A 144179-nucleotide genomic window follows, 5' to 3' on the forward strand; every position below is an offset into this window, starting at 1 on the left:
CAGGCCTGGGATGGGGCCCCTAAGTTTTCATTTCTAGCAAGTTCCTAGGTGGAGCCGACGGTGTTGGTCTGGGGGCTGCCCCCACGAACACTGTGTTAGACATTCGTCAACAGGTCACTAGAAAGGATGTCACAGGCTGCTCGGGTGGGGACATGGGGGTCGAGCTGCAGGAGGAGCCAATGGGTCCTGCTCCTAAGAGTCTTGTCAAACCCCCCCCCCCAACACCTGTCCTGTCCAATGGAGCAGCCCTGGGTGTACGCCGCTGTCAGGACCTTAGAACACAGCTGTGCCGCGGACGAACTAAGCTTGTCTCATCTGGTGTTATGTTTGACACAGAAAATGAGGGACAGAGAAGATACACGGAACTACGAAGAGCGAGCCCAGACGGCTGATGTGGGTGGGCAAGGCTCCCTGTGGGAAGGTTCTCACCGCCCACCCGGCCTGTTGTTGACACAGGCCTCGGAGGTGCTCACCCCGACACCCCAGTTCTCATCCAGGAGACAGGGTGTGGCCGTGGAAGCCAGCTGGCTTCATGTCACATCTCCTGAAAACCTCCTCACTGTGTGGCCTTGGGCAGCTAGCTCCCTTTATACCCCTGCGCACTGTCCCCCCTCCCCCCAGCCGGCAACAAGGGGAAACGCACCCACTTTCCAGGTTGCTATGAGGACCGCAGACAAGGCGGGGAACCTGCCTGACGCACTCTTGCAGGCGCCTGGTTTAAATCAGGTAAAACGGTGCAGCGTGCCACAAATACGAACTGTCACCTGGACGCCAAGGCTTTTCTCCGGTCCGTTTTTAAAGACTGCCAACCCATAATGGTGAGGCTATTTTTTTTTTAATAAAAATATCTAAAAAAATGTTTTTAAACAAAGTGCCCATCAAGCTGGAGCCCTGAAGCTTTAGCCACGACAGCAACGCGGGAGTTTCCCTGATGAAACTCCCACGGTGCATGCTCATTTAACAGGAGTCTGCTCAGTACCACTCTGTCCTACTCGGTGTTCTGTCTCGTGGTTCCACAAACTTTTTCTGTCAAGGGCCGGGGTGGGGGGTGGGAGAGTCAATATTTTCGTCTTTGTGGGCTGTGTGGTCTCTGAGTCGTACTCAGTTCCACTCGAGCTAAACTCAGTAGCTGGGACAGAAGGGCACTTAGTAAGATAAACGGAGCCACTTTAAATTGGAGTCCGAGCTGTGGTACTAGAGGCGCTCTGCAACAGGACAAAGTAACCTTTGCAGGGGCCTAGGGCAACAGTGTGTCCCAAAGAGCTGTGCAAAGATGACTAGAAAGCAGATACTGTAACTATTGAGCCGGTGACACTGTTTCGAGTTAGTGGTACTGTGTTACCTGCTCGGCACCAGCAGCATCTTCCCTCTCCGGATGGAACCTTCCCCTCCCCTTTCTCATCAACACCTCTCACCTCCTTCTCCTCACTGGAACGCTGCCTGGGCTTCCGCCTGAATCAGTGCTTCCCGGATAGCTAGTCTTTTTTTTTTTTTTTTTTTTAAATAAAAGCTTATTGCCTCTCACTTTGGCCTTTAAGGCTAACATATTTAAATAGCAAGATTCAAATTTCTTAAAATTTTTGTGTCCTCAATGATAGTAAAGTCAAAGTGGATTCAAAATACTTAGAATATGTACGGATATACACAACTACACATACCCATGGGCACAGAACCAGCCCCGTGTTCCTGAGGAAACTCACGAACACGGCATCGATAAGGGACAAGTTTCATTGCCCTGTGCACAGGACTCCACTAAATATCTCTGTAGGAATGTCCCTGCCAATAAAGGACTTACTACCTAATTAAATATGAGAACACTTAGCCAATTTCCCTACCTTTAGCTAATTTTCCAAAGTGTTCCTATTCCTAAGACGCTCATTTGTCTTGGGTTACCCTTCCCCCTACCACCCATTTGATTTTTTTTTTTACATCAGCCAAATTGCCTTCATTTAAACTCAATTAACTTTTGAAAGGAAAGGTATCACCTTAATCCCATTTGCTGAACTGAATTCTCTTATAATGCTCCTGTTACAAATTCCTGCATTGGGTGTTTTAAAGATGAGGATACCGTGACATCTGGTTTAAAAGGGCTCTATCAGTCGGGGTTAAGGAAGCTCATTAAACAACTAACTGTCTTTGATGCAAACTGAGTTTCTCCCATCATTTTCTTCCTAATTTAAAACACCATAAAGAATTTTTTGAAGGACGTTTCCTTGTACAATTAGCTCCACTGCCCTAACAGGACTCCTCTCTAGAAAGACACTGGAACTCCACTGCCCTAACAGGACTCCTCCCTAGAAAGACACTGGAACTCCACTGCCCTAACAGGACTCCTCTCTAGAAAGACACTGGAACTCCACTGCCCTAACAGGACTCCTCTCTAGAAAGACACTGGAACTCCACTGCCCTAACAGGACTCCTCTCTAGAAAGACACTGGAACTCCACTGCCCTAACAGGACTCCTCCCTAGAAAGACACTGGAACTCCACTGCCCTAACAGGACTCCTCTCTAGAAAGACACTGGAACTCCACTGCCCTAACAGGACTCCTCTCTAGAAAGACACTGGAATTCCACTGCCCTAACAGGAGACTCCTCCCTAGAAAGACACTGGAACTCCACTGCCCTAACAGGACTCCTCTCTAGAAAGACACTGGAACTCCACTGCCCTAACAGGACTCCTCTCTAGAAAGACACTGGAATTCCACTGCCCTAACAGGACTCCTCTCTAGAAAGATACCAGACCTAGCGAGCTGTATCCTACGTCAGTGCCCCTAACACAGCCCAGAGCCACCCACCGCAGGTCAGCAGGGTCTCTAATCCATCCAAAGCCCTTCCTGCTTCTGCCCCCAAACCTGCTCCTCCTACGAGAGCTCTGTCTGCCCAACCCTGGGGTCCTCTTGGACTGTTCATTCTTTCAAACTCATAACAGACTCACTGGCCCATGCTGCCCCCATGCCTGGCCACCGCCCACCCCCGCTGCAGCAGGAAAAGCCACCACTCAGACCCGGCCATCACTGTAACTGCTCTGCCTTGCTCCCCCCACTGCTCCTGCCCCTTCCCGTCTCTTCTCTGCACAGAACCAGCCTCCTGAAATACGGCAGGCACACAATGACCTTCAGGCTGCTCAGAGTGAAGGTCAAAGTCAAGGTTGAGGTCCCTCCTGTACCTTTCTGGGCCCCTCAGTCCCCCTCATCCCTACCTCTCCACACCCTGAAAACCCAGTGGATTTCCGGACTTAGCACATCTGAGCCTTTAGAATTTAGGACTCTGAAGTCACACAGAGAAATGGCGACTATGCCAAGGAGTGAACGTGGGCAAACGGAAACCCAGGGAGGCGTTCACAACAAGGTTGCTCACGGCAGGGCCTCACAAGCATCACTCGCGTACCACCACAGGCGGGCCAGGGCCCGTAGTTTGGTGCTTGCTCCTGAAAGGCGATTAAAGGGTGTTGCAAATTATAATTAGTAATTTAAGGGCGTGCACTGGGAAGTGGCTGCCTGCCAGCAGAAAGGCCAGACCTGGGCTGTGTCTGAAGTCACCATGCAGATGTGGTAACTGGCCTGAGGGTGCCACAGGCTGGGAGGGGGAGGACGTAGAGTAAATGCAAGCAGTCTGCTTGGTCAGAATGGTGGGACGGAGGCTTTATTCTGTTTTCCCCTGATGCTTTCTTTTCTCTTTTTTTTTTTTTTTAAGTGAGAGGAGGGGAGATAGACTCCGCATGTGGCCGACTGGGATCCACCCAGCAACCCCACTCTGGGGCTGATATTCAAATCAGCTGAGCTATCCTTAGACGATGTTTGAACCAATTGAGCCACTGGCTGTGGGAAGGGGAGAGAGATGGGGGGAGGGGTAGTGGTGGAGAAGCAGATGGTCACTTCTGTGTGCCCTGACTGGGGATTGAACCCAGGACGTCTACACACCAAACTCTATCCACTGAGCCAACCAGCCAGGGTCCTCCCTTAGTGCTTTAAAAAAAAAATCCAAGAAATATTCTCAGCTCTGATGAGACTAATCCTTAATTCAAAACTCACAATCCTGGTTTTTCCTCTTCCTGGTGTCAGACCCAGTCTTTGAAGGTCGGCCTGTTGTGACAGGGGACTGTCTGTCCTTTACTCTCCCGTCCCCGTCCAACCTGGGCTGACTCCTGGACGAGCCTCCAAGCGGCGGGCCACACTAACCCTCTGGGCCTCCGCCGCCCTCCCGGGAGTCACCCGACTGCTTCATCTCTACCCCCTGCTGTGGGGATCTTACAGGACCATCAAAGACAGCCGCAAGGCTCTCTCTCACCGGGTCTTGTTCCCGTCCTACACCCCTGTCCCCTGCGGCCCTGACCTCACAAATCGCCAGCGTCAGTCCCGTGTCCTTGGTCTCGACCACTAGGGCTCAGCCCTGCACGCTGTTCCCCGGCCCGGCCGACACCTCTCGGAGACGGCAGACCCCACACCTGTGTCTGATTCACTGGGAGTCCCACACGGGCGCGCATGGGCGCTGTCTCCGTGCACGGTGTCGGCTCTGACCCCTGGCCAGCCTGGGAACGAGTGGCGTCCTTGGCGGATAAGAACAGTGTTCTATGTCTGACACGACTGAAATTTCAGTTTTCACCAGGCCGCCCCCATCACCGCCACCGTGCGGGGAAAGCAGAGTTCTGCTCCAAGAGACGGTGTCCACCGCTGGGCCGGGCTGGCTGGCTCTTTCCTGTTTTTCAATGTTTCAGAATAGGGATGGACCACCTGTGGGGACTGTGAAACCAGGAAAATCTAAAGTCTTCAAACGTCAAGAAGTTTCTGACTCTTTTTGCCTATTTAAGTTCAAGAAACATACAGATGCAACAGGGTGAGTTTTGTCCCAGTCGGGTCAACGCAGGGGACCGGAGGGGGAAACCTGGCCTGTGACCGGGAGAGACTCAGCACATCTCATCTGTCCACCACCGGAGAATAAACAGGAGCGTGAAGAGAACCGAGCCCCATGGGGAAAGGCCCTCACCGCGGGCCCCCCACAGGCATGGGAGCCGGCAGCAGTTCTGTGTGGGGGCTGGGGCCAGGACCCAGGGCCTAAGCCTCCCTGACGAGGGTCATCACCCCGGGCGCTCTGGGAATTTCACAACATCCGAACGACATCCCTGGTGCTGGCGAGGGAAGGTGATGGATGACCCACGAACCCAGCCAACCAGCCTGCTCACAGGCCGTCGGGGCCCATGACGCTCACCATCCATCTCCCAGTTACTGGCCCGGCCTGACGGCCGGTGTCCATATTGTCTCATTTTCTCATTGCCGGGGAACTGCTAATGGCGCTCTTCACTGGGAGCGCGGGAGCAACAGAGACATAAACACCGCAGCTTTGGAAGCTTTCGCCTCTAAAATTAGCTTAAAAATACCCAGCGAAAAGCAGCTAAGTGACAGCGTCTAAGAGCTGAGTTCCCATCTAAGTTAATAAAACAATATTAAAAGAGAGAAAATAAATAAATAAAGTTTTCCCTCCTGAGAAGCTACCCATGCAGCTGACGAAGCCGTGGACGCAGACAGACACCAGTGCGGTTCTCAGACACAGCGTAGGCTGCCTGTCCCCACTCTGCCTCCCTGCGGGCGCCGGGTCCTTGAGTCTCCGAGGCTGCGCGCCCCCGGGGCTCAGAGCTCAGCACCCCGACACACCGCAGGCGCTGAAGACTCTGTCCAGGCTCACTCCCTGCCTTTCAAAAGTTCTGCATGTGTTTAATCACCTGCGGAACTTTAATTCTATCTAAACCCGGGAAACAAATGTAGTGCTTTTTGACGTCTCTTTCTGGGGTTACACTACGTTATTCACGCAGTCAATGTTCTGTGTTTAAATGAAAACAGGAGAGACAAAGGGGAGGAAATCTGCATGCATCGCGTTGGAATGCTCACACCAACATGCTGTTTGAGAAATGCATGTGAACACAGCGTCTCTAATTACAACCAAGAGGATTTCCAAGCGCTCGGTCTACCTGCGGCCCCTCCCCTCCCCTCTCTGTCCCGGTAACGTGCCCTCTGCTGTGGCCCCTTCGCATTAGGTGCCTTTAAAAGTGTGCAGGGGCCAAGCTCGCACCCTCTCCCTCTCTCTCTGGATTTGATGACCGTCATCCCATCTCTGTTGATATTTCTCCATAGTGGTAATTCCTCAATTTACACAAACAGCCAGAAACAGATGGCCCAGAGTGGCTCAGGGCAGAGTCGGGTGGGCAGGCTGAGAGAAGACAAGACAACACCGCAGCGTGAACCCCCTGTGACGTCCCCGCGGCGCCTCCACTCACGGGGTCTCCCGGCCCCTGAACACACACTTCTCCTCTTCTGACATCTTCACTATGACATGAGCTCAAATTGGAGCCGTCGGTCAGAAGACAAGTGCGCTGTCTTCATCTGACGGCAGCATGCCCCCATCACGCACAAAGCGAGAACTAACGTATTGCGTTAGACAGAGGAGATGATTAACCGTTGGGGGGAAGAAGTCTGTTGGAGCCTCTGTGGCCCAAGTTCCCGGGACCTGGTTGTCCCCCAGCCATCAAAAGCCAGGTCTGGACCTCCTTTTATGCAGAGTGAGGGTCTGTCTCCGTTTCTGGATGAGACTGGGGACGAATGCGGAGGGGACAGCGGCCCCACCATGTGCACGGACAGAGCAGCCCCAGCCCAGGACGACGGCTCCCGCTGTGGTCATGAGACACTACACAGCCACCCCACACCCCGGCACCAAAGTGCGCTGCCCCGGGTCAGATTTCCACGGCGAAGGCGCCTGCACTGGCGACGAGCTAACTGCTTTGGGTGAAACCCCCACGCCACCACATACTTGCTTTTATTCTATTAAAAGATCTCTTTTTGGTCAACCTTGTTTCTTCCCTATGCAAGCAGCTCAGCCTCCCACTTCCCCAGCCCCAGTTAATTACACTGTATTCAAATCTGTGCTTTTCTCTAAAATCTACAGGAAAGACCGAACTTGTCAATCTGCCGTTCTCTTGGATTTTCATAAAAGGAATGATCTGAATACACTGGGACGATCATTAGAAACAGACTTTTTTAGGATTCTTTTTTTCCCTGTAGAGAATCCACCGGCCGACACGTTTCCCTGGAAATCACTTACAAGTCAATGTTTTATTTTTTAACTCTCACAGTGAAATGTTTCATTGCAAATGCCATCAGCCACGTCTGCACGTTTGCGGACTTCGAGGTGCAGGAATCCGTGTGAACCCTGTGTCCACTGCGCCGCCGTGAGAAAGGGCTGAGCGGCTCTGCTCCACGCTGTAGACTCAACAGACAAGGGCCGGGCACACCGCTGCCCAACGCATCCCACAGAACTTCTCCGTCACAACAAGGACACGCGAGTCAGCCCTGGGCCAGGCACCAGAAGACATTTCCTCTCTGTCCACAGAAGTGTCAAAGGGACACGACACAGCAGGTGACAGACAGCCGCGTTGAGTGTCCGCGCCCACGGGTTCCGTTCACTTGGTCTTGTGCCATCCCCTGGAGCTCACAGGATAGCGGAGAACCCCACAGGGAACAGCTCCCAGCAACGAGATCCAATCAGACTGCACAGTCACCTACAGCCCCCGTCCTCCTGTACCGGGTGCAAGTTCCATGAAGGTGCACATTGTTCTGGAGGTCAGTGAGTCGTCTGACGTTGAGGACAGTTTCTCTGCTGACCGCAGGGGGCAGGAGCAGGAGCCCCGTGCTGCCCGGGAAGCCCAAACTTGCTGCCCAACGGCTGACCTGCCCCTGTCCCCCACCCACAGGGGCTGGGGCACGCCTGAGGTGGGAAGGGCATCGCTTTAGGTTCAGCCCAACTACTCCCTGGATGACTCCGTTAAGTCAAGGGGAAAGCAAAGGCTGCAATCAGAATTTTTAAATTCCATCCACCTTTCCACCGTCACAGTTTCCCAAACGAGCACGTTTCCTGAGTCTGGCCGCATGTGGAAACGCCACTCCCACCTTCTTTCGCAGACATGGCTGGTGCCACTCCAGAGAACATCTGCTCAGCTCTGGTAGAACACACCAACCGCGCAGGCGTGCTCTTTGTGAACACCGCTTCCGTGTGAGTCTAACGTGACGAGCGTCCCTGCAATGATGCATCTAAAAGTCACTGACGCCGGAGGCATCCATGCAGCTCCCGCATTCTGAGCAGCAGGGGTGCAGATGCCGAGCCCGAGACCGCCAGGCATCCTGGAAACACACACGAGACCCAGGGGGTCGGTAGGTCCAAGAGGACGTGCCTCTAACCACTGAATTCCACAGTCAAGAGAGTCCCCCACAAACGGGCCTCGATGAGGGCTGGAGGTTTCTAACCCTGCACGAGAACTGATCACTCACTGTGGAGACAGTTTGAACATCGGGAACTATTTCCTCACGGGGCCCCAGGGGTGCATGTCGGAACGTCCTTCCCCACCTGTGGGTTTTACATCCTCACCTTTGTCCAGTCCCCATCCTTCCTCCTGAGATGGCCCAGCTCAGTGTCCCCAGCGCCTGGACTGTGGGGTCTGTGTTTACACACCAGCTCCCCTCCCCACTAAAGGCCGTTTCCTACATGGCCAGCAGCAAGCAACACCTTCAAACACGTAAAACGGGCCACCCCTCCCTGCTGGAGCCCTCCAGTGGCCTCCTCCCTCCCCCCATGGCTGGATGGCTCCCCCACAGGCACCATGATAACATGGGTTCTAGAGTCTCGTCTGCACCGCCGTGTTCACAGTGGAGTCGTTCCTCGTCATTTGGAGCCCTGGAGGCCACGTGGCAACCTGGGTTAGCTGTGGATCAGTGGTCGCGGCAGCGGTCTGCGTGTGTGCCAGGCCTGCGACATGGGAGCTGTTTGGTGACTGTGTCACAGAAACAGGGAAGCTCTCTCGGATGCCCGCTGTGGGCACAGCACAGGGTGCCACCCATCGCACGGGACAGAATTAGCACACACACACCCCAAACTCCCAAAGCAAAGCCACCGGGCTGTGTGCGCAGCCTTCCACACGAGTCTCTGCATCCCCCTCACTGACTCCGGGGCCACAACCGCTTTCTGGAGAGGGCTAGAGAGTTGGTATTCCAGGCTCCTCAGGCTGTGACCACTCAGCGCTGCTGCTGAGCATGAACGCTGCCGTGGACAGGACGTGACGGAGCGTGGCCATGCTCCTGTAAACACCTGCTTCTGTGAAAACCGTGCTTGGTAGGTGGACCCAACGGGGACGCCTACATTACGCTCTCCGTGCCCACCCCTGCTCACGTCCTGTCCAAGACCCCTGTCTTCCCAGGGGTGACCCTTGTCCCCCTCACAGCTGTCCATCTGTTCCCTGTGTCCATGCCTATTTCTATTTTGTTCATCCGTTTATTGTGTTCATCAGATTCTGCACAAGTGAGATCACATGGTATTTGTCGTCCTCCGACTGGCTTATGTCACTGAGCATAAGACTCTCTGGGTCCATCCACGCCATCACAAACGATAGGATTTCCTTCTTTTTTACAGCCGCTTAGTATACTCCATTGTGCAAATGATCACAGCTTTTTCACCCATTGCGTTCTATGTAAGTCACAACGAGAAAGGATTAGGATATTCTTCTCTCTTCCAACACCCCCTTGTCTATAATTGTAGGATTCATGACTTCTGTCTTCAAGACTTTCCTTCCATTTATTCATTCACTCATTCATGCCCAACTCAACAAGCAGGAGAGCTCTGTGGGGACCACACGGCCTCTCTGTTTTATCTCCGCGGGACAGTTCCTGGATAGTGGGAGGTTTCTAATAAACACTGAGCCACAGCGGCAGTCCACAACCACGACTCTCTTGCCCGCTTGTTTGTCCCCAACTGGCTCCGAGACTGGCAACAGGCCACCTTCATCTCAGAACATTTTGTTCGGCTCTCATACGGTATGAGACGTGGACCCGAGCGATGTTCTTCCAAACTCAGGTACTCACGGAGACCCTCCACTGTCTTTTCAGCATACACCACCGGTACTATCAGATACGTGACAGTGCCCCTGAAGTCAACTCACTGTTGTTAAAAACACATTGACTTTAAAAAGAAATCTTGTACCATGACTGTAATTTGGACCTCACAAGCCCTCTGGAAAGCCTTAGGTTGCTGGTGGCATGCCTGTACCACTTAATGTTGGCTGGAATCAGAAACTTTTAAGATCAGAGAAACGTTAAACATATTCTGACAACTGAGAAGGTCGCATGACCAAGGGGACTTACATATAACTTAGGACTTGGATCCTCACTGTGGGCTTAGCTATCAGTGAGGCTGTGTCTTACACTCTGAAATCATGTGACACCCCCGTGAAGGGCTGGCAGAAGCAGCCATTCATCAGCCCAGCCCGCAGCCTGCTGTGTACACAGTGGGATGGGAACACGCTCTCACACGCTGCTGTATGTGTTGTCTGCAGCTCCTCTGTCTACCTGACAGCAGAGCTGAGACATCACACAGAAACTCCATGGCCCCCACAGCCTAAAACAGCCCCACTGTGGCCCGTCACAGAACACGTCTGTCCAGCGCCACATTGCAGAGTGAGCACAGTTCTTAGAGAAATAACGTGTCCTCCTGGTGCTGCCCCCTGCCCCCCAAACCCCGCCCACACTCCACACCCTAATCTCTGCCAGCACTGTGGGTCCAGGTGTCCCATAGCTTTACTACACTGTCAGCCCCCTGAGGGCCCCATGACTCAGAGAGAGTGTGACCGTGGGACTCGGAGGCATGGACCAGTGTGAACACAGACAGGACATCAACCCCCTCAGGTGAGCTTTGATCCCGCCGTGCCACACGAGCTGCAGAATCTACCTGCAACCCCCCCAGCTCCTCACATCATTCTCGGAGAGTGCAAGTCCACCAGCCCATGCCTCATTAACTCTCACCGACTTCCCTCTTCGCTTCCCGCTGAAAGCCCCGAGCTCTACCGGTAATGACAACCTCTCGCTGTAGCGCAGTGCTCTGGGGCTACACGGTCCAAAAGGTGAACACAATCGGCGAGACACCTGGCTGTGCCTGGCCGAGACGTGCCGTGAGCCTGAAACACACATCAGATTCCAAAGAGCTCACAAGAGAGGGTGGATTGCAAGTATCTTCCTGTTCGTTATAGAATGCAGTGACAGTCATTTGGATTTATTGCACTAAATAAGCTCTTATTAAAATCACCACAGCCTGTTTGTTTGTGTTGCGCTCTCAGAAATTTAAAGTCTCCGTGGCTCACAGATGTGGCATACGCTCCATTTCCCCCAGAGTTCACAGAGGATGTTTCTCACCGTCTCGGTCGCACCTAAGCCGGAACCACGGGAAACACGTCGATAACATATCCGTGATGAGGGTAAGGTGATGTGTCCCCTGAGAACCAATCAGTGCCTGGGAGACCACTTCCTCCCCACCAACAGCATGATGTCTATCTAAACTGACACTTTCTGAGTGACATCAGAAGGGCGGAGCTAGGTCACCCCTTCCTGCTAAGGAGGATGACCGGATAAAACGCGCACTTCCTGTCTGATCAGAGTGGCCTTTTCCACGTGGCTCACAGAGGTCGGCGTCTGACATCTGAGAGATGCATGTGGCGACCCTGGGGTCAGACGGAGCCCCTGAGAAAACGGCACACCAGGAAACCAACCCTCCTGTTGGGACACTCCTGCTCACCCCACTCCCTGGTGTCCTGTGCCGCGGACCTTCCTGAGGGACCTCCGTGAGCTCCACGCATCCCGAGGACAACAACAGTGACCCTACGAATCCTGCGCTGTGTGCTCGCCACACTAGCTAGCGCTGCAGCCAAGCCCTTCACTCACCCTGGGACCGGCCAGGAGGCGGCCACCGCGCTGCTGGCTGCTGAGCCGGACACAGCATCATCCTAAAAAGCCGTATCTGGATGGGGCGGCATTTGGTTTCTCCCCGGATGATGCTACGACAGTAACGCAAACACAGCAGGAAACGGGGTGACTGTCCACCCTCAACCGTCTGCTCACAGGCAAAGCAGTCACCTCGACGTCCAATGGTAAGTGACAAACGTCTCTTCCCCATTTCTCCAGAGACTCTGGGCAGGCGGGCAGCACACACCAGCATCCAACTGGCTCAGGGAGCCTTCACCTGCCGTCCCCGTCCCCAGCGCTGCACAGGCTGAGCAACAACAGCCGAGCAGAGCTGAGCTCACTTCCCACCATGGACGGGGATAAACGAGGTCTCTCAGCAGCCCCTTAACAGACATCAAACATATTCCCGCAGTTAACTGCTGAAGGTCGTCATCTCCGCGGGCAGCCTGCCCTTGGAAGCGACAGTGCCTGGCAGTCTAGACCGCCGCACAGCTAAGCTAATGGCCAACGCAATGGGCCATTCCCCTTCCTCTCATTCTGAAAGCACTTGGCAACCGGTCAAGGATGGCGATGTTCTGCAGGAAAACAGCTGTGGTCAGAGGAAGGGAAACCACAAAGTCAGACGTGTGTGGTTAATACAGGCGGCCGATGGCACTCAGCTCCCGGCCCCCCCACCCCATGCGGCCTCTTTGACGGCACACGGTCCCCACGCCCTCCGCGTGGCCACCCTGACGGCACACGGCCCCCACGCCCTCCGCGTGGCCACCCTGACGGCACACGGCCCCCGCACCCCTGCACAAGCACGCTGGCTTTGGAAGAGGGGGCTCGGCACCTGGCCATCTCCTTGTGTACCCCACCACTAACCCAGACACTGCCTTCCCACATGGGGCATGGAGCGGGGCTCTCTACGTGGCAGACTGGCTGGTGAGCAAGCCAGCCAGTCCCACACGAAGTCTGGCCTCCCAGCAGCCTGGGGTAGATGACCATGGAAATCAAACACTACAGATAAATAATGCAAGGTCAGAGGTTGCAGCGTGCCAGAAACGACTGCTGGGAAGACCTTTCTGCCGGGGACATGAGCAGGGACACGGGGCATGAGTTCTGTTTCGGGGAGAACCACCCCGGAAGGACAGCAGGGAGTGGACGGGCGCTCGAGCGGGAAGGCACCAGTCACCCACCAACCCGCTCAGGACAAAAGCCACCTGTGTGCGGAATCTAGAGAAAGTTGCAAATACAGTAACTCAGGAGTGTGTTTGACTTTCTTCTCTCATTTCACCCACAAAACTTCAACAAGCCCCTTAGGCTACTGGGAGACTCACTCCCTGTCGTTACAAAACAACGCATGGATTACTCTACCCCCTATACCCATGCCTTGGTGCCCGCCCTCTGTATTCTAGAAGGACCAGCCCCACACACCAGCCTCTCAGGGAAACCCCATCAGCAAACACTTAACGGTAGGTTACAGCTGGCCGCAAATTCTTTGCTCCCCCTTCTACTGAAGGGTGAAGTCTGAAGTCCCCAACACCTGACTGCCCCTGGGTGGACTGCTCAGAGGACAGGGTGGACGTGCTAACTGCTGAAGCTCGGTCCCAAGGAGGGTTTCGGCTTCGGCTTGGCTGCTTGAAACAGTCATCTTTGGAAACCGGCCACTATATGTCACACGTGTGATAACGCTGAGCCCCCAAACTGTGAGCAGCTCGCCCATGATACCAGGGGACAAAGGACGTGAGGCCAGGAAGCACCGTGATCAAGACCTGGGAGTTCAGGAGCCATCAGCCTCACTCCCAGCCACCCCGCGGACGCCACCAGCGGCGAGATGAACCACCAAGCAGAGCCCCGCCCGAACTGCTGACAGAAAGAACCATCAAAGTATGAAACAGCTGTCTTAACCCGCTGGGTCTGGGGTGACAGACAGCCAGACTGCACCTTCTCATCAAGAACCCCAGGACTGCAAAACAGAAGGCTGTATCATGCTACTTCCCAAAAGGAAAACTTCCTAAAATGTTTGGCATGGGGGGGGGGTGTCATTTCCTTATATTCCAGCTCCTTATAAATTCTCCAAAAACAGATAAATATTTACTCCTGTCCCCTGCTCCTACTGAGCACGAAGGACTCGTCAGCTTAAACAGTTATTTTGTGAAATGAGAAAAGCTTGATTTTCTTGTACTAATGGGTAAAATAAAAGCAGGTCAAGACAAAAACACTGTTATTCTTCTCTGTTAAGTTGGGTGCAATTAGTCTGAAGAACACAGAACACCTTTGTTGAGTAGACGACAGTAAATGGTTTTTGCAATATTATGGTATATGGCACAGTGGAGTCGGTTTTGATTATAACCATTTTCTTATCAAATGCAATTCAGCCCTGCAAAAAAATAATAGAGCTATTTCAGAGAGTGATTTGAGCCGCACTCATTGCGCGGCGTTCTCTGAATCCTTAGAGGAGGCGCAGTTCTGAACAAGTGAGCAGGAGTGCTCCTAACCTTAGGTCAAAACCCAGGAGTTTTATCTAGGCGCACCTGTGAGTCAAGGACAAGGCGGACAGAAAGGGTCACTGGGGGGGGGGGGCGTCGGGCAGAGACGGGGTGCGGAAAGGTTGTCCGGCGCTGCTCAGAGGAATCACTCTGGGTCGCAGTTCCGTGCCAGCCCCTCCTTTCCCAGAAAAGTAGAGGAGGTTTGCTTTGCAGGGAGGAGTCGGGAGCCCCAGATGGAGGCGAGGCCAGGAGGCAAGGTGTGCACAGACTGCAGAAGACAGGATGTGCCCAAGTGACTGGCGGCGATGTAACAATGCTGCGTGGGCTGAATACAGGCGAGAGAGGGTTCCCCCTGCATCCCAGTGCGCAGGCCTGGGGAGGCAGGCTGTGGCACAGTGTCTGAGGTCACGTTGGCTCCAGCGAAGTTGCAGCGACGTAATTCTCTGAATCAGTCAACTCTTCCTCCCGTCCTTCACAACTCTTGTCTCTACAAGGACAGCTACCTGGTCATGACACCTTGGAGAAGGCCTTTTGCAGACACTGGTTCTTAATAAACCCACGAGTGTTTAGCGTTCAAGGCTGTTGAGACCTCAGCAAAGTACATGCAGTCCTTACTCATCAACAATTCACTCATTCATCCATCCATCCATCCAATTTAAGACTCTCTCCCCGGCTTGGTGAAAAGCCCCATTCCTGTGCTTTGTGCCACGGATGGGCCCCTTCCTCTGCCCCGCCCTAGGGGCCAGGGAGCCAGCTGGTGCTTTGCAAACACTGGGCCTCAGCCCCACACTCGGACCTGATGGCCTGAGAGCTTTGGAGCTGTGGGGAAAGGGACAGAAGAACCAACAGGTGAGGAGCGTGTAAAGACAGAGCCAGAGTCCCCGTCTTCCTCCAGGCGACCGAGACTGAGGTTTCCGAAAGGGGCGCTCTGCGGGCGGAGGAGGTCAGAGGGGACAGAGGCGAGAGCGCAGAGGACAGACGAGGAAGAGGAAGTGCCCAGGTGCAGTGGGTGATCGGTGGTTCCCTAGAGGGAAAATGCTTTCTGAAATCCAAAGGCAGCCCCCACATCGAAGGAAGAAAGCGTCTGCCTTTCTCCTCCCGGGGAGGTAGGTCTGCTCTGGAAGGCACAGCCCGCAGGACAGAGTTCAGAGGTGGCAGGCAGCCCCATCAGGGTTCCCTTCTTCTCAAAGGTTAACACATGCTCCATGCAAGTGTGCAAACACACACACATGCACAGCGGTTTTGTTAAACTGCCCTTACAGATAACGTTCACAACAGAACTCGGTCCCCAGAACGGAAGCCACCCCCTCCCTGTGTGTTAGCCGTGGTGTCCCCCTGTGGTCACAGGCTACAGAAATGACCTGGGAGGGGGTGGGAGGTGGTCACTCGCTATAGCATCAGTCCTCAGACTGAACAGCGGCCTCCCTCCTGCTGGTGGCACTCAGTCAGTCCCCTCTCTCCCCTGGGGCACCGGTTAATGGTGATGGATGCCGGGCTGGCACCCGGTCCATGAAACGGGAGCTCGACTCCGGGTGGTGCTAACACTGCCACGGCCGCGTTGCGAAGGCGCGAGTCCCAACTTCAGGAGGAAAGCACCCAAGGAGATGCGACGGGGCCTGACCCTTCAGGGTTATTCCAGCAGATGGCCAGAGAGAGCAGCCCCATGCTAATGCCCAACATTTGGAAGCTATGCTCAATTAGTGTCAAATTGACTTCATTAAAAAAGATATACAGTTTTATTATTTTCTAATTACGAGGATTCAGACTAAAGGCTAATCGCATTGCCGGGTCCAGGTTTACCTCCAGCTGTTTCCGTAAACAGATGAGACTTCCACGTCATTACAGACCTTGGAGTACACACGCTGCGAGCATGTTATGAATGCGAGCTCTTAAAGAGACAGAGTGCGCGCCACCTCCCCAAGGTAAACGCACACTCGAGAAACATTTACTACTGTCTTAACTGGAAACCCGTTTCTCTTTTTCACCAATTTCTCAACGGGCTGGAACAAATACGTTTTGCTACAAACATCCAAAATGTTCCAGTCATTGACATAAATGGAGCAATCACATCTAGAGGCGGCGGCTGTGTTGGCTGCTAAATTTGCACCCCTTATAGAGACCAAGGGGCCCCACAAACTAAATGTCTCTTGGCCTTGCCAGGGCTTGCCCGTGCCTGGGCCACCCTCAAAACTCTGACGGACATTCTCAGCATGCAGCAGACAGTCGTCGGGCACAAAACATTTTCTGAAGCTAACGCTGCACGCACAACTGCTTCCCAAAAAGCAGGTGTGGTATTTCCTGGAGAGCGAAAGCTTGGGGTGTGGAGTTTAACCCAGGGTCCGGGAAATCGACAGTTAGGAGCCCCCCAATGAAAGCATGTTGGAGAGCACGAGGTCACATCGAGAAAAAGCTCTCCTCGTTGAAGCCTTTGGTGTCTACATAAGCACCCACCTCCGCAAAGAACATCCTGTGAGACAGCTGAAGCTGGAAACGCAAAGCCCATAGTTTGCGCACGCCCTGCAGAGAGGTCCGCGGCCAGCAGATCTGGTCTGGCCTCTGCAGGACAGAGGGAGACAGCGAGGCCTCAGGCCACAGGGTGGACCTCACGCCCACACAGAAAGCGTGCAGGGCTCCACGGCACTCCCATTTCCAAGGGTGAGGGTGCAGGGTCTACCCCAGGGCACTCGGGGTCAGGCTGCTGAGTTAGGTTACTATGTTAGGCCGTGCTTAGCGACCCCCAACGCTACGCCAAATGGCTGCTACAATCAGATTCGAGTGGGTTTAAAACAAAAACAAAGTAACGAAAATCTAATTAAGCAGAGGTAAGGAGTGTCTCTCATGTCACATATCCCATGTTCTTTCTGTAAATCACACAGCACTCCTTCCAGATGCCTTGTCTTAGCATCTTACACAAGATGCTCAACATACCCTACTGTGGGTTCTCCACATGTTTTGTTCTCTTATGTCTTGAACTCCCAGCACTATGTCCAGAGAGAAACAAAACTGTCACCAAGGTTGCTGCCACCCCAGACTCAGAATGACAGATGGGCTCAGCTCACAGGCTGAGCAGAGACAACCCTACCTCAGGCCTGGCTCTGCAACCTCGTCTGTTGGTTGTTTCACCGAGCAGCCGTTGGTCTCTGCTGGTCAAAGGCCACGTGAGCCCTCCTGACCCTCGCCGAGGGCACCGCAAACTTTTCCACAGGCGCCCCGTTGGCATCCTCGGCTGTTCTGTGACAGCAGAGAACATGGACGAACCCAAATATGTCGGCCACTACATGCATAAAGTGGACAGGTGAGGCTGGCCTGCACCACGCTGTGGAAGTGAGGAGCCGGGTGCACACAGCCCATCAGAAGCGCATCTGACCCGCAGGGGTGGACACCCCGCGCGCACTCACCTCAAGGTGAACTGGTCCTCCGTGCAGTTCCTGGACACGGACACGGGGAAGGTGAGCACGTCGCCCTGGTGCGCCGTCTGCGGCAGGTAGTGCACGGCCACGTTGTCGTCCAGGCGCAGCTCCCGCAGCGCGGGCTGCCGGCGCGCCTGGTGCAGGAAGACGCTCCCGATCCGCTGCAGCGGGGGCTCCGCCTCATCTGGATCTCCACGGGCGCAGTCCCCGCGCGCGTCGCCCGGGTGCACAGTGTAGTAGAGCTGCGCGGCGCTGCCCGCTGCTGGATCCACGGGCCGCCTCCGCCCGGCCACCACCACGGGTGCGCTGAACCAGCCGGACGGCAGCCGCAGCTCGGCCACGCACAGCCCCAGCTCGCCACGCAGCCGGCAGCTGCTCCGGACCTCCCGCGTCTCCCGGAAGGCGAACACCCGCAGGCAGGGCAGCGGCTCCGGCTCGTCCCAGTCGCCGCGGCCCAGCACGTGGAACAGCACCTGCACGGTGGGCTGGCCAGGGTAGATGTCCTCCCGCAGGATGTGGGCCTGCAGCCTCCGGCCAGGGTACAGCGCACCGCCCGCGCCCGGGGGCCCGGCGGGTGGCAGCAGCAGGTCCGGCGGCACCGCCTGGCGCGCCGAGAACGGGCCGTAGCTGGCGCTCAGCGCGGGAGGCCGGCGTGCGCGGTGCACGAGGAAGGACTCCACGCGGGACTGCAGGCTGGAGTTGCGCATCACGTCCTGGTCGGCCTCCTTGAGGAAGAAGGCCGCGTCGGCGCCGTGTACGCGGTAAGTCACCGGCAGGTAGGTGGGCAGCAGGGAGAAGCGCTGAATGCTCTCCAGGGCGCCGCGGCCCTCGGTCACTGTCGGGAGGAAGGAGGGCAGCGTTAGAGCGGAAGGCAGCCGCCGCCACCGCAGTCCCGGGCTTGGGCACTTGGGCGTGTCGCGGGCAAACGCTCTTGTAACCTAGTAGCCGCGCCTGACAAGCAAGAGACAGGGCTCCCGACAGGCTATGCGGGAGCTGAAACGCGAACACCGTCCGGTGGCGGCTATACATCTTGTCGTCGTGTTGTCATTTTGTGATGTCCATCCGTAAGGTAGTCATGTCGTAAGTGCGTCGTTGTAATCTAGCCCTGTCCTGTCATGATGCTGTGATGTTGGTCAGGTAGCCATGTCGTAAATGCTGTTGCTGCAGCATCGTAAAGCAGCCCTGTCGTAATGTGGTGTCCGTAAAGTCGTCATGCAGTCCTGGCCTAGTGTTGCAAGGGTGGAAGTTGCCATGCTCTCAAGTCATGATGAGTCGTGTCATCCTATTACAATGTCACCATGTTGTGACATCACCAAGTGGTCACGCTGCCGTGCTGTTACGTCGTAGGCGACGCACTGCTGCTCTGCGCAGCCTCAGCCTGCCCTGTTCCTAGTGACACTCTCACTAGAACTGCCCGGGGCGCTCACCTGGGTAGGTGCACTTCCTGCAACCCGTGACCAACCGTGGCGCCCTCCGGCGATGGCCACGGGCACTCGGGAAGAAAGAGCGTGCTCTGCACAGGCCTTGTAGGAGCCGGGCTGAGTCCCTGTTTTCCCTGGGGTCCAGGGCGCGAGCGCAGGTGTGGGGCTGGCTCTTTATTTACAGGTAGAGAGAACCTGCGGACCCATAGTCGTAGAGCAATGAACAAAGATGCAAGAGCCCTGGTGGGGCAGCTCCGGGCTGTCACCTGGTCACCTGGCCCAGGGCTGCAGGCCTTTGTTTCCTGTGGGAGCGGGAGAGCCGCTGTCGGGGTTCCCAGTGCGGTCACTTGGGGTCTGCGCTGCTGCTGCTAGCACACTCACACTCACTCACACTCACACACACATACGCCCAGCCCTTGAGGGTTGAGCTCCTCCAGCTGTACCTGCAGGTGGCAGAGTCACCCGCGCCACCTGCACTGACGATGCAATCACCCCGATGCGCTTCTTAGAACTATCCCACCCCTAAGCAGTGCCTGACTGTTCATACAGTTGTCAAAAAAACTAAATTCCACTAACCTAACTCAAAAACCAGGCACCAGTCGCCATGCCCAGAGGTCGAGCACGCATACCATGCAACCCAAACAAAATAATACTTTCAAAGCTCAGTGGCGGACACATTGGCCTTTGGTGTTTTCAGGATTAAGGCAAGACTTCCTGTCTTTTCCTTGAAAGGAGTGAGGTTGTCACGAGTTAGGAAGGCGTTAAGAAAGTGTCGCATCAAACGGGGAAGGACGGTCCATGAACACGAGATGCAGGTGTCACTGTCACCGTGTGTGGGTCTGGGGCTGTGTCCATGTTCTGCCCATCACAGACACCACCCCTGAGGACACGCCGGGCACAAGGAAGCAGTCAAGGGTGCAGGGGCAAAGATGAATGCAGACAGATGGGCAGCCATGAGTGTCTGGACATCACACACTCCCCTCGGGGCTAGGCTGAGGGATAAAGAGGAAGGACTTGGGAAGGGTGCACTGGGGGGAGCCCTCCAGAGACAGATGAAGGGACCAGACCTTGTCATGCTGGGTGCAAGGGTGCAAGGTGCACACCTCTGGTCCCTAGAACCCATGAATCAAGGGAAGCAAGTCCCGGTCATCAATCCCATCCTTTGCAAAACCAGTGTCGATACCAGTGCACCAAAAGCATGCTCTGTTTGTTCCTCACCCAACAAATCCCTCCCTCGGGGGGGAAAAATAAATTCCAAACGTTATTTTTACAGTGTGCCTTCTATTCTGTTAGAAAAACACAGACGCAGAAATTACATAATTCGAGAACCAATTTAACGGGTTTTACAAATGGAAATTGCCCACTCTGGGAACACCGGCTTTCCAGGCAACGCGCCACCCGCCAGGCGGGGGGGGGGGCCCTTCTCTGCAGTCGCCATGTGATTGTCTCTGGCTACTCTGCACAAAAAGCAGCCCCCAGCCCTGACGCTCACGGTGCCAACCTGATTCGATGGCACCCCTGGGGGGGGCGCATGTTCCCATGCACAACACCTACCTGAATCTGGGGCCCGCTGGGCAACCGTGTGTGTGTGTGTGTGTGTGTGTGTGTGTGTGTGTGTGTGTGTGAGAGAGAGAGAGAGAGAGAGAAAGAGAGAGCGCACAGGACACAGCATAGAGCTCAGAGAAAGGGCTGTGGGCCTTGGCTCTGCTGCCCACAGCTCACCAAGTATAAGTGAGTCACTGACCCGCTTGGTGTCTCATGGGCTGTCCCGTGGAAGGAAGGTGCTGGCCGGAATGTGGAAGGCCCCCCAGTTCTAACAGTGCAGGGAGCCCGGCTGCATGGGCATTTTCTTCAACTCCTGGATGGGAAGCCCGCGGGACATGTTCCCCCTGAGCTTATAAACATCTGTGACCACAGCAGCACGATCCTGCGCCAAGCAGAAGGAGCCCCGCTTCAGGAAGCAGGACGGGGCTTGGGCTGTGCCGGACCCTGTGAAAAGGCCGGGTCTGTGAGCCCTTCCGGCTGACCCACCCCATGAGTCGCCATGGTTCCACTGAGAAAACGGGCCTTGCTGGTTTTCAGAACTCAAAACTACCATCAACACCATCAGAAACTTGGCTGGAACAGGATCACATGGTTGACGTTATGCAGAAGTCACCTGGGATTTCTAGTTTCTGTAAGCTTGTATTTTTCACAGGTGAGTTTCTGTGAAAACACAGGGCAGGTTGAGAGTTTCTGCCAATGTTCACAAGGTGCCTCCTCCTGCACCCCCCCCATGTTCTCAGGGTATCCCTGTTGCTCTGCCCCCCAGGCTGCACTCTGTATGTCACTTCTCTGCAGCGTTTGATGGCACAATGCTGCTTTATACGTCCCATTTATGCCTTCCAGGCACCGTGCCCTGGCCCCGTCGTAGGCCTTGAGGCTCCGTGGTCTATGTGCACGGGAGCGGAGGCAACACTTTTCCACACTCCTTCGGAGAGTGCCTGGCAAAAAATGAGGCACCCAACCACTACTGGACCAACGCGTGGACGGATGCATCAATGAATTTATATTTTTACACTAGGGTTCTATGTGCGGTCCTCTCTGTGGCCATCACGCAGTAATTAGAACCCTGGACCCTCTGATCCCACTGAGCACACCCTGTAATCTGCATGATTTGGGAACAGATAAAATAGGTGCCTCGCTACGCAGCAGGATCCCCAAAAGACTTCCATTCTTAAAAATACATTTTGGCACTACTCTGAACAATGGTCTTCAGTTGTCGTCACACCCGCCTGTCACTCATTCTGGAGACTGCCAAAGCCTCATACCCGAGTTATACAAGGTTAAACATTCATACTGACACCACTGCTCCATGGACTCTCCTGTCGAACACCAGATCCCTATGACTTGAGGGATCCAAACTTAACTAGGCAGCTAATGACACAGCCCCAGGGTGACGGTTTTGAGGGCCTCTGACTTTATCTGGGAAAGCAACAAGGAGGGGTCACGATGACCATTTTTTTAAGACAAGTCTTGTCTGACCTTTATTCTACAAATGGCCTATTGGTCTTTTCACCTGGTATCTGACCTGAGCGTCTACTGCTTGAAAATGCTCCAACTTGACCTACAACTCATGTTATTTCCTTTTGTCAAAACAAAACAAAATGCCAATTCTATTCCGCAATGCACGAGATGGGCTAAGACATAAACTCATTATCCTCAAATTCCCACAGTTCTTCCTGAAATCACCTGAAAACACCAATTCTGCCTAAAAATGAGCCAGGTGTCAAATAATATTAAGAAGGAAAAAGAAAGAGCTGTGTGCAGTAAATTACAGTAAAAACTCATTAAGGAAAAGAAATCGCATTTGATTTTGGTGCTGTGGCTTTAACCGCTCCTGAAAGAGACGCCTTTCACCTCTGGAAGCGGCTGCGTGTAGGGTTGCGAGGTGAACACGGGGCACCCACTTCAGTCGGCATTTCAGAATAACAACGAAGTCTCTTCTTACTGGAAGCACGTCCCAAGTCTTGCCTGGGTCCTACATTATTAATCCGAAAATGAAATTCCACTGGGGCCGTCTGGACTGTGAGGTGCTCTGTCCGGCAAACCACACAGGGGAGCAAAATCACTGCTATTTGAGAACCACCGCCTCTTGAATTATAGTTCAGACTCCTGTAGGTGCAGGCGCCATGTACGTATGCGTTGTGTGTATGCGTGCACACATGCACATCAGTCATGGGTGATGTGTGAAAAGGTCACCCTCACACACTCTTGACTGTCCGAGTCAGCGAAGGTACCATTGCAGCTGACCTTCCGCGTGTGGGGGACCCGCCCAGCTGAGAGGAAGGAGGCCAGGATCTGTTTCTCCCAGATGCCAAGACTAGAGATAAAAAGCCAGGCCACTCTCGACATGACATAGTTTTCCTTTTCAGACTTGACAAAGAGGTTTTTTTTAATCACCGTGAACCATGCTGTCCAGACCCCAGTCACAGCTCCATCCGCACCCCGGGGCTCATGCGGAGGCATACTCGGGGCCCTATTTCCCGGAGAGGAACTGACAACACCCAAGACAAGTGTGTGATCCCCGTTCTCTCTGCCCTGCTCCGTGCATGCCTCGGAATCTATTCCTGGACATAAAAAAAAAATGAACAAACGCTCAGGAAAGTTGTGTTTTATAAGAATGTTCAATGCACTGTCAGGCTTGAAGATAAAAAAAAAAAAAATCCTGCAACAAACTAAATACCCAGTGAAAAGTATATATAACCACCACACACCTATTAAAACAGCCAAATCTCCGGCAGGCGGGTACCACCCAACGCTGGGAGGATGTAGAGCACCAGGAGTCTCGCTCGCTGCTGGTGGGAATGCCATGTGGGACGGCCACTTTGGAAGCCAGTTCAGGCAGTTCTGGGAGGGTTTTTTTTGTCGGTTTTTGTTGTTGTTTTTTTTACAAAACTAAATATACTCTTAGCGTACCATCAGTGATCATGCTCCTTGGTATTTACTCAAGGGAGTTGAAGATGCATGTGCACACTAAAACCTATGCAGGGATATTGACAGAAGCTTTATTTGTCGTTGCTAAAAACTGGGAAGCAATCAAGAGTCCTTCAGCCGGTGATGGACCGATCAGCTGTGGTCCATCCAGACAACGGAGTATTATTCAGCTAAAAAAAAAACAAAACAAAAAAGGACCTATCAAGCCCTGAAAAGATTAGGAACCTTAAATGCCTATTAACAAGTAAAAGAAGCCAGGGTGAAAAGGCTACAAAAATTAGGACCCCAACTCTCTGACATCCTGGAAAAGGCAGAACCACGGAGACCAGGAAAGATGGGGTTGTCAGGGGCTGAGGCGGAGGAGGGCAGTAGACAGAGCTCAGAGGATATTTAGGGCGGTGAAACGGGTCTATACGAGACCACAATGATGGACGCACATCATTACACAACCCGTAGAATGCACAACGCCAAGAATGAGCCCTCGTGTCAGCTGACTTTTCCGTTTTCTTGATTAAATCTGCCGACTCTCCCCTCTTTCTCCGACAGGTTCTTGGAGGCAGAGCTCTGAACAGACTAGGTTCACAGTTATAGGTTCAGGGCTCAGAACAATGCGTGGGGCACAGAGGGGCTGTAAGGAAATATATGAATGAAAGAATGAACAAATGGATAAATGAAAGCATTTGGGGCCATCAGCCTCAAACCACCCTCTGCCGCTCAGGGTCAGCAGCTCATCACCCCAAACCCGCACTTGAGAAGGTCATGGCTGCTGAATCTTCCTGAACGCCTACAGGGGACAAAGTCCGGTGAGGAAGATGCCATTTGGATACAGAGGATGAATTCTACTTCTCACCTCCAACCTAACGATGCCCGAGCAGCACTTTCTCCAACACTCCGTCTGCAGCGGGAGAACTTCATTAAAGTCACTTTCTACGAAACCCTGAGGTCCCTGGAGTCCAGAGACAGGGTCAAAGCATAGAGACTCCTAACGGCTGTTTAGAGGGGAGGTTACCAGGTAGGAAAACATCACTGCATCAGTGGTAGACCAGCACATCTGTCCAAGTTTCCAGACTCCGAGTCTATAGGGGCTATTTTACAACATTGAAGATAACCGATTAATAGCTCAAATTAATTCTTGTCTGTCAATAGGCAAGTCAGCTCTCTCCAGCCAGGGAAGAGGCAGCCCGCCCCCGCTCCCGGGAGAGTCGGGCCTGTGTGGACACGTCTGTGCATTTCAACACCCTTTTCCTCGACAGAAATGAGTTCTTCATTTTCCCCCCTCAGGTCGGCTCAAGCAGCTGCCCGAGGTCCTTATTTCATTAAGGAGCTAAATAAGATTTTTAACATGAATTCATTGTCTGCAGGACAGTCGTGATCTCACATTTCTGTGGAAATTATCGTTTAACAGGGAAGAAGTTGGAGATGCTAAGTGGCGTCTTCCCGGTCGGTCCCGGCCCTGTCACAATGGTGAAGCTGCCGGTCTCGGGAGCTTGCTCCTGCCGGCCACCTCTGCACCGCACAGAACACCACGTCCACCCCGTCGGGCTGGGTGGTGACAGCCCAGCGCAGGAGCAGACATGGAGAAAGAATGATGACATACAGGAACCGTGGGAAGCCATCCACAATCAGCCTGAACACACTTCGGAACCGCCTCGGAAAAACTGGACTGACCGGTCCCCAGATAGACTATGATAATTATTTCTCAGCCACTGATGCCCAAGGTCCTGGAGCTGAGAGTTTTCCATTATGCAGTGGCCACCACGGCCAGCCTGCTGACCCGGACAGATGCAGTTTCCAGAAAGATGCCAGGAAGCACGCCCCCACCAAACAGCATCAGAGGTGCAGCCTGAAGTGTGATCCGAATGCACCTTTAAACCCACAACATGTGGACACATGGAAAATGGACAGCCTGGAAAAGGGCCCATCTCCAGGATCACAGGGACCCCAGGTGATAAATGAGGTCCTCCGGAGCAGATGTTCTGACTCAGTTCCCTGGCAAGCAGACGCGGTTCTGGCTGGCAGGCTGCATCGGGAGAGGGCCTCAGAAGTCGAGCGTGTGGGCAAGAACCCCCGGAGGGTGCAGGCTGCTCTCTGAACAGCTCACGAAATTAGCGCACGCATCTGTTTGGAAACCAGGGCCAGGCGGCGAGGGGTAACTCCTTGAGCCCAGAAATTAGAAATCTCCAAATGAGTCCTAGGATAATCGACTAAGCGGTGCGGCAGGTGAAATCCTGTTCCCCCTCCCAGGTGCCCACGTCCTGGCCCCAGGCACCTGAGATGATGTTACACCTGGCATGGCAAAGGAGCTTTGCAGATGTGATTATGTCAAGGAGCATGGGATGGGGAGGTTATTTTTGGAATAGTGGGTGGGTTCAATGCCATCATAAGGGTCCTTCCGAGTGGAAGAAGGTGTCAAAAGTGTAGGTGGGCTCTGTCCGGAGAGCTCGATTGGTTGGAGCAGTGTCCAGAAGCACAGAGGTTGTGGGTTCGATCCCCCATCAGGGCACATACAGGAATAGATCAATGTGTCTGCTCTCCTCTCTCTCCCTTCCTCTCTAAAACCAATAAACATTTTTTTTTTAAGTATAGGTGGGAGTCAGAAGATATAAGAGACTCGACCCCTCAAGCGGAGGTAAGGGGCCAGGAAGCCCAGACTGGCCGTGAGCCCCACAGCGTCCTCTGGCACAGGAGCACGCATGCAGTGCGCCACCTGAACACCCAGGCGTGGAGGCCCAGAGAACGGAACCCCACCACCACCCTGGCTCCGAGTCCGTCATTCCACACTTCCTGGTAGACGATGACTTTGTCGCCCTCATTATAGTTGACACATGTATGCTTCATGCTGCGACTGACTGTGAGGGCTGCACAGAAGGGGGACAGTCACTGCATCCTAGGCCTTCTGTGAGGGCTGCTTGTTTGCTTGTCTGTTTTTGTAAAAACTGTCAGAAAACCCAAATCCAAGCAATTTGAGCAAAGGAAGGCATTTCTTTGGCTCCCACATCTAGAAGAAGCTTCAAATGGCTCAAAAGTTAGGATGCGGGTCCACCTGCGGCACTGGTCTCTTGCCTCTGTTTCCTCCTAAATTAATGAATTTATTTTGGGAGTGCTCACTCAGGGTAGTGGTCCGTGGCAGCGCCTGGTAGATGTGCCCACCCCCCTGGGGTCCAGCCCACTGAAAACTATAGCTCCACCCCCTTCATAATAATTTTAATATCTAAGGCTAGAGGATCATTGGCCCAGACTGGGTCACATGCTCATGACTAAGCCAATCACCATGGCCAGGGGAATGGAATATGCTAATTTCCACCCAGACACCAGAATGGATTCAGCCTCACAGGTGTCCCTGGACTGGCCAGGAGATGCCCAGAGGATATGGTGGCACTAAGAAGAACATGAGCTTCTGACGCATTTTGTTACTGTGGCAGTTTTATTCCAGGGAAGGGAGGAAGGGAGGAAGGGAGGAAGGGAGGAAGGGAAAGGGAAAAGGAAAGGGAAAGAAAGGCTAGTTGTCCTGACTTTGTTCTTTCTGAACTTCCCAGTTCTGCACTCGGGTTTCTTTGGAAATCGGTTTGTGAAGAAAGGTGTTTCACAGGAAAAGTGGGGAAGAGAAGGAAGAAGGAAAGTAATATTGTGGGGTTTTTCCCCCGGAGCGGCAGGCACTTTTTATTTACTAGATTACTCAGTGCTCGCGTGGTGCCCAGACAAGTGTTTCATTCTTCCCACTTAGCAGGTAAGAACATCGAGGCCAGGCCGAGGCCGAGAGAGCAGGAACAGGAAGCAGCCGAGTCTCTGTCTAGAATGCGTGCCCATTACCCCCCCCCCCCCGCCCCAAGTGCTGGCTCCCCGGAGCAACGGAAGCCGATTTGTCACGACACGACCCAGTTAGAGAGAGGAAGCAGTTTGCTTTCTGCGCATCTCTGAGGCTAAATACTGTACGACTGAGAGGACCCACCATGCCTTCGACATACACAAGCTCTTAATGTATGTCCTTTTACTAAAACGGGATAAATGGCCAATAATTAACTTGCTTTCTACCACTTTAAGGGCAAAACTGAAAATGGAAATTGGGCAGGGAGACGGGTGGTTAGGAAAATAGCTTCTAGGTCAGGCAGCCGGGCTCATGACCCTCACGGCCACCAACAGGCTGCCCCTCCAGCTAGCTGCGCAGCTTGGGGAAGTAACTCCCTCACCCTTAGTCTCATTTTCTTCATCAATAAAACGAAGATCATCACAGCATGTGCTCTGTACAGCCATTGAATTACCTGAGTTATTCCACGTACGTGTTCAATACACATTAGCAAGTATATTATTAACATGACTATTTTCAGAACCGGCAATCTGGCCGTCCTAGCGCAAAACCCACCAGGAGCTGCCTACGTGCGCAAGATGCAGGCTTAAAAAACAAACAAACACACACGCACGCACACAAAAAAAAATGAAGTAAAAAACTGTCAGATCCAGTTCAGTTCAATAGTAACAACAAAAACTACATTTCCTAGAATGAAAATAATGCCCACATCTGTAACAAAACCAGAGGCATACCGTGATTGCATGACACAGGAACACAAGAATTCATTTTTTGGGGGGGGGGCAGGTCCTTATATAAAGGTACAATTCCTCATGAATGATATCTGTAGGGAAAACCTTCATTGTGTGTGTGTGTGTGTGTGTGTGTGTGTTTTTCTTCCCTCTGTCAAACATTTATTCACTTATAGGACACGTTTCTGGGAGCCCTCATAAGGAAACAATTCTGTAAATACACGTAGCCGAGATGTTTTGAAAATGATTCAGTAAACGATTTATTCCACCAGAAAGTGCTTCTTTGCAAGCCCCGGGGCTCTGCCATGGAGTATGTGCCTAAAACAGTAACCACCAACACTTAAACTTTAGATTAAATGTGAAGCCTCCGGGTGACAAGTTTATTCCAGCCTGACAAGGGAAATGCCTACTTGTAAATGGACGTGAGTCTTTTGTAAATAGAGCATCTGTGAGGTGTTTCTTGGCTACTATCGTCTTCAAAGCTCCAGGGAGGAGGCTGGAACTCGCCAATCAAACTTAATCCCCAGCAGTCTAAACTCCTTATCCCACCCCCAAAATAAGGGACAAGTGGGCCATAATGGATTCATAATCAAGACTACAGGACATTTTCCACTAGGACTAGCCTTTAGGGTCATCCTCGGTGTGGTCGTGGGATGAACCACCGTTTAAAGACAGGGTTTGGTAAAAACTCCGCAGATGTGAATGGTGGCTTCACCTGTGTGTGGCCAGGCTAATTACAACAATGTCCTAAAGAAAAGAAAACGTGGAAAGGACTCCGCCACGGTCCTGGGAGGCCAGGTGTATGGAAACACATTCACACCCAGGGTTGTTCTGTCCACAGAAGATTCCAAGAGGGCCATATCTGCCCAGAATTTGATAGCAAACAGAAGCAGGCAGGTGGCACTGATATTGTCTCTTCCCCCGGTGCCCAGAAAGAATCTATGTCACCGTGGTAAAATCAAGCACCAGGTTAAGGTCCTGCCCAGAGAGGAGAGGATCGCCAATTCTCCCAGGTCCTTAACCCTGACAACTGGGGTCTAAGTGGGAGGGGTTCCAGGGAGAGGATGTGCTTGCTGACCTGCACAGATGCTGGGCTTTGTGAAGCCTGGACTCCCCTAAGCACTCTGGTCCCGGGTCTGCCTTATGGTGGGGAGGTCAGGGTTCAGAGTGGACGGCGGGGTTCAGTGTGCACAGGGGAGGTGATAAGCCATCACTGAATGCACGGCCGATCAGAGGAGGAGGTCTGGGAAGCCATCCTTGCCCGAGAGTGGGAGGTCATTCCAGCTGTCACCTGGCTGTCAGCATCCTGACTGTCCAGTGGAGGACTGAGCACGGTGGGCCTCGCCATCCGGCTGCGCCCTAGGCATCCGTGAAGAGACAATGAGACCCGCCCCACCCCATGCTGACTGATGTTCACGGATGGGACCCAATCAGAGAATTCTTCTAAACTAACTGTCAAGTGATTCTAAATGTAGCAGGACCAGCCACCTGGACTGGTTGCTCCTAGCCCCCTTTCTAGCTCTCGCATTATTACGACAATCATCTTATCCCCCGTCTCGGCACCTCGAAGACCAAGAATGAAAACCAAACAATACCCAGTCGGTGTCAGAGCTCAGGGAGTCTGAGGGACCAAGGGCTGGGATAAAGCATCCCCCCTCCCCATGTGTGTCCCTCCTCCCCATGTGTGCCCCTCCTCCCCCACACCCTCCCCCTCCTCCACACATGCATCCCTCCTCCCCACATCCGCATCTCAAGCAATTACTTGTGTTCCCGAGATCTGGTTACTCAGCATGAGACAGTTTCTTCTGAAGTGACTGGAGAGCAAATTAAATTAACACTTCAAGCGCGGCATGTTACTGTGGGAGGATTAATAGGTGTCACTTTGAGGAAATGTGACACCACCACCTTAAAAGCCTTCCATGGTTCTGACTTGATGAAAAGGAAGTTAAACAGCTAAGCTGACATGGCAAGAGCAGGGAGACCCCTGTGTGCACCGCTGAGGGCGGACCCGCCCTGGGTTGCTGGAGTCCCCTCCCTCCCTTCCACTATTCTTTACAACCAGGTCACAGGCTGTGTCCAAAGTGTCACCATTCTCTACCCAGTCCTCTGGCTGTTTCTATGTCTGCAAATTAAAAAAAAAAAATTGTGGCCCTGGCTGGTTGGCTCAGTGGTAGAGTGTTGGCCTAGTGTGTGGAAGTCCCAGGTTCAATTCCCAGGCAGTGCCCATCTACTTTTCCACCCCTCCCCCCCCTTCTTCCCTTCTCCTCCTGAAGCCATGGCTCAATTACAGTGAGGTGGCCCCAGGCACTGAGGATGGCTCCATGGCCTCTGCCTCAGGCGCTAGAATGGCTCCAGTTGCAGCGGAGCAACGCCTCAGATGGGCAGAGCATCGCCCTATGGTGAGCATGCCAGGTGGATCCCTGTTGGGGTGCATGCAGGAGTCTGTCTCTGCCTCCCCTCCTCTCACTAAAAAAAAAAAAAAAAAAAAAACAACAAAAAAAGACACAGCAAGAAACCAGAAGGATGATACCCATCTATGTAGGGTACTGGGTGGGAGAAGAGATGGGTCTAAGAGTCCCCTCACTTCATTCCATCATCAAGGAAGAGATATAGACTCAGGATATAAAGAAAGCACTCTGACAAGAAGCTGTAACCTCAGAAGGCTCTCTAAGACCAGGGCACAGATAAACAAATCTGTTTTCTTTAAATCGGCACCAAAGGCGGAACTCCATACCTCATTGTACTGAGTCTTGTGTCTCCTTCCGTGTGGCAACACATTTTATTTCTGAGTGAGCAAGCTAATTTCTATGCTTGAATCAGAGTAATTATAACCACTGTGCAGTCTGCCCGGTTCTGCCTGGAAGCCCTGCCCTGGAGCCATAGACGCTCTTTTTTCTGAGACCTCTGGTACCCGGACATCATGCAGTGAGGCGTGGGACTGAATGGCCCGGGACGCCCACTGGTCCTCACGTGGAATGTCAGGAGCCTGACAAGCCCAGGGCCCTTTTAATTGGGGAGTAAATTTTGTTTCCCTGCGTTCATGTTCTGGCCTGTGGAAGGGGGTGGGCGGGGGGAGAGCCAGTTTCAAATCCTTGTTTCAAACATTCAACTTATTAAATCCCAAGGTTGCCTTCACCAGACAGGGACATCCGTGGTGCTCGCGTTTCTAGAGGAAACTACCACTCCCCATACTCGCTGCTGAGGACGCCCAGGTAGATGGTGGCAGAATGTCACCCCCCACACGCATACAGTCTTTCTGTTACATCTTTTCTAAAAACCCTCCCCAATGCCCAGAGAGCAGATGTTGCAAACTGAAGGCCTGTGAGCCAATTCTGGCTCCAAAGCCTGTTTTAGTCGATTCTGCGTGGTGTTATTTAAAACCATAATTAGATTGTAATGCCAATATTTATAAAACAGATTTCACATAAAGATCTTGACTCTAGGGCTTTTCTTCCACATGTTCTTAGATGTGACACATTGGTGAGTCCGTGGCCATATTGTAACAAGCAACACAGCCGTGTCCTTTAGGTGAGGCAAGAACACACTGGTTGGCCACAGTCCCCACCCAACCCTTACACCTCATTCACATCACATGCCTCCCCGACAGGCATTTGATTGTTAAATCTCTAGACTGCAGGATCATTCACAAAGCCGAGATGTTTTAAAACGATCACTGTGACTACGCTACGGAAGCAAGGTGGGGGTCGAGGGTGAGGACACAGAAGGCCAGACAAGGGGGTACTGCCATGAGCCAGATGAGAGATGACAGTGGCTTGGGCCAGGGTGGTAGCCAGGGCGGGTGAGGGGAAGTGGCCATAGTATGGGTCACAGTTCAAAGGCAGAGGAGACAGGGCTCGCCGACAGGTTAAATGTTGAGCGTCGGCACTCGGCACACTCAGCCAACCCCATCCTGCCCGATTCAGCCCACGTTCTGTTTTCCTCAGCTCTCTTTCATCGAAAAGCACAGAGATAAGAATGGAGAATGTTCTAGTTTGTTCTTAGAGACAGAGGGCCATCCAATTTCAGAGACGGGCACTTTTAACCAGGGTAGCAGCTAAGAACGTCAGTCCTTCACGACTGCCAAAGGACAGTGCCTACTGGCCAGGTGAGACCAATGCCAGGTCCCCTTGAAAAATAAAACACCATAAGCCCTTGCTCTGAATGAGCCATCGGGCTCACTCCATTCACGGAGTCCTTGAATTTGAAACACTCATGGAAATGAAAGATGTTATGGATGGAGGAAATACAGCAGTTATAAAAGCCACAAACAATAACCCCTTCCCCCCCCCCCTCAAAAAAAACCCTCACTGTTTTTGATGTGCTAGCCACTTACAAGAAGCTTCTATTCTTTTAACCAAAACCCTATTCAGCTTTGAAGAATCAGGTCAAAGTCTACCTCCTCCGCTAAGAGTCTTCTCTGACCACCCCATCGTTGACACATTTTTCTCTAAACTTCTCAAGCAATTACCATTTGCTTCCTTCATTGTGTGATTGGGACTCAGAGCCCCATGCTGCCTCCGTCCTGCTATGACCCTCAGTTACTATTTAGATCCTTCATTGTGATGAACAATGGAATACTTCAACACGAAGTCCATCAAAATCAAGTTTATCTAAAATGAGAGCTGCTGTTCTTTGGGCACAATGACAGCAACAAAAGAAGAAAGAGGAAAAAAAACCCAAAAAAAACACTTTGGTATGTTAACAAAAAATAAAAAATGGAAATGATTTTGTTTAATTTAGAATTTCATTCCCAGCAGGTTCTCCATCCTCACCCACCTCTCAGTTTCTTCCAAAAAAAAAGGATTAAACTCTGAAGTGTTAGAGAAACTGAGTTTCTTCACACACAGAAAGGGAGCCCCGTTAGGGAGATGTCACAGGCTTGAATGTCGGAATCTAAACAAATATCCTATAGGTCAGGGGGTAACGGAGTGTGGAGACTAGGAGACCCTCAAATAGCAAAGAAAGTGCTTAGGCAAAGGGCAGCCACTCTGATAATCACAGAGAAAAGAGATTCAGAATCAAGGTTATTTCTGTAGATGCAAAGGTATTCGATGCAGGAATAAATCTGCGTCGCCCCTGTTACAATACACGACAAGAACAACGACAAGAAAATTAAACTGTAAAGGACGGAAGAGTTTTGAATGTTTAACATTCCAAATATCAGACTTCGAAACAAAGGCACTCAGAATTCACGGCCAGTATCTGGCCGCCACCTAATTACGCAGCAACAAGAACAGTTTAATGAGATCGTGTTAACATTCCCTATCTTCGTCCTTATCAAGACGTTCCGCATTATCATGTATTTAACGGTCTGTGAGCAGCCCCACGGAAAGGGCCAGGGTCTCCCCTGTCCTGCTCGCCACTCACTGCAGAATCGGGCAGCGCTGGCGTCGTGGGGGCCTCTGACCAGCACGCAACTGCAGAGTGAAGCATGGTGGGCACACGCCTCAGGTAGCAGTTGAAACGACACGTTGCTATCAAAACATGTCATGGTGGGGCACACGGAGATGTGCACACACGCAATGATGTTACATTTTTTGGAAACAACGCAGAACCCTGCATATTTACACAGAGAAACGAGGCTAAAGGAACAAAATTCTAACAAATTAGAAGACCCCCACCCCCCCACCCCCCTGGTCGATTAGGCAAGACTTGAGCAGACCTGACAGCCACCATGGAACCCGTGAACCCGATGCAGCGTGCAAGAGGCCACGCTCAGACAGCTACGTAGTCTCTGAGGCCATTCGCATAACATTCAAAAATGGGCGAAAACCAACGTATGTTCAGGGGAGGGGGCGCCGTTGGGAATAAAGGGGTAGTGACCATAGGAGGAACTTAAGACCAAGCAAGCACTTTTTTTTTCTCTGTGAGCTTCACTGTGGTATAAGTGACAAGTAGAACCGAGAGGTCATTAGAGCGTACACAGGGGTGTGATGATGTATGTAGGCAACATCGGGGGGGGGGGGTCCTCCCACCGAGCTCATGAACACATTTGTAAGGAGTTTTTCCACTCAGGTGCATGAGTCCACAAAATGATCATAATGTACAATTCAAGTAACTCACAATTTTATCTGCCAATTATATATATAATGTTTGTGTAACTATATTTATATATACATTTATATATTATATATACATTACATTATATATTCACATATACACTACATATATACATTATATATATACACATATTATATATATACACATTAAACACACATTATATTAGAGAGAGAGGGAGAAAGAGAGAAAGAGAGCATTTAAATTCTACTCCCTGAGCAAGTTTCAATGATTCGACACAATGTTGTCAACTCTAGTCACCATGTTTCCCACAAGACCTTTAGACCTTATTCTATCACACCTGCAAGTTTGTATCTTTTTGCCCACTCCTGGCAACCACCGTTCTCTCTCTATCAATCAAGGATAGTTTGGTTTTTCATTATCTACTTGATCCCATTTCTTTCTAGATGCTAAATTTTTTTTTTCCTGAAGTTAGAAATGGGGAGGCAGTCAAACAGACACCCGCATGCGCCCGACCGGGATCCACTCGGCACGCCCACCAGGGGGTGAAGATCTGCCCATCTGAGGCGTTGCTCTGTTGCAACCAGAGCCATTCTAGCGCCCTGAGGCAGAGGCCACAGAGCCATCCCCAGCGTCCGGACCAACTTTGCTCCAATGGAGCCTTGGCTGTGGGAGGGGAAGAGAGAGACAGAGAGGAAGGAGAGGGGGAGGGGTGGAAAAGCAGATGGGTGCTTCTGTGTGCCCTGGCCCAGAATTGAACCCGGGACTCCTGCACGCCAGGCCGACGCTCTACCACTGAGCCAACCGGCCAGGGCTGATGCTAAATTTCAACAAAGACATTTATTTTTAAAAAGGCTGATGCAGGGTTCTCACTGGGTATGGGATTTTTGAATGGCTTCCTGGTGGGGGACACTTGGAGACTGAGTGTAGAGTAGCCAACGGAAGGCGGCCACTCCCCCGTGGGGCAGCCCCTGCCCTGCTGTGGAATCTCAGGTTCACTCCCTACGGATCTCAGGAGAAATGGGCCCGACCCCTCCTGGTGCTGCTCCCTCCCTCTGCACTCAAGACGCACACCCCTGTCTCACTGTCCTCTGGGTTCCCGCTCCGCATGTGTGTTCCCACGCATCCACCTTTCCTGTCCTTCAGGTAACAGGCAACCTTAAAAATAGACAGCATTTCCACAGTCCCACTAAAGAGGCCAGTGCCCCCTCGGAGTCAGGCTCTTCCTCGACTTTGGGTGAGTTGACAGTGTGACTCCCTGTGTTTGCTTTTTATTTTACAGTATGGGGGAACTACTTTCCTTTGAGGTTGGTCTCACGTGGGCAGGAATAAATATTATTTGGGCGGCTGTCCCAAGACGACTCATGTGGAGAAAAATGTGTTTGTGTCTGGGAGATGGCACTCTCCAAGTACTTCCAGAGGCACCTGCTGGGCGATGTAAAATATCAGATAATTTCAGACACCCTCGTCCAGGGACAGCAAAGGGACGAGCAGGACAAGAAGTCAGGTGATTCAGGCAACACTGGTCGGCGAGAAGGCGAGCTGGCAGCTGATGGTGGCACAGGAGGGCTTGAGGAGTTTACAATCCAATGTAAAAAATAACAGTAAGTTTTATACTGAAAGAAAAAGCCTTTAAATTTGCCACATGTTAAACCCTCAAATAAAAACACTCAGAGAACCAAAATTGCCTTTGCTTTATATACAAATGAATTTGCACTTCTTTAAAAAAAGTCTCAGCCCTAGCCAGTTGGCCCAGCGGTAGAGCATCGGCCTGGCGTACAGAAGTCCTGGGTTCGATTCCTGGCCAGGGCACACAGGAGAAGCACCCATCTGCTTCTCCATCCATCCCCCTCTCCTTCCTTTCTGTCTCTTTCTTCCCCTCCCGCAGCTGAGGCTCAATTGGAGCAAAGTTGGCCCGGTCGCTGAGGATGGCTCCATGGCTTCCTCCCCAGGCATGAAAATGGCTCCAGTTGCAGCAGAGCAAGGGCCCAGATGGGCAGAGCATCACCCCCTGGTGGGCTTGCTGGGTGGATCCCGGTTGGGAGCATGCAGGAGTCTGTCTGTCTGCCTCCTTACTTCTCACTTCAGAAAAATACAAAAAGAAAAAAAAAAAACAGTCCCAGGCTCACATATCTGCACACACGTGCGTGCCTTTGGTGGCCCCCGTGTGAAACCAACAGAAGATGCGGTTTCTCAGCCCAGCCCTCCCGCCATGTGGGGCTGGGTGACTCCTTGCAGTGGGGCTGTCCTGCGTGTTGTAGGAGGTCCGGCAGCCTCGCTGGCCTTGACCCGGGTGCCAGCAGCACCCCCCCCCCCGGGTGACAACCAGGTCTCCCCACGTGGCCAGGTAGCCTTTTAAGATGTTCCCATCCTCGGGCAACACTGAGCCCTGGTGCAACTCCACGTGGAGGTTCTTCACTTCTTGTATGTCTGGAGTTATTGGAGGGTCAGGGATCTCTGAACTCGGTCTACAGCTGTGCTCACAGGCCAGGCAGAGAGCACCCCTGTGGAGGGTGTGCAACCCCCCATTTCCTGAGGGCCACTCCCCTCCCTACAGCCTTGCAACACCCGCATCTGTCAATCCCATCAGCCCTGTTCTCCCCTCATACCTTCATACCTGCCCATCTCCCTCGGGCATGGCTCACGGCACGGCTCGGTACGGGGTATGGATCTGCAAGCGTCTACTCCCAAGGTAGAGGCCCTGGACATTCCCACCATGAACTGAGCCATGACTGTACGGCAAACACAGTGCAAACAGCAGAAGAGGCAATGACCTAAAGGACCACTTTAAAACATCGTCATCATGGCCGCCCTGGACAGCTGTCCCTTCTCTGACTTGAAGGGTGGAAATCAGCACTGGGCTTCATTCATCGCCCCGGTTCCCAGCCACCCCCCTTCCCCGCTGTGGCAATGTCACGGAGACGACCAACAGAACTAAAATTTTAAGAAAAACAATCTGTCGCCCGTGTCCCCCACCCCCACACCCCCCCTTCCGGGTAACCCACCAGGGCCGTCATCCATCACGAAACAAAGCCTGCGGTATTTCTATCACCAATGCCGCCTAGTATTGATTGTCTATTACTGAGGAAGCTCAGCTGATTAAACGACTCCTCCATTTATCTTTCAGGACCTTACTCCAAAGGTCTCCGCCGTCCTATTCTACCCAATGCCGGGGAATATCAATGAGATTAGAGGTCTGGTCACTAAACCTAAGTGACCGCGTCAGCCCATGCTGCGGAATAAATGAAACTAAAATGACCACGGTCTGCCTTTAGAGCAGATACCTCCCACGGAAGGCACAGATGGAGTCGACTCTTGTAGGAGAAAAGAGGGGAAAGAGAGGGGGAGGGGAGGGGGAGGGGAAAGGGAAGAGGTGTCTATGGGAAGGCAACAGAATACAGTACCCAGCTGGTAAGTAACCTTCTGCTTAAGACCCAGAGATGAAAAACAGAGGGAAATCCCCACACATGGTAGCGAGGTGTGGAAACATTCCAGAGGCAGGAGAAATTGTAACCCTTCTCTTTCCACTGTGAAAAGGGCCTAGAAATCGGAGATCAGGCCAGGACTGAGGACGGACTCAGGAAAACAAGCATTTTCCCTGGTTTTGTCTTTTTTTTTTTTTTTTTTTTTTTTTTTAATCAGAAAAGCAGGTTCGGGTCGAAATTCCCTCGGGAGCACAGCAGTTCCAAGGATTTTAAAGCCCAAAGGAATAGGGGGGAAAGGCCCTGTCATCAGAGAGTCTGGCTTCCTTTTGCAAGGTCACGTGCATGGTCTGTGGGAGACAGCTGCTCTCGTCCTGTGGCTGGGCTCGCCCTGGTGATGCATGATGCCTGTGGGACGTGGAGGTCACCTACCTGTCCCCCAGGTCATAGGGCCACAGACTATCCCCTGCCTCTGCAGGAGGGGACACAGGCTGAAGGCAAAGCTCAAAGGCAGAGGAAACAGAAGGAGAGGGCTGCCTCACCTGCCCACATCCAGGTGTTGGGAATGGTGGGAGGGCTGTCCACATGTCCACTCTCATCCCTGTCCTGCACTGGCCCTCTCTCTCCTGCTTGGATGACTGCCTGGCCTTTCAGGGGAAGAAAATGGCTTCAGCCACCTGGGTCACACTAAGGGGCACAAGAGGATTGTTAGAAGCCCCCTACCGACATGGTTAACACAGCCCGATGACTGAGATGCACATCGGCTTGTCTGTCCCTGGTCACTGCTCAGGGGTCCCGTGCACGGGGAAGTCAGCTGGGCTCCAGCTGAGCTCAGCCAGAGGGAGACCCAGCAGGAGGTCGGGGCTGGGTCCCTGAATCCTTAATCACACCCCTGTCATTAGTCCCCTCCCCCTCACCAAAGTCCCTGTCTTCACCAGTCTGTAGTATGTGAACCATTTCCTTCTGGGATTGGACCCCTGCAGTCACGAACACAAAAGGACTTTGTGACTTTAAGATACGCAGATCTATATCTATCTTCCAAACCCACCTACGATTCATTCCACCAACATCTGCAGTTGGTCATTATAGACCAGGGCCCACTGCCAGACCCTGAAAATTCAAATGCGTGAGGAGGTTGTCTCCCAGAAGGTGGTCGTTTTCTACGCCGGAAATATCACTCTTCCCCGGTAATGAACGTCCAGTTCTATCCGAGCAGCTACAGCACTCCGGTGTGAACACCTTTATTGCTGTTGATTCCACACTGATTCCAAGGACAGACACCAAATCACTGATGATTGGAAAGAATATTCTAAGCCTTTCAAAGATATCCCACACCTATCAGGGCTGAGCACAGTTTAAAGGATGAACAGAAAACGACATTAATTTTCTGGCTTTTTTTACAAATCCCTTTTTTGTGTCCACGGGGAAAAAAAAAACTACCTTTTTGTTCTTTTCAGACCCTAAAAGAAGCAGTGGACGCCACCCTCAGGTGAGAGCATCTTCGCTCTGCCCTCCGATGCTCATCTCCTCCAAACACACCCAGAAACCCTTTCATCCATGCCCTTGGGCTTCTCTGGGTCCATGGAGCTGACACGTGAAATTAACCATCACACAGAGTAAAAGAATGTCAAGTGATTTTTTTTTTTTTTTTTTTTTGGTGTGCTCTCCTTACAAAGGGAAGTGCGCGGTGGCAGGTCATTACAACGACTTCAAAGGGAGAAAGGTTCAAATACCAGAAAGTTCCAGGGACTAGGCATGGAAAACACACCCCAGAGCTATTCTAACTTTGCTGCATTTGCAAAAACATTGAGCCATTGAAGGTGGACATTCCACGTATTAGTAGTAGAGCTGCCATTCTGAGCCCATTCACTGCAAGAACTTTTAAAACATGCCATACCTGACTATTTAGTCAGGGTGCTGACCTCTTTTCCCTTGTGTTGTCAAATAAAACACCCTGTTCACCCAGCCCCACCTAGTCCCGCCAGCACCCTGACTTCAGCTCGCGGAGACCCACTGCAGACTCTGGCCTCCAGACCACAAGAGAAAATAAAAGGCATGCTGTTTATTAACCCACTACCTTTGTGGGAAATTGTTGGGGCCACAACAGTTAACTGATCCAGGAATCCAGTGAAGACTCTGCGTCTTAGCTTTCCTGCCAACGGAGCATCACCCAAGGGCTTGGAGGTGCAGAGTGATTAGATTCCGTTTGCTTTTAAAATCAGTCCTGCTGCCGCCAACAGGGACAGGTTGGGGTAGGGGCAGGGTGGGGTGGGGTGGACAGCTAGTAAGGAGCCAGGAGAATTGGAGCCCCCCCCCCCACCGCAATCAGGACACTAGTGAGGACAAACAGATTACATTGTCCTGGACCTGAACCTGGACTGTGGCGGTGGAACAGGAGAGGGGAAGATGTCATCAGATTCCAAACGCAGCAAGAGCAACCCAGGCTCTGAAAAGAACCGCACGGAACAAGGTGGGTGGCGGGTGTCCGTGCTCTGCTATAGTGAAAAAGTCCTCTCTTTTTCTCTCTCAGTACGTAAACACTATTTTTTTTTTTTTTTGAGAAACATATACACACAAGCCATTCTTGCTGGGAGCAGAGAGATTTCATCATGCCTTCCCTGAGGACGCCCCCCTCCTGTGCCCTGGGTGATGAAGGTGAATGCTTTGTACCCTAAAGTAGCCACAGTGCTGGGGGGTTACAACTGTATTTAAGGGAATTTGGCGGGACACTCCTGGTCCCTTCTACCTGCAGTCTTCCCTTCCGGGGACAGGACCCATCCTCCCTGGTTCAGGAATTATCACAGCCTCCTCTCTGTCTCAGGCTCCTTGTCCAAATGTGTCACCCAATTCTGTTGGCTCCACCCCCGAAAAGAAGTACGAGCGTCACTGTGTCCCCATGTCTCTTACCTGCTCTGATGACTACCTCCACCCCCGCTCTTGCCCTAAAACCTGCTCTCTGAACCACCACCAGCATGAGCCTGGTGAGAGGTGTGTCAGCCACGGTGCCACAGACACTGTCCAGTCCCTTCCAGGGAGATGCCAAAGTCCGGCAGCAGCCTTCCGAGTCCCGAGCCCGCCCGGCAGCCGGCACTTCTCCAACCACTCCTCCCTGGCTGGCTCTCTAGCCTCTGGCCTCTCCACAGGGACCCTGACTGGCCAGTGGCTGCCCCACCTGGGTGAGCTTTGCTCAGACATCCACCCAGCTCACGCCCTTCCCCCTTCCTCCTGCTCACACCCATGTGATTACCAGACCAGCCAGAAGAACTGGGAAGGTACAGGAAGATATTTCCTCTCTGACAAGAGAAAATCAGTTTGCAACCACCGTGTCCCCCCAACACGACTGCAAATATTTTTTTTAATGGGTTCTATCCCCAGCCTCTCGGGTGTGGAAGAAAACCTACAAATGAAGAAATGTCTAAAGGGGATTAAAATGTGATATGATAAATGTTTATGTTTAGAATTTATCTCCCCTAGACACACACACACACACACACACACACACACACACACACGACGACGACGATGTGTGTGTAACATCAATAGAAGATAACTCAGAATCCCAAAAGTAAGAGAGTCCAGGAACAGGAGACGTCGTGGCCTCCAGTGAATACCGCCCCCCTCTCACGCCCTAAGAAAAGCCTCTGATTCCACAGCCGGGATTCCACCAAGAAAAGCCAGCAAATCAAACTTCCCTGCATCAGAGCATTGGGCAAAAACCAGCCTTCAGCCCTGGTGCCCAGAAGAGCTCTGTCCAATTAGCCTTCCATGCTGTCTGGGAGATCTGAAGACTCTCTCATATTCCGTCAGAGGTCTTTGCCCGCGAATCTAGGACTCGCATAGACTCGTGGGTGGCAGGCAGGAGGGGGAACGTTGCCCCATGTAATGAGTTTATGTGGCCTGCAATTAAATTTTTAATATTCTCCGCTACTTTAAAATCTCAGCTACTCAGAAGCAGAAAGAAGCGTCTTTGATTATTGGAAATCGAGATATTTAAGAAGATAGTGATACACAGAAAAGAATTCCGTGTGTGACTAATCTAGGGTTAACTTCCAATAATTGGTCGAATGTATTCGTGATACTTCTTTATTTTTTAAAAATATTCCATTATAAAGATTTACAACTTTTGTACTCGTCTGTACTGATATGAACTGTTTGACATTTAGCAGCAATGTGAAACCCACATTCTTTTAGGCGGAGTTTGCCAGTGCGCACCCAAGATCAAACAATTTGTTATTTTTGCAGTCAAGTGTGCTGAATCAAGTGGCATTGTAGCATAGACAATAGCTGCAGTTGAAAACTGAAAATGTGTCCAGGCTGTTTGTAAAATGAAATAATTGTTTTATTTGCAATATAACCCCTTCAAGCTCATTCTATTAATTAAATATTGTTTCGATTGATTGTGATACAATTTGGATATTTATACGGTATATAATTATATTTTTATTAAAATATATATTAAAATACTGTATATTAAAATTTTTTTCACTTTTATTTATTTATTTATTTATTTATTTATTTATTTTTTGTATTTTTCTGAAGCTGGAAACGGGAAGAGACAGTCAGACAGACTCCCACATGCGCCCAACCGGGATCCACCCGGCACACCCACCAGGGGCTACGCTCTGCCCACCAGGGGGCGATGCTCTGCCCCTCCGGGCCGTCGTCGCTCTGTTGCGACCAAAGCCACTCCAGCGCCTGGGGCAGAGGCCAAGGAGCCATCCCCAGCACCCGGGCCATCTTTGCTCCAATGGAGCCTTGGCTGCGGGAGGGGAAGAGAGAGACAGAGAGGAAGGAGAGGGGGAGGGGTGGAGAAGCAGATGGGCGCTTCTCCTGTGTGCCCTGGCCGGGAATCGAACCCGGGACTTCTGCACGCCAGGCCGACGCTCTACCACTGAGCCAACCGGCCAGGGCCACTTACATTTATTTATAAATAAATTACATAATAAAATTTTGTTTACTTAAGCGAATCATTTTTGTATTTAACATTTTTTAATTTTAATATTTTGTCCGGCCAGTGAAAAAAATTTTCGTTCTAATCTGGCCCTGGAGCAAAAACTGTTGGCCACGCCTGGTTTAGGTTGTGGGGGCTGGTTCCTGCGATACTGGGACTTACGGTAAGAAACAGACATGTGGTTTTCCTCTTTGTTTCTGGCTCAGAGCTCCTGAAAACCCTTGTAATTTCCCATGGTGACAGCAATTTCCTTTGTTATCTTAATGTGGTGGTGACTTCTGGAAAGCGCCCAAGGGTGGGAGCAGGGCAGGAGAACCACCTCTGAGATTCCAGGGTTGGAACTTTCCATCCCACCCCTGGCCCCAGGGGGGCAGAGGGACTGGAGGTTGAGTCAGTCATCAGTGGCCAATGAGTTAACCCATCGTGCCTAGGTAAGGATGCCTCCATGAGGACCCAAGAGGACCAAACCTGGAGGGGTTCCAGGTTGGTGAAGACGTGGAGATTAGGGGAGAGGGGTCCCCACAGAGAGGTCATGAAGCTTCATGCCCTTCTGCACACCGGCCCTGGGCATCTCTTCCCTCCGGCTGCTTCTGGGTCATATCTTTTTATAACAGACCAGTGACCTAGCAGGTAAAATGTTTCTGAGTTCTGTGAGTCGCTCTTGCAAATTAACCCAACCTGAGGAGGGGGTTGTGGGAACCTCTGACTTACAGGCTGTTGGTCAGAAGCCCAGTAGACAATCTGAATGCATGATTAGTGTCTGAAGTGGGCACAGTCTTGTAGGATGGAGCCCCTCACCGGTGTGTGTGGGGGTGCTACCTCCTGGTACACAGTGTGTGAACTGAACTGTGGGACACAAGGTGGTACTGGAGAATTGTTTGGAAGTGCAGAAACTCCCCTCCATACACACAAACCAAACACGTGTTGGAGTTGGTCTCAGGAAACAAGACTAAATTTGAAGGAAAAGGCAGAGCCCTGAGCAGTGCTGGGGATGCCTGTGCGGGAGCCTGCAGGGGTCATCTCCAAGGTGCCCAACTATGGTTGTATAAATTCACAACACTTCTCTCTGGCATGCCATTCGTGGGGAGGGGGGGGTGTCAGTGCGCCCAGTGCCCTGGGGCCACCCAGTCCTTAGCCAGGAAAGGTGAGTGTCTTAGTTAATATTCCCACCAAGGCCGCCTCCATGGGGGGAAGGGTGGCACCCAAAGCAATTCTGAGGTGGCTAGAGACGGCACCGGCCTGTGGACAGCCACGTTACCAACAACATTCAGAACTGAGGGCGTGGTCATCTGCTCTGGATGAGGGTCTGCTCAGGGCACGTCAAGCGGGACCTCTCTCTCTGAAGAACCCGGAGACTGTTGTGTAAGCAGAGCCCATGGCACACGCTCAGACCGACTTCACGCATTTCTAACACAACCATCCTGGGACGTGAGGATGAAATTCCCTCCCCTGCCCCCCGTCCCTCCTGTCTGCACCCCACATTAACCATCGGAGCCTCCCAGACTGAACGTCCGATGGGCGTGGTTTTTCACTGTCCTGGTCCAGAAAGGGGCAGAGAGGCTGCAATAGCAAAAAAAAGCCACAGAAAGCAAGAGCCAGGACTGGTCAGTAATCTCCAAACGTACAAAGTCCTTTAAAGCCAAGAGCACTTCCCCGTTCGGACCTGAAAGAAATCAGAAAGCCTCCTTCCCCACCTCAACGTAATCCAACTGATTAAAGGACGAGTTATTTTTCTGGGTTTTTTTTGTTGTTGTTGTTGTTGTTGTTTCCATAAGCCTTCCCTGTATTCTCTAAATTACAAAGAGATTCCAGTAAAAACAAAAACCCAAAAAAAAAACCCACATCTCACACCAAACCAAACCCTGGACTTTCAAAAATCAGGAAGCATATTTATTGCAACCATTCTGAATAATAATTCAAAATGCTTTCTTTTCCCTGAAAAAAAAAGAAAAGGAAAAAAAAACGTAAACTGACAAGTTAATTGAAAAAAGACATACATGCTCATATCCAATCACACGCTATTCAGTGAGGGCTGGAAACGACACACTTAAAGTCTATCAATTTCAACAAAAGGAAATTAAAATGGCCCCTTTCCTGGGTGTCCCCAATTATTCGAGCCACGTTTGTCCACTTGGCAAGGGTTCATGCATCTCGCTGTCTGCAAGGTACTGGGCTCTAACTAACCACGGTGGGAAAACATATTTAATCCTTGTTTAGTTTTCCCCCTTGGAAGTCTCTGCTTAACCTCGTCAGAACCTTGAACTTCCTTCTTCTCTTGATGCCCTTCCCTCACCAGCCCTCCATCACCCTGATACTCCCAAGGTGCCTTAGCCCCCTTTATTGTTACAGCAGAAATCCAAAGAAGAAAAGCAAGCTCCACCAAGGTCCAGGAATACGTTCACAATCCAAATGCTTTGAGAATATTGGAGAAACAGGACGAGAGACACGAAGAAGAGAACAACTGAAGAACTTGACTCCGTCTGCAGTTCAGAGCGGTGGCCTCCAAGGGAAGTTGGGAGGCAGAGTGGGAGACAGGGCCCCTCCCCAACCCCCAATATACAGGGTGGTCCTACGGCTGACAGGACCCATCCCTACTCTAAATTTCCATGTGGAATTTCAGGCATTGAAACCCATCAGAGACCCCACTTCTCGTGGCAAAAAAAAAAAAAGCAGAGAGCTAATACGTCCAGCTGTTAGGTTGGGGACTATGAGAAACCAAGGCACCCCCACTAAGGGGTCTGGTGGCCCCAGAGATGAACAAGAGGTTGTGCTCTGCAGGAGTCATGAGTCTGGATGATGAAGGGGCTGGATCATAGAGTGAGGTCTGGACCACACGCCAGGGAAACAGACAGGAAGACAGAGCTCGCAGGAGACTCCAGCGGGGAGATGTGGGAATGGCTGGAGCCCAGGTGGGACCAACGTGTCTTTAGCCGAAAAGAGGAGGAGACGCCTTCCCCATGACCTGGGACTCAGATGCCTCCCAAGGAAGCAGGGCGGTATAAAGGTGGCCAGAAATTTCTAGAAGATGAAGTTTGAGCTGCGGAGTGTACACTTGATTGAGTCAACTGCAAATCCCAATCCAGTCAGGGGCCGTTCGAGGAAAGACAGACACAGCACCTGCGATTTCAGCAGCTTATCATCTGGACAAAGACTCGGGGCTTGAAACAGAGGGCCACCTGAGCAGGAGGGGACAGGGCCTGGTGGTGCCTGGTGATGTCTGGGCAAATGCAGCAGAGCTGTGTCAGGAAACATGGCCACATCTGTCACTAGGAGACCACAGAGGTATCGAAGCAACAATGTTTCATCGCTATGAAATCTTATCCGACCTGACCAGGCGGTGGCGCAGTGGGTAGAGAGTCAGACTGGGATACGGAGGACAAGGTTCAAAACCCCGAGGTCGCCGGCTTGAGCGCAGGGTCACTGGTTTGAGCATGGGATCATAGACGTGACCCCATGGTCGCTGGCTTGAACCCAAAGGTCACTGGCCTGAAGCCCAAGGTCGCTGGCTTGAGCAATGGGTCACTCGCTCTGCTGTAGTCCCCGGTCAAGGCACATATGAGAACGCAATGAACAACTAAGGTACCGCAAAGAAGAATTGATGCTTCTCATCTCTCTCCCTTCTTGTCTATCTGTTTCTATCTGGCCCTCTCTCTGACTCTTTCTCTGTCTCTGTCAAAAAAAAAAAAAAAAAAAAAAAAAAAGAAGAAGAAGAAGAAGAAGAAATATTATCCAAAGTTTGGAAATGAGGCGACAGGGTGACCTCCATCCTCCCATCTGCACTGTTTAACAGGCTAACCCGAGGACAGTTTCGTTACCTAGGGGAGGACACCTGAGTCTGACTTGGCGGTTTACTGTGGATGGGAGTCCGTACACAGTGAAGCTACGAGTTAACTCAGAGCGCCGACTCACTGCACCGTAGGACACGGTCGGTTGTGCGGCTCACCTAGCAAGCTCGACGGAACATCCCTTTATCAAACTGTCTGTAGAAAGCTCGCTCCTCAAGGCTCAGGAAGCCAGCCTTACCACCTGTCTGGTTCCCGCCTCTGTCAGCAAGGTGCACAAAATCTCTGACACGTGTTCACCTCGTGTTTTTATAACAAGGGTGTTAGTACGTTGTTGTTTTTTAAATTACGCATTGACACTACACATGGGGGAGAAGGTTCCAGAGGAGGCCATGGTGGGGACAGCCCCTAGGATGCTTTCCCTGAAACTGGGTTTTCAAGATAGAAGAATTCAGGAGGTGGACGGCGGTAAGGGCTGCCCAACACTGTGAACGTGCTTATTTAACACCACGGGACTATGCACCCAACCCTGTTGGGGACGGTACGTTGTGCATTGGGCGCGATTTACCACAATTAAAAATTTAAATTTAAAAAGAAAGCAAAGTTGTACAACTAGGGCTCTCAGGAATAATTTAATGCAGTGTTAATGTAATTAAAATTGAGCTTGTTTATCACCTGCCTTCAGACCTACCTAGCACGGTGGTTCACACCCTCTGCCTCTCTCGAGGGTGCTGGACGGTGAATGCAGACGTTTCCTGCCCCTCCCATCTCCATCCCTCTCTCCCTCCTCCCTCCTCCACTGCTGTTGCAATTGATCACCCCCCCCCCCTCAGCAGGCCTGAGGTCCAATGACTGCAGAGATTCTATGCAGGTTGAGAACAAGCAGAAAAAGAAACCTGTTGCAATCACCCTGAAAATGTCTACCAGCTGAGCGACGTTGGCGTCATAGGAGAAGAGAGCATGCCACGTCATTTGTCACTTAGAGCTGTAAGACTCATCTGAACGCGTCAACATCACGGAGGAGCTTGGAATACAGGCTCTGCCACGATTTCAAACAAGCCTCGTGCCCGTGGGACGGTGGGATTTAGCGTGAGAGAATAATCCATTACTACAGCACTTTTTCTTTTTTTTTTCTTTTAGTCTTATGCAAAGGGGTCACTGCTGAAAGGTTGCCAGTTGAGTCTGTTCTGACTACAGAGCTGTGGCTGCAAATACCATCTAGATGCCGATGACTCAGAAGCTCAAAGTCTCAGCCAAAATCCCACCACTGCGCTCCAGACCCTGGCTAGATGCCACCTGCTTCTTCTCCCAAGCGCGCTGCCTGCACAGAGGATAGAAATCTTGTGACTTGTCACTTCCCTTTCTCCCAACCTCACTCATTGGCCAAATCCCCTTCAATCTGTCCATTCCTCTGCACCTGCTGCCATCCAAGTCCATGTCAACCCCCCAAAACAGCCCATGGTCTCTCTTGAAACACCTGGACACAACAAGCGATTTTTGTTGTTTCCCTTGAATGAAAACAGGACCACGTCTCCACTTTGCTGAAGAGATTCCAATGGGACTCCAGTGCTTAGGAGAGACCCCAGGTGTGTCCGCCCAGATCCTGCCGACCTGCCGTGAGCCCCCTCTTCACTCTTCCCCACCACTCGCACTTCTACCCTCTCTGTATCCCACCATCTCGACCTTCTTCATCTTATTACTGTCTTCTCAGCAACACCAGCCTCCTTCCTGCCTCAAAGCCTCTGCATGTCTTATTCCCTCTCTGTTCTTCCTCATCTAATGCATCGTCCCTACACATTCCATGTGACTCAGTCTCCAGGGCAGGGACCTAGGAAATGCTTCCTTGTTCTCGGGGCTAGAGCGGGAACCCCTCCCGTGGCCTCCCTGGCACTTGTGTGTCCTGCACCAGAAAAGACACCCGGTCAGGGGTCATACTTGTGCAACTTGCCGCTGCATTCCCCAAAGTGCCTGGCCACAGAGGGTCCAAGTACATGTCTACATGGTGAGTACGTGAGTGAGCAGATGAACCCAATGTAAATCAGAGGGGGAGGGCAACTCCTTGGAGGACAGGTATGAGGTTCACCTCTTTGGTAGCTTTTGGACTTGTTTAAAATCCTCCCAACCTGTTTTCTAGAAGGATACAAAACAAAAAGTAATGGAATTTCTTTTTTTTTTTAATTCAGTGCGAAGCAGGGAGGCAGAGAGACAGACTCCCACATGCGCCCTACCGGGATCAACCCAGCATGCCCACCAGGGGGCGATGCTCTGCCCATCTGGGGTGTTGCTTCGTTGCAACTGGAGCCACTTTAGCGCCTGAGGTGGAGGCCATGGAGCCATCCTCAGCGCCTGGGCCAACTTTGCTCCAATAGAGCCTTGGCTGTGGGAGGGGAAGAAAGAGACAGCGAGAAAGGAGAGGGAGAGGGGTGGAGAAGCAGATGGGCACTTCTCCTGTGTGCCCTGGCCGGGAATCGAACCTGGGACTTCCACACACTGGGCTGATGCTCTACTACTGAGCCAACCAGCCAGGGCCAAGAATTTTAATGCTTGGGAAAATTCTGTTCTTACTTATTGTTTGGGGAAGACATTCTGGGGGACGTGTGAACACAACCATGTCATGTCCGAGACTCATGTCAATGGAGGCGCCCCAACAGGTTTACAGATGCTCAGACCATAGTCACCGGAGGGACGGGGGTGCTGCGTAACTCAGCCTCGCAGGGTTAGTGTGACTTCTTAGCCACCGAACCATCCTACCACATTGAGACTATTCATTTGGACAGAATTAAGAAAAAAAAGTGTGTTGGAATTGTGGTTCCCATCATTTTCATAGGCTGTTGGTAAAAACAAGTGTGAATTAATATAATCTTTCTGAAAGTGGATGTGGGTCTGAAGCCCAGACACACTCTGCCCCGGGTGCTGAGGGTGGGAGCCTTGCCCCCCAGAGACCAGAGCTCACCAGCCGCCCTGACAGTCAATAACCACGTGACCTGGCAGGTGCGGTCACCACTCAAGTGTCCATTGGCTTGTCTGTGACATGGAGACTACTATAAGACCTGGCTCATTAAACGAGAGCATATTTAAAGGTTAGGGTGCTAGACACACACAAGAATTAAATTTCAATTATTTTCATCAGCCCTACACCTAGGAATTTATCCAACAGGTAAACAAGAAATTGGAGATAGGTACATTCTTGACCACAGTAAAGCATCAGCAGCGATGTCACTTTTAGGGAAATTAGAAAATAAGAGACTCTGAGATAAAACACTGGTGCAGTGGATAGAGCATTGCCCTGGGACTCTGAGCTCCCAGGCTCAAAAACCCCGAAGTTGCCAGCTTGAGCGTAGACTCACTGACATAACCCCAAGGTCGCTGGCCTGAGCAAGGGGTCACTGGCTCAGCTGGAGCCCCCCAGTCAAGGCATATGTGAGAAAGCAATCAATGAACAATTAAGGAGCTGCAACGAAGATTTGATGCTTCTCATCTCTCTCCCTTCCTGTCTTTCTCTCTCTCTCTCTCTCTCTCTCTCTCTCTCTCTCTCTCTCTTTGTGTGTGTGTGCATCTCACACAAAAATAATCAGATCCTCAAAAGTCACTGAGAGACTCGATGTGGCCGGTGAGCATGTCATCTCCTGTGTGTGCCCGAGACATCTACCCTGGGATTTGGACGGGGCATGTGACCGAGTCTGTCCATGGGCGGACGGAAGTGAGGAACTTGGTCCCCAGCCCGGCCCTGCACTCACCGCCTCTTGAACCCCCAGCTCTCTCCCCCTTCTCCCACTGATCCTGGAAGCCATGTGTTCTAGAAGGATCAGTACACAGCAAGCAGCCTGGACACCTAGGTCAGAGCCTGCAGCTCGGGACTCAGCGTGGGGGAAACTCCGCATGATGAAGCAATGAATATTTGCCGGACGAAACTCCTAACATTCGAGGTTCATTCGTTACCCTGCACTGAGCCTCTCCCACTGTTCAAAATGTACACGTGCCATGACAAGCAGGTAAGTGCTTATGAGCCCAGACCAACAGAAATCCATAAATACGATTGGGGAGGAAGAGAACGAAAGCACTGTCCCCAATACACTAACCACTGCTACATCCCAATGCCGACACGTCTTCATTATTTTCTATATTATAGTCCCTGTCTACTCTGCTATACATAGCTTTCATAAACATGTCATGTTTAATAGAAAAATGATTTTCAAATATTAAAAGCATATTGTTAAACTGAGCCAAATTCACTCAGGGGTGTAGTGGGAGGGGGGTAAAGTTTAGGCATTGAATTCACCCCGATCGTTACGATGTGTTCAGAGACGCTGTGCACGGGGCCAGGATTGTGCAGCATGGATGAACACGTGCTCTCAATGTAGGAGTTTACTTAACAAAATAGACACCCATGCCCAGCCCACGCGGACAAGTGTACTGAATCGTGCCCGGCTCGGCGCGTGGCGCAGCACGGCACAGGCACTTGGGACACGTGAGCAGCTCTAGGGTTCGGGCTTCTTCAGCCTGTCCGTCCCTCAGGAGATAAACGCCTTGTACACCGACAGAGAATAACGCAGTCAACACAGGCTGGAGGCTCCCACTGCAATCTCTAAATGTTCCTTCCCTGCTGCCCACACCCTGCCGCCTGCCAGGCTCACGGAAAGGAAGAGCTCCGCCCGGGAGGCAGCACCACGCTCACAAGCCCCGGGGGGGGGGGGGGCTGCCTCCCATGCGGTCCTGGTTCATCTACCTCCTGCCTCCCACCCTCAGATTGGAGCCACAAGCCAAACCTCACTGCTTAGTGCCTCGGCGGCCAACGCGCCCATCCCAGATCCCACAACGAGCCCCCTGGTGGGCCGACCCTGGAGAAGCAGCCTCCTTCTCCCCTCTGGGCTTGGGTGCAGCACCATGGTGGACCTGGCCTCCTGCTGGCTGTCCAGAGCGCCAACACCAGCCTGGAATCCGTTTTTGTCTAGTGGTATTCAGAGGTCAGTAAGGAACTGGCAGATACATCCATGTCCACTCTCCCTGGTAGCTAATCCCACACACGGGGTCCCACGGGGCCACTCCAGCAGGCAGCCATGTTTCCTCGTGAAGGTGAGGCCAGCCCTGTTTCTCTCCAGACCCCTGTCAGCATCTGTCCGCTCCTGCCTGAGGCCACAGCAGGCCCCAGGAAGCTGACCACATCTCCCTTCTGCAGAAATAAGCCTACAGACCAGGGCTGAATCATTGACTAGCCCACTCACCAGGCCAGCAGTGACAGGTACACAAGTGAGCACCTGGCCAGATGGTCCCTAACGGAGCAAACATCCAATCTGGTCTTCAGATGCTGAACTAAGTGCTCGCTTCACCTGGGGCCAGAACCCTGTGTAGCAGTCTCTGTCACAAGAAACTCCATCCTGAGGATGGAACTGATACCTGCAAGCAAACAGAACTGAAACAGAGAGGAACAAAACCAGAGATCCTGTTCCATTGTGCAAACCCCTGGATCAAGCCCTACCTGATGCCGACACACCTCTAAACGTTCCCATCCCATGTGTCCATAAATTCCCTTCCTGGTTTAAGCCAGTTTCATTTGTCTTTTCTGTTACTTGCACACAAGATGGCCTAAGTAAGGGTAGAGATGGACATGTGATTGCCTAAAGTAGTTCAAAACTAATTTCCTATTTCCATTGGCAGCTCGAGCGGACAGTCTCTGCCCGTCCCCACTGAAGACGAGCAGATGGAGTTTATAAACATCAGCCGATGAGACTCCAGAAAGATAGTTGGGTTCTTGTTTCTTTTCTTTTTTTTTTTTTGCTGTTGTTCCAATCCCAGACTCAGGCTCTGCTACACAAAAGGCTCCTTCTGGGCACAGAGAATGACCCCCAGCGCTGCCCCATACCCCAGTTCTGTGCACGGAGTCTGTCTTCTCTGCACCCTCTGAGGCCCAGACACTTGTCCTCTCCCTTCCAGGGCGGCATTAGCATTCTACCTCCATCAGCGGCAAGGAGGCAAAGCAGACAGCACTCCTGGCTGGAGGGGGCTTGTCTGGGCTACAGACTTTTCATCGGCTTCTGATCACCCTCCCCTTCTCCTGATGGGGAGCAGGGCCCATGCTCTGGAGCCAGGTGGGTGGGCTTCAGGCCTTCGCTGATTGTTATGCAAATCGACTGCTTTGCCCACGTTATCCACGTGTATGGGGAGCCCGTTATCCTCATGTATGGGGAAGCCGAATGAAAGGTCCTGTTGTCACTCTAAGCTGCTGAAAATGCTATCCATCCAGCCGATCAGGTGCGTGCCACCCAGACAGAGACCAGAGTGGGAAGCCACATCCACTGCACGGTCTTGCTGTCTCCTATGCCTTCGCGGAAACGTGCAAAGGGAGACATTCTATGCAGGGGGGATGCACAGCCCACTAACTCTCAACCCCAACTGCACACTTTTTAACATCTGTATTTGCAAGGAGAAGCGCTACTTCGTTACCAAACTCAAGGCTGAAAACTGGCTTCCCAGGGGCTAGGTCTCAGCTACGCAATGTACACTGCTCACAAAAATTAGGGGATCGGGAACCTGCAGATCCTCCAGTACTTGCAGCCTGCTAGTGCATTTTCACCAATGAAATAAGAGTTGGTTTTGCATCTCATTTGTATAATCGAACTTTCTTGGACTTGTCGTTTGCTTTTCGAATATTCTTATTTAATAAAAAAAAACAAATGCTTCTTTTTTTTATAGCTTCATATTCATTTTGAAATATCCCCTAATTTTTCTGAGCAGTATATTTTTAAACACATGAGAACCCAACTTCCAAAGCAGGGATTTTCCAGTGATAATTAAGATTTCTGGCTTTTTCCCCCCACCTGCCCCTCCCCCCTCCCCCAGGATATTACAGCATCACTGCAGCAGCAGACCTGGGTGTGGTGTCTGGAACACCAGTAATTGAGTAGCCTTGGCCACAGCCCTATCATTCCCTACTGCCTCAGGCCAGCTTGCTCCCCACACCCAGGTCACCCCAATGGTCCCACTCTTATCTGACTTCATAAAGCCCTCTCTGAACACACACCCTGGTCTTGCTACCCTTTTTTAGGTTTTGAGATGACGTCCGACTTCCTGGGAATGGCTTCCCCGTAAGACACGGCCGTGTTCCGCCATGCTTCGACTGTGTTGACAATGTAAACTGTGATAATTTCATCCTACCAGGTTTTCTTTCTTTCGCCTCGTAGGAATTAGACATGTGTGATATATGTTAGTACGATGACACACAGTGAAAGCCCTTCGGCGCAGGAAAATACAAAACCATAAATTCTATTCTGTCCTCCTGCCTGTCACCCAAATTCTAATTCTAATTAAAACATCAGGGGCAACGGAGGTGGAAAAGCAGACTTAACCCCCCCCCCCAGCCCAAGGGAAGGGCAACTGGAAAAAGAGCTTTTTGAAAAGTATGGGCTTATGTCACCGGTGGTCTTTTTGGTGGATACGAAAGGGGACGGATGTTCCCCCAACAATCACATTCTGAGAAGATCGATGTCACATTCCTTATGGGGAAAAACACGCCAATCACACACTCGCACACACGTGTGTGTGTTTATGTGCTAACGTCACGGGGCCAACGCTATTCCTTGCCCCTGATAATTCACCTCCGCCACATCCCTGGAGCTGCACACCTGTGCGCCCAGGTGAGGAGGGAATACCAGCTCTTCTTGGCAGCAGCCAGCCCCACACCTGCCCCCCATGGGTATAATCTGATCACAGAGCCCATTCTTTTTGGCCAGAGACTGGTCTACAGGTGGGCATGGGACCTGGTTCTGGCAACTGGGGAAATATCTGTGCTTCAGTAAAAAGTGGAATCATCTAGAATTTAGGGGGCAACCCGGGGGTTAGAGCTGGGTCTGCGGAAGCTCTCTCACACCTCTATAAATAACTTATACTGGTGAGTATCCGCTCCCTCACCCCAATAAAACGCAGAGCCTCTTAGGAGGATGTTGAGAGAGTGTGTGTGTGTGTGTGTGTGTGTGTGTGTGTGTGTATGCACGTGCACGCACGTGTGTGTGTTTCTGCATCCTGTTTTTTATTTTGAATTGTGCTGAGATACACAATCCACCCACCACAGCGTTTGCAGCCGTGACCGTTTTGAGCGCACAGCTCAGGGGCGTTAAGCATGGCGCATTGTTGTACAACCGTCAGCACCATCCACCTCCAGAATGCTCCATCTGGCAGAACTGGAACCCCGTCCCCACGGAACATGAACTCCCTCCCCCCCCCCAGCCCCGGGCACGCTCTGGGCACGCTCTGTCTCCCTGGGTCTGGCTCCTCTGGGGGACCTCACACAGGTGGAATCACACGGAATGTGTCCTTTTGTGTCTGGCTTACTTCACGGAGCACAGTGTCCTTCCTCCAGGGTCGGCTGCAGTGCAGGCGGGCAGCCCCAAGCTATTGTCAGCTGCCACTTGTTTTTTTTCCCCCCATTTCCCATGAGAACAGAACCAAGATGGGGTTTTTTTCCCAGCAGTAGCAAAAGATGTAATAAAATAAAGTCTATGAAGTATATCTCCCCTATAAACTTATTTCCAATTGAGTGCAGCCGTGAGCTGGCCTCCTACCCCTGGACTCCAATAATTGCTTCTTTCTTTTTCTCTTTTTTAGGTGTTCTGCAGGGTTTTTTTTTTAATTTATATTTTTAATTGAATGTATCGAGGTGACACTAGCTAACAGAAAAGCCAGAAGAAGAAGTCATCTCAGAGCCTAAGGGAGCCTGATGAACCCAGCAGGGGTCACACAGCGTACAGAACAGAACTGCACGGTTCACATCCTGATGAGGAATGGAGCCGGGAGCCGGGGACCCTCCAGGACCAGCGTGCACCAACGCCAGCCATGGCCAGACTGCCCCTGCCCTCATTTATCCTCCCGAGCACCTCTGAGGAGAGCAGACGCAGGCTGGTGGAGCACACAAGATTCATGGCCGTGCCCCTGAGATGAGGAAGCCAGGGACACAGACCTCTGTTCACGGCCATGGGGCAGGCAGGCTCGGGAAGACGCCATCCATCACAGCCCGACGCCAGGGACACAGGCGGCTTCTCTGTGGCTCAGCGCTCGGCCACATCCCCCGTGCCAGAAGAGCTTGGACACCTGTGTCCTCTAAGCAGATAATGCCCTTCCTGTGGGGCTCATACTGATGAGATAACTGAATAAAATGAAAAAAGGCACAGGCACTGACTCCATCCCGTGCCCCCTGTGGAAAGTTGTGTGCGTGTGCTGCTCCTGGGGCAGGGGCTACAGCAATAAGCGGGCGGGTAAGTTGTAGGGATGACAGAACGAGCAGAGGAGACACAAACGAGTAACTGTAGAGACAGATGATGGTGCTGTGAACAGGGTAAGATGATAGCAGGAGGTGGTGATGAGTTCACTGACTTGGGGGAACCCTTACCAAGGAAGTGAAACTGAGCCCTGGCCGGCTGACTCAGTGGTAGAGTGTCAGCCCGGCATGTGGATATCACAGGTTCAATTCCCAATCAGCATACACAGGGGAAGTGACCACCTGCTTCTCCACCCCCCTTTCTCTCTATCTCTCTCTTCGCCTCCCACAGCCATGTCTCAATTGAAGCGAGTTGGCCCCAGGCACTGAGGACAGCTTCATGGCCTCCACCTCAGGTGCTAAGAAGAGCTTGGTTGCTGAGCAACAGAGCAGCAGCCCCAGATAGGCAGAGCATCGCCCCCTAGTGGGCTTGCCAGGTAGATCCCACCCAGGGCACATGTGGGAGTCTGTTTCTACCTCCCTTCTTCTCACTAAATAAAAAAATAAAAAGAAGTGAGACTTGAGTAGGGGGCAACTATAGAGAAAGAGTTGGAGGAGTGAAGACTGGGACATAGAAGTGCGTTCCAGGGAAAGCAAAGGCTGGTGCAAAGGCCTTGGGGTGGATCTAAGTTTGACTTCTTTCAAGAACACAGAGAAGGAATGGAGTATGTGCACTGATGGCACCTTTGTACGCCCCCAAAGGTGCTCACGGCAGGATTACCTGCGCTAAGGCAGATGGGACAACCTAAATGCCCACAAATGCAAGAACACTTACAGGACGAACAGCACATCAAGAGTGTTTCTGTTATTCGCTGGGACCCTGGAGTCACAGGGATGCGGTAGAGCGAGGTCCCTCACTGCCAACGAGCCACAGGGACTTGGGCAAATTGCTTGCTGCCCCCATTTTCACAGCAGTTTAATGGAGACAATAAGACATTGAGCCATGTGGGTTACTGGGAGGATGCGGTGCTCGTATAAACTGCACCTGGTGCTGGGGCCAAGCGCACACACAAGAAATGTTTGCTGTCACAATGAGGTGGAGGCCGGTGACGCCGTGGCGAACGTCACGCGAGAGGACACTCATCACATAATCGCGCAAATAAACGTCCACCTGCATCTGCCATTAGTTCTGTGGTTGAGAATCAGGGGACAAGGTGACAGCATCAGGACGAGTGTGGATCTGGTGGGGGAGGTGGGAGGCTTCCCGGGGCAGTGGCAATGAATCCATGGGGACACCTGGGGACACTCCCTGCCGCTGTGCATCCCCGTTTCCCTGCGAACACAAGAAATCTTTCTTCTTTTCTCCTTCTAGAGCCCCGGGTCCCCTATATCATGAGCTCACCACCCTGCAGCTCTCAAGATGACCCTCCCTGGGTCCAAACTCAGGAACAGTGACAGCCCATATGTCTTGGTCCCAAAATCCACAACCGCCAGGGAGGAATTCCCAGGGACGCTACCTGTGTCAGCTGTTCTCCTAAGGTGCAGTCCCTCTCAGCCCAGCCAGGGAGGGGGCGGTCACTGCGTGTGTGGAGAGTCTGTTGGCATCGCTGGTGGGCAGACACAGTAGCTGCACCGTGACTGGACTAAGGACAGAAACCTGATGGAGTTTCTGGCACAATGGGAAGTGAAAAAAAGCAGAAAACGCACCGGCGTGCACGTGGTTATGGGCACAAAAGAACATCCACTGCTTGGGGACAAAGACCGGAGAGGAACAGGCAAAAGCCAGACATATAGTTTTGCAAGGAATCTGTCGCTGGCTGGGCCTGCGTGGATTTGAACCCGTCCAGGCAGCTATACGTGGGATGGCCAAGCACAACCCAAGTGATCGCTCTGTGTCTCGGTTTCCCCATATGCAGAAGTGGGATCATGCCAGCACCTGCCTCGCAGGAATGTGAGGACCAGGAGGAAGGACAGGTGGCTCAGGAGCTGAACCAGGAGCCCTGCCCCCGTCTGCAAAGCTCAGGGGAATTTGGTAGCCACTCTGGTTAGAGCCCCAGGGTTGGAATGAACGCAGCTTCCTTTTTCTCCTGGAGTTTTCGTCTTTGTTTTAAAAACAGAAAGAACAATCTCCATAAACGGTTACCTCGAATTCTACAATTCTATAAAAGTTAAAAAAAAAAAAGAGGGAAAGACTTGTATTGTTCAGCTTTTGAGGGGCTGGGGGTGCTGCTATAATTAGTTCCTGTGGCCCCCACTTCCCAGGACCCATCCCTACCCCCGAGCCCCCTCCACGGCCACCAGGGCCGTGCGACAACCACACACACTGAACACATGGGCTTGGCGCACGTGAGGACAACACCTGCACACTCAGGCCTCCACCTCGTCGGGTCTCTTGCTGAAGCAAATGTCCCTACTTTACCAAAGAACCCAGCACAGGAAAGCCACCAGGGCTGGACAAAGGGACCCGTGCGGGCGCCCGGAGAGAAAGCAGAGATGGCCTGCCATACGCTGATTCGTGTCGCTGAAGGGGTTTCCGAGGCTGTCCCATGTCTGCTGCTGTTAGCATTCCCGCGCTGGGAGCAGAGACCAATTAACCAAGGGGTGGAAGGTAACCACGGCTGCGGGAAGGGACAGGGGTAGACAAATGCAAAAAGGTGAAGGCAGGGGCGGGGGGGGGGGGGAGGCCGGAGAAGTGCAGAGGGTGACCCTGGCCAACATGACATCAAGTAGCACCCTGCAAAGATGGGTCTGACTTCATTCCCGTCCCCAGGGACACCCCCTGCCCTCCCGTCTTATACCAGCTACCAGGGCAGAGACACAACTAGGGTTAAAAACATATCCTCATACCCAAAATATATCCATGCACACAACTATATACAGACACAATACACACATATGCCTGCACGTGTGTACACAGGTGTGGACTAGCACCCGTGTACATTTTTGATGCCGGGTACTCTATGCTACCCTGCCTCCACCATGAGAAGGCATTCTCCTCGGTCTTGGTAAAAAACCAAGATCCAGCAACTAATGAGCCTTCAAATTGAGCTGTAATGAATTTTGTGCCGTGCTGGTGATTTGAACAGAGGCCATTCGGGGAGGGTGGGAAAGGGGTCGATGTTGAACCCCTTGGTTCCGTACAAGCAGAGCTCTAAGGAGGTCACCTTCCTAGGCGGGGTTGGGGTATGACGCCAGTCATTCCACCAACCGACATCCATCCCAGGAACCCTGAAACCCTGAGGAGAGTGGACTGTCCCCAAGGCACCGCTGATGGCGAGTTCCATGACTCCTACTGCAGAGAACTTTTATTTTATAATGCATTTTATATACATAATTTTATATATATTTATATATATAATTTTTAAGACTTTATTCATGTTAGAGAGGAGAGAGAGAGAGAGATGGATGGGGGGAGGAGCAGAAAGCATCAACTCCCATGTGTGACTCGACCAAGCAAGCCCAAGGTTTCGAACTGGCGACCTCAACGTTCCAGGTCGACACTGTCAGGCTGCAGAGCATTCATGATGCTATTTGGGAAATGCTTTCAGAAGTAGAAACAGAACAGCTCAGTCCCTTTCAGGAAATACCAGTGTCCCCCCAACCCACCCCCAATGCCCCAAAGCCTCTCTCTTGGCTCTTTCTCAGGGACCCCCGGTAGGCAGAGGCGAGCGCCCAGCCCTGGCCATTAGCCACTTGCTAAGGGACCAGGACTCAGACGCCCTGTCCCTCTGCATCACTAGGAAATGGCAGCCCTCCCTCATGGCTTACATTTTGTTCGCTGTTTTGCAAATAAAAAAAAAAAAGGCTTAATCCACTTTTCCCCTCATTGCAGCACAGTTGGCAATAAACACAGTTAAATTCAAGACGTGAGCCGAAGACAGTGCCTCCTTCATCATTTATGCAAGTTCTTCCCTCTTCACTAGACAAAAAGCAACAAGAACAACTTGTCAGGTCTGTAGCGACAGTGTTAGATAATAGGCTTCAGAAATAATTCCCTCTTTCCAGGGAGAAAGGAAAAAAGACATCCTCTCTAATCGGAAGTTCCCTTCCTTCTTGAGCTGTTTTTAATCGATGCCCGCACTCTCGAGTAGGAAAATAAATCTATCCCTGTGAATAGCGGCATCTCCAACAACCAAGTCAGATTCTGGATGGCGTTTCTTATTAACAAAGGCGCTTCTAAATATCTGCTACCTATACATGCGACTCAATCATTTTAGGTCATCTCAGAGGCTGGGAGTTGACATCGGCCAGGTCTGTACATTGTCACAAAGTGTCACTGCGGTGTTTGTGACTGTTATTCTATTAGGTGGCATTTATTACAACAGGAAAGGGAAACCTGCCCTCAGCGGGTGTCAGGGTTGACCCTGTACTGGGAATGTGAACAGTTCGTTGGCAGAAGGCCCCTGGAGGGGCAGCTGATGCTTGGCCACAGGAGGAAACCGAGACTCAAGGTTGACTATTACAGAGAAGCCAGATACCTTTATCTTTCTATGTGACATTGCCCAGATTTCAAAATTTGACAATTAATTTAAACTTAGAAACAAAAGCAATGGCCGGTTGGCTAAGCGGTAGAATGTCAGCCCGGCGTGTGGATGTTCTGGGTTTGATTCCTGGCCAGAGCACACAGGAGAAGCACCCTTCTGCTTCTCCACCCCTCCCCCTCTCACTTCTCTCTGTTTCTCTCTTCCCCTACCGCAGCCAAGGCTCCACTGGAGTGAGTTGGCCTGGGAGCTAAGGATGGCTCCATGACCTCCACCTCAGGCCCTAAGAAGAGCTGGGTTGCTGAGCAACAGAGCAGGACCCCAGCTAGGCAGAGCATCGCCCCCTAGTGGGCTTACTGGGTGCATCCCGGTCAGGGCACATGCGGGAGTCTGTCTCTCTGCCTCTCCTCCTTTCATTGAATAAAAGAATAAAATAAAATAAAAAATAAAAATAAACCTCAGCAGGCCAGTCAGTCCTTCTTGGCACCCTCTGAGGGTCAGTGTCTCAACTGGATGGAGCAGCCACCCAGCCTCTGACTTTCCATCATCAGGGTTCTGAAGGACTCCTCTCTTTCCTTATCATATGCTGATTTCTTATCACCCAACCACCAATCAAGGGCATTCTGAACATCCAACAAAAATTCCCCAACACAAAGAAATTTAAATTTGATGTAATTTAAAAAACAAAATGAAGACTGATGGGTTAAGAGCACTGCAGGCTGGGCAGCTCAGCTGGTTAGAGCATCATCCTAATACACCAAGGTTGTGGGTTCAATCCCTGGTTTAGGCACATACAAGAATCAGCTGATGAATGCATAAATAAGTGGAACAATAAACTGATATTCCTCTCTCTCTCTCTCTCTCAAATCAGTCAGTTAACCTATAAATAAGCACTCTATCAGGCATACACAATTTTTAACAATGTGAGACAAAAAGAAATCTGGAAGAAAATACAAAGCAACAAAGAAATTGTCTCCTTTCCCACAGTAAAAAACAAACAAACAAACAAAAAACTATCAGGAATTGCCTTCCTTAAATTTCACAACATTCTCCTAATTTCCTGTGCAAGCCGGACTGCCCTTTGTCCCCCAGTCAGATTGCTCCCCAGCCTGATGCTCAAACAACCCGGACCCACTCTGAGCTCGAGCCTGTCGAAGCCTAGATAATCAGCCTCGATCTGGAACGACCACAGTGGCCAACATGCAGTGCGTGAGCACCCAGAGAGCCTATGGGTGGCTTGTTCCAGCCTTCTGTGATCCCCGGGAGACGCCCAGGCACACAGGTCCGCCATTGAGTTCGCGTTCACGTGACTCCGCTGTCCCACCGGGACCAGAAATGCGCAGCTCTGAAGATGCTTTCAAAAGATGGTTTGCGAGGCGCAGGGGCGCTGCAATGATTTGAGACAACCTGAGCTTTTCACACGAGACACCTGTGTGGACGAATGGGGTGACCGTGAAAGATCATAACTTGGACTCTGACCCAGATGTGGTTTTCTGTTTACATGTTTAGACAGAGTACGAAGGAAACGGCTCTATTCCTAACATTGAGGAACTTAAGCCTCGGCCCATCTGGGGAAGTGCAGGGGGGTTCTTTCATGTGCCTCTCAGCCCTACCTGGACTTATCCATTGTCACTGGACAGCTCCTCACTGTTGCACATGACAATGAACAACCCTGGTACAAGGATGAGAAAGGTTATATGCATGTGTGTGTGCGCACGCGCGCGCACACACACACACACACACAAAACAGTAACGTCAACAAAAGGAGTTTATTTCTCTCTCATGTAAACACCGCCCCCAGCTAAGCATCCCAGGGCAGGAACTGCGTCTCCCTGACTAGGAGGGAACCTGGCTCCTCCAGTCTTTTCCCACCGATGCCCTTAACATCCTCATGCAGCATGGTGGTTGCATCAGCACCAGACATCACCATCAACACCTACCCAGCAGGAAGGACTGCCGTCTAAGCAGAGCGGTTTAGATTCTAGTTGGCCGTGTGCTCCTTTTAGATCGAGGTCCCATGTTTTAGGAAGGAGAGCTGATTTCGGGAGAGACATGGGAAAGGTCCCACCCATTTTCAAGCACAGCTCTGCGCTGGTGAGTCTCACCCACTTGCTGTGAATTCTTCCTCATTTAATAATCGAATGTGGTGGCGCCACATGCTTTGTACACGGAATCCTTACAACCCTCTTCCAAAAGGAGGAATCGGAGGCTGGAAGCTGGAGCTCCCAGGGGTGACAGCGGGTTGTGGGAAGGGCAGACTGGCCCAATGCCGCGTCAAGAGCCGCCTGGTTTCTCTGCAACACAACCCCCATGCCCACCTGCGGACTCTCGGTCTTCACACACCTGCTTCAACCGGCTCCAGTGCGCCTCACCCAGCCTCCCTCGCCCCCCAGCCCGGGGAAGCCCCGCTCCTCTGACATTTAGGTACCGCATCCCCATTTCGTCTTGAGAGACGTGGGTTCAAGTCCACAAGTAACTCCATCCTGCGGTGTGCCAGGCCCTGTGATGAGCTGTGACCCTGCTGCCGTCCAGCAGACGGGTCAGAATGAGGCAGCTCAGGTTTCTACTTTCACTCACAGATTTTTTTCCCCTTCTGGCCCAAAGATGTTGTGACAGCTAGTCATTAACCTTCACCAATCAGAGGTTTCTCCTAAAAATCCGGATGTCTGCCTTCCTTGAAAAAAGAGGATCGTCCAGGGACCCTGTGGACCCACGATCCCAGGTGGTAACCACGGGGACGGAGCTGCAGCCACCTCCATGGGCCAGGATGTGTTTCCACAGAGACCCTGCGCCCACTTGGCCTGCTGCCCTGACATTTCTGCCACCTGCCTGGCTCTCTGAAGCCATCTGAATTTATGACCTGTGGGATGTGGAGGGGGGGTGACAAAGAACCCTGAGCCCCCGGCAAAGACGGTTAATGACAGAGTTTCAAGTTTCCACGAGCCCCCCTGCACCGGTTACATAGATAAATAACTAGAAAGGGCCTCACGGCTGTTAATCCAGGACATTTTATCATCATTAAATGGGAGAGAAAATGGAAACAGTGGCTGGAATCACTCTTTGATCTACAGCGAAGGGAGGTTAATAACCGCGTTTCTGAGGAGCCAGCTGATTAACAGGAGACTGGGCGGTGGGATTCCTGTAACAGCCATTGTCAGGAAACATCCCCGGTAAGCGAAGCTCTGAATACGTCAACGTGAGGATCATTCAGGTTGCTATGGACTCTCACTCTTGGCTGGGGAAGGCAGACTGTGCTTTGTGGGCTCAAAGCCATATCTGGGGGTGGGGGGGATGGTGCCACGTGAATGACAAAGGGGTTATTCAGTCAAAAGGTTCATTGCAAAATACATGTTTCAGTCAATAACACCCTGAGAGTAAGCTTTGGTTTAAAGTTTCTTAAGGGTTCCCACAGACTTATAATACAGAAGTTGCCACGTTTGGATTTGTGTGTGTGAGTTTTTCTTCCGCTTGCCCTTTATCCATATATGTTAAACTGGTTCGTTTCTCTTAATTGACGGAAACATCACAGTAATTCTGACTTGAGTGCCATGGAAACAGTTCCAAGGCCCTAGCCAGTTGGCTCAATGGATAGAGCATTGGCCCAGCATGTGGACATCCCGGATTTGATCCCCGGTCAGGACACACAAAAGAAGCGACCATCTGTTTCTCCACCTCTCCTTCTACCTCTTCTCTCTCTCCCTCCTCCCCTGCAGCCAGTGGCTCGATTCCTGGCACTGAGGAGAGCTCAGTTGATTCAAGTATCAGCCCCAACATGGTTGCTGGGTGGTTCCCAGTCAGAGCACATGCAGGAATCTCTCACTAATTCCCCTCCTCTCCCTTAAAATAGGAAGGAAGGGAGGGAGGGAGGAAGGGAGGAAGGGAGGAAGGGAGGGAGGGAGGGAGGAAGGGAGGGAGGGAGGAAAGAAGGAAGAAAGGAAGGAAAGGGAAAGGAATAAAGGAAAAGAGTTTCAGATACGAAATGAGGCAGACTGAGTGGCATGAGAAATATCTGAGCACGGCCAGGTGCGTGTGGCTGAACCAGAATTCTATTCGGGTTCACACATTCTCAGTCGGGCCCAGATGTGCAGAGCACATGCTGAAGATAAACACAACTGGTAAAACAGGTCTCTGTTTAATTCAAGTTCTGACAGCTGTCTGCATTTGGATCACGTGTTCTAGAACGCCTTCTTCCACATTGAATGTTTGGGTTTGAATCCAAAGCACGGTATTTTTTTGAGTTTCAGGAAGCCTGCCATTGGTGCAGGGCACTAAATCCAGACTACGAGCAGGAGACACACTGAAAAGATGTGACAGCTGGTTCAACACTCGCTGGCCAGTGTGTGTGACACCTCTCCCAGCAAACATCGGTCCTGCCCGTTGGTCAGGAAAGGGCCACATTACCACTGAAACCTCTTAGCAAGGAGCCTCCTTGTTAATCATCATAATAGCAGCCATTAATTCCAACAGAGGTAGGATGTTCATCTTCACCTCTCTCCCCAGAGAAGGGGGTCCCCAAGCTTGGTCTCCACTATGTGAGGACAGAGAGGAGGTGGCCATCTACAGCCAGGGAGGGGATCCTCACCAGAATCTGTGCAGGCAACACCCAGATCTTGGACTTGCAGCCTCCAGGACTGGGAGAAAGAAGATCTCTGTTGTCTGAGCCCTCTCTCTGCCCCATCCATGGCAGCCAACCACATCCACAGCAGCTCGCCCCCTCCATGGCAGCCCACCCCTCGACCACGGCAACCCGCCACATCCACAGAAGCCTGTCACATCCACAGCAGCCCACCCCCATCCATGGCAACCCGCCCCATCCATGGCAGCCAGCCACGTTCACGGCAGCCCACCACGTCCACGGCAGCCTGCCACATCCACGGCAGCCTACTACGTCCACGGCAGCCCCACCACGTCCACGGCAGCCCCACCACGTCCACGGCAGCCCGCCACGTCCACAGCAGCCTGCCATGTTGACCCAAGCAGCCACGCGGACCCGAGCACACCCACTCTTCTTTCTCTTAGATAGTTTAAGCAAGAACACAAATACTGGCGCATGCATTTTCAAAGTATGAACAATTGCTACCTCAGAATAAGTCGAACCAAGTCTGAAAGCAGAAACGAGAATGCAGGCGTCAGCAGGCAACACGTTTCACAAGAAAAGCATACCTCACGGAGCTCATCTGGGAGCGGGAAACCACAGGACGATGCGGCTGAGCCGTTAGGAAAGCTGGGCTCCTCCACCACCTTCTGAGAGAGGACGGGGCACCGGAAATAGAGATGTTGGCCTGAAGGTCATTGGCAAACAGCACCAACCCCCAGCACGCCCTTCTGTCACACAGAACAGCTCGCTGCAGGGGGAGGCATGTCCACATGGCCCTGAAGGAGAGGATTCCATCCACCCAACTCAGCAGAGGTCCTAGGGTTCAGCAGTGTAACACCACAGAGAACAGCAGTGTGACATCAGAGGACAGCAGTGTGACATCAGAGGGCAGGATAGCAGTATGACATCAGAGGATAGGACAGCAGTGTGACATCACAGAGGACAGGCCAACAGTGTGACAGCACAGAGGACAGCAGTGTGACATCACAAGAGGGCGGCAGTGGTCAGTACAGAGAGGATGGTTGGGAAGGTGTCTCTGTGGCCGAAGAGAGAAGGACACGTTGAGACATGGGAGGCCCTCAAGACCTCCTGGTTCAGGGAGTCCCTAGGAGAACCCACAGGATGCAGCCCACAGTCACACGCATGACTATGACTTGTCAGAGCAAAGGAACAGAGTAGGATATGCAGAGGAACAGGCACAGCAGTGACGTCCGGGGAGCCAGGTTGCAGCTGGCAGAGTCCCCACCCAGGGGAGTTAGTCACACACAAACTCCCGCAGCCGTGACCTGTGACAGCACCAGGCAGTGTCGTCCCCCGGGGAAACCAGCAGAGACCCGGCATCCGGTCTGTCTACCAGGGGCTAGTCATGTCAGCTCCTTCTGCGGGCGCTGACTAAAAGCCCAGACGCCCAGAAATGAAGCTGGTGTCGCATAAAGCACGTGGTCTGTAGAGCTTGGACCCAGCGAACCCCTCTCACCCACAGAGGGATAGTGGGACTTTCCTGAAACCCCGGTGGCCCATCCTCACACTCCCACCCCACCCTGGCTGGCCAGCTGTGCCATCAGCCTGTTTTCAGAAGTGCAACCCCAGGACTGCTGTGTGCCTCTGTGAGGTTACAGGGGTGTGGCACACCAGCTTCCTCATGGGGAGGTGACAGGTGACAGGTGACTGAGAGGGAGTCTTATGCTCCACGCCCCACTCCTCCTCCCTCCCTTTCCTGCGGACCACAGAGAACTCTGCAGCTCTAGACCGAGATGACACACGGCATGACAGATACCGGCGAACATCTCCTTGACCTGGTTCTCATACAAGAAAAAGAGCAGAACATGCAAAATGCTAACGGATACCTGTTTGAGCACTGTGGTGTATCAGAGCACCATCCTCGGTCCTCGGTATTCTCGGTCCTTCCTCATCACTCGTTGTTAGAACCCAAGTTCTGAACGAGGCACCCCCCCCCCCGCCGCCGCCGAGGAAAGCCCACACGCCTGGCTTCCTATTCTAACATTTCACCAAATTAAATGTTAAAACATTCCTGTCCTAGACGGAGACATCCCTAACGAACACATCGCACGCAGCCAGACCCACGTGGAAAGAGGTGTCTGAGAAAGTGCCTGTCTGTCCCTAGAAGAGGGAAGTTCATTTGTAACCCACCACCCCACCTCAATGAACTCCCCCTGTCCCGTGACCGAGCACGGATGCAGAGTGCCCAGAATGGTGGTTTTCACACGAGGGAAGCGGAACTGGGGGGGGGGGGGGAGAACACACCCATTAAAAAAATAAAACATGGATAAGCCGCCCACTACTCTTGCTAAGTGGTGAAAAAACGTAACCTTCCCGAAGAAATGGGCTACCTATTTGTTTATATTAATGTTAATAACTTGCTAACTAATGATAAATGTATGGTAATTTATTCCAAGTGAAATGAAGTATGCCCAGAGACAGACGGGGTAAATAGGAGCTTATGCTCGCCGGAGTCGAGAGCGGGGCACATTAATAACTATATTCTTTTACCGCAGTGAGGATGCCCGTATGCAAACGATATGCAATGTGTCCACAGTAGGCAAAGCCTGGCAACGCTAACCTGGGGACCTCAGGGAAGCAGAAACTCCCGGCAAGGTCTTGCCCTCTTCGCGGTGGCTCAGAAATCCCTGTCTTGGGGCAAGAGAATTTTCTAGAGCACGTTCTCTGGGCAAGTTAAAGGGTTGGGACTGTCCATCTCTGCTTCTCTGGACAGAAACAGAATAAAAGCTGCCGCGTGTCACATCGCGTGCATTTGGAAATCATTAGGCCACACGGTTTCTGCAAATTTAGAAATCATTATGGTTATCACTCATGTTAACCATTCTAATGGCATCCATGCGGATACATCTCGGAGAAATCTGTCGGCACTCACAGCGGTCCTTTCCCACCCCCCACCCCACCCCTCAGATCGCAGCCATGGCCCTATTATGTAGATACAATGTGAGCACGCAGATTCAATCTGGCTGATTTATTGTTTGTGGCAGACGCCGCAGTTGATCAGCAAGCCCAGACCTAAAGCCTCCCTCCTTGCTAACAGGGAGGGAGGGAAGGGGGAAGGAAGGAGGGAGGAAGGGAGGGAGGGAGGAAGGGAGGGAGGGAGGGAGAGCCCACTGGCACTCAGATTGTGGGGAAGGACTCTCTCATCCCAGGAGCCACCGTCCCCCTGCCCTTTCTGGTTGAAATGCAGCTATTAGACTTGGTTGTGGCCATGGAGAGTTTAAGGGGAAACCTTCCAGACACCTTCAAGATCAGAGAGAAACAAAAGAGTCTCTGTTCCACGCCAGGTCCCTCGTGTCTTTGGAAGCAGGCTGAGGCCACGGGTCACTCTGTCAAGGTGGCCAATGGAACCCCTGCCACCACTGTGCTCCTGAGGCTAGCTGGCATGCTGGCAGCCCCTCCTCGGACATTTTTTTGTCTGTCAGACACAGGAGCCCAGGGGTGACTCGGGCTCTGGGGACGTACGTCCTGTGACCGGCAGCCCAAAGCATGTCCCCAATGTCACTGTGCAGCACAGCAGTGGCTTCAAAGCACAGTGAGAATCGGGCACTTAAGAAGCCAGGATTAGAATTGTAGAGGAGATAACTCGGGTCCAGTGGCTCTTTTGAAACATCACAGCCATAGGGACAAGTCACCCAAAGAACAGGGGTGTCACCCTGCCGTCCTCTGGTCCCGGGAGCCAGGGACGGTGGCGATCAAGCCCATGGGAATGTAACTGCTCAGTGGTTCCTATGCGTTGCTAAGGTGGGGAAGGGCTTTTACAGTGTCAGCAGGGTGAGAGACTGGGTACAACATGTCCCCTACAGAACAGGATGGATGCCCAGTGAACACACAGCTCATCCACCCTCAGGTTCTCCCGTCCCTGTGATGTTACACAGGTGTCCCAGCCATTCCCAAGACAGCTCCCACCCAGGGCGTGGTGGGGCTGTCTCAGCAGCTCACTCTCAGGGACTCCTTCTGCCAAGAGGTCAAGGGCCAAGGGCAGGCCACGTGGGACCTGAGTGAAGGTGACACTTTCATCCAGAGCGTGGGGAACAGGAGCAGCTATGAAACATACACTTCGTCACCTGGAGGGAGGACGGTGACTCGCGACACTCCGTCTGCAAGGGTCAGAGGCCCTGAGAGCAGAGGAGGTCCGAGACGCCCGGAGTGTAACCACGACCGGGGGCAGCAGCTGCCACTGTCAGTGCCTAGCCGAGCGCTTCATATGCTGTTCGAATCGGCAGTTGACCCTCAAGCTCCAACTGTGTCCATCTCCGCCCGGGGGGCATGTCATGTGTCAGTTGTGAAAAAGAATCCAGAGTATGATCTCACTGAGCTCATGGAGACAGAGGTGTCGGACCTGAGACTCCATCCAGCCCCTCGATCTGCCCACTGGTAACTGGGGCTGTAACAGTGACGGTCACTGGCGGAGCTGGAGGAACATGGACACAGAGACAGAGAGACAGACAGACAGAAAATACGTGTGCACACACAGGTGTCACACTTGGACTAGCACATGGAATGCAGACAGTGCTTTATAAGGGTCAGGGTTTATGACAAAATGTCAATCCTGAGTGTCTGTTCTACTCCCAATTTTCAGTAACTGGGGACAGAGAGGTCAGCTTGACTGGACATGAGCTGGGAAGTGACTCCTACTGCCACATGCTACTTAAATCTTCACTAACAAAGGACTTAAGTGTTCAAAGGTTGTCAGCATTCTCCTTCCCCTCCCCCCCTCCCAGCCTCAGTTTCCCAGTTAGCCCCCTGCCAGACTTTCTCCTACTTGGGCCTCTGACAACTCCAGCCTTCTCACACTCTTGCTTCTAGTTTCTAAAACGTCCACTAGGAGTCCTGCAATTGAGTCTCACTGGCCTGGATTTGAGGAGGGGGTTCTCCTGTCCACACCTCCACCAACCACTGGACAGGGAAAGAGGACATTCTGCTCACGCAGCCCTGAGCCAGGAACCCACCCTGGGGCTGGCAGCCGGATCCACCCCACGGAGCAGCACAGAGCTGGGAACCGGAGAAAGCAGGTTCCCAAAAGGGAGCCCAGGCACTGACAGTGGGGGAGGGGCGTGCAGGGCAGACATGCGCAGGATGGCCGACCCTCTGGCACCAACCCATCTTGGGTGGGCAGCCCCTGTCCTTCCCACACAGCTACCCCACTGACACGTGAAGATGACTGCATCTGTGTGGATGTGCACTGTATTCATGTGGGCGTACATACATGTGCATGCACACGTGTCTGCAGATGTGTGCATGTGTATATATGTATGTGTGCATGCAAATGTGTGTGCAAAGGTATGTGTGCATGGGTGTGCATGCAGCTGCATGTCTGTGTGTGTACATGCATGTGTGTGCATGCAGGTGCATGTGTGAGCACTGCATGTGTGCATGGGGTATGAGTGCAAATGTGTGTGTGCAGATGCATGTGTGCATGTGCGTATGTGTGCATGCATGTGTACTGGCTGAGAGCCTGTAATATTGCACAAGTACATTCTGCACCTCCTGAATGGAAGGACGCCTGCATTAGCTCTTTCATCAAGCAAACATGGTGCTTACATAACAAGAAGGTAACCACACTGTTGATTCCTTGTAGGCACATAAGCCCTTCCTATGAATCGTGAAAGTCAGAAAAGGGTCCCTCCCCAACACCATAAAAGAGAGACGAATTACTGCCCTAAAATGACTTTCTAGCTGTCTATTGCTGTGCACACACACTGCTACCAAAATGTAGCAGTCTGAGGCAACGATTATTATACTTACATATCTATAAACTTAAAGACATGGTGGGCCGCTTGTAAAACATTACTTTGTAGCTATAGCTACAAAATTAAGGCAACTACTATTAACAAACCTATTCTCTAAATGATTGCAAATTCTGCAAAGCAGAGAAGAAAACTCAGATCAAAGGGGGGTGGGGGAGGGGAGAAATCTATTCTTAACCCAGAGGGAAAGGGAATTTGTTTCCAAGACACTTGCTGGGAAATAAGACAACGTGACTTTGGCGTTGGTTAATTGTCAATCACGGCGATTTTGTGTGACCATAGGCACTTCAGGTCTCCGGGGAATATCGCATAATTTTTCCAGCACAGATGCACTGCCGAAATCTTGTCGTTCTTCATATTTTCACAGACGCTGCTTGGTGTCTTTGGGATATGTACATCTGTGACAAATACATTCTGATAATTTTCTCATTTGACATCTTCCAGAAAACAATACTTTCTCAAGGATGTTAGTTTTCTAATGGGAAATAAACAGGAACATACCCAAACTAACTTCAGGGCCTGACTGTCATTTCTACGAGGTTGGGTAGTTTCCTAGTTGAAAATTCTAGCACAAACGTCACAGGTGCAATGGAATGTACTTAGATTCCTGGCTTTACAAACAAAAACACCTTCGAAAGCTTTCTGTCATAGACTCAGGTAAAATAAATACATAAATAAATAAATGAGTGAAAAATGGCACCTTTGGCCCTGACCGGTTGGCTCAGCAGTAGAGCATCGGCCCGGCATGTGGAAGTCCCAGGTTCGATTCCCGGCCAGAGCACACAGGAGAAGCGCCCATCTGCTTCTCCACCCTCCCCCCTCTCCTTCTTCTCTGTCTCTCTCTTCCCCTCCCGCAGCCAAGGCTCCATTGGAGCAAAGTTGGCCCGGGCACTGAGGACAGCTCCATGGCCTCCACTTCAGGTGCTAGAATGGCTCTGTCTTCAACAGAGCAACAACCCAGATGGGCAGAGCATCACCCCCTGGTGGGCATGGCGGGTGGATTCCGGTTGGGCGCATGCGGGAGTCTGTCTCTGTCTCCCTACTTCTCACTTCGGAAAAATTAAAAAAAAAAATAGCACCTTCGTTTTGTCCTCTGCCATGAAGGCATGTTCTCCAAGTTAGAAGCATCTGTACTTTGATGAAAAAAAAAAGGAAGAAGAAATGTATTCCTATTCCAAACTTGCTCACACCTGACTCGTGGTGGTTCTTCCTACCCTAACAAAGAGCTTTGGGTGTGTTTTCGATCTGTTGTTAATACTGGTGACCAAAAACATATACGTGGGTCATGTATCCCAGACCACGTGTCCATGTGGGAGCTGGTGCCTGGGTTTCCCTGGCTCTCCAAGAAATAGACAGGAATTGGTCTGTCCCCACCTGCACATGAAAATGTCAAGGAAAAATTACACTTTGGAGGCAGCGCTCCAAATGCCCCGGGCAAGGCTAATGTAATACATCTGTCATATACAATTATGTACAAACTGTAACCCACAACATCTATTTTTTACCTCTCTCTCTCTCTCTCTCTCTCTCTCTCTCTCTTTCAGACCAAAATAAAGCCATTGCCCAGACTTGAAATTAAACAGCTGTCCCACTAAACAAAGGTATTAACCTCTGACATTTTTATGAAACAATAAAATTTGATCGCCCGGCACACTCTTCGGGTGTGGTGGCTCGCTCCATTACAGAAATTGCTACACTGGGTCCATGGTCTTTCAACGTGGTCATCCATCAGGATAAACAGCCATGGGCGAGCCCGTATTAACTCAGAGGTGTCAATACCATCATCCTCTAAATCACACACGGTCAGCCCGGATAAAAATAAGCAAATCAGGGCTGCTCCAAGGTGTCCTGCCGAGGAGGACACGGCTTTCTGACCTTCGCCGGGAGCATCTGATATGCGAGACGGCATGTTTTGTGCAGACCTAACCTGTGTGGATTCAACAGCCCCTCCACCTGCCGGACTGAGGGGCTGCACATTTACGGGGCTCAGTCTGTGGGGACTCCCCCTTTCCTCAGATTTTAGGTCAGTCCCCATCCACCCTGAATTCCAAGGTAGGGCAGGCTTCACTTAGATGTGGTTCTGCGGTGGTCGCTAAGCTGTACAAGAAAAGTTTCTGTGACCTATTTGATCAAGGTTGTCCTCGGTATAATGAGATCTGACATACAGGTACCCATCTTCGTTGTTTGATCATCGGTCCAAGGACACTTTGGGTGGGGGTGGGGATGCACAATGCAACGTACAGATGATGGATTATAGAATCATACGCCTGAAACATGTAACATGTATAATATTATTAACCAATGTCACCCCAATAAATGTCCTTAAGAATTAAAAAATAGTAAAACATGAAGCCATTAAAAAAAAACAAGGTCTTAGCAGTTAATTTTTAACTAAATGTATTGGGGTAGGTAGCATTGGTTAATTACAGCGGAAAATGCCTTTTCATAAAGATTGCCTTTTTTATAAAACGTGGATAATTTATCACAGCACAACATCGGACACAGAGAAACACTGAACCAAACCACAGAAAGTCCTAGGATGGCCTGAACGGGGACCCAACAGAACCATCCTGGTGGTGTCAGTTTATGGCTGAGGCTATGGGTGAGGCCACAGCCTTCAGTGCCGGGGAGGTGAGAGCCCAACAGACAATTCCACCTGGGACTGCGCCCCGTCCTGGGCTCACACCCCGTGTGAGCGGGGCCCTGATCCACTGGCATGTGCAGTTTCCAGGACTAAAATCAAAGGCCCCCTGTGCACTGCACAGTGTTTTCAGTACAAATTTTAAGTATAATTATGTACATACCAACAACACCCCTTGCAGGCCCCGTGCAAACACAAATGACCGAGGGAGGTCAAGTTTCCGGACCCTACTGGTGAACTCCTTTGTTTAAATATATGCCTGGATCTCAGCCCATAATAAATGGGAATAAAAAAAAATTTTTTTAAAAAGACCTCCCAAGTTCAACCCATGAATTGCATTACACATAGAGATACGTAAAAGCAGACGGATGATCTAGACCTTGTCCACAAACCCAGTTCACTGGGTTATGTCCAGCAAGTGGCTCGTGAAGCAACGTCTTTTCTGGCCACCGCCAGGGGTGGGTCCCAGCTCGGCGCTCGGCCCTCGGCACTCGGGACCCGCAAGCGGTTGACACTCTCTGGATCTCGGTCCCTTGCCTGCCAATGGTCAGCCAGGCAGTGCCCATGGGACCACAGTGAAAATTAACCAAGACAACCCCCAAATCCAAGGGCGGACAGAGACTAAAGGCTCCATGTCGCCCAGGGTGTTGTTACTGATACGGTCACTGAGCTGAAAAATAATCAGATCATGAGCTGAGTGTGCCGTGTGGTGATCAACTGCCGGAGTTCTGCAGAACAGAACAGGTTATGTCCATTCAACCTGATCGCCAGGCAGAGGTCCGAATTTGGAAACAGTAACAAGACAAACACGTGTCTGTATACACACGTACGTGTACATATGTAATACATTATATGTTACATAGTATACATGCACACACCCATGCCTTTATATGTATATGTGTGTGTATATAAAATTATAATTTTTATAGCACCATTAACGTAGTTACCACCCGTTTCCAGGGCGCTAGGTACCATGTGGTCCCCCTACAGAGCATCAAACCTTACTGGGAAAGAAAAAAAGAGTCACATAGCCCAAAAACCTCTTCTCAGATAGAAAAAAAAAAAATCACCGCAGGTGGCTGTTTTGAGGCCCCCATCAGGCTAATTAGATGGGATGACTTTTTATTTCACTCATTCACAGCCAAGAGATGATGAAATCCCATTTTAATCAACCCCGAGTCCCACCGCCCCCTCAGGGAGAACTTCTTCCCCACAGCCGTGAACTCCAGCAGGGGGGGGGGGGTCATGCTGCCTTTTGTCTTTCTTCCCTCCTTGCGCAATCACCACGGAGTGCCCCAAAATGCTCCTGGCATGTGCGACCCTCACAGAAACGGCTCCTGAGACTTATGCCCCAATTTCTCTCCTTTGGGTGACTGTATGGCTCACAGAGGCAACGGCGAAGACAGAGAAAAGAAGATGAAAACAAGGAGAGGCCAGAAGGGGATGCAGCAATACCAAATATTAATCATGTTTAAATGAGAATTCCCCCCAAAAGAACCAAAGCAATAACCTCCGGAATATCCTACACGGTAACGAGGTCTCTAGCCCTGTGAACAAAAATTAAAATAAGATCTGAGATGGCTAAATAATGATGATTAGGATAAGAATAACTTGTTTTCCTTGTTTAATTTGTTTCTACTTTTCATAATCTTGGTTTCCCATTTGTATTTATGATATAAAATTTGATTATAACAAAAAATGTTTATTTAAAAGAGTATCTCCTAACAACAACCAAAAAAAAGATCATTGAGCAAAATGATCCTATTGTTGGTTTCAGATATGGCAGAAACAGTAAAAGTAAAAACACAAATGACTTACGTTTGGCAGTGTGGGGCCCTGCTCATTAACAGGAGCCATCTCTGAAAAACACCGCTCTCAAGAGACTACTTAATTCTAATCGTATTTCTCGGATTTGACCGAAGAAACCATTTTTAAAGGAGAGTCTTCTTCCTAAACTCTGTCCCTCATCAACACACATAAGACTTTTTTTTTCCCCTTTGGAGAATTAAAAAATAATAAGTAACACTTTTTTCAAAAAAATGAATGTAGGCCCTGGTGGGTGGCTCAGTGAATAGAGCATCTTTCCAGTGTATGAGTGTCCCAGATTCAATCCCCAGTCAGGGCGCACAGGAGAAGCGACCATCTGCTTCTCTACCCTCCTCCCTCTCCTCCTTCTTTCTTTCTTGCACTCACACAGCCAGCGGCTCAACTGATTCAAGCATGGCCCCTGATGCTGAGGATAGCTCAGTTGGTCCAAGCACATCAGTCTCAGGCACTAAAAATAGCTTGGTACTTGAGCATCAGCTCTAGATGGTGTTGCCAGGTGGATCCCAGTAGGGGCACATGTAGGAGTCTGCCTCACTATCTCCCATTCTCTCAGCAAAAAAAAAAAAAATTAATTAAACATGACTGAATAATAAAGATTTTTAAGAATACTTCTTGTTAACATGTGAAATTCCACCAATCCTGAGTTTTTCAAACATTGACTGGATTCTTACTCCTATGGACTGACTATTCAACTCTCAGGACACGACTCCAGCTCCCAAGTAACTATAATTTCACTGGAAATACAAGCTATAAATCAAATTCAGGGAACGCAGGACAACACAACCGTGATTCATTAAAAATCATCGAATGCTAAAGAAGGCATGATATTGACAAATTACTTATACGATCAAAAAGGAAAAGAGTGAAAACTACTTGAAGAAACAGAGAATGAGAGAGCGTCACGTGTGGAGTGTGCGGCCAGGGCGCTTGGGAGACCGAAGGGGGAGGCTCGTCTTCGCAGCGTCTGCTCAGCTTTCGCACTTACATCCCTTGGCCCTCCGGTCTCATGACGTATTTCATCAAACCCTCACCGCGTTTCTGTCATGACTGGCTACTTCCTAGACCAGAAAGTCTGAGCCAGGTATGAGCAAGGACAGAGGCTACACATGGGACGGGGCCCCAGGGACAACTTTCCTTCCAGTGTAGGTGCTGGAAGTCACAGGAAGCAGCATCCATTTAAAAGAAGACGGGACCACCTCATTGATGGGACAGGATGCCAGATCACTGTCTTGCTCCCTAACCAGCGAACACCTCCTGCACCTCTGACCCACATTCACTGAGTAGGCTCTGGGCTTCCTGACAAACACCTGCACCCATGTAGCCGCTCAAGTCACCTGATGGGCCACCTCTCCGTGTTCTCACAACGGGGAGTTTACCTGGACGGGCACAGGTCAGACCTTCCTCTTTCCTTATGCGTTACTTACATTGCAATGCCAGAAGAAAAATCTATTCCAAGTTCCCAAGGGGGGTGACCAACGGGAAACCGAGACGTATATATAGTTTTAAATCACCCGTCGGACGGAAACCTGTATGTGGCTACTATTCCAGGGACGGCTGAATCCTCAAAAGACGGCTTCCCTCTAACGGTATTGAGACACTGAATAAGTTGCTAAAAAAAAGGGGCCTCCTCTAAGAGATTCCACAAAACCAGAGAAAACCCGATGTAACTGTTGTCGACATATCAAGGGCAACTCATCCTACACATTGGTGAGAAATTAATAATAGCAAAACCATATTCAGCCTTTGGTGGAAAGCAGTACTTTTGAGACTAGAGCAACCGCCATACCTGCAACCTTCTGTTACTGGATGTAAATTCTATTAGATGCCATTCACTGTATTCCAATGGGACCTACAGGGGCCAGCAGCTGCCCCTCCCACCGTAACAGGTGTCTCATCTCATACAATATGTTTATGCTAGATCTATCCCAAATTAAAATGATTCCCAGGAGCAAAATCACCACGTCCTAAAGAGATGTTAGCGAAGTGTAAAGAAAACGATTGTAAAACATGTCTGACGACTACGTTGTGTGATAAACTTCAGGTCACCCACAAACTGACCCATCCCTCTTTTTTTTCCCTTTTTATAGTTTCATGCTTTCTTTTTTTCTGGATTTTTCCCTTTCTGCTTGGAAAATAGCCTTCGAGTCTTTTGTGTTTGTCAGGGACTGTCATCCTTCAGTCTTTGTTTGGAAGAATATATAATATATATACAGGATTTTAAATGAAGAATTCCAGGTGTTGACAGACAGTTTTCCTTCTGCATTTTAAATACGTGATCCCATTGTCTCCTGGGTTTTTTTTTTTTTTCTGCTGAAAGTCAAGTGCACATCTTCTTGTGACTTCATCCCCATGAAATGACACTTTTCTCTCTTCAGCAGTTCTGCGATGGCGCCCTTGGACGGGAGGAATTCCCTTTGCTTTCTGAATCAGTGCCTCAGTTCTGGAAAATTCCCTCCCCACTTCCTTCCTCTTCCTCCCACTCCACTTTTCCCTCCCCCTTTGCCCCCACAATATTTTCTGCTGAGCTATGTCCCAGTTCACTGCTTTTAATTTGCTCTTAAACCAATTTACACATTCTTAATTTCAATTATTCTACTATTCAACTCTAGAACTTTCATTTGATTTTTTTTGTATATAGTTTCATTTCCAGTTGAGTCTCTCCAGTAGAGTATCTCCTTTCTTGAATACACTTATAATCATAATTTCTAAACTCATAATGAAAATAAAGGTATCAGGTATGCCCCTGAGTCTGTCTCTTCCCGCCCCTTTGTACCAGCAGTCCTGGCCTCTAATGTGTCTGGCGATTTATGACTGCATGCCAGACAGTGTTTACAAAAAGCTGTAAAGACTCTGGTTGCAAGCTTTCCCCCAGAGATTTATTTTGCTTCAAGCAGGCCATGAGAATAAGTGGAAGATGATCTTAACCCAGCCCGCAATCGAGCTATTCCAAGACAGACTTTCGAGTTTTTGAAGGTTAATTTACCTCTGATTCACCCTTATTCTGAGCCTTTGGCTCTTGGGAAACACCAACTCTGAACCTCCTCTCTGATTGGTTAGTAAGGATGCAAATGAGGATATAGCCACACAGCTCCTATTGGACAGAGAAGGTCTCCTCCATCCTATTGGTTGAAATACGATTCCAGGAACTCCTTTAAAAGGGTGGGTTCAGCTGGGAGGGTAGCTCAGAGCAGGAGGTTGGCAGGCCTGACTGTGGTTTCCCCCTGCTATGCAGCGTGAGTGCAAGGCCTCTGCTGGCCAAAGCTGCTGGACTCTGGTTACAAATTTCATCCCAGGAACCACAAGGGGCATATGCCTTCTCTGGGCCAAAAGCAGTAAGGAAGTGATCGTTACCTGAGGTCATCTCCTTGCCAAACCTCACATACATTCTCTCATTTGAATCTTGCAACACTCCTATGACTAGGACATCAATACACCCATTACGCAGATAAAACAACTGCATCAGAGAAACTGCTCAGGTTTGAGAGTTAAAAAAGCAGAGCTAGCATGCTTCCTTGTTGCTCAACGACCATCTAGACCCAGGGCTCCTCACACTCCTCCACACCCCCCACTGCCCGTCTCACCTGAGACCCGGGGATATTTGCCAACGTTCCCAACCACAGGAGAAAAATGCTCGCATGTGTCAGGATGGCCTTCCATGTGGTAAGCGTGTGTGAAATTCCCACATGTTCATAGATTTGAGGTTTGAAAACTGGGCTCCCTAATTCAGTGTCTGGAGTTCTTTCATGTCAGGTCTGAGAGCTGATATTCAATAACCTCTCTGGGGCTCACATTGATCTCGGTGGGGCCGAGCGGGGAGCACGGTCTCAAAGACAGAAAAGAGAGGAACCCGGCTGAGCTCTCTCCACGCTGGGCAGACCACACTCCACGGTGCCGCTGAATAATAACTCAACTCTGAACCCCGTCAGTAAACGTGCCCTTCCCACCGCGGACAGGGACCAGTGGCTGGTTGTAAAGATTGTGGGAAAATCCACCTTGCACATACAAAACGTGAAGGGGACATGGGTTGCCTAAAATACCAGCCGAAGGCAACGTCAAGATCTGTGCAAATCAGGTATGCACGTGTGGGGCTGGGAGGGAGGGGCGGGTGGTTCAGTGTTGTTACAAATGTCTGGTCTGTGTCTGTCTGTAGGGGTCCAGGTGGTGTCCACAGGACATTTTACAACCATCTTCTCTGCAGGAACCAGAATGCTTTTGAAAATACTTCCCCAAACCAAGTTAAGAACCTGACAGGTCAGAAATTGGTGTCATTTCATCAAAGGAAACATTCTCCGAGGGAAGTGGTTCACCAGGGCAGGGCTGCACATTCAGGACATGTTACCATTGTTAACGGCAAGTTATTAACCCGTGTGCCGGGCCACAGATGCCGAGGACATTTCCGCGTGCAGAAACGAATCAAGTGCTTTTCCTTAAGCAGATTCTTTCCAAAGAAAGAGACCAAGAAACAGCAGCAGCCAGACACTTGTATTGGTTCTAGCCAACGCCTCCACGATGGACAGCCCATCTCACGGGCTGTCACAGGTGCGCACTCATCCGAGCGCGGGCATCAGGCTGAATAAAAGGTCAATATTGACTCCAGAGGGAGCAACAGCTCGACACTTGTGCAAATATTATTAGCTCAGTTTGGACACGACAGCCGATCTGCCAAAAGTCTTCTGCCCAAACATCTAGCACAGATGTTGACAAGAACAGAGGCTGCGATACCCAGGAACAGGGAAACCCACGCCTCAAAGCCCGTCATGATGGAATTTGCCCATGCAGCCAATCCGAGCACGTGAAAAGCTCTGTTCCCTCATGCTGAATGGTTTCCCAAAATTACTTGGAAATTAATTGATTTGCTTCTCATATTTAGGATTTTAAAACCTCCTGACGCATTATCATCTGTTGTTGTTTTCTTGTTCTTCACGGGTCCAAGCAGATTTTCTTCTCTTAGGATGTCACCGTAAACATTAAACGGGAAAACTGTTCATTTACCACGAGTTGCCACGTTGCCGATTAAACTGCACGCACGCCCGCGTTGGCTCCGCTCTCGGTTGGTGACGATGGCTGTAACTCTAGTGGCGCGCGGAACGCTGTACGGAGCACGGGGATGTTTACCACGGCGTGATGTGCGGTCGTGAAGCAGTCGCAGCAACAGAAATGTCACCCGTGGTAAAGCCAATTACAGTCTGAGCGCAGTTTTACTGTGTGAGGTACACCTATGTATGTGTGCTCGGTGCCACCCCGTACCACCGTGTGCACAGCACACTGCACACCTCAGGGGGGCGGGGGAGTACGTGTCATGTCTGCTGTCTCTGCAGAGAGCCACAGGCACTCAATACCTTATGCTGTGGGAGCCACGAGCCTGATGCCACACGTACTCAGTTCCTACACCAGAACGCTCACAGCAGCCAAAGACGCAACGAAACAAGCACGGCTGCCTTCCAACACCATCTTCTACTTGGATGCCAAGACCAGAATCTCATGTACTTTCCCCATGTCACAAAATATAAATTTTTTAAAACCATGAGACAATGTGAAGAGTGATTTTTAGCTCAGCTCACAGGTCACACACACCAAGAGGTGGCAGGGAAGACTGGCCTTCAAGCCCCGAGCCACAGATTGCTGACCCTGACCTACAGGAATGTCACCAGCTGAAGGTGTCCCTGTGCATGCAGACGCTGATGGTGCCTGTTGACCGGCTTCTCAGGGTCGGCCTTCCGGGGAAAACCTGGTGCAGATGCATCAACAAATGGCTAAGGGGGCCAGTGGACCGATTGTGCGGATGCCCAGCTTGCCGTTTTACCTTATTTGCTGAGTGTGTTTCTTTTTCTCCATGGAAATACTGAGACAGCAGGGTGGGGTACACACTTAGGCGAGAAGGAGCTGTTTAGTACAGAGCACCAGGGAGTGGTGTGTGTGTGTGTGTGTATGTGTGTGTGAGAGAGAGAGAGAGAGAGAGAGAAGGTCTCAATGGTCCTGAATGGTGGTTACACCAGGGCCTGCTAATATTCATCATGTGCTTTTCCCTTTGTATTATTCTTGGCGACAGAAAGACTTCCGAGAGAAGGTTCTATGATTAGCTAATCTCCATTCTCCCAAATGTCCTCTCCCCACTTCCCTGAAGCCGAATCCGGAGGCCAAGGTGGACCCTTCAGAGTTAAATTGTGCCCTCACAAATACCAAACCTAAAATGCGACTCTTCAGCCCATTTCATTGCCACAATCCTCCCTTCAGTCCAACGAAAGACAGATGCCTGCGGGGGGGGGGGCGGGGGGGGCATCTCTAAACAGGACAGGCGGACCTGAGACCTGATCACGGCTCAGGAAACACCTGCTGAGAAATGACTGCACGAGCACATGCTCTGTCACGTGTGCCGCCCCCATCCAGCCCGTGGGGTTTGTGACAACAGCAAGAGAGGAAGACGGACCTGCGTGACCCCCTCAGGTTGCCATGGAACCCTGGAAATCCGCACTGTTTCCAATGAGAGAAAAGGGTGCACCGGGACGGTCAGATGAACGGTGAGGCGTCCCGGCCCCCCAAAGAGAAGCACAGGAGATGGAGACGGGGTGGGGGGGGAGCAGGGGGCAGGAGTGGGGGGTTCTGCCACTAGGAGAGCGGGCCAGGGCACCGGCGTGCAAACGATCCTTTCTCGGGTCCGCTCCTCCCCCAGCCGAGAGCCACAAGCGGAGAGCCCTCCTGGGAATTCAAAGCAGTAGCTTTAAGTGTCCCCGGGTTCGGGTCAGGAATGCGGGATGCCCCCGAGTTTACGGCGGGCTGCGTCCCTTGCTCTTGACGAGCCTGCTCAGGGGCCGACCTGGGATCGGTGGACACAACAGCTTTTGGTGTTTCCTCAATCTCATTCCTTCCGAAGGCCCTTCCGCATCCACGAGGGAGTGCCAATTACCACCGGTGGCCCCTCAGACCATCTCCCCATCTGGTCCTCTGTGTCTCCCTCACCCACCCCATCGTTACCCCGAGGATGCCGTTACACTGTATGCCGCGTTCTCTGCGCTAGTTCATAAAATAACTCCAGACACATGGGCACTTTTGTCACTTGTTATGACTGATTGTGTGATTTGTCCTCCTTCTCCCCGAGAAAAACTGGCGGTGCCCTGCAACTGGGGGCTGCTGGCCTACAGCCTGGGGAGCCCCTCAGGGCTAGCTGGAGGGCAGTAGGACCCCAGCCAAGCGCACCCTGCTGTCGGATTCCGTGTTCCTTTCCCTGTGCGCATGCCTGCTCTCTGCACCTGGGTATATGTGTGTGGGGGGTGCCTCCCTGTCTGTCCTTCCTCTTCCTCCTCTTCCTCCTCCGGAGTCCCCACGTCCCACTCACAACCGCTTGTACAGGGGCCGAGTCTCCTGGGGTAGGTGTGGGATGGTGGGTTTTCCAAAAGGCTGTGATGTTCTAACCCGACCAAATGAATCTCCATGGAATAGAGGCAAGAATTTTTTTTCCCACTGATTTGAGAGGAGGGGAAAGGAGAGGGAGGGAGAAAGAGAGAGAAAAAGAGAAAGAGAGAGAGAGACGCATCAACTTGTTGTTCCACTTAGTTGTGCACTTAGTTGTTCCACTTAGTTGTGCACTTACTGGTCGCTTCCCCTACATGCCCTGACTGGGGATCGAACCTGCGACCTTGGCGTGCCGTGATGATGCTTTCTGCAAAGGAACTAGAAAATGGTCTAAAGCAAGACACGGGTCCAGAATATACTGGGACTGCCTCTTTTAGGATATTTTCTGATTTTATTTTTATATGGAGAGATCCTAGACTTTCAGTATTCCTAAAACTGTCCCCTTAGGCTCCCAATGACGCACAGAAACAAGGTTTCGTGCACACACTCCTGACGTCTACGAGCTGCTGGCGCAGACGAGAGGAGGGGGCTGCCAGCAGAGACCCCGGCACACCAGCATACTGCCCCTCCACAGCCCTCACCACCCTGGTCACCCCGGCCACCCCCAGGTCAACCGGGCTCTCACACCCTACTCTGCTGACTCCTCACTTCCATCAATCACCCCAGCTGCCTCCATGGGCCATAAAGAATTTGGAAAAGAACTAGACACCATTTAGAAAGAAGGTACGAAGATTCCTGCCTGCCCTTTCACAGCCATACTTGGACCTTTAACAAGCCCCCACCCACACCCACTCCCGAAATGTCACCGGAGCCACCAGGGAAAGGGAGCTCCAGTAGACTGAGTATCGATCAGGGCCCAGATTCAGCTCATGGACGCTGACGGGGGAGGGGGGGCTGATTTACTACAAAGGACTCTCTTCAGGAGAGATACAAATAACTTGTGTCTTGTAGAAAGAGGAAACCTCAGACACCCCCAGCCTTAACCTCTTCTGCATCTCATTTTATATGAATAAAACTATATAATATATAATAAAACTATATAATATATGATATATTATATATCTTGACGGGTTTCTCATAATCACCTTTGGTCCAGCAAGACCAGGTCACTCGTTCCCTCATTAACAAACTAAATAAGCACTGGACCCTCGCTTACTTTGTTACACTGTGTTTTCAACCTCTTGAGAAACTGTTACTTTTGAAACCTTTTTTACTTTCTGGAGAACCTGACCTTCCAGAAAGTTATACTCTGACAGAGCTTTGCCTGTCCCAGGGGAATGCACAGAGGAGGCATCCCTGCTTGGCTCTCAAAGGCTTAGGAAGCCACAAAACCCTGATGCATTCATCCCCTCCCCCCATGCCAGGTCCCCAAAATCGGGCTGGCATTTCGAGTTCGGTAGCCAATTTGGGGGCACCCACCTTTGCTGGGAACTGGCAGGGATCTTGGAGCCTGACAGTTTCACAGGAAACAGACCCGGCCTTAAGGAGCCAGGAGCCACAGGCATCCTCGAGACGGCTATACATTTGTGACATTTTCAACGCACAGGTCCCCCTGTGGCTGGCTAGGCCCACTCACCCGGAGCCCTGATCCAATCCTCTCCCCACGGACGGCACTTCCGTTCCCAACAGGTCCGGCAGGCGCACAGCAGCGGGCCCAGAGGTCCATCGGCTCCGCCTTCCTTGTCACCTCCCGGGGGCCACACGCTGACAGCCTGCAGAGGGTTTATAGATAAATCTAACAGAGGGCCTTTCACGCCCGCAAACTGTTTATCTGAATTCCATCAGGAGGGGACGTAAGGATCATCAGAGAACAGGGCTGTGATTCAAAAAGCGCTTGGCCAAGCTGTTCACCCAGCGTGGCCCATAACCGTTCCACTGTAGCCAAATAAAACACCGGAGCGGAGAGAGAGTCGACACAGCCCGGGCCAAAGGCTGGATGCTTTAAGACGAGCTTAGTAAGAAAACGGCTGGAGTTGCTGAGTTATAGGGTGCCCAGAGGGGACAGAACCGAAGCACGTCCCAGCACACCTCGCACTGTGACTGGAAGACAGAAGGATGGGAAGGGAGGTGCGGGGCCGGCTGGCCTGGCTCCACCTCCCAGCCAAGCAGGAAATCCAGGGCAGATGTCCATGGGGAACTCGAGTCCATTCATCCATTCATTCCAATGACTAAGGCGCTGAAAGCCAGGGAGGAGCTTGGACTTGGAATGAGAAACAGGCTGGGGGCGGGGGGTCAGACAAAACACAGGCTGTGTCCCGTGACAGCCAGGATCATTCTTAGCAGAGGGTTGGAGTGAGTAGGAGAGACAGACCGCTGAGCCCGTGTGAAAAGAAGCCGGGTCTAAAGGGGCCAGTCCCTGCAGGGCACAGCTGGTGGGGAACACCGTGAACCCTATGACGAGGAGTCGAGTCGGAACCGTCGTGAAGGGACCGGCCCAGAGGAAGAGAAACCAAGCGGGTGCCCAGACACAAAGCCACGTCCTTCCCAGGGGAATGCCAGGAGAACGCCTTCCTTCCTGCAGGGTTACAGGTGCAGGATGTGTGTACACGTCTCATCCAAAAACCACTAACTAGACACCTAACACGGCGCGGTTTATGGTGTACAAATTGTACCTCCAGAGAAACGGGTTTGGAATGGTTTTAAAAGTCCGCATTCACTTCCTGGGATGCATTCCTATCAGGGTTGAGGTCAGTCAAGCCCACGTGCACAGCGAGGAGCCACGGGACAGCCTCCAGCAGGCACTCCCAGGAGACCCGCACGAGTAAAGAGGACCCCGTCCACGCGGGACGTCAGGTGGCAAAGCACCCCTGGGCCGGTCCCAGCCAGGCCGCCCCTGAGCCCTGACCCAAGCAGGCAGGTGCCAGCTACACATGCAGGTGACTCTAGTGAAACCCAGGCAGGTGTTTCAAAAGCACAAGACACAGGACAGGTGTTCAAAGGTGGAAAAGAGGAGGGAGAGACAAGCTGACCATCCAAAAGCTCCCTCTCCAAGCAGCTCTGCATTCAACGGAAGCCCTAGTCCCCGGCCCTTTCCCAGCATTCCAGCTGTCCCCCCAGCAAAGGGGCGAGTCCAGAGGGACCTCGTCCAGCCACCAAAGGCAGGGAGCGGGCGGGAGCCCTCCAGCGAGAGACAGCAACACCAGGTCTCCCTCAAAGACACAGACTCCCACGGAACTGGCCACTTCCTCACCATGCCCGGCCCTTAGAACTATTTCTCTACCTTCACGGGGTTTCTGGTTTTTTTGTTTTATTTGGGGCTCTCTGCTTGTGTTTGACTCTAGATATCTTCAGGCAGGACAGCAACATCCAGTCCACACCACACACAACATGCTGTGTCGCGCACCCAGCCCAGCCCGTGTCCAGATGTCTCCCAGGCATCACAGTCATCTGAGTCTGTCACCTGCGGTTTAGGCGATGCTGCCCTTCAGGGGGGCAGGCACAGAAATCACGCCCCTCAGACACCTCGTCAGAATGAGCACCAAGGTGTGCCACGGCCTGGCTGCGCAGCTTAATTCTATGCCCTGAATTAAATATCGTAAAAAAGAAAAAAGTAATTCTTTTTTTCAAAATAGGCACAAAACCCCCTTTTCCTCTGAATTAATGCATCTTGAGCTCTGAGGTAGTGAATGGATATTTTTGTAAGAAGGGGGGTTGTCAGTGGTTATCTGTCCCTCTGGCGGGTCCGTAGGACAACAGAGAATGTGTGTGTCTGTGTCTGAATGTCCCCACACTACACTCACACCAACATTATCTCTGATAATATAAAGGACACACCTGCTCCTATCCTTTGTGTTCCCAGCACAGAGCTCCAGACACCCTTGGAATTTCCTGGGTGATGGAAGTGTGTCTGTTATTCAAAAGAAGCGCCTTAGCCCTGGCTGAATAGCTCAGATGGTTTGGTTAGAACATCGTCCCGAAGCACAAAGGTTGCCGGTTCAATCCCCGGTCAGGGCACCTACAGGAACAGATCGATGTTCCTGTCTCTTTCTCTCATCTTTCCTCTCTCACTAAAATCAATCCATAAAAAAATAAAGTTTCAAAAGGAGCCCATTGACCACACATGAGTTTATACTAATGAGGTGACTCCCAGGTAGGTCCTCAGGCAGTTTCAGTGCAGGGGTGATCACACCAGAAAGACCCAGCAGGTGAGGAGAAGGCTGGACCCTTCAGCACCTCATCCCCAACCTCTAGCAGGCGACTAGACCAATGACGTCATCAAGCAGAGACCTAGGCCATGAACCCCGTATAAAAGCCCCACCCCTGGAACCCTGTGGGGCTTCCTGGCTGGTAAAGGCTCTCCGGGCTCAGAGGTGACCCAAGCAGACTTGGCATAGAGCTGTCACAGGGGTGCTGCGTGGGCCCATGCCTCGCCCTGAGCGTCCCTTCTGTCTGTGTGGTCCTCACTTGTATGCCTTTCTTTTTTCCTTGTATTTTTCTGAAGTGAGAAGCAGGGAGGCAGAAAGACTCCCACATGCACCCAACCGGATCCACCTGGCATGCCCACCAGAGGGCGATGCTCTGCCCATCTGGGGCACTGCTCTGTTGCAGCCGGAGCCATTCTAGCGCCTGAGGCGGAGGCCATGGAGCCATCCTCACTGCCCGGGCCAACTTTGCTCCAGTGGAGCCTTGGCTACAGGAGGGGAAGAGAGAGAGAGAGGAAGGAGAGAGGGAAGAGTGGAGAAACAAGTGGGCACTTCTCCTGTGTGCCCTAATCTGGAATTGAACCCGGGACTTCCACATGCTGGGCCGATGCTCTACTGCTGAGCCAACCAGCCAGGGTCCTGACTTGTATGCTTTTCTTTTTTTTTTTTTTTTTTTTCATTTTTCTGAAGCTGGAAACAGGGAGAGACAGTCAGACAGACTCCCGCATGCGCCCGACCAGGATCCACCCGGCACGCCCACCAGGGGCGACGCTCTGCCCACCAGGGGGCGATGCTCTGCCCATCCTGGGCGTCGCCATGTTGCGACCAGAGCCACTCTAGCGCCTGAGGCAGAGGCCACAGAGCCATCCCCAGCGCCCGGGCCATCTTTGCTCCAATGGAGCCTTGGCTGCGGGAGGGGAAGAGAGAGACAGAGAGGAAAGTGTGGCGGAGGGGTGGAGAAGCAAACAGGCGCTTCTCCTGTGTGCCCTGGCCGGGAATTGAACCCGGGTCCTCCGCACGCTAGGCCGATGCTCTACCGCTGAGCCAACCGGCCAGGGCTTGTATGCTTTTCAATGAAATTGTTTCAATGAGTTCTGACAGTGGTATGAGACCTGAGGGGGGCAGGTCATGGCCACCCTAATTTGTAGCCACGTTAGATAGACGTGCCAATGGCCTGGGGACCATACTTGTGGCTGAGGGGGGTCTTGCTGGGTCTGTGCTGATTCTGGGGAGTCAATGTCAGAATGGAAGGACTTGTCTCTTACCTTGTGGATGCTGTTGATTCCAGGGCTGCACCGAATTTTGAGACACACCCAGCGGGCGGCACAGACGTGGTAGCAGAAAGAGTATCAACCTCAACGCAGAGAGACACGGTTGGACTGCCCTCCCCAAAATCCTGGCCCCGTGGGACACAGCCACCACCTTCTGAACGAGCCTGCGGAAATCTATGACTGTTGGTTCACTGCCGTCTTCCCTTGGGCCAAAGACACGTCATCACAGAAACAACCCATGAGCCCACATCCCTTGCAAAGCCATGCAGGAACATCTGAAGCTCTCTGGAAACCAACCCCCCCCCTTGTGGAAGGAAGTGTTCTCTCCTTTCTGTGAAGGCTGCTGAGCGGACGGAATGCTACCCACGGTCACGTTGCCTCGCCATAAGGGCAGGTCTAACCAACCAACAACGGAGCCTACGTCCCACAACACCGAGCCAGCATTTGAAAAGGGGCTGTGCCTCACACTCATGGCCTCGTCCGCACTCCGCGTCCTGTGTTGCACCAGGACACCGAGGAAGTTTTAGGAAAGTCAATCAAACCCCCTTCGCATTTTACCCAGTTTGTGTTGCATTTCTGTCACTTGTACCCAAACGACGACAGAAGAAACATACCCAGGCCGAAATGCACTTGAACTCTTTCAACACACAGACACAGGCTAGGAAGCCCCTGCACACGGGCTCTGCTCAGTGGCGCACTGCGACAGGCTCATACAACTACCAAGAGCCAGCTCTGCGACCTGCAGGGGTCTCTCCCACACGTCGGTCGTTGGGCTCTCAGGAGCCTGAAGTTATTTAGCCCCGCAGGGATGATGACCCCAACGTTCACCAGGAAACCACAGGTGCCATTTTGGGGCCAAAAACAATCATCTGAGGCCATAAAGCGCTTCAAGGCTGGTCTTGGCACCCCCGCCCCCTGAGCTCTGCTGTGGCTTCTCCACTTTCCAGCCTCAGTAGGCCAGGAATTGGGAGGGGCGGGGAGATGGGTTGGACACGCGGCTCCCCCGTCCACACGCATGTGGGTCTGCATCCCCCAACGATCCGCCTCCCTTCATCTTCAGTCTTGACTCAGAGATACACTCTCCTGAAGTTATCCAATGCTCCAGTGTCCCCCAGATACACCCTGCCGGGCTCCTTCCAACAACAGTCATCAGAAACCAACGCTTTCTAATCCCGTGCCATCGGGGTGTTCCACAGCAGACCGCACCATGAGGATCAGATCCCTCGGCTGGGCTGTGAGGGAAAGACCCAGAGCTGGTGTGATCGTCTGGCTTGTTGACAGGGGTGTTATCTCCTCAGGAAGAAGCAGGAGTTCAGAGGCTCAGATCCCTAATCCAATCTGTAGCAGAAGTGGAGAAAGGGAGACAGTTCCAGCCGTGCGAACGTGAACCTTCTGATCAAACAGCCTTCTTGATTGTTAGATTCAGGGAGTACTGACATGCTGGGGCTGCCAAGAGTGTACAAGGTCCCTGTGACGCTGAGAACAAAGAGTTCAGCAACATCCTGCATTGAGTCAGAGACCCTTATCAGAAGTTTATGTTTGAAATTCTCCACTGAGCAATACCCCCCCCCTGTAACTGCGCACGACCTCCCTAGCCAATGACTAACAGCCACATCAGCTTCTGTATGATGCTTGCTCATCCTAGACAGCCACCCTATAAAAAGGAGCCATTTTAGAAGCTCAGAGCTGCAGTCCCTGTGCAGGTTTGGGGGGCTGCAGTCCCTGCGCAGTTTGTTGGCTGCGCAGGTTTGGTTGGCTGCAGTGCTCTGGTCTCTTTGGAGGCGTGGGTTGCCTGCAGTCCCTGCGCAGGTTTGGGGGGCTGCAGTGTTCCCCTGTGTGGGTTACCTGCATCCCTTTGCAGGTTTGGAGGGCTGCAGTGCTCCCTTGCATGGGTTGCCTGCAGTCCCTGTGCAGGTCTGCAATAAAACTTATAAAATTCACTTTAGGTCTGCTGTGGCCTATCTCGCGGGGATGTAACATTGATGTTCCAGAGTGAACATGCCGTTCCACTGCGATGCCCCTTCCCCCACCCAGGGCCCCAACAGCGGTGTTATCTCCTCAGCATTCGCTGTTCAAAAAACACTTTTTATCTGTCCGCAGAACAACTTCAGAACTTATCTTCCTCCTGTCTAAAAGCTTTGAAGGTGGAATCAGCTCCCTTCCCCAACCAGCACCACCACCCAGGCCTGGACGTTTAGAAGCACGCCGTCCATCCAACTAAAGGCCACATCCATTCAGTTTTCAGAGCAAATGCTTCTTCAAACACCTGCCCAGCGGCGTGGCGCTGCCTCCTACTGACATTTCTGGGTTAGACATGGAACAGGATGTTGGCTTGTCTACGCCTGGCTGGGAGGGGTCATCTCCACCAGATCAGACCATCCAGGGGCTAAAGGCGTGCCCCGCGCACGATTCACGGAGTTCGAAGGGCACGGCACGCGACGCAGAGAGAGAGGCTGCATGCCTCTGCGTGAGCGTCAGGAGGCGTCACTCCCACGTGGCGCGCGATCCTCTGTTCACGATGTGCCTGGTAGGCAGCTCTCCAAAGAAAACCAAAATCCTACCCTCGTCTTCTAGAAAGACCCTAAACGAAGCCCCATTGTCCGGCATCAGACAGCTCTATGACAACAAGAAGGGGGGCATTGTTGGAGGGAGAAGCAGAGAAGCCCCTGGGTCACCACTGTGGTGGAGGAGACACTATTTTGACTGAACTGTTCAGAAGCTGTTTTTCCCCTTGAATTCCTCGCGTCAGACTCATGCAGCAAAGACTATTAATCTGCAAATCGCTTTGTCTCCGTGTCTGAGATGGGATGGAGGTGGGGGGGTGGGGGGGGGCTCCCCGGAGAAGACGCGTTGTTCCGTTTGTGATTAACAACATGGAGAGGGAGCCCGCCTGCCAAGAGGGGAAGAGCCAGCTGTCCTGGCTGACGTTCCCACCCCATTCTGCTGATTTACCGCAAGGCCAGGAAGGGCAGAACCAAGAGACAATTAACACCGAGCCAGACTGTTGTCGCCTGCGTGACGATGAAAACAAACAATGGGGATCTGAGAGGATTAGTCAGAGGCAGCGGGAGGTCTCTGCGGCAGAAGCTCGGGCACCCTGCTCTCCGCTGCCTGCTCCAATGGCGCCGGGCATGAAGCCAGCGTGAGCCCAGCTCCGCCTGACCCTTTGCCACCTGGTTCCATCACCTCCTTCACAGAGAGGATGAGTCCACAGACACCAGCTACAGACGGACGGCCGGACTCCCATCTACCGGGGTTGGAGCTCACAAAGCCCTGCCCGCTCAATAGACCTAACAATGCTTTGTTTCCATTTTTGTGAGTGGCAAGGGTGGGGGTGGGGGGGCGGGAACAGACTCTTTTAATTTTTAATTTTTTTATTTATCAATTTTAGTGAGAGAGAAAGGGACAGGGAGAGTGAGCGAGAGAGAGAGAGACAGGAATATAGATCTGTTCCGGTATGTGCCCTGACCAGGGATTGAACCAGCAAACTCTGTGCTTTGGGATGATGCTTTAACCAACTGAGCTATCCAGCTAGGGCAAACAGACTCTTTTTTTTTTTTTTTTTGCATTTTCTTTTGCATTTTTCTGAAGCTGGGAACAGGGAGAAACAGTCAGACAGACTCCCGCATGCGCCCGACCGGGATCCACCCGGCACGCCCACCATGGGGCTACGCTCTGCCCACCAGGGGGTGATGCTCTGCCCATCCTGGGCGTCGCCATGTTATGACCAGAGCCACTCTAGCGCCTGAGGCAGAGGCCACAGAGCCATCCCCAGCGCCTGGGCCATTTTTGCTCCAATGGAGCCTTGGCTGCGGGAGGGGAAGAGAGAGACAGAGAGGAAGGAGGAGGGGTGGAGAAGCAAATGGGCGCTTCTCCTGTGTGTCCTGGCCAGGAATCGAACCCGGGTCCTCCGCACGCTAGGCCGACGCTCTACCGCTGAGCCAACCGGCCAGGGCTTGAGGATCAATTCCAGACCACTTGCAAAAGGAAGGTAATCGGGCTGGACTGAGAGTTTCAGATGGTAAATTTTTAAAATATAGAAGAGACCCTGTCACTCTGATTTGCAAACCCTTCCCTCCGTTCACCCACTTGCCGTGGATTTGCCCGACAAGAGCCGTTTCCACCTGGGTGTCCGGCCCCACTGCCCAGCCCCATCCTTCTCTGCTGTGCCACTCCCCATGCCTGGGGACCTGCGGACAACAGCAGGCGGTCAAATCCAGGCTGCCACGTGCTCTCAGGCAGCCTACGAAGTGAGTATGTTCTCACATGTTTAAATGGCTCCTAAAAGAAGCCATTTATGACTTCTTGACACGTGTGAAAGCACATGGAATTGCAACGTCCATGTTTATAAATAAAGTTCCGTCGGAATAGCAGCAAGGAGACACCGTGGACACACTGCCTGGCTGCTTTCACACTACAAGGACAAAGTTAAACAGTGGTGACAGGGGCTGCATGGTCCGCAGAGACCACAGGATGCACTGGGTGGCCCTTCCCAGAAAGGCTGTTCCTAATGTGGCTTAGACCACTAGGCCTCCCCGTACCTCAGCCTCGGGGCCTTCGCTCGGACCCTAGAAAGTCATGCTCCCGAATAACCTCACAAGAGCCTCGAGTCTCACCTTAATCTGTTCCACAGACCGTGTGGCTTATAAATAATATGATTTATTTCTCACACTCATGGAGGCACGATGTTGGCGGTCAGTACGCGGCCACAGCTGAATTCTGATGAGGACCCGCTTGTCACTGTCATCACGTATCAGATGGCAGAGGCCAGAATCAAGCCCTCTGGGGACTCCTAAAGGGCTCTAATCCCTTCCTGGGGGCCCCACCCTCACGGCCTCATCTAACCCTAAACCCCTCCCCAAGGTCTCTTCTCCCAGATACCACTGCATGAAGGAAGGGTGTTCAGATATGAATGGGGGGGTGTATATAAGCATAGAAGTCTCTATGCAACAGTCACCTCTACATGGTGGCCCCACCTGCCACATTCTCCAAAGACCACGCCCTCCTCAATGTGTGTTCACTCAGTACTGTCTCCTTCCTGGCACTTAGCATTTCTGAAATTATTCCACGTATCACTGTTTTGTTGTCTGCCTCCCCCACTAGAACATATGCTCCATGAGGGGCAGACACCTTGGTCTTGTTCACCACAGTGCCCTGAATACTGGAGATGCTTGGCAAATACTGAATGATGGATAGATGGATGGATGGATGAAGGATAAATGGATGGATGGATGGATGGTGAGTGAATGGATGGATAGATAATGGATGGAAGGGTGAATGGGTGAATGAGTGAATGGATTTACACCAGAGAAAGCATCAAAAAAACTATTTGGCTTGAGCTTTCAATTCTCAAAGAACCTCCCAGGAAAATACTGATTACAAATCAGCTCTGAAAGGGTCATTGTGTGTGTGAGCGCACTAGAAGCGTTAATGTATGAAACGCAAATGTAAACCACGTATCAGAACCTGGGCAGCTCTGTGTGGGTGTTTCCGCCCTCCCTTCTCATCCCGTCTCCTCTCTGTACAGAACAACTGACTCCACGGGCAAGGAAACCCGTGCTGCCCTGACTCACACTGAGAAGGGCGTCGAGGATCCACATGCAGACAAATGTGAGAGGGAGGACACACGGACATCCAGCGGGCACAGCTCAGAAGACAGGCGTTGACACCATAGCTGCCTGATGGCCTGGGCTCCAGCCGGTGGGGGTGGGTGGGCAGGTAGAGGCTAAAACCAGCGAGGTTGGCAGGGTGGGGGTTGGAGGGGAGGCAGACCAAAGGGGTGCACCTCATCTCGGGGGGAGGGAGCCCCCACTGAGGAGGGCCCCTAGGAAAACTAGCCTTGCCGGAGCGTCCAAATTTCAGCGGATGCCAGGCATCCAAAACCACGTCAGTTCTCCTGACTGGAAAATGTTGACAAGGCCATTAAGAAGACAACAACGTTCTATTGATCCAACTCGGCATGTCCATGGGCAACGTTTGACCTGCCAGCTGCCGTGTCGTTAACTCTGGCCCGGAGATCTCCAATTTAATCAACATTAGCGTTCTCCCCCATCCAGCTATTCATTATTTACGAAAGCTGTGCAAGTATTCTCGGGCTATGTTCTCATAAATGCGGTTAAAGTGCAGAGACTCCGTGCAAGGGACCCCCACCGCCCGCCAGCCCCCTCCCCCAAAACGCAGTCCCCGGTGTCTCAAATCGCTCACCAGGAACAAGACAAATAAGTCAAAACAACAAGCAAATCAACACAAGCGGAGCCCCTTATGTTTTGCGTGAATCTTCCCTGCTACGGGAACAGGCAATGAGCCAGGAACTGTTCTCTCCTCTCCAAGGACGGTTCTTTGGTGATTTAAACACAAGTCCCAGCCTCCTCACCGCGGAATCCTACCACTGGGAACAAGGACTTGCAGTGTTGTCGTGATGCCGGCAGCAACCAAGAGAGGAGCAAAGACAGCATTCTCTCCAGCTCTGCGTCCCCTCTCTGCTCAGAGGCTGGTGTGAGGGGCGGTGGAGAGAATGGCTGATTGTCACTTCTTGTGGTTGTCACAACTCCTGTCATGAGTATCTTAGTCAGGGCTCTTTCAACAGCAAATGACACAAACCTAAGTCAAATCAACTGAAGGGAAAAAGAGAGAGAGAGAGAGAGAGACTTTATGGGCTCATGTAGCTGAACAGCGCTGGGGGAAAGTGCACGACTTCAGGTCCAGCTGATCAAGCCTCACACGATGCCATGGCACATGCCTCTCGCTGGGTCTCCGTGCTGGTGTCATCACTGACCTCTACGGGATAGCACCCTACAGCTCCTGCTTGCATCACCCTTCCTGCAACGAATCACCATAACACAGGACGCTCTCCTTCCCAAAGTTGTCACCGAAAGTCACGAGTCCCGCCTTGCCTTTCCTGGGATTGAATCCAGTGTGAATCCTCAACTCCGTCACTGTGGCTGGCTGTGTGGAATGTGGTGACTGCCCCAGTCCTGGCCCATGTCCTCACCTCTGGACCTGAGAGGGGCTCAGCCCGCTGGCTGTACAGACTGATATGGGGCAGGGGGTGGGTCCTCAGAAGGAGCACAATGCCCTTGGGGGGGGGGGGGGCGGGAACAGAGGCTGCGTACACAAACATGGCAGGAGTGAATGCCCCTGCCTGGCCCCAGAGTGAGTGAGGGAATTTGTTAAGTAGACAGCCCCGTTCTGACCTCGTGAAGAAAAAGAACAACAGGAAACTATTAATACTATTCCAGAGCAGAGTCGAAATGGATACTGTCCGCCACAGCTCAGACACAGGCACATTTGGAGAACCACCCTGCGAATGAGATGAAACCGAACGAGGCGTCTGTGACCTCTCCCATATCCCAGCCTCTCCGTGTCTGCACGTCAGACCCACGCACCCAGCTGACCAGCACTGACTCTCCGAGGCACTTGCTAACAGAGGGAGGGAGAGAGGGAGGAAGGGAGGGAGCTCTCCTTCTCCACTTGTTCTGCTGAGAAACAGCCTTAAATGCCTAGGACAAGTAAGGTCACGGAGAGGCTCCTCATTCACCTCCCACAGTCAGCCAGCAAATAGACACGATCAAAACAGCAGGCACAGCAATTTGAGAACAGCAGCCCACATCTACCTGTGAACCGCACAGATCCACACACACGTGCGTGTGGGCAGCTGTGACCCAAAGCCTTATCTCACAGCCTCCCTGCAAGGCCCTTAGGCGGTGATCAGACAGCCCATTCTGGAAAGCCGACTCCTGGGTGTCTGCAAATTGTCACAGAGGTGGCTGCTTCTCCTCCGAGCATCCAGGCCACATCCCTCTGAGGTCTTCATGGGAGCCACCGCTGTGACCTCCATGGGGGAGCGCGCACGGACTCATTGGCGACGGGAGGGTGATGCCTAAAGCCGAGATAGAATCTTGGGTAATTATGGGCTGGCTCAGTGTCTGTTCACTGTGCCCAAGGAACTGAGACCCTTTGTATCCACAGAACTTAATCAACCAGACTGAACACGGAGACCATCTTTATCAAAATGACTTCACGATCTGTTCCAGGAAGTTCCTTCCCAGGAAGATGGTGAAACCATCAATAACCTCACAATACTTGCTTCCGGAAAGTCCTGAAAACTGATTTATGTAAACAGCGCACTGCAGCCCTGGCCGGATATCTCAGTCAGTCAGCGCACTGTCCTGATATGCCAAGGTTGCAAGTTCGATCTCCGGTCAAGACACATACAGGAATCAACTAATGAATGCAGAAATAAGTGGAACAAGTTGATATCTCTCTGCCTCTCTCTCTCTCTCTCTCTCTCTCTTCCTCTTCCTAAAGTCAATAAAAAAATTAAACAGTTTATTGTTCCTCTGTGCAAAGAGCCCCCTTTTCAGAACATGAGATGGCTCACACAGATACCACGCTCACTTACAAAGTAACTGTATTTATGTGGACTCCCTTTGAGCCCCTCACCTGCTGGCCACATGATCCCCCACATGGAAAGACCCCCTGAGCCAGCTGGGCTCACCCCCCACGTTCTAAACATCCACCCCACCCCCCCGACCTGTTTGTCTTTTCTGGGGTATGACTGAGAATCTCAGTGGGTGCTTTTCCTTACTGCAGTTGGTAACAAAATTAGCTCTGCTTAAGCAGTTACACTGGAGGTCACTGAAGATGGATCGATGGATGCCACCTACAGCATGTCCTCCGCGGTCCCTGTTCGGTTCTGCATGTGGCATGCCCAGGCTCCCGGGTCATCTGGGTTTAGGGTGGGCTGGATGAATGAAAGCCATCAGCAGGAGAGTGGTGGGGGTGGAGGGGGAGAAAGAAGCCCGGCATCCTGCCCCCTTGCACTAAGGCTGGGGTGGCTTCTCAGGTGGCAGCTGCCTCCAGTGTCCCGTCAGCCTGGAGGGGGTGGAGGGGTCATATGCTGGAGCATTTTGCCATCATGCCTCTGACACAAGACATGTGAACGGAGAATCTTCACGCAGCAAGAATGCATCACCAGGCAGAAACCTGGACGCACACAAAGAAAGGCAGGGTTCTAGAAAAGATTCAAGTGTAGGTAGACATACAATCCATTTTTTTGGAGGGGGTCTTATTTCCAGTTGCTCCAAAACCTAATTGACTGCATAAAGCAAAAAACAGTAACAATCGCAGGTGGGTTTATAGCACGTGTGTCAAAGTAAAATAAATGATGTGAATAAAGTGAAGTGGGTGGAAGGCGTTTGGAAAGGTATCATGGGGAGGTTCTTACGGGACACGTGGAGCAGTGTAGTCGTGCCTGGAAATTAGATTGTGATTAATTAAAGGTTTGTGACTGAAAACCCTGGGGGCAACCACTGCAGTGGCTTCTTTAAAGTGTAAATAATAACCCGACAGGGGAGATAAAACACAATTATAAAAGGTATTCCACTAACTAAAAAGCACGCAAAGAAGGGAGAGATATAATGACCAAGAGAACATCTATCACACAGGTAGGAAGATGGCATATTTTAACCCAACCATGTGAATTGCCTAAACATATCCATTAAAAAAAATAAAATTGACTATTGGAGTGGAGAGAGAGCAACATCTAGTCCTATGAGGTCTACCAAAAAATACACTGAAAAGATAAAGACAGGAACAGAAAACATGGAACGAGATCTATTAATATGGGGGGAAACATCATCTGTAGCATGCGGACTATATCAAGTAATACTGTATTGCATAATTGAAAGTTCCTTTTCTATTCAACTAAATTTTTATTAAATATTGGGGTGACGTTGGTTAATAGGATCCTATAGTTTCAAATGTACATTTCTTTTTTTTATTATTTTACTTAGAAAATTAAATTTAACAGGCTGACATTGATCAAAAAGTGACCAAATGGAGTTACATTACAAATCACACACAGAAACGTGTCAGGAAGATGAGCTTCAAATATCTCAAAAGTGAACGGCAAACATCTAAATAGCGTATGGTTCAAAAAAAAAAAGTCAGGAAGAAAATTAGGGAAAATAATTGTAAGTTGAAGAGAAGTAAACGTATATAACATAAAAGTCTGAGGGACAGAGCTAAAGCTGCATCTAGAGGAAAATGCATAGCATTAAGTGCTCTAGATTGAGGGGAGAAAAAGACATGTCTCAACAAATGATCTTATGCTTCCATGTGAAGACACTAAAGAAAATTGAGCCCAAAACCACAAAAGGAAACAATTAGAGTAGACATCAATAAAAATGATCAAAGTAAAATGATGGAGAAAAATTAATGAAAATTGAAAGCTAGTCCTTTGAAAACAGATACAATTCTTAAGCCAGGTGGATCAAGGGGGGAAAAAAGAGAAAAAATAAACATACTACCAGTTGCAGAAATAAAATACAGGACAACATTACGGATCTCACAGTCACGGACAAGCTAAAGCAATTCCACACATCTGACAAGTTGGATAAAATGGACCAATTCCTCCAAAAGAATCACCAACTACCAAAACTCACTCAATACAAAATAGATCATTTGAATACTCTTGACACTATCAAAGTGAATTTGCAATTTAAAAGCTACTGAAAAAAATCTCCAGACTCAGGTGGTTTCACCAGAAAATTAAAACCATTTAAAGACGTCTGAGCACTGACATTATAGCCTCTTCCAGAAAACAGAAGAGGACATTCGTCATTGCAGTTTATGACACTAATATTACCCTGGTACCAAAACTAGACAAAGTTATGACCCTGACACCGAAATGGTTCATAAAAGAAAACTACAGAAAGTAGTTTAGACATACACACACACACAACCCTTAAGAAAATACTGACAAATCAAATACAGCAATATATAGAAAGAATCCTACCATGACTGAGTTAGCTCTGCACGACGAATACAGGGTATTTCGATATCTGAAAAATCAATGTAACTTACAATATCAACAGAACAGCTAAGGAAACCATGTAATTGTGGCAACTGATCTAACAAAAAAAAACTGGACAACGTTCAACATCCATTTATGATAAAAAACCTCTTAAGATAAAAACCATTTATGATAAAAACACTTTAAGACAACGGTTCTCAACCTGTGGGTCGTGACCCCAGCAGGGTCGCCTAAAGCCATCGGAAAATACATAATGCATATCAGGTATTTACATTCCGAATCATAACTATAGCAAAATTACAGTTATGAAGTAGCCACCAAAATTATTTTTTGGTTTGGGGTCACCGCAACATGAGGAACTGTATTGCGGGGTCACGGCATTAGAAAGGTTGAGAGCCACTGCTTTAAGAGAAGAGCAGAACTTCCTCATCTCAAAGAAGAAGAAGAGGAGGAGGAGGAAGAGGGAGAAGGAGAAGAAGAAGGAGGAGGAGGAGGAGAAGCGGAAGAGGAAGAAGAAAAGAAGGAGAAGGAGAAGGTGGAGGAGGAAGAAGAGGAGACGGAACAGGAGGCGGAGAAGGAAGAGAGGGAGGGAGGGAGGGAAATCATTTGGAAGAAACCTACATGACCACAGTTAATTGTGTCAGATTGGGCGCAGACCAGAAGGGGCGCTCTCACCCTCCTGTCCAGCATCATCCTGGGGTTCTAGCCAGCATCAAGGGAAGAAAGAAAACAGCGTTCCGGTTGGGAAGGGAGCAATAAAACTGCGTTCACAAATGACACGATCGCCCATGTAAAACACCCCCAAGAGTCTACCAAAAAATAAAATAAAATAAAATAGCAATGAAAAAATAAATATAAGTGAGTTTAGGGTATAAAGCCAATACACAAGAATCAATTGTGTTCTATACAGTTGCAATAAAGGTTGTAAATTCAAATTTTAAGAAGAAAATTATTCACCATGGCACCCAGAAACCTGAGAAACGCTGGTATAAATCCAAAGCCTATGTCCAGCATCTGTGGGCTGACAACAATCCCACCGTGACTGTGGAAATCAAAGGAAGAGCCTAAGGAAGTTGTCAGCAGTCTCACATTCAAGGATAAAGATGGCAGGTCCCAGTATTACCAAGGTGTGTTTTCTGCTAACTCAGTGCAATCTCAATAAAACTCCAGCAGAATCCTTTTTTTTTTTTTTGAGAATCAGTAAGCCAGTTCCCAGTTCCAAAATTTATATTGCAAATCAGACACACTAGAAGAGGCAAAGCATGTTTGAAAAAGAAACCAAGCTTGGAGGATTTTGCATGACCTGATTTCGAGATTCATTATAAAGAACGGTCATCGAGACAGGAAGATTTTGGTGAGAGGACAGACACATACATAGATCAGGGGAACAAAACAGAGAGTCCAAGATATGCTTACCACATACTGTCAAATAATCTTGGTGAAAACACAAAGCCAACATAAGAGAGGAATAAGTCTTTATAGTAAATTATGAAAGAGTAATTGGCATCCCTACATGAACACTGGAACAACCCATACATTGCAAACTAAAAGTAACCCCGAAGGGATCACAGACCTCATTGTAAATCTAAAACTATCAAACCCACGAGAGGAAGATATAATAGCCTGACCAGGCGGTGGCGCAGTGGATAGAGCCATGAACTGGGACGCGGAGGACCCAGGTTCGAAGCCCCAAGGTCACTGGCTTGAGCACGGGCTCATCTGGTTTGATTGAGCAAAGCTCACCAGCTTGAGCCCAAGGTCGCTGGTTTGAGCAAGGGGTCACTCGCTCTGCTGTAGCCCCCCCACCCCCAGCCAAGGCACATATGAGAAAGCAATCAATGAACAACTAAAGTGCTGCAGCAAAGAACTGATGCTTCTCATCTCTCTTCCCTCCTGTCTGTCTGTCCCTATCTTTGTCTCTGTCACACACACAAACAAAAAGAACATATAAGAGAAAACCTTTGCAACCTCTCCTTTGACCAAGCTTTCCAAGTGATGACAACAAAAGCAATCGCATAAAAGAAGAAAAGGTAAATTGGACCTCACTAAAACAAATAAGTCCACTCTGAGGATGACTTGTAAAAAGAAATGACATAGGACAAACTGAGAAAAAAAATATTTTTTTCAAATCACATCTGTGATGAGAGACTTGCCGACAAGATATACAATTCTCAAAACTGGATGAGACAAGCAAAATGAGCCGCCCATTTTAAAAAACAGCCAGGGATTGGAACAGATAACTCTGCCCCCAGAAGACAGACAGATGGCAAATAAGCCCCTACGAAGCACTCAACATCATTAGCAATTAGGGGGATGCACACTGAGACCACCGTGAGATACCATTACACGTCTATCAAAATGGCTAAAATGAAGCCAAGCTGTGAAAAAAATGTCTGTGGTTGGCAAAACCATGGAACAGCTGGAGCAAACGCCAAAGGGCTCAACCACTTTCCCAGATGGCTGGGCGGCTTCTTACTATGGTACACATGCCCTTCCCACGTGACCCGGAAATCTCAGACCCACAGAGATGAAAACATACGTGCCTACCAGAACACATCCACAAATGCTTACAAGAGGCTAGTTCTTAACAGCCGGGACTATCAACAGCTCTGGAGTCTTGCCTCAGGAGAACGGATAAGCGAACGCTGCCCCACCACCACCACCACCACGTCATCCCATCCCGTAATAAAGAGAAACGAGCTCCTGATATACCCGGCAACCTGTTAGAGCTCTACATACATTATGCTATGTGGCCAGAAACCTAACTCAAAAGGCTAACATAGTACAGGGGTACAACATTCTGGAAGAAGCAAACCTACACATACAAGCCATAATAGATCAGGGGACGAGGGTAAGAGAAAGTAGGCCATGGTGCCAAGACCAAACACATTTGGTCAAAATGCGTGGAAGTGTGCAATTGAGAGGGGACGTATACGCTGTGCCAGTTTAACTCAACTAACCAGACACCAGCCCTCCAAAACACCTTCTCCTGTGATTGCGGCGGGCAGCCAGGGTTCAGAATCCTTCACGTAGTAGAGACAGGTGTCTCCCTCTGTTGGCTTTGCCACATGGTTCTCAGCCTGCATTCCACACCGAACTCTCTCTTAGGGGAGCTTTTGAAACGACAGGTGCCTGGTCTGACCCGAGGCTCTCTGGACTGTCCTGGTCTGCGGTGTGACTTGGGCAAAGGAAGGCTGGTGTCACCCGGGCTGAGAACTATTCTAAAGACAGTGGTCTTTCCGGGGTACTGCTTCCTGCAACTCCTAAAAAGAAAACTTTTCAAACGGCGCAACCACTTGCACCTTTAGAAACTGAAATCTGATAGGCTTCATCCTGTTTCAATAGTTGCTAAGGACAAACTTGCTCAGTGACGTTGTAAATCTTGACATTTAAAATCAAATGGTTAGATTGCTCTTCTACACTGTATCCACTGGAATTATAAGTAACAATGGCTTAACACCTACCACCATCCATTTATAAAATCCATGAAAAAGTTCTTCACAAACGATCAGAAATGTTACATTGTTCCTTTCCCTCCTCCTGAATTTATATCTCCGATGCACTGCGCTCACAGTATTTCATCCTAACTCAGAATGTGCTTTTCATCTTGAAAGCCATGTATCCTTCACCCTATTGTGCTACCCCCACCACGAAAACGTGTGTGTATACTCTGCCATTTCTTCTCACTGACAGAGTCTCAGTAGTCCAAAACCTCTTCCTCCCATGGGCATTATTATGGTGACAGCCGCACGGGAAAAGGAACCTAAGTGTGTTACCCGTGTTTTGAAAATGACATTTTAAAATTTAAAAAAAAAAACAACTAATTTGTTTTTTGTAAATCTACATCTTTCATGAACGAGCTACAGGGTTGGGAGTGTGACGCTGCCTCACAGGAAAGAATCGCCTCGTTGTGCGTTGGGAACTGTGGAGGTTCTAACACCGGAAAGATATGAATCATAATAAGGCTATGCATCATAATCAGCCTGTGTGTATCATAATAGATGGGTGAGAGGCACCTTTCTACTGCAAAACCAAACGAGGTGCGTGCATGCGTGTATGTATGTGCATGCGTGTATGTATGTGCATGCGTGTGAGAGGGAGGGTGATGGTAATTTAGCTTAGACAGATCAAGTTAAAGAGTCCATACATCAGCCCTGGCCAGGTAGCTCAATTGTTTGGAGCATCAACAGAATATGTCAAGGTTGTGGGTTCAATCCTCGGTCCGGGCACATGCTAGACTCAACTGGTGAATGCAGTGATGGGTGGGACAATGGGTCAGTCTCTCTCTCTCTCTCTCTCTCTCTCCTCCCTCCATCTCTCTAAAAATCAATAAATATTTAAAAATTTTTTTAAGAGCAAATAAATATATTTTAAAAAGGTGAGGATCTGCAAACTTATTCCCATTCAAACATCTCCAGGCACACACCCTGGAAAGCCTACACATCAGTCCCTCCGTTCATACCTCCGAGTTTCAGGGGCACAGTTCCCAATACCTCAGCGACACAAAATCAAAGCACTAGATGAGATCAAGCAGCACCTTGAAATTAAAGGCAGATGTCACACACGCGGCAGGATGTGCCCAGGGACACTGAACCCAGGAGGGTCGTCAGACTCAGGAAACAAATGTGGGGCTCCTTGTCTGTAGTTTGCCCCCTGCTGACCGCCCCAAGCCCAGAGGGCAACTTCTCTACTCTAAGAAAAACACAGAAGTTCAAACCCGTGACAAAGGGGACTATGGGGAGGGGGGCGGGGCAGACGCTGTGTTGGAACAAGAGTGGCCGCAGGTCAAGAGATTGTATCTCCTCACGTGTGGGGGGCTGCTCAGCGCCCTCCAGTTAGCTAGTTAGGTGCCCTCATGAACCCACGTCACTGCCGCTCACCCCTCAAGGAAAGCAGGAAAATCCACACACTTGTGGGGAAAAAGAAAACCTCCTGGTTTCCAAATATGAACACAATGTCCATGGTGGGAGCCCAGGATGTAGACAGACTTGCGGGCCACAGGCACGTGTGATCTATCCATCAGAACACCAGACCGCTGCCATCAAAACGCAGGAAGACACTGGGTGGCAGCACAAAGGCAGGCCCTCTCTCTCTGAAGATGCATGATGGCACCAGGGTGACATTATTTCTTCCACGTCCTTCAGTTTCTCAGGGCGGCTTCCCCGTTTAAATTGTGCAAGAATCATGAGAATGTCATTTCCCTCTCAGAAATCTCTTTACCCATCCAAAACAATTCCGGGAAGATGACTTCAGGATACTGTAAAAAATAAAATTAAAATAAAATAAAATAATAAAATAAAATAAAAGTGGTATATGGCCCAAACGCACACTGTTCGTAGCTCTTGCCCTTTCTCGGGGTTTCAATAAGGCTGCCTTTAATAGCGGAGCGCCGTGAAAATTGTTTTCCCGCACTGCTTTGGGGTTACGCTTGTCTGACCTGCAGGCGAAACCCAGCTCCCTAACACGGGCTAGCTAATTAAGGAAACCAAGCAGAACATTCGGGTTATTGGAACCAGGTATGCAGAACTGGGGAGGGGATGGGGGTGGCAGTGGCAGAACTCATCTGTAAGACGCTTGTAGGGGGCTGTACGTCAAATTCTTCGTCCCCCCTTTTCAGGGCCGGCGCCGCTCCCTCTTAACAGTGTAGATAATATCACGGGGCTGTGCCCTTCCCGGTCAACACAGTTCTCAGCAGTTTCACTGAGATCACACTTCAAAACACGGAATGCTGGTAAAACAAGCAAGCGTGTGTGTGTGTGTGTGTGTGTGTGTGTGTGTGTGTGTGTGTGTGTGTGTCGGCTTCTTAGGCTGCTTTTCACAGCGCTCATCATGCATGTATCTGTTCACAACGGTAATCCCCATTGTGCGCTGTTTTTCATATCTAATTAAGGACTGCGTGAAATTACAGCCATGGAAAACAAAGCTTGCGTTCCACTTAGACACTCAGAGGGTGAGTGACCGCCCCGCGAGGGGACAGCTCGGTACCGCCAGTTGTCACCTGAGCAGGAATGGACAAGCCCCCCTTGGGTGAAATAACAGAGGATGTGGGGACTATTCGCCTACAAGGTTTCAAGTCACGACAACCCGGAGAGCGGGATATGGCCGTTTTGTGGACTGCCCGGCATCCATTGGCCCCTTTCGGGCCAAATTATTTTGTTTCCAAATGATTTGGTATCGGCCATCCTCATTGTCCTAACGGGGGATATGGGTCCGTTCCCGCGCCAGGCTGCAAGTGGAAGCTCACTGCCTAAGCCTGAGCCAGTCGGCCTGTGCCTACCCTGTCATCCTGAGCACAGGGGCTGATTCCAGGAGGCTCATGGAGCAGTTGGCCCAAAGGACACAGGCCCAGAACTTTCATGGAACTCAATGCTCTTTATTTTTACTTTTAGGGTAAAAAAAAAAAAAAAAAAAAAAGATATCCTTCTGAGCTTGGAAAGTATCTTGCTTACATAAAGGACATAATGGGCCCTGGCTGGTTGGCTCAGCGGTAGAGCGTCGGCCTAGCGTGCGGAGGACCCGGGTTCGATTCCCGGCCAGGGCACACAGGAGAAGCGCCCATTTGCTTCTCCACCCCTCCGCCGCGCTTTCCTCTCTGTCTCTCTCTTCCCCTCCCGCAGCCAAGGCTCCATTGGAGCAAAGATGGCCCGGGCGCTGGGGATGGCTCTGTGGCCTCTGCCTCAGGCGCTAGAGTGGCTCTGGTCGCAACATGGCGACGCCCAGGATGGGCAGAGCATCGTCCCCTGGTGGGCAGAGCATCGCCCCATGGTGGGCGTGCCGGGTGGATCCCGGTCGGGCGCATGCGGGAGTCTGTCTGACTGTCTCTCCCTGTTTCCAGCTTCAGAAAAATGCAAAAAAAAAAAAAAATAAAAAATAAAAAAAAATAAAAAATAAATAAATAAATAAAGGACATAATGTCTAAAAGAATAGAATCCATATGTCTAAAGAGAAGCAAAGAGATTCTAGGTCCCTTGGGCATCCCGGGAGCACCTGGATCCAGCCTTGCCTGATGCTGTCTTTGCCTGCAGAATTCAAGTTACGGGAACCAATATGTTTCCTCCTCCTCCCTCTTGGTGGACACGGTGAGTGTTTAGCAAATATACTAATGGGCTTCTGTATATTTTCTCATCTTCCCTGGGTTAGACAGAGGCCCTGTGTAAGGGCTGGCCAATGAGGTATCTGTACAAGGAATGAAGCCCTTCCCACATGTGGACCTTCAATACATCCCACAGGATACCCCAGCCCCTCTCTTCCCCTACGGTGATGATCTCGGAGGCCATGGGTCCTCCAAATGGGGGGTGGGGTTCGACTAGACTCTGCAAGTTAAGCCACTGAGACCTGGGTATTGACGTAAGACCACACCACAGCTAGCCCACTCATGACTGCATCCCTTAGGTAACTGTGTCCCTGCAACCCACACAGGTCTAGTTCTTCATCACTAGAAAATCTTTCCTTAAATGAACAAAACTCAAGGGGACCCCTTCCTCCCTTCCACTCATAGCTTCTCGGGGCTCCTCTCACACTTGGCTTCACACTGGGAAGGAGGCTCCCACCAGCGGAAGATCTGCTTCGATGTCTTTCTTCAGAGCATTTGTTCCGTGCTGACTGAGAACAGCCCTGCAGAGGCCTTGGGGATGACAACAGGAGACCCCATTTTTTTGGGGGGAGAGGGGCATTCAGCACAAATAAACCCAAGTTGAACCTTCAAATCCCAGCAACGAAGGGAAGGGACAGAGCCTGGAAATATCAAAACCGATCGGCCTCTTGCCTTGAGCGTGTGGGGGCCAACTCATGACAAGGAATGCCAGAAAGGGACAGTCAGGCCCTCACCTCCTTCCGGCGGTCCTCTGGGGAAGAGAAGAAAACACAGACGGGATTTTCTAACATGAGTTTCTGCAATGTCCGTGGTGTCCAATGTCACATGTAACAAGAGGAGACTGTCTCCAGACGCTGCAGCCCACACATCTCACACCCTTTCCTGTCCCTTCCGGCAGTGCCTCTTGGAGCCAAAGAAGTTCCGGTCCCACTCAGTAGATGTGCAAGGGGTCTCTCGACACTGGGGTCCCCCGTCCGGCTCAGGTCCCAGTTCTGATGCTCATGTCGGACCTATGCACCTCATCCCACAATCTCCTAAATTACCCCTCCCCCCAACGCCACAGCAGGCTCTGTCATTGGCCAACACGGGACACTCAGAGTCCACGGAAAAGAGGCTCCAACGGGGGGTCACTCCTCCCTTCCTCCACGTCAGCCAGGAACGGTTTCGTTGCCGTCTGTCTCCTCTGTCGCTGACCAGAGAGAAGTCACCGTCCACGTCCCAGTCCTCCCCGCCCCCGCCCCCGCTGACCTGTGTTCTCCCGGAGGCAGAGTTCCTTTCACAGCCATGTCCGCATCCTCAGAGCGTGTATAACCTGCCCTCCGATGTAATTGTTGGATAAATAGAGAAAACCCCTTGGTGGCCGATCTGCGACACTCCCAGTTGGAGGGAAAACAATTCAAAGTGGAAACATCCCAGGGCTGAACTTGAATATTTTATGCTGCATTTGGGAAGGGGGGGGGGAGGCCTTTCAAATCCCATCAAAGTCACAGCATCAATGAGTTCTCAGGCAAAACATCCACCTGCTGTCCAGACTCTGTTCTGTCACGGTGATCCCCAGACACAGCACATCCCAAAGGGGCTTCACCGGCACGTCCTTCCCACCCGTGTTTAAATGCATCCCCTGTTCCCTCATAACCTTGAAGCCAACATCACCACCTCCATGCTCTGTGCTGACTGAGGTGCCTCTGCCCTGGGCAGTACGGCCCCTCCTCGCTGGCCGCAGACTCTGTCACCCGCCTCTATGACCCCTCAGCCCGCAGGGGGTGGGGGAAGAGGCGTCTCAGGGTGCTGGATCATACACGGAGGGGTCAATGGGTCCCTAGGTCATGGCTCCCTGAACCAGACGACCACCACACACAGTCCACACCTGCAGAGCCTGCTCAACATCTTTGACAGACTTGGCAGTAAAATCTCTACTTCATTCAGCCCCTTGCTGGTCTCATTCCTGAGAGCTGCTAGAGGAACCAAGGCTGAGAAGGTTAAAGAACTTGACCTTCATTTACCCCTCGGGCGACACAATCTGAGCGCCAACCACATACTACGAGGCTCGGAGCTAAACTCAGATGGAGACCTGTCCACACGCGCCCTTCACCCACCTGGCACCACGGACGACGTTTCTTTGCCTGACAAACAGCTCCACATCAGTTATTAAATCCCAAGCTGGACGTGGAGTCGCTAATGGTCCGGGCTGCGGCGTCAGAGCTCAGACTCTGCCAAGTTTTGTGTTATCAGACCATGGCCAAGTGACTGGACTTCTCTGAGCCCCACTTTCTGCATCTATAAAATAAGGTTAAATAAGCCAAATCTATCCATGGCGTGTATTTGCAAATTCACACACACAGAAATCATTTTCATCAATCATTAAGCATCGTACCTGACACACCATGGTTACTCCCGCCACCATGGGCTGTTGTGATTATTGACCAAAGTATTCCCCCAGCAACTGAGTTACTGGGGATTAAAAAAAAAACCCAGCATCAAACCATTCTACTGTTGGGCAAAGGTTCTTACAGCGGTCTTCTACAGCCCTCAGCATACTTCAACATTTATTGAGCCCTCGCAATGTCCAAAGGACTAGGCTAAGTACTAGAGAGAGAGGAAAGATGGAAAAATGCCGAGTTGTTTGGCCCTAAAGAGACTTACATACAATTCAGGAGCGGAGACAAAATAGTCTTAAGACGCCACCCCACAGATGGTTGAAAAAAGGCCCCCCAAACAATGTCTATGCCCAAGTACCTTGCACCTGTGAATGTCAACCTATTTGGGAAAACAAAGGGAGAGAAAGGGGTCTTGGCAGATATGACTGACATAGATGTAAGACGGTTCTGGCGGGCACCCCCCACGTGGACCTTGTTGGGAGGGAGTGGTGGAGTGTATCTGACTCCACACAGACACACGGAACAGAAGGAGCTATGAGGATGCAACAGAGAGGATCAGCTGACACTGGTCACTAGGTAACAGTGATGGTGTCCCCAAGGCAAAGACGGCAGGTGGTCACTAGAAGCTGAAAGAGACAAGAAATGTTTCTCCCCTCAAGCCTCCTGTTGACATCTTGACTTCAGCCCAGGGACGTTGAATTGGGACTCCCAGCCTCCAGAACTGTGTGACAATTGAGTTCTGTTGTTACGTCTGTGGTAGCCCGTGACAGCCCGGGACACACTCTGTAATGACTTCCCTCTGCCCCAGCAGTGGCCCGTGGAAGGGTGACTTCAGGGCTCGATGAACCCCTGGACGGCTCTGACAGTGGAAGAGGGTGCTGTTACCAACTGTGCCGGGGCAACACGGGTGACTTGGGCCAGCCCAGGTGAACGAGGACATGCCAGGTTCTCTCCACAGCCCCGCTGAGCGCTGCCCGCAATTCGGTCAGTGTGGTTTCTCCTTCCACAGAGCCCCACGATACCCCCTGTCCTCTCCACCTGTGCCACACCAGCCCACATTAGTCCCTGGCACCTGTCCACACCTCCTGGCTTGCTCACTCTACATTCCGTTCACTCGTACCCATCTGTGAGCTGAGGGACGCCTCCCCAGCGGTGCTAAGACACAGACCCGTGCGCCTGTGTTCGGAGAGGCTGGCTCTGTCCTTTCCAGGACCACAGGTGGACATGACATCCCTCTCCATGGCTAACGTTTTTCTGTCCATCCCATAAACTGCCAGTTCTGTGAGGAGAGTCATCGTGTCGGTTTTGTTTTTTCTCTCCACTATATTCCTCGTGGCCAGCAGAATGTTGGTGCTCAGAGGGAAGTTATTATAAAATGGCTAAGAGGTGGGGAGAAGAAAATCAGACAGGAAAGGAAGCAGGGTGCTGAACATGGAACTGGGGGAAGGGGTGAGCTCACCCCTTAAAACCACAGTGCTGTGGTTGGTGGCACTTGACAGTCTTAAACAATGGCTGGCACTAAACTTCCCTGGTCTTGAGGACACTTTAATACCTTCCTAACCCTGTGTCCATATAGCACTCGGAAATAGTTCCTGCAGAGTTCCATGTTCACCAAAAGCAGGTGGCCTTCAATGTTGATGAAGAAATTTATGGACAGATGGATGGATGGATGGATGGATGGATGGAGAAACGGACAGACACATGGATGGATGCACAAATGGATGGACACACGGATGGACGCACGGATGGATAGATGATGGATGGATGGATGAATGGATGGATAGATGAATGGATGGATGAGATTAGTGACAAAAGGTGTTTGGATGGGAATAACTGGCTGAATAAATGAGTGAATGGGAAAATGTTACATGAAATAAAAATATAGAGTAGCATCTGCTTCTGCAATAAGGTAGTTTGCAGTTTTTATTTTGTTTTTCATTTTTTTCTCGGCTTTCAAAATAGAACTGAATTAAACAGACCTTTGTACTTGGAATTCTACCTTTCTATATGTTTAAGTTTTTATTTTAAATAAAACCATGTATTAATTAATTCTTTGAGAGAAAATGAAACTTAAATGGCCCAAAATTCCCTAGCCTTTTAGTGTTGACAGTATTTAAATGGAAGCAATAAAGTCTCTCTCTCTCTCTCACTCACACATACACATGCACACGCGCGCACTCACCCCAATGTGCTGTCTCTCCTGGGTCTCTCTTGCTTCATCACCATGAAGCAGAGCTCCCCCCAGCCCAGGGGTGTGGGAGGTGAGGCTCCACCATCCAACACTTCTTCTGACCTCAGACAGAAGCAATAAAATGTGGAACACGGAGCCGGATGATGTCCCAGGACAGTCACCATGCAGGTCCCTGGCTACACTGAGCCAGATGCAGGCCCAGTCCCAGACAGGGACCCCATCAGCCCACCCAGCAGCTCCTCTCCCTGGAGCCCGGATCACTGCGTGTCCACTTCCCACCAGCACTTGGGAGAGAACACCACTGCTCTGGGGAATGCAGGTGAGGGTCACAGACAGCAGCCCGCAAGTGCCCACATGTGCTTGCATTTTGTTAACCTCCCATGGCTCCCTGCCCGCCCCCGCCCCCTCACTCATTCATCTTCTCGGACCTCTGCTTTCCAGACTTCCGACCCCTCCCATGAAGAGAAGACCATACATTCAAACACATCTTAATGCAAACACAGCAAATTCCCAACAAAAGCTAGACGCTGAACACAAGACACATGCTCTCTGGCTTCTCCTGGGAAGGGGGGGGGGGGGAGGGCTGACCGTACAACAATGTTGCTAGTCAAACTTTTTGTTTCATGGTCTAGTTCCCAAGTCCCAAGGGACAGAAGTGCAAACAGTGAAATTTTATTTTTATTTCCTTTTCAAAAGATCAATACGAGGGTGGGCTTCCTCTATGACCCATCCCTTCCTTAAACATAGGTCAAGTTCCAGTACATTAGCCTGATGCTATAATGGACATTTTTGTTCATGCAAAAGATTTATATTTTGAAAGAATTAAGGCAATATAGTAAACAAAAAAAATTATATATATACACACACACACACACACACACACACACATGAACATGTGTGTGTGTATATATATGTGTGTTGAAGCAAATATTTAATATTTGGCAATATTCCCCACTTATCCATCAGAACCAGACAAATCAGGAACTTGGGATTGTGTGTGTGTATGTTATATACACGTCTGTGTGCTAGCTTCCAATTAAAGTCCTCTAAAACATAGTCTGTATCTGGTTCCAAGCTAGTCTGGAACATTCAGCTGGTTGGAGAATCCTAGAGGAACAGTGACTTGAACACACTGGGGGAGGAACCAAAGTGACCAGACCCTTGGAAGTCCCATCCGCACCATGACACTGTGTACAAAGGGACTGTACAAGGACTGTCAGGATTCCTCTTGTTCTTTAGCATAAATAATCAGCGGGCTACTGTGCCTGGGTCCCAGACTGTGCTACACAGCACAACTGAGCCGTGTTCTCCAAGCTCAACACACAAAACGCGCCACACGCTGGGCTCAGGGTTCGTTCCCCCATGCTTAGAGCTCCGCGTCCCAGAGCTCTGTATTTTGAGGGCATTTTCGGGCTTTCCTCTCAAAAGGGCCCAGGAGTGCTAAGAAAAACACCGTTCTCCTCCACGCTGCTCAGTCTGACAGAGAAGTCGGTCACAGAGCCACGCATGTGACCGAGAACGCACGTGACCGAGAACGCATGCCGGTCGGGTAGTATTTATGAAGCTACCCCATAGCTTTCTTCATAAAAGAACGGAAGCCGATTGCTACGATAAAGCCCAGTGACAACCAATAAAAAAAGATATGCCTCAGATACACTCATGTGTCCACTGGGGCTGTGGATGTGGGTTTTGTTAACCTCCCATCCATCTGCCTGGCTCCACTGACCTTTCTCTCCATGCCTTGTACACATCGTAAATCCGGAAGCCCACGTCCTCAGGCTCACACTAACTCATCATGGGGAGACCTGAGTACATCATACTGCGTTCGAAAAGACTGCAGATAGCCTGGCAGGGTCAGCCCAGGTCAGCCATCCCCCCAAATCACATCAGCACCAAACCCCAGCAAGGGAACGGTCTTGGGCTATCTTCAGAACCAGAGCGGCGGTGCGGCCCCACTGACTCCGGAAGAGCACAGAGCACAGAAAATTCCTGTAATTAAAAGACTCGATGCGTGATCACTGGCTCTGAAGTTTCCCAGAGAAAGAGAGAGCTCATCTCGAAAAATCTCAGAGTAAAAAAAAAAATCTGTTTATCGGAATTCAGGGGCACACATTGGGGGACTGCTGAGAATCTCCACTTTCCTTCTAAAACATTTCTCTGCAGGAAAGGGGCACTGAGGGGAACCACGCAGAAAAGAAGATTACCAATCAATAAAACACAAGGAATTGCCGGTACTTCTTCCTACAGTCTCCGAGGTGGCTCTAATCAGGCATCCCCCAGGAATCCGTGTTCTGAGCTTCCAAACTTGCTGTTCCAACGACAGACAGGGACATGCTCACAAGAAGGGAGAGGAGGAATGGCCCTGTCAGGGTCCTGCTGTGACAACTCAGGTGACAAGTTCGGGTTGGCCAACCTGCGGGGATGCTGGAGGGGACAAGTAGCCCCAGAGGGCCAGAGGCGAGGACCTGCGCAGAAAATCCGCCTCCCCTGCTACGCAATGCCATGTTTTCAGCCGCCCAAGAAGCCTCAGGAGCGTCCTTGTTCCCGCACTGAGGACTGCTCTGCGATGATCTGCTCTAGGTTAGTGCTGCGGGAGGGGCCAGCGGTCCGGGCCTCCACGTCTGGCCAGTCCCGCTCCCCTGACGTCCTGTTCAGCCCTCCCCGATCCCACCGCCCCTCTCAAAGGTCTCCACAGCCCCCTGCCCAACTGAGAAGGCTTTCGGTGGACGAGGCTAATTAATGTCCCTGCCTGCCGTCCCTCTGCGGTCTCGCAGGAGGGCCTCGCCTTCCAAGTCCTGCGGGCAGACACCTGCCGCAAAGGAGCCGCCACGGATCTTGGCGGCCGCACGCGCTCCTGCACCCGCGCGCACACACTCACCCGCGCTTGCACACACCCACGTCCTCGGTCCCAGCCACCCCCGGTCACGCACACCCTCCCACGCACTCACTCCCAGCAAAGTTCGTCCCGGGGCCAGCGGTGGCACGGCGTCCCCTCACCTTTGGAGAACAGGGCGGCCAGGCTGATGAACACGGGAGACCAGCGGTGCCACAGCGTCCCCATCTCAGACGGGCACATCCTGGAGACCAGGGAGAGCAGATCCTCCGTTCCCCGGCGACGTCTGGGCGCAGACACAGTCGCCGAGCCCCCGGAAGCCGGAGCGGGGCTGCACCGCGAGGGAGTGCGCGGCTAGGGGCGCGAGCAGCCGCGGGGCCCTACGCGCCCCTCCCTCCAGTCCATGGCCGGCCGGGGGCGACCGCCGCGCCGCTCTGGAGTTTCCCTCCCGAGTCCGGCGCGCGCAGGCAAACCCCACCCCCTCTCACCCCCACCGTGATATTTTTACTTTAATCCACGCGGATCTGGTCCCTTCCTGTTAACCTGAGCGTGGACTGGCCCCCAGTTGGCCCAAAAAGGGCAGCCCCGAGAGCGCGGAGACGCGGGCAGGCGGGCTAGCGCGCGCGGGCGGCGAGGCGGCGGGGCTGCGGCGCCCGGGGCGCGGGCGGAGGCGGCGCGGGGGGCCCCGGCCGGGTGGCCGGGAGCGCCGGGCGGCGCGGGGCGCGCGAGCGCACGGCCCCCATCCCGCCTGGCCGCTCCCGGTGGCTCGTGCACGCCGGCGCCGAAGTTTGGCTGCCGCAGCCCCCCGCGCCGCCCGGCCCGGCCCGGCTGGCGGGCCCCAGGTGCGCAAGGCACACGGCGGGCAGCGGAGACGCTGGGCCCTGGCGCGCCGAGGAGAACCCGCCGCTCCGCCAAGACTGCATCCGCACGGAGGCAAGCGCCACAGTGCCCCGCGCGGGTTCGAGGCTTTGCCTGGAAATTGGCCTTTTCTAAAAAAAAAAAAAAAAAAAAAAAAAAAAAAGAAAGAAAGAAAGCCCCACCCTTTCGGAGTGACAGCTGTGAGCCCCAATCCGCAAAGTAAATCCCACCTCTCCTGCTCTGCCCCGCACCCTCCCTCCCGGGCATCCCTCCCCACCAGTGTGGATGGGAGGGGCAGCTGGGAGGCGTGCATATACCTGGCCAGCTCAGAATAACTCCCAACAGGTGTCCAGATGGCCAGGTGCCTTCCCTTCTTCCTCAGACCCCAGCCTGAGGGCAAGTCCTCTGGTCTAGGGAGGAGTCTAAGCGAGGCTCTTCGCCTGTCTGTGGACCCTAAAATCGCTGCACTGAGGCCTCCCACGTTGCCCTAGATGGTCCCCAACAATCTCTGGGCTGCAGGGCCTCTGATTTCCGACGTGCCATCCCAAGGGTCAGGCTGGCTCTCACACCCCATCCTGAAATGACCACCCCGTCAGTGGTCCTAAATGAATTCCAACTTGACTCCAGTGGCCTATTTGGAAATAGGAATAAGGCCCCTTTAAGCACCAAGGAGGCCAGGAGAAGATAAAAGAGGAAGGTTCTCTGTCTCTACCACCTGCCCGAATCCCTAATGAAGACACCCCATGAAGACACCCTGAAAACCAACCTCACTGAGCACCCTCCTCTGGTTTTGGCCCAAGGACCCTGTTCCGTGTAAGGCTTTGAATTAACCAGATCAAAAAAGGAAAAAAAACATCAAAAGCAAACGAAAGCATTCTGCATACTTAAAGAATATCGTCAACTAACAACAACCAAGCCAAGGGAGGCAAATTCACCTCAGTAGGTAAAAAAAAAATGGGTCACTCTCTGGCCAAGAGAGGAACATATAGATGTCTGTTCTCTAGGCCTTTGACGGCAGAAACATACCAATGCTTTGGGAGTTGTTAGCGTAGGGAGCATCCAAGGAGGATCAGAAAAGCAAGTTCTGTCTCAAAACAGAGGGTCTCTCTCTGAGGTTCCCCGGGAGATGGGTGCTTCTCCCTAATTCTACATGTACTTCTCGGAATGGACGTGTGTCTGTCTGGGTTTGTCTTTTCATTCACTTCTTAAACCCTGTCTGTTCTGTATGGGTCTCCCCTAAAATTCTCAAGGGTCCCTGCATCAAAGAACCAAACAGAATACATGTCTTTGGTGCCTCTGAAATCTCCCTGGAGAAGCGTGTGAAAACCGGGTGTGCTGAGCCCAGCCCAGCCCAGCGCCTCTGGTTCACCAGCACGGGGGGGGGGGGGGGGGGCTCAGGGATCCACACCCCCGACAAGCCCAAGGTGATGGGACCCCAGACATAGTTTACCCTCCGTGATGGGGCGGGGGTACCTGACCTTCGGTCCCCTGGTCCCCCATCTTCTGGCTTTTTACCTCCCAGGTCTGTAGCCAATGCCAACCCCAGGTAGTCAGTCTAATGGGAAACTACTTTTAAAACACTTCTCAAGCCAATCACCTAGGAATCAATGCTTCCTGTTCTTTATATAAAAAGCGAGCATTCTGTATTTCCTAAATCAAATTGAGAGATGTTCCCCAGAATTACAATCATCAGATGCCTCGGTGTTTGTGAGCGAGGTGTCACTAACAAAAAGATTTCTCTATCTGCACCCTTAGGACACAACATGGCAGACTGATCCCAGCGGCTGCTTGTCGTGTTCGACAATTTTCCCATTATGCACAGCTAGTGGGACAGGGTTTCTCCTGCTCTTTGGAATGGAAGCTTTTTTCGGGGGTGAGGAGAAGCTGCAATTCCAGATTACCTGATTGGTGCCTGGAGTAAGATGCAAGCATGTGTGATCTTCTCTGGGTGATGAGCACAAGTCACCATGGAGGAGCACGCCACACATCCCCTGCCTCTGGGACAGCATCCCACCTGGAGTGCCCGCCTGGTCTCTCTCAGATCCATTGTAAAGAAGTCAGCTTTCCCCCCAGGAAGACGTGTTCCTTCTGCAGGGCCATCCATCAGTTTGGGAGCCTGATTTTGTCAGTAATTAAATAGCACTAATTGGTCGTGCTGTGTGCGGTAGGCTTTTCTACGCAAGGCAGTGGGGGTGTCGTCTCTCAATAAAAACGTTCTGTACAGCGGTATCCAGAATTACCAACTTGGTCCGGGAGCTGCCGGCGGCAGGGAGGGATGCCTGCTGGCATTAGTTCCCGGAGCCAGGGTGGGGGTGGGGGGTTGGATGCTACTGCCAGGTGTTGGGCAAAGCCCACTTCCTTTACCTGCTAGATGCACAGCCCCCCGGGAAGACAGAGGGACCGCTGCTGAGCAACTCCGGGGGAGAGTGGAGAAGTCAAGGGCAAGGATAGGAGACAGATGCAGGCATCCTCGGGGTTCGTGTTAGTATAAGGGAACCGGGAAACCAAAGCAGGGTGACAGGTCACATGAGCCTGTCCCCATGTTTAGGAGATCTCTTGGTGTTCTGACAGCACCTCAGAAGCCCCGGCAGGTGGGGCTTCTGCCCCCCTCCCACATCCCCCTACTTTACGCCTTCACTGGGCTCACAACACAGGCCCTCTGTGTGGCCACACTTGCCAGGGAGGCTGGCGAGGGGACCCTCGCACACCCCGTGAGAGACGGCCCCCAGGGGCCGCACAGAGCAGAGATGAGAGATGTCTCTGCGGTGCCCGGGGAACCACACGGAGCCGTTTCTGCTCTGATCGCTCATGTCTGGTCTCTCCGTTCCGGCGGCTTCCGTGCCCCTCTCTTCATTCCTCTTCTAACCCGTCTTGATGCTTCCGCTTCTGTGCCTGGCCCACTCCAGGCTGTTATTCTCTGGGGCAGAAAGTGGGGCGGTGGGGTTGAGGAGTCCTGGGGTCCAGCTGGAGATCTGTTGGACAGGCTGTCACACGGCCGGCGGCCATGCCCATTTGGACCATCGACCTCTGTAATCCAATGAGAGGTGATTGGAGGAGGGTGGCTGCGTTTGTTGGAGGGTGGCTGTCAACACACAGTCATCAGGAGAAAGACGGTGTGTGTGTGTATGGCAGGGGCGGGGGGGGGGGGGGGGTTGCGCCTGAAGGTCTTAATCCAGAGCTGAACTTTCCCAGAGTCAGGTCTTGTCCGTGCCTGATTCTGCAGAGCCCTTGACCACGAACAAAAACAGGAAGCTGTCATTGACAGGTGTCTGTCTGGTCCACAATCTTGTAGTGGGGCTGACCCCATCAGAGGGTCAGTTCGCTTTTCTGAGCTAAGCCCCCCAAAATGGTTTGATTTCTCCAGTCTGTGTAAAATTACCGTTTCCCATGGACTCAGAGGCCTGGCTTCTTCGATGACAGATGGCTTTGGACAGCGTGAGGGTGAGGGGAGAACCCGCCACACGGATCCTGGCCGCGGACTTGCCCGTCCACCGTGATACCCTCAGAGCACAGTACTCCAGCCCCGTCCAGAGGAAGAGTTTACGGAGGGGACATAGAGGGAGTCCATCCTTCCCAAAGGGACTCCCAGTAGCCACAGAGGGGACGGCTTTGTCTGGTACTTGGTAGAGTTTGTTGACATCACCGAGAAAGGCCAGCCATGCAAGTTGTCACCTGTGACTGGGTCACAACATCAGGGTTGAAATGTGAGGACGTTTCCAATGGCCTAATTTGGGAGTTACTTTAAGGGTGCTTTGGAGGAATTTTTTAAAAAGGAAATAATAGGTCTGGGAGTACCTCTGGATCAGGAGAGTTCTCTCATTTACTCTTTGTAAAAGCCCCTCTCTACGCCCCCTCCCCCCACCAGGAAGCTTCGTATACAGACCCTGCGATAGTTCTCTGCATGGGATTCCTTTGATAGGAACAGGGGGACCTGCTTTGGGCCCTTGTCTGCCCAGAGGCATGCTGGTCCAGCTGGGGAGGTAGCCCCCCCACCCCGCACTCAACATTGTCACAAACACCTTTCTTTAACAAGATCAGGTCTAACTATCCTTAAATGCTAGGCTTTCGTTTTCTCAAAAGGGCCAATTATTAGTCAGTGGGCTTCTGACTCCTCACACTGGAGATGTCCACTTAGGGTGCGGGGAGGGAGGGGCGTGAGTGACAAATGGCATCAGCCAACACAGTGACATTGTGGTGAGTCTCTGGAGCCATGGTTTAAAGACCACTTTTAAATTGCTCCCCCCACTCAAGAAAAAAAAATAGCAACATAGGGGACCCTGGGTCGATGTTGTTTTCATTGTTATTTGAATGCATGGAAGTTTGGCACACAGCACCTGGAGGCTGCACTCCCTCAAAACCTGGTGAGACTGTCCAGGTGACTGGACCTTGGAGGGGAAGCGGCATCAGTGGTCCTGCAGTGCCTCCTAGTGGCGAGAAGGTGGCAGCTCCAGACACCCGTTTCTCCATCCAGGAAGAACCAAGTTGGCAACTCTCCTATAACCAATGTGTTAACTAGTTGAAATATTTATATATATATTAAATATATATATATATTTATTTAAAACTAGACGTGTTTCTTTTCACATCATCTTAACTAAGCTAGTGCCCAAGTCCATGCACCTTAATTAAGAAAGTCTTGTGGTCGGTCCCATGAAAAGAGAGTGCAGGGTATCCCCAGCTGTCACCTTGCTGCTAACAATACAAATAGAAACATCATCAAATGGCGCTGAAACGAACGCTGGCATGGACTCCCTCAGGTACACTTGAACACCCTTGGTTACACCTGAGGTGAACTCCAGCTATCCTTTGACATCTGCCCAGCCACGGTTATTTCTGAATGGGTAGAGCACCCACGAGCACCCATGTCGATCATTCAGATGAAAGTTTTCCCAGCAAGAGGTGCTGGTGGCATCCTCTGCCAGCCACCTGAACAGTGTGTCCTCTGTCCCCGACTCTCCAGAGCCACCTGGGTGCCTTGAGTTAAGGTGAAAACGCTGGTTTCTGGGGGAGGGGATGCTTACATAAGAAAGAGAGTTGAACTTGGGACCCCCATGTCCCTGCTCTGGAAGAAGAAAATTTCATGTGATCCAAGAAATCCTCAAAAGACAAGTCAGTTCTTGTCACTGTCTAACTCAAAGCCCTCCCGTGGTTCCCACCTTACTCCGTGAAAAGCTGAAGTCCCCACCTCACCCCACAATGCCCCTCATGGGCTGCATCCCCAACGCACAGGGGGGCTCCTGCTCCTCTTGTAATCCCACTGGCATGCCGCCCCCTCCAGCACACAGAGCCTTTGCATAGACTATTCCCTCTGCTAGGCACACCCTTCCTGCCTATCCCCGAGGGGTTCACTCCCTCGCATCATTCTGGCCTCTGCTAAGCATCGCTTTAGCACAGATGCCATCCCTGGCAGGATACTGAAATAGCAACCCAGTTGCTTTCTCTGCTCCTAATCCCGTGTCGCTGTTCATGCTGTTTATTGACATCTAAATGACAGTGTTCAATGTCTCTCTCCCCCACCTGGGCTGTAAGCTCCCTGAGAACAACAGCTTTGCTTGTTCGTGGCTCTGTTTTCAGTGCCCAGAACGTGCCAGGATAACGTTCTCAATCAATGAAAACTAATTTATTTTTTAAATAAATGAATGAATTAATGTCTCCTTTCCCCCGCATCTGCCCCCCCTAGTCTGGGAGAAAGCATCATATTTGAGTGGGAGGTGGTTTGGATGTCATTTACCTATGTGTTAGCAGAACAATGGGTCCACTTACTGGTTGGGACTCAAGCCAGCACTCATCTTACTGGTGGGAAAATTGAGGCTGGGAACTGCAATGTGTCTTGCATTTGATTGTATCTCTTCAGGTAAGGGGGAGTTCATATGACACCCATGACAGCTGGTGACTGTCCAGCTCTCCCGTCCACCCAGTACTGTTTGACATAGTGAAGCCTCTGCATGGATTTGAAGAAATAGTTGTGTGATCTTGGCTAAGTGACTTAACCTCTCTGAGCCTTAAAAAAATAAGGTGGAATATACTATCACCTAACTTGTTGGGCTATTATAAAAATTTGTTTTATTCATTTCCAAGTGAGAGGAGGAGCAATAGAGAGACAGACTCCCGCATGCGCCCCAACAGGATTCCACCCAACAACCCATCTGGGGCCAACGCTTTTTGCCCATCTGAGACCATGTTTGCAACTGAGCTATTTTTAGCACCTGAGGCAGAGGCTCTATGGAGCCATCCTCAGCACTTGGGGCCATTGTGCTCCAACCAATCAAGCCATGGCTATGGGAGAGGAAGAGAAAGAGAGAGAAACGGGAGGAGGAGGGGTAGATAAGCAGATGGTGTGCCCTGACCGAGAATCAAACCCGGGACATCTGCACGCCGGGCTGATGCTCTACCACTGAGCCAACTGACCAGGGCCAGGTTATTATAAAATTGAGGATACATGTATGAAGCTCCTATATGGTACCCAGGATAGAGTTAACATTAAAAAAGACCACCACTGCCAATTACTGTTTTCTACAGGGAAGAGAAGTACATTTTTTCAAGAGGTTGTGTTTTTCCTCTTCCTGTTCCCAATTTGACTGTCCATATAATTTACTGGGTTTCTGCAAGGTCAAGGCCAGGAGCAGATATTGTGTTGTCTCCCTGAGAGTCAGAACCTGAAGCATAAGTCTTGTTGAAGCCTCAGATCTCTAACTCCATCCAATTCACAGAGTTGGGGAGTGGTGTCTCACAACCCGCATTGCTCATCCTGGAGTTCATTTCAAACGAGAACCGTACTCGTCTTTGTTGTTAACGTTTTTCTTTCCTGTACCCAAAATTCCAAGGCTTGAGAAAAAAAAAAAAACAGAAGCCCTCAAGACACCTTATATAATTGCAAGACGGAGCATCTGCAGGTGGAAGGTCTGTCTGTTGACTCCTGTTCGTGTATGTACGTGTGTGTGTGTGTGCGCGTGCCGTGAGGAGAAAATGCTGACGGGGATAGAAACCACTCTGCCGTGTCATTTTCAGTTTTGTACTTGAGTTGTTTCACCTCCGAGTTCAAGTTGAGTGTCAGACTTACCATTTCCAAGGGTGTTGCTGGGCGTTTATATAACTTCTGCCGTGTGCATGCGTGCGTGCGTGTGTGTGTGTGTGTGTGTGTGTAAGCCGGAGCTGCTCAGGTGGGCAGGAGACGGCACTGTCTGCAGAGCTCCAGGTGGGTGCCGCACCCACGATCAATGACAATGACGGATGACACCGTCCTGGAGGTCGAGGTGATCTTCATCTTCAAAGTCAGGGAAGGTGCCCACCTGTTCACCCTTCCTCCTGCCCCGTGCCCTGCCCACAACACCCTGCCACCAGGCTGGGTGGGAAAGTGGGACTTCACAAACCAAATACAGAATCATAATCCACTGCCCATGTCAATTCTTTACTTCACCCAGCGATGCCAGCCGCTCCCCGACACCCTCCAAGCTCACATCTTTCACAGACTAACTGGAAAATGTCATTTTGCAAAAACCAGTCACGATGATGCTCTTCTCAACATGGTCTCAACAGCCTCACCCACTAGAAGGTGGAGTCTCTGTCCCTGTCCCTTGAATCTGGATGGTCTGGTACCTCACAGATAGGCAACAGAGAAGTGACACCATGTGACCTATGAGGTCAGAGAAGGCAGGTACCGTGCAGGCTGGAGGCATCGCCGGCAGAGCCTTGAGCGCCGTGGAGGGAGACTGGCTACCACAGGGTCAGGCTGCCATGCCCCCTGGAGTGCCCTCACATTGGCGCTAGGGAACAGACCTGCTCTCAAGTCTTCTAGCTGAGACCCCACACATGTCAGCACACGAGCCCTCAGGCAACGCCAGTCCCTCAGCCAACTAACAACCTCCCTGTTCCAAGGCTCCCCACTGAGGTCCCCGTCCGTGTGGAGGAGAGACCAACCACCTTTAAAAGCTGAATTCTTGCCCTGCAAGATCGGTGACCCCCAAGACAAAAAAGTTGCTATTTTATGGCATAAAGTTTGGGTGGTTTGGTAAAACAGGATCAGCAGCCCAACACCTGCTGGTAGCCATGTGGTCCTCTGTTCCTGTCGGCTCGACTCAGTCAGCACTGATTAGACACCTACGTTCTGCCCTGTCCTGGGCTGGGCCCTGGGGGTGCAGAAATCAAAAGTGGTTCTTGTGTTGCATTAGTTGCAACCCACTTATTTTGCAAGTAAAACAAACAAACAAACTAAGACACACTGACTTATGGGTCACTGAGCCAGGTAACTGAAAATTCAAGGGCAGATTCTTCAGGAATGGCTAGATCCAGGTGATCAAGTGGACTCACTTGGGCTTTGTCTCACTGTCTCCTAACTCGCCTCCCCTCACGGTTGGCACCGCTCCCTGGGAGCCCCTCTCTGCCCTGCAGCCCTGCGGCTCCACCACACTGCTCCACGGCTCCAACGCTAGTGGGAAGTCAAGTCCCTTTTCTAATTACACCAATCACACAGTTCCCAGCCTGACTGTCAGGACCCCAAACTGGACCACAGACCCATTGCTTAATTCTCATAATTGGTGTTTGGGGATCATCGGATTGGATTAGAGTTGAGTAGCACCACTCAAAAGAAGAGGTTAGGAAGGAGTGTTTCACGAGGGACAACTGCTGGACCCACGTCCCAGCTTCTCTCTTCCCCAGGTCACAGTGACCAGTCCAATGAGCGGGCATGTACATCAGGGTGGGGGGCCATCAGAGTTCTTCCCTGAGGACTTTCAGAGAGAATCCCTGCTTCTCTTTGCTGAAAAGAGGGGAGATCCAGAGGTGCCAGCTCCTCGGTCTCACCTGGTAGGAAACAGACTTGGAAGAATCAAGCCAGTATGTAGCGATGGAAACAGATTTCTGGGGACAATCCGATCACCTGGTTGCACATCATCTTGACACCAGATCTGTGCCTGCTTTTTTAAGCGACTTTATAATGTGGGCCATGGACTTATCATTTTCCTGAGCTGTGTAGAGATACCTTCTAGGGAGAGAGGCCATGACAAGTGGGAGAGCCAAAGGCCAGTTTCGGCAGTTTCTTGGGGACACGTGGAGCCTGGACCTATCGGGATGGACGAGAGGAAACAAGATAATGCAGTTTCATGCTCGTAACAGCTATCCCATCAGCAGGAGCTCTCTCCTGTTACACTGAGCACACGTCGGAGAAGCATCCGCTCAAGTCTCTAACAGACTTCTCCCAAAGAATAGCGATGTCCACACGACAGCAAATATGAAATGTCGACTGTTCTATCACCATCTGTAAGTGTGTCCAGCGTTGAATTGTCTGATGGATCAGAGGCGCATTCATTAGTCAAAGAGGATACATAATCATTCCTCCTGCATTGTCAGGACCTCAGGTTTCTGTTGAAAATGTCTTTCGTCTGCCGATATCTGGTAGATTTTTTTTTTATTCTTTCTCCCGTGGCAATTTATCTCCCCACCCCACCCCCACCTGTCAGTCCATGGAATCATTTCTGATGGCGTCTCCGGTGACCGGCTAGTTACAGGTCTGATGGGGGAGGTGTGTTCAGCTCCTGGTCTAATCTCGCCATAATGTTTAACACCATCCCCTTCTTTCCAGTAGTTCACAATGACATTTGTTTGTTTATTGTTTGTTTTAATTCTCTTTTTATGATTTCTCCTTAGTACTGACTGTGCTTTTCTCTTTGTCTACCTGTCTCTGTAGGGTCCTCTAGGAACAGAGTGTCCCATCAATTAGGTGTGTTCTCTGTGTCATGTCCGTGACATCCCAGCTTCCAACGGCAGCCATGAAGAGACGGCCACACATCTCTCCAGACTGAGTTTCCAACCACCGGCTGGACATCCTGAGAGAGTTGCAGTCTAATTGTTTAAGCATGTCACAAAATATGACCCCCCCATCCTCTTTTCCTCCCCCTCACATCTAACGATGGCTTTACACGTTACCCAACTCCCCCCTACACACACGCTACACATGGTTTTGCAGCCGGACACCGGGTGTCCGTTTGCCGTGGCTTTTCCTAGTCATAGAGATTTCAGGCGTGAAGTGACCGACCGCCCTTTAAAAAGCCACCTCCTAAGCCTTTTGACCCATAGTCCCAACTTGTCCTCTAGAAAATCTGACTCTGAAATGGACCAGACTACAAATGTCCTCATGTTAAACCCAAGCGGGTGATTTTGCCCCACCCCGCGGGACTTGTGGCACACTGTCTGAAGATATTTGTCATTGTCACCACTGCAGGGAGAGGACACGGCTGGCATCTCACGGGGAGAGCTTGGGGCGCAGGATTCATCCCCACAAAAGAATTATCCCGTGATATTCACGGTGCTGAGGCTGACACACGCTAACTGAAGGTGACGGGGTGATTCTATTGTAAAACCGGTTTGACATTGGAAAGTTGAAAAGTCATGTTTCCTTGATTTAGGTCGTGGTTTGACTTTTCTATTTGGGTTTTTTTTTTTTTTTTTTTTTTTTTGCTTTTTTTTTTCTTCTCGTGTTCCCACTTGTTGCCTTTTCCCGTTTGTTCAATAAACAGGTTAGACTCTCAGGATGGTTGAGAAGAGTCCTCACTAAGATGTTAATGCTTTGTCGAGCGTAGCGAGTATTTCCCCCCAGTGGTTCATTCGCCTTTTAATTTGATTTGTGGTCTTCAGGGCACGTAGAAATTTGTTTCTGCTTCTGTGTAGACAAAACCGTAGACTTCGCAGTGTCTCCCTCTGCTCTGAGGCGTGGGGTGGGGGTAGAGGGTGGGCACTGAGAGCTGACAGCAGTAAACCGCCCTCTATTTTCTCAGTTTCATCGTCTCAGGTTTAACCCTACTCTGGCTGGAAATGACTGCGCTCCGGGGCGTGAGGAGAGGACGTGATTCTCTGCTCCCAGGTCAGCCACCCATTGTCCCGAAGCCGTGAGTAAGTCGTCTGTCTCCAGAGCCCTGACTGAACGGCAATGCACCCGGGATGTTACACTCTCTCCAGACTGGGACTGAAACGGCGCCACCCGTGTGGCCCTGGGAGACAGGAGGCGGTGGTTCACAGTTTTTATTACGCGTGGGAACCTCATCCTAATCGCCAGACATTGTGGTGGCCGATGTCTGCAGGGAGCTGAGGCCCAAAACTATGCCGCACGAGTCAACAACAGCTTCCTACTGGGCCGGCCTCCGCTCCCCTCGCCCACGCCTCTCCGAGGCGGAGGCTCCTCGTGGTAGGCAGCAGCTTCAGTTCCAGGAGGCGTTGTTGTTGGCTTCTTTACAGCAGGAGCCCACGACCACGGAGCCCTTCTGTGCCTCACGGAGGTTTCACCATGGCCAGTCCGTGGGCACTGGCAGAAAGAAAGCCTTTCCTTCCAGACTCCTGTCGCAGAATTTTAACAGCCCTGTTTAATGTGCGCTTAACAAGGAGTAATGTGTCTCCGCTAAAAAAAAAAAAAATTTACCGGCGTCGTCAGAAAGCGCTGTGGGGTCTTGTCACATTACACAGGTTTCATTCGGGTTGGACACGGCCTCAGTCAAAGCGGCCGTGAGGAAGTTTCCTTTAAAATGAGGAGGTAACTCGCACGGTAAGCGTGTCCGGTTGGCATTTTTATTTTCTCTAGGACGCGTTTATGTTTCCAAGTGCGTGTATTTATCCCCTCGTTCCCGGTACACAGGATGGAGGCATTGTTTGCTTCAGAGAAAAGCGGCTCTTTACCCCTGAGGGGGCTCTTCCTCTGTGTGGGGAGTGGCCTGGTGGACGTAGGGCTTCGAGGGCCCGGGGTTCCCAGCACGGCCAAGGAGCCTTGTCAATAATGGGGATGGCTTCCTAGCTCCCACCCCGCAGTCCAGGACAGAGAGCACCCCCTACAGCCCCTCAGCCCCAAACAGACTCGGTTCCCCCAGTCGGGCCATGTCTCCATGTTATCCCCCACCTCCCACCCTCTGCCACCAGCAAACACCTTGTGGGGTATCAACGTTGGCCCAACACCCCTTTATCTTACTTCTGCCGGGTAGACTTTCTCCTTGGGCCACTGTTAATGGGACCTAGCTGGGCGTGAGGTGAGCCCGGGAGGTCAGAGCCTGGGACTGGGTACTGGGGCCCACTGGGCTCACACTGGATGTAGACAAGTGACGGGTGCTTGCTGATAAACTGCTGGGTGGCTGCTTCTGTGAGAGCCATCAATGCCCTGTCACTCTGAGGATGACAGGATTGGGGTCCAGGCAAAATCAGAGGACAGGACAGAAGCGTCAGACAGACAGAAGGAACCTGTACACTTTGGGATAATCAGGGGGGTTGTGCAAGGAACAGATGGGCTGGTGGTGGAAGACACAGGAGACCCCTGAGAAACACAGATGGTGAGCTGGAAAAAAGAGACAGAGGCCCTGGCCCGTTGGCTCTGTGGTAGAGCATCAGCCTGGCGTGTGGAACTCCCGGGTTTGATTCCCAGCCAGGGCACAGAGGAGAAGCACCTATCTGCTTCTCCACCCTTCCCTTTCTCGTTCCTCTCTATCTCTCTCTTCCCCTCCCACAGCAAAGGTTCCACTGGAGCCTGGGCACTGAGGACAGCTCCATGGCCTCCGTCTCAGGTGCTAGAATGGCTCTGGCTGCAACGGAGCAACACCCCAGATAGGCAGAGCATCACCCCCTTACTGGACTTGCAAGGTGGATCCTGGTCAGGGCTCATGCAGCAGTCTGTCTCTCTGCCTACCCTCCTCTCACTGAATTAAAAATAATAATAATAAATAAAAATTAAAAATAAAATAAATAAAAACAAAATCGATTACACCATCACCAGTCGACACGATGCTCCTATTCAGGGGTTGCTATAAAACACCTCTCCATGGCTATATTTCTTCATTCAGAGAAGGAATTTCACCTGGTACTGAGAATTTGTGAGTCACTATACTTGATTCAGGAGAGAGTATCAGTGGTGAAAATGACAAGGTTTGGCATGGCCAGAGTCAGTGGTGAGCTGGGACTTCTTTCTTAACCCCTAAATGACAATGTTATTGTTGGGAATTTAATCAGACCCTATTTGTAATTCACACGCACAAGGATGTTATGTAGTTTATACTCCTTAAATGTTCATCAATAGTCTTTTTTTCCCCTATTTTTTTCATTTACTTGAGAGGAGGGGGCAGGAAGGGGGGAGAGAGAGAGAGAGAGAAGCATCGACTTGTTATTCCATTTAGTTGTGCACTCATTGGTTGCTACTCATATGTGCTCTGACCAGGGATTGAACCCGTAACCTTGGTGCACAAGGACAATGCTCTGTGCTGACCAACCTGGCCAGGGCCTCATTGGTATTCTTTTTTATTTTATTTTCCAAGTGAATGGAGGGGAGATAGACAAACTCCCACATGTCTCCCAACCAGGATCCACCCAGCAACCCCATCTGGGGCCAATGCTCACACTGAGCTATTTTAGCACCTGAGGTGGGGGCTCCATGGAGCCAACTGGGGCTGATGCACTCGAATCAATCAAGCCATGGCTGCAGGGGGGGAAGAGAGAGAGAGAGAGAGAGAGAGACGGGGGAGAGGCAGAGAAGCAGATGGTCACTTCTCCTGCATGCCCTGACTGGGAATCAAACCCAGGACATCCATACACCAGGCCAATGCTCTAGGGCCTTGCATTAGTACTCTTAGAAAGATCATGAGAACCTGGTCCTGACCTCAGGCAGCATCCAGTCTTGGGAACATTTGCACAGAACAATGGCGTGGTCATCTTCCATTGACTACAAAGAGCCATTCATGGATTTCAGAGCATCCATAAAATTACTTAGTTTAACAAAAGCTATTACTATAAGTAAAAGTAAATCTAGGGGAAAAAATATAATCAAGCCGACTGGTAATGAGGTATCTCATGTATTTCATTTGCGGATGGCTAATTGACTCCTGGCAGTCTCAATAAAAAAAGAAAAAGAAAAAAAGAAAGAAAATGGCACGCAGCCTCAACATAATCAAACTCCCACCAAATTAAACAGTCCTTTGAATAATTCAATCTCGAGTCTGTTATATGGGAGTAAAAAAAATGGAAACAAAGTTCTGTTTCCCAAATGACATCAGCTATGCACAGGAAACACCCAAGATATCAAATTAAATAAGCACCATTAATAAATAATTTGAGTTGCTTTGCCTAATGGGTTGAATAAACAGTGCTCGCATCCCAAAACACTCCGGGGCTGTCAGCTCAGTAAGGAAAGGAAGGGGAAGTCAGACGCCAAGGGCCATGGTTTCAGCTTTAATAATGTATGACCATAAACACCGCATTTTCCTTTTCTGTTTAATTATCATGTGATAACAAAACATGTGGGCTCTAATGGGATTTTTGAAAGTCATTTTCCTCTAATTGCATTCTTTCCATGCAAACCTCTTATTTTCATGCAGAGGGCTGGAGTCGAGCATTCCTAGGCACTGGGGTGGTTTCTCTCTTCCTCCCAGGTGTGGTCAAGTTACTTAATTTCTTGGAGCCCCATTTTCTTATTCTGCCACAACGTTGCTCCTGAAGTCTTAACAAATACACCAAGAAAACAGCAGGAAACAAAGCTGTATACATTGTGTCTTAACACCGTTAATATTCTAGCTGGGGAACCCTGGCCAGTTGGCTCAGTGGTAGAGCATTGGCCCGGCATGTGGAAGTCCTGGGTTTGATTCCCAGCCAGGGCACACAGGAGAAGCGCCCATCTGCTTCTCCACCCTTCCTCTTCTTCTTCCTCTCTGTCTCTCTCTTCCCCTCCCACAGCCAAGGCTCCATTGGAGCAAAGTTGGCCCAGGTGCTAAGGACGGCTCCATGGCCTCCACCTCAGGTGCTAGAATGGCTCCAGTTGCAAGGGAGCAATGCCCCATATGGGCAGAGCATCGCCCCCTGGTGGGTATGTCAGGTGGATCCAGTCGGGCACATGCAGGAATCTGACTGCCTCCACTTTTCTTTCTCACTTTGAAAAAAAAAAGGGGGGGGATTCTAGCCAGGGAGAGAGGTGGTTAAAAAAAAAAATGATGATGCTGACGATATGATGGATAATTTAATTATTATCACCATCATTAATATAAGGGAGAAATAGTATAAGTTCATAGCACCAGGGAGGAAGTTGACTTTTTTTTCTTTTTCTAAAGCCATTGTCTTCTTTCTCGTGCCTTGAAAAATCAAAGCTCATGGCCGCGCATTAGTTAGGGTGAAAAACAAATGTGATTCTGTGTGTTGTCGCCTTGTGGCTGAATCTTGTTGCTTGCTCAAGAAATGACTGCCCTTCAGGACGCTCATGCCCGGGTGCAGCAGGCCTCTGGGTGAACTCAAGGGGTCAGACTGCAAAGGGCAGGAGGTGAGAGCTCCATCATGATCATTAACACAAAGGCCATTAAAAAAAAATGAATGCACTACCTTTCCTCCGTGGTGTCAGGCAAATAATTCAAGCTGACCGTCCAACATTACCTGTGGACATGTAACATTTCACTTAGAAATAAAATTCCCACCACTCAAACCACACAGGCAGAGGGAGAGAGGCCACTGATCACTCATCCCTGAGAAAGCGCAGACCCGGCTTCATACATGGCATCACCTAAAGTCAGAGACGCCACGGTAGCTTCATGGCTCCATGTCAGCTGTGCTGGGACACAGACCCCGCAGACCCTATCCTCAGCCAGGCTCTCTCCTGCTGGGGGCACAATGGTTGCGGAAGCCTCCACCCCACCGCCACCCTCCCCCCAGTTCAGGTGCAGCACAGTCAAGAGGCCTTTGTTCTCAGGAGCCCTGAGCCCCAGTTTGATTGTACCTGCTTAGGTCATGTGGTCATGCCTGAGCCAATCGGTGTGGCCGGGACAATACTGTGCTAGGTCCAGCCAGGTACTGGCCCCTGAAGTACAGAACTGAGACTGGCCAAAGGGATTGCGGGGTGGGTGGGGGGGACTGCTGGGAACATTTAGGGGGTCTAGGTACTGGGAAGCCAGACCAAAATTACCTCCTCAACGTCAAAAAAAGAAATAAACCGCAAAACTGGAAACATCACCATTGTTTCTGTGAGGTTCTCAACCTCTCAGAAATACAAAGTCACACCTCGAACAGAGGGTCTTCTGTAAATCAGCAGCCCTGTGTCTCAGATGGTGAGGCGTCACCGTCACAGAGCCTCCCCCGGGGACGACTCCACGTCCACTCCTGTGGCTCTCTGTTCCGCAAAACACCAAAGCAGCTGATAAAACCCACACGGCAGACCACATTTAAAAAAGGAAAGAAAAGAAAAAGCATCACCTGTTTACAGACCTTTTAGCAACGGAAGCAATTAATTCACACAATTTTCTGGATGATTAATCTGACAGGTCAGAGTCTGTCCGCCTGCAGGAGACAAAGAGCCCCCACTGAAGGACGGACACAAATAAGCGTTGAAGACAGTCCCCCAAATTTCTGGGCTGGGACTCACCACACTCACCCTCAAGGAGGAGGAGTTTTCGGGAGTCGTATTAGTTCATCTGAGCTGCCAGAACAGAGGAATACAGATGGGGACGCGGGATACCAGGGGACGTGGGACACCAGGGGATGCGGGACACCAGGGGACGCGGGACACCAGGGAACACGGGACACCAGGGAACACGGGACACCAGGGGACGGGGACACCAGGGAACACAGGACACCAGGGGACGCGGGACACCAGGGAACACGGGACACCAGGGGACGGGACACCAGGGGACGCAGGACACCAGGGAACACGGGACACCAGGGGACGCGGGACACCAGGGAACACGGGACACCAGGGGACGCGGGACACCAGGGAACACGGGACACCAGGGGACAGGACACCAGGGGACGCAGGACACCAGGGAACACGGGACACCAGGGGACGCGGGACACCAGGGAACACGGGACACCAGGGGACGCGGGACACCAGGGAACACGGGACACCAGGGGACGGGACACCAGGGAACACGGGACACCAGGGGACGTGGGACACCAGGGAACGTGGGACACCAGGGGATGGGGACACCAGGGGACGCGGGACACCAGGGGACGTGGGACACCAGGGAACACGGGACACCAGGGAACACGGGACACCAGGGGATGCGGGACACCAGGGAACGCGGGACACCAGGGGACACGGGACACCAGGGGACACGGGACACCAGGGGACACGGGACACCAGGGGACGCGGGACACCAGGGAACACGGGACACCAGGGGACGTGGGACACCAGGGAACACGGGACACCAGGGGATGGGGACACCAGGGGACGTGGGACACCAGGGGACGTGGGACACCAGGGAACACGGGACACCAGGGAACACGGGACACCAGGGGACGTGGGACACCAGGGAACACGGGACACCAGGGGACGTGGGACACCAGGAAACACGGGACACCAGAGGACGTGGGACACCAGGAGGTTATCTTCTCACAGCTCTGGAGGCGGGAAGCCAGAGATCCAGGTGTGAGCAGGGCTGCTTCCCCTGAGCCCCTCTTCTGGGTTTCTAGATGGTCAGCTCCTCCCCGACTCCTCACATGGTCATCCTCCTGTGTGTGTCTGTCCAAGTCTGTTCCCATACGTGCACCAGTCATATGGAAGCAGGCGCCATACGTGCACCAATCATATGGAAGCAGGCGCCATACGTGCACCAGTCATATGGAAGCAGGCGCCCCCCCATAGGACCTCCCTTTACCCTCATCACCTTTTTAATGACCATGGCGGGGGCACAGTTCAGCCCCTCACAGGAGCTCACACCGTGATTGTTCAGAACACAGCTCTTCCTCTAGAAATAAACGTGGGACTTGATGAGTATTTAAAATATCCCTGCATGGCCCTGGTTGGTTGGCTCAGTGGTAGAGCATCGGCCTGGCATGTGGAAGTCCCAGGTTCAATTCCCAGCCAGGGTACACAGGAGAAGCACCCATCTGCTCCTCCTCCCTTCCCTCTCTCCTTTCTCTTTATCTCTCTCTTCTCATCCCACAGCCAAGGCTCCATTGGAGCAAAGTTGGCCCAGGCACTGAGGACGGCTCCATGGCCTTTGCCTCAGGCACTAGAATGGCTCCAGCTGCAACATAGCAATGCCCAGATGGGCAGAGCATCGCCACCTGGTGGGCATGCCGGGTGGATCCCAGTCGGGCTCATCTGGGAGTCCATTTTTCTGCCTCCCCGCTTCTCGCTTCGGAAAAATACAAGAAATAATAATAAATAAATAAAATATCCCCTCAGCCTGAGAAGGAACATTCTAGAAGGGTTGGGATCCTCACCCACAGCCTTGTTCCCTCCTAAGCCTGGAATGTCCTTGGGGGTGTAGATCTGAGGGTGGAGGAGAGACGGAGGTGGATGGGAAGAGGGAAACGTGTCTCCGGGCTGAGCCAACACCAGGCATCAGGAGTCTTAACCCACCACGCCACCTGTCCCATGTCCTCCTGCAGACCTGCAGATGAGGGGTCTTCTTGTCTCAGTCTTCCCAGCCTGCCTCTGAGACCCGAGTGCCCGCGCTCTGAGGTCTCACTGTTCCCCCGGTCCTCCAACCTCACCCCTCTCGGCAGCCCACACCTCACGGCAGACTCTCTCTCCCCGCCCCCTGGGTAACACGGGCCCCAGCATCCCTTGTGGGCCCCATCCACACACACATCTCCCAAATGGTCTCCCTCACTACCTTCTCCTAGACGGCCCCCTCCTCTATTCGGCCCGCAGGCTCTCCCTCCGGGAGCTCGCCTCCCCCTGCTGAGACACGTGGTGTCTGGCTAAGAGCACAAGCTTGGCGGAAGCAGGAAGCCAGCGGGTGGGGGTACTGAACCCACCCAGACTGGCGTATGACCGGGAGTGGGTTACCTAACATCTCTGAGCCCAGTTCCCCCCTGTATGAAATGGGGGTGACGACGGGACCTTCCTCAAGTTTGCATGAGGAACACAAGTTAAATACTGAACACACAATGCTCACTCAGGCAGCATTGGGTGGCAACGACACATCGTTACTAATATTACCCAGTGTGTCGACATTATACAGCAGTCTGATAAAACAACCCACCGCTCCGTGTCACGTCCCTTGGAGGGATTCTAATGTCATCTGGTTCTCAGACAGTATCCAAGGAACCTGCCCCCCCCCCAGTCTAACACCCGAGAGTTCGAGCTTTATTATTCATAAACTCCAGATCACAACAGAGAACGCCAGGAACGCTCCCACAAAGAAACTCAGACTCTAGACCTGAAGAAAAAAGAGAGACCCTGCCTCCCACATCGCCCGAGTTAGCAATAGATTTATGTTGGAACCAACAAAACTGTCTGGGAAACGGACAGGAGCCCCCCGCCCACGCAGATTTCTGAACCACCACCGGGAAAGATCAGTCCTCATCTTCATCATAAGAGCCAATATCCACTCACACGTGCCTGGCAACAAGGATCTTCTGATTTGCATAATGACGGTGATTTGCAGGTGATAAAGATTTGCCTGAGTCTTGAGCTCACAATGCATTCAAACGTGACACAGTCAGTATCACCATTTTCTCAAGGGTCCCAATTTAATACTATTTATCTAATAAAAGGGAAAAAAAGAAACATTGGTGGTAATATCCTATGATGCCTGAGAGTAGGTTTGAGATTACACTTGAGTGGAGTGAGTGAGTGGCATTTGCTTTTCTCATGGTTCACATCAGAGAGCAGGGACAAGCGTCTACACAGTGAGGCTTTCTCCACTCAAAAGGAATGTTTTTGGCCACCCATGTGCAAAATTACCTGCAGTACACATTTGGTCCAAGAGCACACTACTTCTATCCTTATTCTAAGAACAGGTGTGTGTTGAAGACAGACATCAAGTTGATGCTTTACCCACTGTGCCACCACAGGTGGAAGACAGACATCAAAAGAGAAAAGAGGCCCTGGCCAGTTGGCTCAGCGGTAGAGCGTCAGTCCAATGTATGGATGTCCCGGGTTTGATTCCCTGTCAGGGCACACAGGAGAAGTGCCCATCTGCTTCTCCACCCCTCCCCCTCTCCTTTCTCTGTCTCTCTCTTCCCCTCCCGTAGCCAAGGCTCCATTGGAGCAAAGTTGGCCCGGGCGCTGAGGATGGCTCTGTGGCCTCTGCCTCAGGTGCTAGAATGGCTCTGGTTGCAGCAGAGCAACGCCCCAGATGGGCAGAGTATCACCTCCTGATGGGCATGCCAGGTGGATCACAGTCAGGCACATGCGGAAGTCGGTCTGACTCCTCCCCACTTCTAATTTCAAAAAAATACCAGAGAGAGAGAGAGAAAAGAAAGGTATCCTCAAGGTGAGTTAAAGGTGTGTAACTTCCAAACCTGCAGCCCAGGCAGAAACAAAAGGACAGAGGACATGCTTCTGGGCCCCGCATCTGGGAGAGCTGGTGCTGGAAATCACCTTCCTTGTGGCTCAGCAGGACAGAGACATGCAGCATGTGCCTCTCTGGGCCATACTGAGCCACAGGTTTTTGCACGTGGCTCGTCTAAAACCTGCCGCGTGTCCCTCTCTGTTTCTTCCTGACTCAAGCGGATAGACAGAGCCTTCCTTTCATTTCCATCTCAAGGAGGGGAGGGCTCGGGTGCAATCAAAGCCAAAACAAGACCACTCTGATGCCCACCTGCACGGCGCATCACCACCGTCCTCCCCACTCAGAGAGGGTGACGCTGTCTGTGCACGGCAGGGGCTGGGCGGGGGACAGGTTGCAGAGACCTCTCCATTGATAGATGTCAATCTCTCTGGTTACTCTTACACATTTTCGAGTACAAACCACAGTCATAACCTCACTGGACATCGCTTAAAGCAAACAGATACGTGTGCACACGCACATCACAATGGAAACAAAATCTCAGAAAACGGCACTAGCTCTTCCCTCCCTGTAATTGTATGTAATGCGCCTCCTGTCCCTTCCCACTCTGAGTGTCCACACGGTGCCATCCGAGCTCTGCTACCCCATTCCTTTCTCCACGATCGCCTCCCACCACATAGATCCCAAACATTGATTTCACATGGCACCCAACTGAGACGCTGAAGGACAGGAAATAACCCCAGGATCTCTGAGAAGTCTAGACCAACACATTCTATTCCAAATGTTCCCATTCACCTGCCTTTCCCATCTGCCTTAAAAAAATTAAATCATAAGCCATTCACATGGAATAAAAGAATTCTCTGATGTATGTTATAAAACCCAACATTGGGAGAAAAAACAACAAAGAAGTCAATTCTTTGGACCTCTTATCTGTGACTTATTGAACCACGGTGCTAATTCTTAGGAGGAAACTGAAGGTTTAGATGTGAAGAAAGGAGAGGATAGCTCAATGAAGACTGGAGGGAAAGTAATTAAATAAAGAGCTTCTTACCCAGAACAAGTGTTAAGAGCTCGCCCGTGGGGTCTGGGGACCGATCTCGCAGCTTTCACTTTAAAGGAGGGTGCATTTTGAGCTGATAAAAAAAGAAGTTGGGAACAGTGAAATATCTGTAGTAAAACAAACATACCGCCTGAGGCCATCCCCGAGGTGTCAGGTATATGGAATGTTGATGTCATTTCTCACCCCCTACCCACGGCAGACATCAACATAGTTCGCCCATCCCCTCCCCCACCCCACGCTAGACCTCTGACTCCTCCACAGAGGAGCCCCCACCAGTCAATCTAAGTTGGAATCTGTTTCTACCCCGATGAACCTTGACCATCAGGATGGATGAAAAACCCTTTACATAGTGAGCACTTGACTTTGCATCTGGGGGATTCCAGTGTGGAATAATCATCGTCAGCGTCTGAAATGTCTTTGTTTTTATTTTTTAAGAGGGAAAGTAAAAAAGAAACATCGTGTGACTATAGAAGTTCTGAGTGATCAAGAACTTCCCCTAATACATAGTATGGGCAATTATACAAAGTTATCTTTCAAATGCCTTGCAGCTCTGGTCTTTTGTAATTAAACTGAAACCTGAGGCAGTTGGTGATTTAAGTGTTACCAAGTCTAACTCGGAAACAGTATCGCTTAATAATGAATGGGGATATTTATCACTGCTCTAAATTGATTCAGTGAGTCCTGACTCAGCACCTACTAGGCTAGGTGGGTTAACTGGCTAATATTAATAGCTTAGATTCCTCCATCTACTGATTACATGAAGTAGCAAAAAAAAAATTTAGACTAACAGATTTTTTTTCTACAAGAATATTCAGGCCCTAGCTGGTTGGCTCAGTGGTAGAGCATCAACTCAGTGTGTAAATGTCCCCACTTTGATTCCGGGTCAGGGCACACAGGAGAAATGCCCATCTGCTTCTCCCCCTCTCCCCTCCCCTCTCTCTCTCTCTCTCTTGTTTTCCCCTCTTGCAGCCATGGCTCACTTGGTTTGAGCAAGTTGGCCCTGGGCACTGAGGATGGCTCAGTGGCCTCCACCTCAGGTGCTAAACAATGGCTCAGTTGCTGAGCAACAGAGAATCGCCCTAGATGAGCAGAGCATCGCCCCCCTAGTGGGCTTGGCAGGTGCATCCTGGTTGGGGCACATGCAGGAGTCTGTCTCTGCCTCCCCTTCTCTCACTAAAGACAAAACAAAACAAAACAAAAGAATATTTGAAGAACATGATTAAAAGGAACTGTCATCTCAAAGACAAGCAATCCCATGAGTAGGCAATGATGCTGTATCCTGTGTAGTGTGTGCTGTAGTTACATTTGCAGGGGATGCCAGGGAAGAGGGCTATGTTTGCCCTGAGATGTCCACTTGCAAACGTGAGCTAAACCCTGCTTTGATTTCTAAAACCAATCACCTTGAGATACCCAAGTGAGCTGTTCAGTGACTTTGACGGAGGGGGCGGTTCCTCAGTGACATTCTGTTTAATCCATCTTAACCATTGACACACCCAGAAATAGGACCATATATCTGGCACATCCTACAGCCTGGTCAATATATATATATGGCTTTTCTTGAACATCATTCAAAAGGAAAAAGAAAGGGAGTTGGCCCATTTTTATTACATTTTCAGCATGGGGGGGGGGGTATCATCAGAATTATTAAGCAGGAGCCAAGATGACTGTTCTGAAAGGGGACAGCCATTGTCTGGCGGCACCACTTATTGCTGAGACATTCATTTAGAAGTCAGCCCCCTCCCCCCTGCCCCCATTACCCTGCAGGCCCAACTTTTATAAATGAAAGAGCCATTCAACTTTTAATGTAGTTCGATTTCTCCCAGAACATTTCTGGGATCCTTCCTCCGCCTGCCCTTTATAAATGGTAATAAGGCCGGGCAACCAAATGTAGTTACATTTGATAGGAATGGACTTTCTGAACAAGACACAAAATAGAGAAATCACAGAAGAAATATATATATATATTGATAGACTGGGTTGAATAAAAAGGAACTTTTCCCAAATGTCAACAGCCCCCCAGGCACACGTACGCACACATGGGGACGCACCCACACTAATCAGGCAAATGAAAACAGAGGGAAACCGTTGCATAAGACAAAGAATGAACATCTTTAATGTGTAAAGAGTGTCTGCGAGTCAGTAAGTAAAAATTAGACTTAGCTGGTTGGAATTTCTGTGACTTTACGGGACAGGAAGCACTTGTCGGTTAGGCTTCAATGCTGCCCCTTGTTGGTGGTAATGTACAACGGCTAGTGTTTTGTTCGGTTATCTCAAATCAATGTATCCCTGGCTTCCTCAATGTCCCTGGAGCCTCCTACTGGGTTTTGGGTCACTTCGCCATACAGAGTGGCACACGCTTGCATGTTTTGACCTGCCGTTTCTAATCACGAGTGTTCCAGCTGTTTGTCCATTTGTGGCCCGCTTGTGTGCCCCGGGGATCAAGCTGACAGCTTAGCAAGTCACACCCTCCTCCAATTCCAGCACCTGCTTGTGCGCAGTGGTATTTTAGTGGTCGCCTAGTTCTGTGTTATTGATAAATGACTTTTGATATACTGCCGTGAATATAATAAGAGAGGGGCACAGTGTTTGCTCTTCAATGTGCAGACATGGCGGCAAACCCATAGCCCTCCCTAAGCATCAGCACGGTTTTGATCACTTCAGGGGCTTTCGTTGAGGCTTAGGACTCTACAAGGTGGACCATGCGAGCTCCCCCCCCCCTCCCCGCCCATCGGAAGAGAAGGAAACTGCGGCCTGAGAGGTTAGATGGCTCACCAGGGTCACATCCCAAGGGCATGTCAGGAAAAGAACTCTAGTCAGGTTTCCCAGAGCGGGGAGCTCAGCTACGAGGTCTTGTGCCCGTCCTTAACATTTCATGATACGAGGTCAGGTATGTGAGCTCAAAACGCTCTCATGAACCCAATACTACCTGGTTCAGGGATGCCCTCTTAAATTCCTCTTTGTCATCACGTCCGTCCCCTTTCTACTGGAGAGGAGTCGTGAGCACATCGTGGGACACACACACCTTCTGCCTCCACTGGCCATGGGAACATGAGTGACATTCCGCCTCCCAGGTCCCCGCTGTGCCCCCTCACCCCGCCTCACTTCTGTGCAGCTCGCTCAGCCCCCATGGTGGACGGCTGGTTTCTGGTCCACTCTTTTTTTTTTTTTTTTCTTTTTTTTTTCTGGAAGGCAGAGGTCCAACACTCCCAATCCTGGCTGGAGATGTCTCCGCCGACAACATCATCATACCCGCGCAGTCACCATGGCCGGCGCCTAAGGCTCACCGCTTCCCTTCTGTGAACGAGAAAAGGACGCTTCTCTCTAAATCATCGCCGCGGTGCTCTGTACACGGAGCCCAGCTCGGTCATGAATGCCGTGGCCGGAGCATCTGTCGCCACGGAGGACTCACTGAAACCTTCCGGGGGAAGCTCACGAGTCAACTGACAAGACACCTTCAGTGTCCCCGCCATGTTCACGCTGCGGGGTTCTGTCCTTAGGCAGATGGGCTCCGTCATTATTTGTATAAGAGAGAGCCATCAGGCAGAAGCCATGGCACCATCTGGACCAAAAAGTCAATGATTCTGTATTTCGGCCAGATGGAAGGCAGGTCAACCATGCGGAGCGGCACATGTCTGCACAAGGATGTGCCAACCGGCAGGCTGGACACCACATCTCTGTCATTATTTACCAACTTGGAAAAATAATGTTTAAGCCAGGCTATGGGCAGGACCCTCCCATTTATGGGGAGGAGGAATATATAGAACAGCCTGTACGATTGAGAACAGGGGGTGTGAGGGCAGGAAACACCCCCCAGGCAGCTACCGCTGTCACTGGGCAAAGCAGCACTCGTATTCTGCCCTGAGCTCTGCTCTAACCGAGGCCAGCTGCCTGAACAGAGGGGACACTTATGTCAGACATGACGTCCTCCTGCATCCCCGGGTCCTCCTCTCTCTCCGGGTCACTACAGCTCTGTGTCGGTGGCAAGCGTGTTTTTCAAAATCCCTCATACTCAGAAGACATTGGTTTATCCGTTGTTCATTCATTCAGTGCAATAAATACCGTCAACCATGTCCCAGGCAGCCTGGGAGTGTTTTGGGGTTTTTTTGCTGGACAACGGCACTTTCTCCAGCTACAACTGAGATGTGAGTGACAAATAAAAATTATATATACTGAGGCTGGACAGTGGTGACGCGTTGGCGTTTTTTGTGACATGATTAGCAAGAGCAAGCTACTTAACACAATCCATGATTTCATAGTTACCCATTTTTTTGTTTATTGTTTGTTTTTTGGTGGTGAGAATACTTGACATCTTACTGTCTTAGGCTTTGGAGCTATCCCACCAGCCAGCGCTCTGTGCCCCAGTGAGTACAGAGCCATCGTCTGAAGTCGCCGTCCCCCACGCTGGACCCACCTGTCCTTCACGGGGTTTGCTGTTCCCACTGCACCCCACCCGCCACACCAGACACTAACAACCCTTTTAAAACTTTTTTATTATTAGGTTCCCAAGTGGCAGTTTTAAAAACAGCGACCCGTGAACACCGGGGTTTGTGGGTCACGTGGGCAGCCAACGGACAGGCATGGGTAAGATGTCAGGACAGTTTGAGCAAAGCCCAGGGTTTCACTCGCCAGAAGCCAGCTTTTAAAACTGAATGACCTGTGGTTTGCAGGATTTTAGCCTCATGCTCACTCCGACAGCTCTCTGTAAGAGGGACCGTCTCTGTAAGCTGTTCCCAGACGATGATGCACACTTACTTAGCTCCTGAGCCAGGTGTCAGTAAGCGGCTGCGGCTTGTCTGACGAAACCGCAGCTGCTTCTTTGCATTTCTCTCTCTCTCTCTCTCTCTCTCTCTCTCTCTCTCGTCCTTAAATTAAAGTCAGAAAGACATTCACAGACAGGATGCTGTAAGACACAGAGCTTTGGACTCGCGTGTTGGGTAGAAAATCAGGTGGCAAGCAGTTTCAAGTCCTTCCCCCACCCCCATCGGAGAGCCTGTGTGTCTGTGACTCATTCCGTGGTTCTCAGGCACAGGATGAGTCCCTCCCTCAACACATTCTTATTCCTTTCCTGCCATCCGCCCGGCACCACTCTGGGTGTCGGGAATGGAGGGAAAACGAGAGGGCCAGCCGTGACACCCACAACCATCGGGTTTCCATCCCAGAGGGAGGACCAGATGGTCGCCAGGGTGACGTTCACCCCAGACACGGCCTGAGTGAGCGGGGAGAGCTATGAAGAACAGGCCAGTTGTTGTGACGGAGATGGACCCAGGGGACGAGTTTAGACTTGGAAGGGGCACCGGGCTCAGCTAGTGATGGAGGGGGGACTCACTTCAGAAAGACAAATATCATATGACCTCACTCACATGTGGAATGTAATGAACAAAGTGAACTAAGGAACGGAATAGAGGCAGAAGTGGGGTCACAGGGAGCAGAGGGACAGCGGAGAGAGGGAAGGGGGATGAGGGGGTGGGATCAGAGAAGGTGAAGGGATGAGTAAAATTACATATACATAACACAGAGATACAGATAACAGGACAGCAAATCCCAGAGGGAAGGGGGGAGGGAGTTAGGGGGAGGGGGCAAAGGGGGTATAATGAGAAACACAGGGGTGGGGGTAAGGGAGTTATATTAAGTGGGACACTTGAATCCATGTAAACACAGTAAATTAAAATTAATAAAAATTTTTAAAATCACAATGAGATATCACCTCAAAAAGAAAGAAAAAGAAAAAAGAAGAAAAGATAAAGGTAATCTCCTGGGCTGAGGCCGCGAGGGAGGATCCCACGTCTACGAGGAAGGACGGGATCGTCAGCCCTGTTCTGAAAGCAGCCGGCTGGACGGACATGACCCTTCTGCGTCCCCTCCAGCGGCTAGACTCACAACGCGCCCCAAACGGTCAGCCCGTCTCCAACCTCCACCGCGCTCTGTGCGGACCTGGGCGTCCGTGATGTGAGTGGCACGGACGGCTCCCCGTGGGGGCTGGAGGACCTGTCCCCGGGCACGCGGCTGTGGACGTTGTTGGAAACTCATGTGCGGAAGAAACAGCTTCCCCTTAGGCGTCAGCAGGTTTCTCCAGTTTGGCAAGAGGATCTTCAGTCCCCGCCTTGGGGAGTGACAGTGGAACGCCGTGGGACCCAGGCTCTGCCGTTTCCTCAGCTCTGTGACCTCGGACATGCTCCCTGACCTTTCTGGGCTTTCCCCATCTGTCAGGTCCTCACAGATTTGGGGAGGAAAAGCTAGCGGCACATGGTAAACAGTCAACACATGCTAGCTACCCTTATCTGGGTGGGGCCTCCTCCTAACATCCAACACGGGGCAGGGGTCTAGGCTCCTCGGGGAGGTCCGGGGTGTCCAGCTGGGGTGTCCTCTGTTCTCGGACCTCAGACACGAGTGCTGACGTGGTGAGCACGTCTCTCCAGCCCCGCCCTCAGCACCTGCTCTTTCTGGAATCCGCCCAGGTCTGCCTTTGGCCCCATCTTCCTGGGCGCACCCCTACCCCTCTCTCGGAGGTCTCCACACCTCCCCATGATGCCAAGATGCCCATCTTGCCCTTGGCCTGTGGAGAAGCCGCTCTGTGACCCTTCCTGCTCTGAGTCAGATAGTACTGATCCCTGAGCCCTGGTTCCTCCCTGGGGTACTGATCTCTGAGCCAACCCGAGAGCTCTCGCAGGCTCCCTGTGCTCCTTCTCCATCACGGCCGAGACTCCGAGTGCAGCGCTGACTTTCTGTTTGAGGAGAGGGAGGAGGAATGAGACACAGATGGAGTGTGAGCTCGGGGAGATGCCCACCCCCATGTGAAGAGGTCTGGGCAGCTCTCAGGACCACAGTGTGTCAGCCCAGGCCACCAGGTGGCCACTCCAGAGAGACAATGCAGAAGAGTTTAGCAAAGGACTGTTGTTCAAAGCAGAGGTAAGATTTCAGGAATCAAACAAAATAGGAAACTAGCAGACAAAAGCCAGACAGCACCCCAAGTCCTGCAGGGACCAGGAGCTGAGGGATTCGGTGGACAGAGCAGACAACCAGCGGAGAGAGACCCTGCCATAGAACGCACATCCTAACCTCCCGCCAGCCCCCCGCCTGCTGCCCAAGCGTCCCATTGGCCCAGTCCAACCACAGGACCATTGATGCTGTTGATAACATGTTGTCTCCCAAGGCACAGAGCCGTGGAGACCTGAGGGAGAGGGGGAAGAAAATGGGAATGTCAAGTTCAAAAATCTGCTCTGGTCTGAGGTGACCGATGCTGGGTCTCCCCTGCAGGAATGTACCTTGGCCCCTGTCACGTGATACACACTCGGAGGTCCAGATGGAGGCAGCCTGTCTCTGAACACTCCCTGACCCACACCAGCTAGAAGTTGACCCAAGAATGACAGTTATATATGTTTCGGAAAACGTCGATGGGGTGTTAGCGACCGTGGCCCTCAGTGACAGGAGAGAGAGGCAGGAGAGGCAGCCCCCAACACCATCCGAGGGTGGGCACACCCGCGTCAGAGAGACGGGCTTCCTCCTCACAGGTAGGATCGTACTTAATCATGAGCTCAGAAGAGGACCGTGTACCTTGCATAACATCCACGAATTACCCCGTGGACTTAGGAGTCGGGTCCGCTGATGTATGATACAATTCATTTATAAAAACCAAACTTATTTCACAGATGACAGCGGCTGCCTGAGCTACTCTCCACGCCACCCCCCAACCAGGGCAGGTGGACTGCAAATTATCCCGACACTTCGTGTGAGACAAATGATTCGTGAGGAGTGCAGCGTCAGCGGGAAAGGAGGCAACCTATTCATCCCTGACAGGAGGAGACCCGATCAGGACCTGACAATTATTCTGACACTTCAAGATGGGAATGCACCGATTCGATGGGGAGGGGGCCGTGCCGAGGCTGGGGGGCGGAGCCACAGGCGCAGGGAAATGTCCACAGTATTTCAGGGGCTACGGTTGTCCTCTCTTGAAACAAAAGGCAAGTGGGTGTCTCAGTTGCTTTGTAACAAATGTCCATGCGCTTGGCTTTAACAACTCACAGTTTCTGTGAGGCGGGCATAGGGCGTGGCCAGGCTGAGGCCTCTGAGAGCTGCAGTCAAGGTGTCATGAGGGGATGAGGTCTCATCTGAGGGCTTGGTGGGGGGAGGGTTGTTTCCAGGCTCACTCTGGTCGTCGGCGACGTCCTGTGGCTCTGTCGTCACTTTCTTCCTTGTGCGCCCTCCCCTGGCAGGGTCTCTGTCAGGATCTCCCTGGAATCCCAGCAGGACGGTGCGCAGTGTTGGGTAACATAACCACGTACACCCCACCTCCCTTCCAGCTTCTGTGGTCCGGAAGCCCGGTGCACATCCCACCCTCCCCCCCGGGGAGGCCATCACACGAGGGTGTATCAGGAGGTATGTGGATGGTCACCTGAAGGCCTGCCGCAGGAAGGAAGACAGACGTCTCGGGGAGGAAGAGGAGGCAGGGAGGAGGGAAAGGGGGAGATGGAGACAGACAAGAAAACACGTACGAGTGTCGAGGGTACAACAGCTCCGAGCTGGGTCCCCACCGAAGGACGGGCTACTGGCCATTTGTCTTAGCAATGGCATGACAGAGACACTGGTGTCCTGTGGTGTCCACTAGCATGAAGTGAGCCATCACTGAGGGACAATCTGGGTTCCACGGGCAAGATCAACCCCAGGCACACAGGATGGGAAGCTGGGGGTGGGGGTGGGGGGGTCATTATCAAAGATGACTTCGCATTCGCTGGAATTCAGCATTCAAGTCAAAATGAAAGTGGTCTCGCATAATGTCACACCTTTTTTTAAACACTATAAAAGCAACACATTTTCCAATAACTGCCTAGACTTTCAGGCCTGTGGCAGCATTGCCCTGCCTGGCCTCCCTGTGTTGGGGTGGATCCCAGTGTGCCCAGGTGTGACCAAGCACAGGTGGCAGCAGGGACCCTCGGGCATGCGAGTGGCAACTCTCAGGATGACAGCTGCTCCGTCAACCTGGGTCCTGAGTGGTGACCATGAGGACGGCACACCCCGCTGATCAGTGATGGACGCATAGTGGGAGCAGGACGTGCACGGTTTTTAAGCCGAGAATTGGGGATTGTTTGTTACCCAGCACAACCTGCTCTATCCTGACCAGTATCAGTACTGTCTGTTGCCTTTATTATAAATGATACACTGACACTGTATCCTACTCTATTTCATTTGTTCTTTAAAATGTTGATTGCCATCTGAAGGGTTTCATGACTCAGGAAAGATTTGAAAAACAAAGTTGCAAATA

General features: G+C 51.3%; 1 protein-coding gene across 1 annotated transcript; it reads right to left on the bottom strand.

Moving 5' to 3' along the window:
- Positions 1-16631: 16631 nt before the first annotated feature.
- Positions 16632-113151, bottom strand: LOC136322514 (transmembrane protein 132D-like). Its single transcript, XM_066254478.1, has 4 exons — positions 112993-113151; positions 17636-18482; positions 17411-17468; positions 16632-16793 (listed from the first exon to the last, which is right to left on the bottom strand). Exons 1-4 carry the CDS (start codon positions 113069-113071, stop codon positions 16632-16634), a joined length of 1146 nt encoding a protein of 381 aa, XP_066110575.1. The 5' UTR covers positions 113072-113151.
- Between the last annotated feature and the right edge of the window lie 31028 nt (positions 113152-144179).

This window comes from Saccopteryx bilineata, chromosome 2 (assembly GCF_036850765.1).
Source record: "Saccopteryx bilineata isolate mSacBil1 chromosome 2, mSacBil1_pri_phased_curated, whole genome shotgun sequence".
Classification (NCBI taxonomy): Eukaryota; Metazoa; Chordata; class Mammalia; order Chiroptera; family Emballonuridae; genus Saccopteryx; species Saccopteryx bilineata.

What these genes read in the sequence shown, in the direction of transcription:
- LOC136322514 (XM_066254478.1), bottom strand. Translation starts at nt 113,071, where the DNA reads ATGTGCCCGTCTGAGATGGGGACGCTGTGGCACCGCTGGTCTCCCGTG. An exon ending in GGCCGCCCTGTTCTCCAAAG is followed by an intron (nt 18,483 to 112,992) that starts GTGAGGGGACGC and finishes TCCTCCCGACAG; the next exon opens with TGACCGAGGGCCGCGGCGCC. An exon ending in TTGCGGTGCCCTCGGCGAGG is followed by an intron (nt 16,794 to 17,410) that starts GTCAGGAGGGCT and finishes TCTGTCCTGCAG; the next exon opens with AGGCCAGACCAGATCTGCTG.